Source organism: Pan troglodytes, chromosome 10 (assembly GCF_028858775.2).
Source record: "Pan troglodytes isolate AG18354 chromosome 10, NHGRI_mPanTro3-v2.0_pri, whole genome shotgun sequence".
Taxonomy (NCBI): domain Eukaryota; kingdom Metazoa; phylum Chordata; class Mammalia; order Primates; family Hominidae; genus Pan; species Pan troglodytes.
In genome coordinates, this window is record NC_072408.2 from 42,781,934 (window position 1) to 42,922,852 (window position 140,919).

Below are 140,919 nucleotides of genomic sequence, written 5' to 3' on the forward strand. Positions count from 1 at the left end.
AAGGAGCTCATAGTCTATCAGGAAAACAGGTAAAGCAACAATGACACTGTATAAGGATAAGAGGGATCAAGAGGAGAGAGACTTAAGCTTGCCTGGAAGCAGCACAGAAGGCTTCACAGAGGAGACAATGCTTTGGTTGAATCTTGGAGGAATAGGAATTTGTGAGGGAAGGAATTGAGGGAAAGGCTTCCAGGCAGAGGGGGCACTCATGTCTCTAACAATCATGTGTCCCTTCTTAACGTCTCTTGTAGTTTGTCTTGTATTTCCAGCAGCTTTTAGCTGGCTTACGAACTCCTTAAGGATAGGGGCCGTATCCTCTATCTACCCTCTGTTAAATGTGGGTAGCAGTATTTACTTTATAGGATTGTTAGAGATAATTCATGTAACATACATATCAGAAACTCAATGATTTTTTTCTGTAATAAATGAATGAAGTGTCTAGCTCAGTTTCTGGCTCATACTAAGGTAGTCAGTATTTGTTGAATGAATGATGGTACCCTGTTTCAAAGCTGTTTTGTTTGTAGCTGGAAATCTGTGCCTTGGAAGACCTCACTGGACTGGAAAAGATCCAGAGAAAGACAATGTTTCAGCAGGATGGGAAAATAGCCTGTCAGAGCTAACCGAACAGAAGAGGGCTCTTCAATCTGAAGAGGAGGCAGATATATTCAGATTCAACTCAAATTCACTAAATGCTTATTTACTTATTTATTTATTATTTTTTGAGACCGAGTCTCACTCTGTCGCCTAGGCTGGAGTGCAGTGGCATGATCTCGGGTCACTGCAACCTCTACCTCCTGGGTTCAAGCGATTTTCCTGCTTCAGCCTCCCGAGTAGCTAGGATTACAAGTGCACACCACCACACCCGGCTAATTTTTGTATTTTTAGTAGAGACGGGGTTTCACCATGTTGGTCAGGCTGGTCTCGAACTCCTGACCTTGTGATCTGCTCACCTCGGCCTCTCAAAGTGCTGGGATTACAGGCATGAGCCACTGTGCCCGGCTGCTTATTTATGTTTGTACAATTCTCATGATGTTCCATTACCATCTCCACTTTGTAGATAAGAAGACATATCCAAATAAGTTAAATATCTTGCCAAAGGCCACACAGCTAGATGGCAGAATCCACTAGATTCCAAGTTCAAAACTCTTTTCACTGAAACACGAAAACTTTCCTTTTTCTTTTTTCTTCAACTTCCAAGTTCAGAGGTACACGTGCAAGATGTGCAGGTTTGTTACATAGGTAAACAAGTGTGCCATGGTGGTTTGTGGCACGGAGCATCCCATCATCTAGGTATTATGCCCAGCATCCATTAGCTATTTTTCCTGATGCTCTCCCTCCCCTCAACCCCACAAAAAATTTCATAATGTAAAAAGACATCAAGGGTGTGGATAAGTTAAATACAGACTTGTTTGCTAAATTCTCTAAATACTCAATCTGTGTGCAATTTCTAGGGCAAGAGAAAGATTGCTTTAAGGCAAATAAAAAGAATGATTGCCTTATGTTGGGGATGCGGTAGGGAATAAAAACAAGAAATATATTATTATAACAAACAGCACAAGCTGAAAAAGAAAAAAGTTAGAAACAAGTTAATAAAATAATAGATAAAAGATTTCTGGCAAGTCATGAAAAGACTAGATTTCCTCTCTTTCCTCTCCCTGAGCTATGAGAATACCCCAAGCCTAATTCTGGGTTCTTTCCAAAAACAACCTGGGGCTGTTTGAGGGCTGGGTCTTATCCTTTTGGGCAGGCCAGCTATGCACTCCTAGAGCCTATCTGTGGCACAGCTGTTGAAGAAGTATCTTGGGCTCTGAACAAAATATCAAATATAGTAAATATTTTTTTCCTTTCCTAAAATTTTGAGCTGAGAGCCTATAATTTAATATTAAACAGCCAGAGTACATTTAGGAAGATAGCAATTAAATTTCATACATCAAAATCAAGTATATGGAGAGTCAATATATAGAAATCAATTGTACTTTTATATAGTAGCAATAATTTTTATATACTGGAAATTGAAATTTTAAAATAACATTAACCAAATTGTAAAAAATATGAAATACTTAAGGATAAACCTGACAAATATCTACACTCTAAAAACCATGAAATATTGCTGAGACAAATTTAAAAAGATGTAAATAAATGGGGAGATATACCATGTTCATGGATCAGAAGATATATTGTTAAAGATATATTGTTAAAATGTCTATTCTTCCAAAATTGATCAATAGAGTCAATGTAATACCAATTAAAATCCCCAGGGGCCTTTTTTTTTTTTTTTTTTTTGAGATGAAGTTTAGCTCTTGTTGCCCAGGCTGGAGGTCAATGGCTTGATCTCGGCCCACTGCAACCTCCACTTCCCAGGTTCAAGCGATTCTCCTGCCTCAGCCTCCCGAGTAGCTGGGATTACAGGCATAATGCACCACCATGCCCGGCTAATTTAGTATTTTTAGTAGAGGTGGGGTTTCTCCATGTTGGTCAGGCTGGTCTCAAACTCCCAACCTCAGGTGATCTGCCTGTCTCAGCCTCCCAAAGTGCTGGGATTACAGGTGTGAGCCACTGTGCCAGGCCGCCAGGGGCTTTTTCAATAGAAATTGGCAAGCTGATTATCTCACATGGAAATGCAAAACAGAAAGTTGGAGGACTTATATTACCTGATTTCAAGACTTATTATAAAGCTATAGTAACAAATACATACAGATAGAGGAGCCAGGCACTATGGCTCACACCTGTAATCCCAACAGTTGGTGGGGGCTAAGGCAGGTGGATCACTGAGCCCAGGAGTTTAAGATCAGGTCTGAACAACACGGTGAAACCCTGTCTCTGCAAAAAATATAAAAATTAGCCAGCTGTGGTGGTGTCCACCTGTAGTCCTAGCTACTCAGGAGGCTGAGATGAGAGGACTGCTTGAGCCCAGGAGGTGGAGGTTGCAGTGAGCTGAGATTGCAACACTACACTCCAGTCTGGGCAATAGAATGAGACCCTAAATTACATAATTATAGACTTAAATGCAAACCTAACACATAGAACTTTTTTTTGTTGTTTGTTTTTTGAGATGGAGTCTCGCTCTGTCCACCCACGCTGAAGTACAATGTCACGATCTCAGCTCACTGCAACCTCCACCTCCCAGGTTCAAGCGATTCTCCTGTCTCAGCCTCCCTAATAGCTGGGATCACGTGTGTGCCATCACACCTGGCTAATTTTTTATATTTTAGTAGAGACAGGGTTTCACCATGTTGGTCAGGCTGGTCTTGAACCTGAGCTCAAGCAATCCACCCACCTCGGCCTCCCAAAGTGCTAGGATTACAGGCGTGAGCCACCATGCCCAGCCCCTTTTTTTTTTTTTTTAGAGGGAATTTCACTCTTGTTGCCCAGGCTGGAGTGCAATGGTGCAATCTTGGCTCACCGCAACCTCAGCCCCCTTGGTTCAAGCGATTCTCCTGCCTCAGCCTCCCGAGTAGCTGGGATTACAGGCATGTGCCACCATGCCTGGATAATTTGGTATTTTTAGTAGAGATGGGGTTTCTCCATATTGGTCAGGTTGGTGTCGAACTCCCGACCTCGACCTCAGGTGATCTGCCCACCTCGGCCTCCCAAAGTACTGGGATTACAGTTGTGAGCCACTGTACCCGGCAGAACTTTTTTTTTTTTTTTTGAGGTAGGGTCTCACTCTGTTGTCCAGGCTGCAGTGCAGTGGCAGCACAACCATGGCTCACTGCAACCTCTGCCTCCTGGGCTCAAGTGATCCTGCCATCTTAGCCTCCCAAGAAGCTAGGATTACAAGTGTGTGCCACCACACTGGCTAATTTTTAAATTTTCTGTAGAGACCAGGTCTCACTGTATTGCCAGGGCTGGTCTTGAACTCCTGGGCTTGAGCAATTCTCCCCACCTTGGCCTCCCAAAGCACTGGAATTACAGGTGTGAGCCACCATGCCCAGCCTGAACAACTCCGTTAAAAACATGAGAAGACAAGCTGCAGACTAGAAGAAAATATTTGTAAAGCACATATCTGATAAAGAATTTGAATCTAGAATATATAAAGACTTTCAAAATGCAATAAGAAACAATTTTTTGAAATGAGCAAGTGATTTAATCAGACACTTCACCAGAGAAGATATATGGATGACAAATAAGCATATGAAAAGATGCTCAACCTCGTTAGTCATTAGGGAAATGCAAATCAAAAGTGAAATGAGATACCACTTCACACTAAGTGGCTATAATCAAAAAGAGATAATAACAAGTGTTGTTGAGTATGTAGACAAATTGGAACCCTCATACACTGTGATACCTACCTATTAGGAAGGCTAAAAGTAAAAAGAATAACCGTACCAAGTGATGGCAAGGATATGGAACAACTAGAACACTCACACACTGCTGATAGGACTGTAAAATGATACAACTACTTCTGAAAACAGTGTGATGCTTTTTAACCAATTAAGAACCGTACATCTACCATGTGACTGAGCCATTCACTCCTAGATATTTACTTAAGAGAAAATGACACTTTGGGAGGCCAAGGTGGGCAGATCTCGTGAGGTCAGGACTTCTGGACCAGCCTGGCCAATATGGTGAAACCCCATCTCTACTAAAAATACAAAAAAAAAAAAAAAAAATTAGCCAGGCGTGGTGGCACATGCCTGTAGTCCCAGCTACTTGAGAGGCTGAGGCACGAGAATCACTTGAACCTGGATGGTGGAGGTTGCAGTGAGCCAAGATCATGCCACTGCACTCCAGCTTGGGTGACAGGGTGAGACTCCATCTCGATAAAAAAAAAAAAGAAGATGAAATATGTCCATACAAAGACTTGTACATGAATATTCATCATAGCTTTATTTGTAATAGCCAAAAACTGAAAAAATCCAAATGTCCATCAACAAGTGAACAAATAAATTGTAATATATTTGAACAATAGCATACTATTCAGCAATAAAAAGGAACAATCGAGAGGCCAAGGTGGGAGGATCACTTGAGGCCAGGAGTTTGAGGTTGCAATAAGCCTTGATCACGCCATTGCTCTCCAGCCTGGGCAACAGAGCAAGACCCTGCCCCAAATAAATAAATAAATAAAAATTATTAACACAAACAACAATATGGATGAATCTCTCAAGGTAATTACGCTGAACAAAAGAAGCCAGACACATCCCTCCTCAAAGAGGATTTACTGTATGATTCCACTTACATAAAATTCTAGGAAATGCTAACTAAGCTAGTGACAAAAAGGCAGATTAGTGGGCTGGGCGCGGTGGCTTATGCCTGTAATCCCAGCACTTTGGGAGGCTGAGGCAGGAGTTCAAGACCAGCCTGGCCAACATAGTGAAACTCTGTCTCTACTAAAAATACAAAAATTAGCCAGGCGTGGTGGCGGGCATCTATAATCCCAGCTACTTGGGAAACTGAGGCAGGAGAATCCCTTCAACCCGGGAGGTGGAGATTGTAGTGAGCCAAGATTGCCCCATTGCTCTCCAGCCTGGGCGACAGAGTGAGACTCTGTCTCAAAAAAAAAAGTTTCAAAAAGCAGATTAGTGGTTCCTAGGGATGAAAGAGTGAGAGAGAGGGATTATAAAGGAGCATGAGGAAATTTTTAGGGATGATGATGATATGGTCACTATCTTGGGTGTGGTGACATTTTCATTTTCATAGGTGTATAAGTAGCTTATCAAATTGTATACCTTGGCTAGGTGCAGTGGCTCATACCTGTAATCCTCGCACTTTGGGAGGCTGAGGTGGGAGGGTTGCTTGAGCTCAGGAGTTTGAGACTAGCCTGGGCAACACAGTGAGACTTCGTCTCTAATTAAAAAAAGAAAGGAATAAATTGTACACCTTAAATATATATGGTTTATTGTATGTCGGTTACATGGCAATAAAGTTGTTTATTCAAATACATGTAGACACCAAGCACAAATTACCAACTGGGTCCTGAGCATGCCAATGGATGGAGAATTCGCCAAAAAGGTCAGCCCCACACCTGGAACTTGAAGGTGAGGAAATCCCGAGTGGAATCACCAACCGTCAGTAACAGTTTGGAAATGCCTTCTTCTGCCATTTCTCTCCATGTCTGACCCTAGCCAGCTAGCTAGTTAGTTTCTGGAATGAGCCCTGGTCTGGGATGAACATGACTCTGGCAGCCTCCTAAGATTGTCCCTCTCTGGCTGCGTTTGGGAAGAGCTGAGCTCAGTGTTGAGGTATTTTCATAACACAAGAAGAGGAGCGGAGGAGAAGCAATGAGGGAATCAAAAGGAGGTGGAGATGAGTTGGAAGGGTAGCTATTCAGAACTGAGTCATCCAGGGGCTGGAAGGGAGCTAAGAGAACACATACTTCAATAATTCTTGTTTAGGGATGAGAACACCAAGACCTTGACCTTTTAGTCACACAGAATTGGGGCTCTAATCCGGGTTTCTCTGTTTCCCATCTCATCTATTCCTATCACCCATTGCCGTTATGCAGAGTGGGCACTATTCACGGTATGCGAGCTGATGACTTTCCTGGCACTCAACACGTTAGAGTACCTAGTGTGATAAGAATAGAATAGTCTGGGGTCTGAAGGAGCTCACAGTCTAGCAGAGACGGGTCTACACACACAAGTAACTCCAATAACGAAAGCAAGACGGTAATAAGTGTTATAAATGGCGGGGGGCGGTGGCTCACGCCTGTAATCCCAACACTTTGGGAGGCCGAGGTGGGCGGATCAAGAGGTCAGGAGATCAAGACCATCCTGGCTAACACGGTGAAACCCCGTCTCTACCAAAAATACAAAAAAAATTAGCCAGGCGTGGTGGCGGGCGCCTGTAGTCCCAGCTACTTGGGAGGCTGAGGCAGGAGAATGGCGTGAACCCAGGAGGCAGAGCTTGCAGTGAGCCGAGATCGCGCCACTGCATTCCAGTCTGGGCGACAGAGTGAGACTCCGTCTCAAAAAAAAAAGTATTATAAATGAGGTGCTACAGAGGAGGGGAATATTTTCCGTCCAGAAAAGAGAGATATGGTGATGGGAAGGGAGCAAGGAAGTCCTCATCTAGGAGTCCAACCCCCCCAGAATGGCAGGTAGACACTCCCTAGTAGGTGTTCAATAAATATTCGTGTCTTGGTCCCTTCACATTCTGACCCCAGTCTAACTTTCCTTCAGCCTACCAAAGCCCTGTGTTCCTCCATAGAATGCCGCTTCGTGCCACTGTGCCTTCTGCATCCCCAGTTCTCTCCTCCTGGAATGGAATGTTCTTGCCAATAATGAGCGAGCGGTGCCATGAAACGGAGCTCGGGAAGGTACACAGCATAACAGTTAAGCGCGCAGGCTATCGAGGCCAGCCTTCGGCCCATCCGTAAAAAGGAGATAATAAGATTTATTTCATAAGGCTGCACCGTGGATTAAATGGACATTCCGGTAAAGCTTTTATTTTAGTCCAGCGCGGAACGAGGGCTCAAGTAATACTCGCAACGTTTGTGCGAGCGTGGCCACCTTCTCCGCCCGTCCCGTCTCCCCGGCGCCGCTCAAGAGCCGCCCCCTGTCCGCCTCAGCGGCGCCCAGGCACCCAGCAGCGTCCGCGCTGCCACGTCGCCTTCGCTCACCCCAGCAACAGCCGGGTTGACCAGACCGGGGCCCTGAGCTGGGTACCCAGGGCACCGGGCTGCGCCCCACACCCTGCCTGCGCCCTCCGATTGGCTCCTGCAGGTGCCCGTCGTCAGAGACCGTTGCTGATTGGCTTAGATGGGGGACGGGGCGGGCCTCTAGGAGTGAAGGAAAGGCGGGGACCCGGATGTGTGTGGTGGCGGCGGCCGAAGAGCTTGTGTGCGGAGCTGAGAGGCCTATGGATGAGGAGGACGCGGCGGCCCCGGTAGGCGGGGATCGGGGGCGGGGTCCCGGAGGCCTCGTATCTCCCCGGAGCCTGAAGCGGAAGGCGGGGGTCCTGGGCGGGGGCTCCGGGGCCAGGGGCGGGGCCCTGCGCTCTGGTCACTGGGCTTCTTCTGTCGGTGCACCCTCGGCCCATTGCAGGGCCTGGGGAGACTGGGCGTAGGCACACGGATGGGCTGGGGCCCGGCTGCTCCCGGGTCTCATCTCAGTGATCAGGCCGTGCCCGGGGAGGAGACAGGGCCCAGTAGGGCCGCCACTCGCCGGTGCCAAGACTGTGGGGTCTGCGCAACCAGCATCTACCTGGGGTTGAGTCCTGGCTGAGTGCCCGGGAGTGGAATCTTAGGGCTGTCTGTCCCACAGGTGCCTACTCTTCTGGGCCACGTGGTGGGTTGTAGCTACTGCATAAGAGTCGTAATTTGCGTATTGGGATCAAATTCAGCCCAGCCAAGGCTTACTAAGCACCTACCGTGTGCAAGGCAATGTCAGGCCTCAAGAAAACCCCTGTCCCAGTGTTTGGGGAATGGGAAGAGAAGAGTACTTCACCTCTTTCTCACTTTTGGCTCCCAGGAAAAATCATTCATTCATTTATATGTAGGGACTGATGGTTGTTTAAGTACCTGGATCATCCCACCCCCATCCATCGGCGCTGCTACCGACTTAGTGGATGTCATTTCTCATGTGAACTGCTGCAACAACGTCTGAATTGTTTGCCCACATCTGTTCTTGATCCTCTTGTGATCAGTTCTCCAACCAGCAGCTGGAATGATCTTTAGGAACTGATTAAGATCGTGGCTTTTTTTTTTTTTTTTTGAGATGGAGTTTCTGTCGCCCAGGCTGGAGTGCAGTGGGACGATCTCGGCTCACTGCAAACTCCACCTCCCAGGTTCAAGCAATTGTCTTGCCTCAGCCTCCTGAGTAGCTGGGATTACAGGTGCGCACCACCACGCCTGGCTAATTTGTTTGTATTTTTAGTAGAGACGGGGTTTCACCATGTTGGTCAGGCTGGTCTTCAACTTCTGACCTTGTGATCCTCCCACTTCGGCCTCCCAAAGTGCTGGGATCACAGACGTGAGCCACCAGGCCCAGGATCATGGCTTTTTTTTTTCTTTTTTTTTTGAGACAGGGTCTTGCTCTGTCAGCCAGGCTGGAGTGTAGTGGCACAATCAGAACTGACTGCAGCCTTGACCTGCCAGACTCAAGCCATCTTCAGTCTCCTTAGTAGCTGGGACTACAGGTGCACGCTGCCACACCTGGCTCATTGTTTTAATTTTTAGTAGAGATGAGGTCTCACTACGTTGCCCAGGCTGGTCTGGAAGTCCTGGCCTCAAGCGATCCTCCTGCCTCAGCCTCCCAAGGTGCTGGGATTGCAGGCATGAGCCATCATACCCAGCCAATCATGGCATTTCCTTGCTTACAACCCTCCAGAAATTTCCATCTTGGAATAAAATCCAAAGTCCTTACCATTTCATTGTCTGTAGGGCCATGATCTGACTCCTGCCTTATTCTCATCTTGTACATTCTCCCTCACATTCCCTATATACCAGCTGTCCATGCCTTTTTCTGTTTCTCTACCATGCCAGCTCTCTTCCATCCAAGGACCTGTGGCTGCCCTTCCTGCCTGGAATATGCCTGGCTTGTCATGCCTAGCTCCTTTTCAACTCAAATGTCACCTCCTCAGAGAGACCGCCTCTGTCCACTCTATCCACTGCCTCCAGATTCTTTATCATATCACCCTGTTCTTTTCTCCACTGCCTGAAATTATGTCTGTTTATTGCCTGTCGTGTCCACCTCCCAGCCTGTGAGAATGGGAATCCTGTCCATCTTGTTCACAGCTCCATCCCTAGCACGGAGAAGAGCACACATAGTAGGAGCTTGGTAAATGTTTGTTGAATGGAAGAAAGAAGATGAGGGTTGTTGAGGTCAATCTGGGCAGCTGGCCTCAAGGCCAGTGCCTTCTCTACCTTCTGGGTCACAGAGGCTGAGGTGCTTTACCTAGGGCCCTGCTTTCTCCTCAATCCCCTTCTCCCCTTGGCAGGTTTGTTCTCATGAACAAGATGGATGACCTCAATCTGCACTACCGGTTTCTGAATTGGCGCCGGCGGATCCGGGAGATTCGAGAGGTCCGAGCTTTCCGATATCAGGAGAGGTTCAAACATATCCTTGTAGATGGAGATACTTTAAGGTGAGTTCAGGAGAATGCTTCCACATTTTCTTCTCTGTTCCAGATCTTAGAGAGGAAAGGGTTTTTTTTTTTTTTTAATTTTTATTTTTTCAGAGAAGGGGACTGTGCACTGCACAGGGAAGGGGGATGCTCTTGACTCCAGAGGCCTTTCTTTTTCTTTTTTTTTTTAAGACAGAGTCTCGCTCTGTCACCCAGGCTACAGTGCAGTGGTGTGATCTCAGCTCACTGCAACCTCCGCCTCCTGGGTTCAAGCGATTCTCCTGCCTCAGCTTCCCAAGTAGCTGGGATTACAGGCGTGCACCACCACATACGGCTGATTTTTTATATTTTTGGTAGAGACAGGGTTTCACCATGTTGGCCAGGCAGGTCTCGAACTCCTGACTTCAAGTGATCCACCCGCCCAGAGGCCTTTCTGAGTGGAGCAGTGTGTGCTGCCTCACCCTGCACTCACCTCTGCCTCTGTCACTGGGTGGCTCTGTCCTCATCCAGCAAGGAGGGGATCCAGCTGGGTAGGGGAAGGGATCACATCAGACACAGGAGGCTGCTGGGGTCTCAGAAGCTTCCTAGGTGCTTTGTTGAGAAGACTCCAGTGGGGTAACTGAGTCTCCTGCCACTGTCTCAGGGATTAGATCTAGTGAAGAGTGGCTGTTTCAGAGACAGTTGATTTCCTGTTTGGGGAAGGGCCATTCTATAGTGTACCCTGTCCACCAACTCCTGTATTTCCAGCCCCTTAGCTTGTGTGTGTTTCCTCCCTCTCTTCTGGCTTGAACCCCTTCCCCGACTCCTTCTGAGCCCATGCTCTCACAGAGTTCCACTGAAGGGGGAAGAAAGTAGTACTGTTTAACTAGAGGCAAGAAAGCTGAGGAGTGGGAACTGAATCACTGTCTTCCAATCGATGAAGGGCTTTGGTAAAGAGGATAGAGACCAGCCATTATTCTCCAGCTCCACTGAGGACAGAGCCAGAGGAAAAGGGCTGAAGCTGCAGCATGAGAGATTGAGGTTACACAGGGTTGTGAGACCTCTCTTAGGCAAGTAAGGGAGGCTCTACATTCTTTTCCTCCTGGAAATGAAGAAACCAGGCTTGCACTGGTCTGGTACGGGTTGGATTCCAGCTGGAGGCTGTGAGAGGAGTAGGGTGAGGTGACCTTAAGTATCTGGTTCTGATGTCTGCCGATGTACTGAAGTGCAGCCTGATGGATTCTCCTGTGTGCTGGCCCTTGCAGGGTAAGGGTGGGAGAAGCTGAGGCCCTCCCCCTACTCTTGGGCTAGGCTGCTAATGGAATTCCCCCCTCATTCCTCCTTCAGTTATCATGGAAACTCTGGTGAAGTTGGCTGCTACGTGGCTTCTCGACCCCTGACCAAGGACAGCAATTATTTTGAGGTGATCAAGGCAGTGGGTGGGCAGAGCAGGGGGTGAGCTTGGGGGTGAGATCATTAAGCCCCAAGAAGCTCCTTTACTAGATGTATGACCTGGGCCTTTTAATTTTCCATCAGGGCTATCCTGTTGGCTGGGAAATAGGTGCAGGATAGCATGGCCCCTCATCTGAGAGATAGGTGCCCTGGAAACCTGTCACCCTGTCCCTTCTGCTCTCCTACCCCTTAGCTAGGTAGACTTTGACCCATATCCCAGACTTGACTCATGTCCCCTAACCCAAACCCACCATACAGGGACGTGAGTCCTATCTTTCTCCAAAGCTTTGGAGTAATTTTCTAAGTGAAATAGGCACCCACTCTCACCAATTCCCCCCTCTGAGTATCTTATCTTTTTTCCTGATTCCCATGTCCTTTTTCTTTTTGAGCCTCAGCGCCCTTTAATCTCTAAGTCCCCTTCCCCCACCCCCAGCAATTCATCCCATTTCCCAGCCCTGCTGACTGTGCCCTGCTTTCTTCTCTCCAGGTGTCTATTGTGGACAGTGGAGTCCGGGGCACCATTGCTGTGGGGCTGGTCCCTCAGTACTACAGCTTGGATCACCAGCCTGGCTGGTTGCCTGACTCTGTAGCCTACCATGCTGATGATGGCAAGTGAGTTGGCTCCTGTGCAACCCGGCCCTTTTCCTATGAATTTGGGAATCTTAGATCTGAAGAACTACCTTGGGCTGGCTTTTCCCATTGGGTGTTTCATAGACTTTTCTGGTCAGGACAGGGAAGTGGCCTGGCAGCACCCTTGAAGGCTTACAGACTAGAGGAGGGTGATGCTCATGCCAGGACGTAAGTGGGTACCATCACAGAATGACCAGGAGCAGCAAGATGAGGATGAGGCCTCTGCTGTCAGTGCTGGGGAGAAGTTGGGAGGCCAGGCTCGGGTCCTGTGTCTGTACTACTCTGTCTGTAGGCTGTACAATGGCCGAGCCAAGGGCCGCCAGTTTGGGTCAAAGTGCAACTCCGGGGACCGGATTGGCTGTGGCATTGAGCCTGTGTCCTTTGATGTGCAGACCGCCCAGATCTTCTTCACCAAAAATGGGAAGCGGGTGAGTGGGAAATCGTGGTGGGATTTACGTGGCTGAAATCTGCCCAAGGATTTGTGGGGAGTGATTAGGAAGAGTCTGCTGGCTGGGGCTTGCCCAGGGACCCTTGCACTGAGTTCCCATCTCCTCCAGTCCAGCCTCAGATTCTCCTGAAGTCTCCTGCGTGTAGGAGAAGATACTTCCCATGGCCAGAGGAAGCTGGGACATTGCCCAGATGACAGGCAGAGAGAGGCAAGTTAGTGGAGCAGAGGATGAGCAGGAATTGTGGGGAACAGAATTGGGTGATTTGGGGGAAGGTTTTGAGCAGATAAAAGAGAGGGGAAGATTATGGCCTGGCCATGTAAGCTGGAGGTCCTCTCTTTGGGTTTTGACTTGAGCACTTTTGGGGATATGTCCTTTCTGTGTCCTGTTTTCCTTTTTTCACATCTCTTTCACTATCCTCTTCGTAGAGAGACTAGGCGTGGTGAGGAGATGGGACAGGAGCCAATAGTAGAGAGAGACACACAGCTCTCTCCCTTCTCTCCAACTCCATCTCCCACATTGGGAAATTGGTTTCTCAGGCCTTGGCCAAGGGGTCCTGCTGCCTTAGCATCTGCGCCTCGGCACTCTCCTGTCCAGCACACGTACTGAAAGTATTTGGCAGCAAGTCAGGAGACTTGTGTTTGTCTTCTAGCTCTGTACATACCTTGCTTAGCCAGGAGTACTTAGCACATTTGGAAACTTTTCTGCACCTCTGGGTTGCTTTTTTTTTTTTTTTTAATCTGTCAGTGTGTGTGATAATTATTGGTTGCATCATCTTATTTTTTTTTTTGAGATGGAGTCTCGCTCTGTCCCCCAGGCTGGAGTGCAGTGGCACCATCTTCGGCTCACTGCAAGCTCCGTCTCCCGGGTTCACGCCATTCTCCTGCCTCAGCCTCCCGAGTAGCTGGGACTACAGGCGCCCGCCACCACGCCCGGCTAATTTTTTGTATTTTTAGTAGAGACGGGGTTTCACTGTGTTAGCCAGGATGGTTTCGATCTCCTGACCTTGTGATCCGCCCACCTCGGCCTCCCAAAGTGCTGGGATTACAGGCGTGAGCCACCGCGCCCGGCTGGTTGCATCATCTTAAAAGTACCCTTGTGAGAATTAGGTGAGCTATGGAAAAGCAGGCCAGGTGGCAGCTCCGTCTTTCCCCCCGCTGCAGGTGGGCTCTACCATCATGCCCATGTCCCCAGATGGACTGTTCCCAGCAGTGGGCATGCACTCCCTGGGTGAGGAGGTGCGGCTGCACCTCAACGCTGAGCTGGGCCGCGAGGACGACAGCGTCATGATGGTGGACAGTTACGAGGATGAATGGGGCCGGCTACATGATGTCAGAGTCTGTGGGACTGTAAGTAGCAGGTGGGAGGGCGGGAGGGCGGGAGGGGCTGGGTCGGAGGAGGCTGGGCAGAACACCTGTGGGCACATGGTCATGTCTGAATTGCTGGGAATGGGGAGTCGGGACAGTGTCCGTGTGGGGTTTGGCAAGATAGCCTAGGCTCTTGACATGAGTCCTTGAGTCCAGATCTGTGTTTTCTTTAGCACATGTTCTCTTTTCTTCACTTCCTCCTCTTCAGGGAACTCAGGTTTGCAGTTTGACCCTGGGAACAAGTAGTTCTGCTTTGCCTTTTTTGGTTCCTTCAGCTTCTGGTGTCTTCTACAGCCCTGCACAACTGCCTTTGAGGGGCTGGGGGTTGATCTGGAGGCAAAATGCCTGGCCCAGGCTTTTCATTCAAAGTGTTGTGGGGCAGGTGTGGTCAGAAGTCCACACATGTGGTGGAAGGTTCTTAGCCATCTTTTTTGAGGAAGTGTCAATGTCAGTTTCTGTTGTCTTATCCCTGCATTTGATAGAGGATTAGAATGGAGGCAGATAAAGATTCAGTGAGCATCCTTACACCTCCAAACTTGCTTCATTTATCTTTTCCTCATACCTGCTTTAGTATGGATTTTAAGCTTCGTTGGGAAGCGTGTGGAGCTTGAGAAAGGGGAATTCTTCCTCCCCGGATTTTAAGTTTTGTTGGAAAATTCATGAACCTTGAGAAAGGGAAATTCTTCCTGTCTGCCTCAATACACTGTGCTGCATTGGGAGTGAATGGACGCCAAGTCCAGGATCTGGCCCTGACCTCTAGTGGGCTGCTCAGCCCTCCCACTTCGAATTGTCCCTCTCCTACCCCCTTGCTCCTGGCCTGGCCTTTTTCTCCACCCTCTGGCCTTTCCACCCCAACCCAGGCTGTTTTCAACTCAGTCTTTGATAACAAAACAGAAGCAGTGGGGGGTGGGAGCGGATTAGGAGCCAGGCCTCCCTCTGGTGGAGTGGAACTCAGGGAAAATGACAGGAAGTGTGCCCTCCTGCTGCTTCTGACACTCTGCACCCCCTTCTGGCATCAGGGTCCCAGGCTGCAGCGACCGAGAGCTAAGAGGCCTCAGATGCCCACTCCGTGACTCTCATATCTTTCCTTTTTCCCCTCAATCTACCATCATTCTGACAACATCTACAGAGTTAAACTTGGGGCTACGCCAGGGCGATGTTCCAGCTCTCATCTCTGACCTCTCCTCAAGAGTTTTTTCTTGGCATCCTTTCTCTGCCTGGACCTGTCCCCACTCTGCTCTCAGCTCCTCCCAGGCAATCTTTTCTAATTGATGCAGAATCCTGTAGACATTTATAAATAGCCTTCCTTCCTCCCCACCCTCCCCCCAACATCTTCAGCCACTTATTTAAGAGTTTTTTTCTTTTTTAGACATAAGCTGTTGAATTGGGCCCTTCTCTCAGACCCTCACCCCAGCTTGGGCCAGGTGGCAGGGTGGGAGCACTACTCCTGGGGCACCCGTTCCTCTGGGGCCAACTTGGACGTGAGCTTCCTGAGGGACATGTGCCTTTTTCCAGTCATGCCAACTTTCCTTTTTTTTTTTTTTTAAGACAGGCTCTCACTCTGTCACCCAGACTGGAGTGCTGGTTCACTTCAGCCTCCAACTCCCAGGCTCAAGGGATGCTCCCACCTTGGCCTCCCAAATTGCTGGGATTAGAGGCATGAGCCACTGCACTGGGCCTCAACAGTTGTTAGATTTGAGTCTTTGGATATAGACAGACCTGGCTCTTTCTTGAGTGGAATTCTTCCCCTGCCTCCTGTGGCCTGTTTCCCCCTCCTAAAGAGTCTACCTCCCCAGAGCTCTGAGGGGTTGAGGAATTGCTGGGGCACTTGCTCAGGGGTGGGAGTATTGCCTCTCGCCTCATCCCTGCCTCCATGCCTCGCAAAGTGAGGTAATGTGGTGGAGGGGAGCTGGGGGCGGTAGGTAACAGCTGGGGGATTAGACTCATTCTGTGTTTGTGCCCTGTTCACAGCTCCTCTGACAACTCCTTAGTGACAGGGGCAACAGCTTTGGTACACACAGGGTGGTGAATGAGGCCCCACCCTCCCAGGGGTCCTCCCCAGACCCAGCCCAGAGGGAGGCCGTGCTGGAGCCTGAGCTGGCCGGTAGAGAGTGTGTACTTGGTTCCTGTTTCAGTTGCTTCTGGGCCCTCAGGGCACTGAGCCCTTCCTTGTTCCTGTCAAGAGGGATTAGGGTCTCTGCTGGCAAGGGGAGGAGGGCGGATACCGGCAGGGGAGAAGAGGCTGGGAAGGTGCTACTGGTAGAGGGAGGGTGTGGAGTGCACGAGACTGTCCACACTCTGGTCTGCAGCCGCCACTCTGTGGCACTGAGTCACGTCTTTGGCTTCTTGGGGCTTTGGTGGTGTGTGTGTATTGGGGGGAGACCCAAAGAAAGGGCTCCGTCTTCCCCCACCAAAAATGCAGAGAAACATTTCTGTTGATTGGACATTGTTTGAGAGGAGACACATAGGGTAGAGTTGTCTGGGGAGTGGCCATCGTCCTGGTTGGCCTAAGGGACCATTGTAGTTGGAAGTAAGGGCTAAGATGAAAGATCATTTCCTTGTTTGTGATCGGCAATTCCAACGTAACCCCATTTACACTGATTTAGGGAGAGGCAGCAATGTGTATTGGTCACTTCATTAAGTCTTCCCACTTGCTTTGGAAATCCAGGTAATCTTATCCCAGTTTACTGTTGAAGAAACCAAGGCTTAAGGACGTGAATGTCATTTGCCTGAGGTTAGCGGCTGTTAAGTAATAGGAGTTAGGATTTGAACCCAGGTCTGTTGGATTCTGAGGTACAGATTGAGGGACCAGCATCAAGATCCTAACAGTTCAGACTCTAAGGGTTAACCTTCACTCCTCCTCTAGGTTCCTAACAGCTATAGACCAAGGAGGCAGAGGAATGTACTCAAGAAAGAATCTGTCAGGAAGGCCAAATATTGCCCCCACTTCCACCCCTCTGAGTTCTCTGGGAAGGCTCAGGAGGGATCGGGGGAACTTTGTCCAGGAGCATGAGAGTGGATCAGGAGGTTTATGATGGCTTTCACTGTGAGGGCTGGGCGGTCCCCTCTGAAGAGGGCACGCTGTACAAGCCTCACCTATACACTGTACAAGTACCTAGTCGTCCAGGACATCAGCATTCTGTCCGAAGTGCTCTGTGGTTGGCAGGTAGAGAGTGGGTTTTAGAGACCCATGTTGGGGTAGTCCGTCCTGGCTTTTAGCGTGAGAAAGCACCTCCACCCTATCCAGAGACAGAAATGCAGCAGCTACCCTCTTCTGAGCTGAGGCAAAGGGAGGGGCTGGCCGGGTATTTCCCAAGGATCAGGGTCTGGATCGGCTGTCTTTTGGCTCTGGAAATGGAGAACACTGTGTTTCCTACACCGAGGCCAGTTGGATAGAATGGGTCAAAGGCAGCTGTGGGGTCCCCCACCCAGTTCTGCAATGCTGGGTGGAGAGGGTGGGCTCGGGGCTGCTCTGCCTGGGTGGAGTCTAAACTAGTTAATGTGGATCAAGCCACACCCCTCCTGGCTTGCCGGGGAGAGAGGCAGAGGAGGAACCCAGGCTGAGCAGAGAATACACCATGAACAGAAGTCAAACAGTGTGGCCTTGGGGATGGGCTTAGGTGGTCTCCCGTGCATGCTGCTTTCCCCCTCATCCATCCCCAGTTATCTTTGGAGAGGAGGGAAGGATGGACTTGAGGTGGCGGGGCTAAGCTCCAGGGCTGAGAAAGGCACCAAGCCCCTCTAGTCCTACTCTCAGAAGGGGTTAGTAGCACCCCGCTCTAAGCACCTGAGCTAAGCAGCCGGCCATCTGAGGCTGGGAGTGGGGATGCGGGAGCAGCCTCTGCTGGAGACACGCACAGGCTTCTGTGCTGGTGCAGGTGGGCATAATTCCTTTCCTGTTCAGGCAGGAATCTGTAAGAGGTGAGAGGCCAGCGTCCCAAAGCTTGCCAGGGAGACGTGGAGGAGGTCCCTAGGCAACATGTTTCCTTCAGGGCTGCAGGGGTGGGAGGGTAGAAGAAAGTCTTGAGGGGCAGTTGGGCTAATTAAAAGGAGATTAAGGAATCCCAGGTGAGGCTGAAGGTGGGGGAAAGAGGGGATGGGGTTGAGTCATCACCCCACTATTACCATGACAACTGACAAATAAATCCTCCCAGATTGGGGGTTGCCGCCCCGTCGTGCCCAGGCAGGACCATTGTGGGACTGAAGAGCCCCAAGAACCCATCAGTCATCTCCCCTATCCTACCTCCACGCCCCTACTCCAACTTGAATGAGCAATGAGGGGCTGGGAACAGCTAAGCCTGCCTCTGTCTTCATTTTGACCTCTCCCCTCCCTCACATGAAATGAGGGAGTAGAGCTGGGCGTTCTGGGTCCCTGGGCTCCCCTCAGCACCTCCCTGACCCAGCTAAGAACAGCTGTGTTCACAGCCAAGTAAAACAAGGACCTTGAGAAATTATGTCAGGCCCATCCCAGGCAGAATTGGCTTCTGAACTCACCCGCTTCCCCTGAATATCTGGGGTTGGCACCTAACTTCTGCATCCTCCCTGTCCCCATTAGGCCCCCTGAGAAAGTCATCAAGTTTCCTCTCAGCTAGTCTTGCTTCTCCTTTCCCCTGTGTTTGGGACCCTGGGTGGACCTTTCCCAGCAGGAAAGGCTGCAGGGTTTTTCAGCGGGCGAGGATGCATCTAGAGCCCCCTGTGCGCCGCTCCCCTAGCTGTGCTGCTTTCCCCGGCCTCCCAGAAAGTGTGTGGGGGAAGAAAGCGTGGGCATTCAGCAAGGGGTGCTCTCCCCTTTGCCTCCCACCCCATCCTGCTCTTCCATGCTGGCCTAGAACTTTGGGGCCACATTGTATCTCTAGGATTCTTTCCCTTTCAGCCAGGAGTTTTTGTCAGACCTGGGAAAGTGGGACCCAGACTGCCTTGGGCCCAGGTTTCCAGGGTGGGTGTCAGCCTGTCCCCTGACCCCCATCTGGCTCTTCCTCCACAGCTGCTGGAGTACTTAGGGAAGGGCAAAAGCATCGTGGATGTGGGGCTGGCCCAGGCCCGGCACCCACTCAGCACCCGCAGCCACTACTTCGAGGTGGAGATCGTGGACCCTGGAGAGAAATGCTACATCGCCCTGGGGCTGGCACGGAAGGTGGGCACAAAGGCTGAGCTTTTTTGCTCATGGAGCTGCTCAGGTCTGGGGCTGTTGGGGCAGCGCCAGGAAGCTCTTAGGAGAAACCAGGGGAGCCCAGGCTTTGGAGGGATGGTGCTAAGCTGAGATGGAACACAGTTGTATGTGTCTGCTGTGTAAGAGTACACACCCCATGTGACCAAGGACCTGAGACAGGTCATGACTGCACCACACACTAAGGCCTGGGGGGTGGGGGTGGGACATGCCATGGCTCTGGCCTTAAAAGCTTAACTAACACTTTCCTCACCCTCCCTGGTTTCCCTGAAGCCCCAGTGCCTGTAGGGTATGAGTGTGCGGGGTTGGCATTCTCTGGGCTGTGGTCTGTCCCAGAGGTTCAGATGCCACTCTCTCCTGTCTTCTTGTTTATGCATGGGACCATAGATTTTCTTTTCTCTTCTTGGTGCAGGACTATCCCAAGAACAGGCACCCTGGCTGGAGCAGAGGGTCTGTGGCTTATCATGCAGGTGAATAGCGGGCTGCCTGGGAAAGGTGGGATGGTGGGAGACGTGGAGGCATAGCGACATCCACTTTCCCCTGTCCTGGCCCCTCACAAAGGGCCTTGCTGTTTGCCCTGCTGCTGGCTGACCTCCCCTTCCCAAATCACTAGTGCTTCCTCCTCATCTGTGTTTTCCTCCCAGCTCTGGAAACCAGGGGAGCAGGACAGGAGAGGGAGATCTGGGCCCAGATGGGACATTCCAGGCCTCTGAGCTGGTCCCCCCTGTGCCCTTCCTGCAGACTCTCATTTTCCTCATTTTCTTTTTTCTTTTGCTGCTTGGTTTCCTTGGCTTTCTTTAGAAGAAAACTGAGCCTAGAGTTCCCCGACCCACCTCCCCCCACCTGCCCTCCCTGGGTGTTCATTCCTTCCCTAGGGCCCCCTCCTCTGACTCCTTTCCTAAGGGTTCCCCCTTACCCTTACCTTGAGCAGATGGATACTATGTCTCTTTATTTTATTTGGTGTCCCCTTCCCATATATCTCGCTCCAATTTTTTTTTTTTTTTTTTGAGATGGAGTCTCACTCTGTCACCTAGACTGGAGTGCAGTGGCATGATCTTGGCTCGCTGCAACCTCTGCCTCCCAAGCTCAAGTGATCCTCCCACCTCAGCCTCCTGAGTAGCTGGGACTACAGACGGGCACCACCACGCCCAGCTAATTTTTGTATTTTTAGTAGAGATGTTTCGCTATGCTGGCCATGCTGGTCTCAAACTCCTGACTTCAGGTGATCCACCCGCCTCGGCCTCCCAAAGTCCTGGGATTCCAGGCGTGAGCCACCGCGCCCGGCCTCTCTCTCCATCTTTGTTTCTGCCCTGACCCTTCCCTTCCTCTGAGGGGTGGGAAGTGTTCAGCTTCATGAGCCGCTCTGGGGGTGTGGTGTCAGCCCTCCTTCCTCAAGTGTGTGTCCTCTCCCCTCCCTCCAACAGACGATGGGAAGATCTTCCATGGCAGTGGCGTGGGGGACCCCTTTGGGCCACGCTGTTACAAAGGGGACATCATGGGCTGTGGAATCATGTTCCCCCGGGACTACATTTTGGACAGTGAGGGTGAGTGGGGTAGGGGTGGCCAGCCAGGCTGCTTGGGGCAAGAGGGTGGAAAGGCACCACAGGAGCTCAGGTTTCCTGGTCTCCTAGGGGACAGTGATGACAGTTGTGACACAGTGATCCTGTCTCCGACTGCCCGGGCCGTCCGGAACGTGCGGAATGTCATGTACCTGCACCAGGAAGGGGAAGAGGAAGAGGAGGAAGAGGAAGAGGAAGAGGATGGGGAAGAGATAGAGCCGGAGCATGAGGGCAGGAAGGTGGTGGTGAGTACGGAGAGTTCGGGGTGGGACCAGGGTTTTTGGGTCTGGGCAAAGGGTGGGTATTAGTGGGGAACAGAACTCACAACCAGGGTGGGAAAGACGGGACGCTCTGGCGTTGCCCAAGGGCTGTTGCGAGCTCCAGGGATTGCTGAGATCGGGAGACGGTCTTGGGAGGCTGTTTTCCGGCCTCAGCACGCCCTCTGGTGGTCACTTCCCATATCACCTTAACTGCCCCTCTCCAGCCCCGCTGGAAGCTGGGGTGATTGGGGTTCAGGCCTGTGGAGCTCCAGCATCCTCAGGGAAGAGGCCACAGCCTGCTTGCTCCATTCTTCTCCCCACCTCCTCCCCAGGTTTTCTTCACTCGGAATGGCAAGATCATTGGGAAGAAGGATGCTGTTGTTCCTTCTGGAGGCTTCTTCCCCACCATTGGAATGCTGAGCTGTGGGGAGAAAGTCAAAGTAGATCTGCACCCCTTGAGTGGCTAGGGCCTCCCCTCCAGACCTGCTCCTTCTCCCTGCTCACCCTCTGCTGGGCCAGGCACCCAGTTCCTGACTTCCCAGAGGCTTCGTTTACCCAGCAGGCCCCTGGAGGTGTGTAGTCACTCTGCCCCCACTGGCTCAGGCCCCTGTCATGCTTCTCTGTGTCCACGTTTCTGACCTGGTGCTGCCACTGTTGTCAGTCCCTGGGCCTGAGTCCCTGGTTGGACAGGAATGGACCCAAAGAATGGTGTTGGTATGTGGGTGGTCCCACTCGCTTTGGTCAGTGGGCTTCTGGGTCCCCCTTTCCCTCACTGGCCCTGTGTGGGTGGAGAGGCGTGAGCACCCTATCTCAGCTGCTATTCGGGCATGATGCTTTGTAGAGGGTAGAGTAGACAGCCCCCTCCCCTACTCACCATGGTATTTCTCCTTGAATTCCTCTTGTTTTCTTTGCTGGTTGTGTGAACCAGCTGCTGCTGTCATACCCCTGGCAGGGCCAGGGGACCTCTCTTTGTTCATCTCTGTCCTTTCACTGGCTGCTGCCCCAGGAAGACTCCTCTAGGCTCTCCATCTTTCCCTTGAGAGCTGGCTCCCCACCCCAACCTGCTCAGGCACCACAGAGGATCTAGGTCTCTGGCTCCCCATACCTGGACCCACATGGGTGGGTGCCTGTTGCATGTTTAAGAGAGAGGGGCTGTGAGGTGACAGGGCACTAGGGCCTTCACTCCTTTCTCCCCTTCCATCCTTTCTTTACCTGTGCCACCCATGTCCCTAGCTCCCGGGTATTGGGGCTGAGGCTCTGGGGCCTGTCTCCCTGCCAGTGTGAGGGCAAGACCCCAGAGCCTTAGCTGAGCAAGCCCAGAGGGGCAGCGTGGCCCCTCCCTCCCCTTTTCCTGCCCCGTCCCATGCCTCAGCTTGCTGCTTGTGCCAGTTGCCTGTTTCGCTTCAGTGTTTGATTCTAGCACTTACATGTGTCCTCCCCACCAAGCCCTCTATCTCCTTCTAATCCTTCAACCCCTGACCCCCTCCCCGTAACAGTGACTTTTCCAGGGAGGAAGAGGCAGCAGGAGCTGTTGGCCTTGGTTTGCACAGAGCGGGTAGGGCTGTAGGGAAAGCGGGTGAGCTGTTGTGCTGCTGGGCCTCCCTTTGGCCCTCGCTTCCCACCCTACGATGTATGAAATGTATGTACAGACCAGAGATGTTTATACAGCCAATAAAGATGGAGTTTCCGTATTTATCAGTATGGCCGGAACCAGGAGCCTTTCTAGTCCACAGGGCTAGGAACAGGACTGCTGGATGGGGGCAGCCGAAGGCAGCTTGCTCGTGGGGAGATGTGGACCAATGTTGGGCCAGGGATGGGAATCATATGTTCCATGGGCCTGGCTATAGGCCTGAGCACAGATACGTCCCCTGGGAGATGAGGCTTTGACCTTCCCGTGAATAAGTGTTGACTCCAATTTCGGCTAAAGTTTATAGAAATTCTTTATTATTAGACAAAAATAGACTCTCTTTTTTCCCCTATTCATGTGATCCTACTCTGAATCTCTGCTCAGAGGAGGCAGTGACTTGCTCCCCACCCCTCTCCCATCCCTGCCATGCTGGGACCTGCAGCTGGGTGGAACTGGCAGGGGCTGATCCCCTGGAGGGCTGACGTTCTCCTGTAGGTGGGGCTGCCTGATCTCCTTCGGGGCTCAACTGCTGATGCCTCCTCACCCCTCACACACCCATCTCTGCCATCTGCTCACATGCAAGGTCATCTTGTGGGCCTGTCCACTTAACTTAGCAGGCTGGGGGCGGGGAGGGAGAGCAGTGTCCCAGGCCTGATGCCCACTCCTCATTCCTAAGGGAGGGTGCTTTCTCCTGGGTCTCCTGGGTCCAGGCCAGGGGATGTGAGGGCTGTGGGGTGCTGGGAGGGGTGCAGTGTCGATGTGGGCTCTGAGCTTGTGGCCTTCCTTCATTTTCTCTGGCCCAGTAGAACTTTGGTGATGAAGGTGACAATGGCGCCAGCAGGCTGATCTGGGTCAAGCTCTGCAAAGAGGTGACACACATTCTCCCAGGGGCTTCCCGGCTTCTTGGCCACGAAACCAAAGATCCTAGGGGGATAAAGGGTGGGGAAGGGGCTTAACATTCCTTCCACAAGGGATGGCCTTGGTGAGACAAATCAAATGCCAGCATTGAGAGGACAGCGGCGCCCTGGTCCCTTAGAAGGAAGAGGCTGAATTCGTGGGGAGGCTTACTTGGAGGTGGTCCCGTCTGGGTTGGTCCATCTGCAGAAGGAGAAGAAGTGTGAAGATGCACACCCCAGGGGACAGCTGCTGAAGGGGGGCCGGGGCTGGGGCTGGGGCTGGGAGCTGGGACCTGGTGGGACCATGGGGATTTGGGGCAAAGGGTTTGGAGGGAGAGTCACCTCCGGTCTTGAGGGTCAGTGCTGGAGAAGGTGATGCTGTTCACTGGATAATGGCGGCGAAAGAAGAGCCTGCAAGGAGGAGGATGAGGAAGGTCACACTCAGAAACATGAGCCCCCAGGGGCCTTAAGCATGGGGTTCTACAGGGCTGAGTATACATACTTCCTTTGGTTGTCCGTCAGTGTAATGCCCTGGGCTGACACCTTGAAGTGGACAACAGCTGGTGTCGGGCGGGGGCTACAGCTCAGAGCTGCAGAGCTGGCCCGGGCCACAGCTTGGGGGCCCGTCAGTGACTCTGTCTCCACTGAGGTCAAGTAGAGCACACTGCAGGCTACAGGGGCAGGGAGTGGGTCAGGGAGGGAGTGCCCATCCCCTAGCCACCCCCACCAGCTCTTGCACATTCCCCAGCTACTGCTGTCACATGCTTTACAATCACATAGGTGACTTGTTAAAAAGGCAGATTCCATGACTCTACTGGATCTACAGTCAGAAGCGAGGCAGAGAAGCCTCCCTGCTACCACCCCATGATCGTCTTGTTCATGAGACTTTGAGAACCTAGGCTGAGGACCCAATTCCTCATCCCCAACAGTATGGGGCTCCCCTGCCCTCATGGGTTGGCCAGGGCTCACCCACCTCAAGGCCTTTCAGTGCCCCATGCCCTGTATCCACAATGCCCCCTTGGTGCCCAGGGAGAGGGAGGGGAGTGGAGGGGAAGTCTCTACCAGCACCCTGACGCAGGAGGTCTGCCGCTGTGCTCATGTTGGTGGGCACTGGAGCCTCTGGGGTCTCTTCCAGAGGATCTGAGGGCAATGAGAACCGACAGGGAAACTCAGAAGGCAGGGTGTTCCCCAGGCTGGAGCACTCCCTCTGCTTCCCCAAGGGAAGGCGGGGAGCCAAGACCTCTGGATCCTGCTTTGGCTGCAGGGGGTAGGGAGAAGTGGGGAGGACAGATGACCAGACACTCACCTTTGCTGGGAATGCACAGGCAGCAGGGCAGGGAGATGGGGGAGATGGAGTGCTGGGAGACCAAGGCGGACAGGCTGCCTGTGGGAGAGGAGGTAGGAAAGTCCTGAGATGCCCAGGGTGCCCCGCCTTTCCCTTCCATCCTCCTGAGATCCCTTGGCATCTCCCTAAACCGATCCAACGTAGCCTTCCCCAGGCTCCTGCTTCTCACCAAAGTAGGGCTCACTGGGGCAGCCCTTGATCTTCACCCCTTTGGGCCCAGTCTCGATGAGGAAATGGCGGACCAGCTGTTCCACGGGGTCCCCTGAGAGGAGGAGAGGGGAAGATTGCGGCTTTAGGATTCCAGGTTCCAGCTTCTTCCCTAATGGGATTCTTTCCCGAGCAGCTGAGGTCTTTTCCTACCTCTCCCCTCCACAGCGGCATGGCCAGCACAGCACCCCCACCCGCCCTGTTACCTTGCCTCTGGCACCACCCCCAACTTCATCCCCACCCCACTCAGGTTTGGGTGTTCTGTACCTTTCCAGGGCTGGGCACTGGGTGGCGGTGTGGCCACCTTGAGGGCCAGCCCATAAGCTCCTTGGAATGAATGACTGTCCCTGATCAGGAAGGCCCCAGGGTCCTTGTCCTTCAGCAGGGCAATGGCTGCAGGGTGAGAGGTAGCGGGCAGTGGGGAGGATTTTTCACAGGGGTGGACTGAGCCCCATGCAGCCCCCCTCCTCTGCTGCCAAGCTCCATGGTCTCTGCCATGACAGCTGTGGTGGTGGTAAGAGTATGAGGCCAGGGCTCTAGAGTTCACAGGGGTTTTGACCATGTTGGATCTCACCACCTTGGCCCAAAGCCCAGAATCACCTGCTGGTAAACACTCAGCCAAGAGTAAACACAGCTCAGACAGGAGGAGCCAAGAGCTTCAACAGGATGGGACTTAAAGCCAAGACAGACACCCTGGAAGGTGGGATGGAGTGGGGTGGGGGCAGGCTGGCTTCTCACCTTGGTCACGGGACAGGTGTGGCTTGTACCAGAACTTGGATGTATCCTGGACAAACTTGACATTGCTTTGGCTCTCTTGTGTAGGAGGCTCTAGGACAGGGAGGGAGTAGGTTCAGACCCCAGGGTACCCGGGTCCCCATCCATGCTACATCCCAGGAGAAAGGCTTCTCTCAAGGTGGCACCAACCCCCTCAAGGCCTTTATACCTGGGGTTTGGGGGACATTATCTGAGAGCAGAGGTGCGAAGGTGACATGGTGACTGATGCCTCTGGTTGGCGATGATGCCTGCTCTGGGCCCCAGGGTCCTGGCTGTTGCCCCGGCCCGGGCAGGTGGCGTTTCTCAGGAAGTGGGGGCTGGCTAAGGCCATTGGTGTCATAGGAGGCAGCCAGGGGGAAAGCAGGTGTAGGTGAGCTCTGAGGCGGCTCTGGGCTGGCCACAAGCCAGGGCATCTGGGAAGGCACAGGAGTGAGGGGAGACCCATCTGGGCTGTCTGGGGGACCTCGAGGGCCTTGCCAGGGGGCGTGGCGGAGGCCAGGAAGTGTGGTGGGCACAGGGCTCCGAGGACTGGCGCCATCTGAGTGGCCCCCTGGACTCCTTTCCTGAGGCCAGTCACTGGGCGAGCTGGGAGGGAAGGTCGGAGAGACTGGGCTAGGGGCCGGAGGCTCAGGCCCACTTCCCGACGGCAGCTCAGGGGCCTTTCCGGTGCCTGCCTGGGAAACAGGGGGCAAGGCCTCGCCAGGACTCAGTCTCTGAGTGGGCGCTGAGGTGGGGGACCTGGTGTCCTGTCGCCGGGTGCTGTAGGGTGGAAGGGCAGATGGTCAGCAGAGCCCCCATTGTGGCTGCTCCCACCCCACCTGCCTTCATCAACTGCTTGGACAAGAAAGCACTCGAGCATCCCCGGCCCCTCTGCATACCTTTCCTTGCCCTGGACTGGACTGCTGGTGTGCAGGGGCGTGGAGGGACCAGACAACTCTGACGAAGCACTGCATGGGGCATCTCGGGGAGACCGAGGCAGTGTGCTGTGCCCACTGGGGCCCTCCCTCCAGGACACCGGCTCCAGCGACTCTGCAGTGAAGGGGAGAGGTGGGCTGTGAGCAGGATGGGGCTCTTCTGTCTGGCTTAGCTGTTTCTCACCCTGTTCCCCCTTGACTTCCCCACCATATTCCAGAACCTCCTCTGCCCTGGGCACTCCGCACTCTGGTGCCCCTCACCTGCAGATGCCAAGGGTCCTGCTGAGGCCAGGTGCCCAGGCAATGGGTACCTGTCCCCTCCCTCCTCCGTAGGGATCTCGTAGCTCAGCTTCCTAGATTGTGGATAGGGCGGGCTGCCCGGGGAAATGGAGCCAGCCCGTGGGGAGTGGGCACCAGGGCTGGGATACCCTCTGCCCTCTCCTGGAGAGCCACAGCTATGAGGCACGCGGCCATATGCTGGGCAGTAACTGGGAACTGCTCCTCCATAGCTGTATGTCACCAGGGCAGGGTACCCTGGATGCCCATACCTGCCTTCGGGGCACATGGTGTAGGAGCAGCCCTCGTGCCCTTCCTCGCCTGCCTTGGGTGGCTTCAGGCAGCTGTAGTCAGGCATCGGGGCATGGTGATGCCCACAGGCAGGCAAGAGCAGAGGCAGCGGGTGCGCAGGCCGCACTGGGTGCAGGAGAGGCTTGCCAGCCTCACTTGCCCACCCTTCTCCAGCCTCCCTCTCCAGCCGCAGTCCATACAAGGCTGCTGTAGGCAGTGCCAGCTTCTCCTCGCAGGCTGGGCATGGGTATAGGGCAGGCAGCCCAGGATCCTCCAGGATGACCACCTCCCGGTAGCCTGGGGCGCGGTAGTCAAAGTCCCCAGTGGCTGGTTTCCCCATCTCAGGTGGGTAGGGGTATAGCCCCTCTGACAGCGATCGGCAGAGGCGCCTCTTCTCCATCGAGGCCTCGGCGTAGCCCTGGGGGGATCCCTCATAGCCCCCGTAGGCCAGTCGCCTCCTCTCCAGGGTTCCCTCTGGCCGGTAGTAGCCCCCATTGGGAACCCCGCAGGGCTCCCGGTAGCCCTGGCGGCAGGAGCAGTGGCGGCTGAGGCCAGGCCTGTGGCCTGGATACACTCCGAGGTGGGGGCCTCCGCCCACAGTGGGCTGCTCTTCGTCATCTAGGATGGCCGTCTCGCGCCCAGCTCCCCGGCCCCCACTGGCCACTCCGCAGCCTCCTAGGAGGCGATCCAGCTCCTGCCGTTCAGCAGCTGTAGGGGGCGGCCGGCCAGGGGACTCAGCAGCCGGCTCTGTGGTCAGTGTGGAGGAATGGCCTGAGTCGCTGCTGACAGAGAGCATGGGGGGTGGTGGAGGCTCTGGAGAGGGTGCCGGGGGGGTCTGCCGGGGAGGCCGCTGCACCTGGGCATAAGGACTGCCATCCAGGGGACCCCGGGTGTGGGTCAAGGAGCCTGAGTGGGGAAGAGGATCAGGGAGGGAGGGCAAGCGGGGAATAAGGAGGGAGAGAGAAAATTCATGAGAGGGGATGGCACTGGAGACAGCTGTCGGGCCGGGGGTGTCTCTCGGGAGTGGGCTCTGCCTGGGGAGGAGGGAGTGTGCTTCTCCCTGGCACCACCCCCCAGGGTCCCGCCACAACCCTGTACCTCCCACCCTGCAGGCTGCCCTGCTCACCATCCACACTGTCCTCGTGGTGCTGGTTGAAGTTCTCATAGGAGTCCCAGCGCACGGCTGGCTCAGTGGTGTTGTAGTCGACAGAGACTGAGGGGTCGTTCCGTGGAGTGCTGCCTGTGGAAGGCCACTCGAGTATTGGGGAGCAGGGGAGAGGCGGCCCTCAGTCCCCAGCCCATGTCCCTGCTCTTACCTTTGATCTTCTCGGGGCTGGAGGAGAAGACAAACTCCACGGAGGCTTGGAAGGGGAACCTCTCATCTATGGGGAGTGGACAGTGAAGAACCAGGCCCCTGGCCCATACCACACTCTCCTGCCTGCCTGCCACCTGCCTGCCACCTGGACTCCAGCCCCAGGCCACTTGTCTCAGACTCACCAGTCCAGGCCTCGTCCAGCTGGTCCTTGGGGAAAGTGAGCTGTGGTCCGTGGATGGTGCAGGTGTGGAACTGGACTCGGAACACGAGGGTCCGGTCTGTGCCCCGGCCACCCTTGTGATAACATGTTACCTGGGGGAAAGGCAGGAGGCTGGGGATCAGGCCTCATGTCCTCTTCTGCGCTTCCACCCTGGGGACTGCCTGGTCACAGCTTCTGCCCTGCCTTGATCTCAAGGTGATCTCCCTACTTGCTCTCCAATCTGTCTCAAATTGGTGACTGTGCCGCTACACCACCAACCCCTGCCCCATCTCCAGGATTCTTCTTGTTGACAGGACCCCCCTCACCATGACATCGCCTTTGAGGAGGAGGGCTGGCTCCAGGCTGATGCAAAGCTGCTGGGGACCAGGGCCTGCAATGTGACTGTGGGGAGAGAGGAGAAGGCAGAGATGAACCAGAAGCTCCTGCGTGCAGAGGCAGCTATGCAGTCAGGGGGAGCCAGGAGACCAGAGTCTGAGCCCTGCCCAAGTGTCTAGGGAGGTTGGAGAAGCAGGAATGCAGGAGCCAGAGGAGCCCTGGTCATGAAGTGTCAGGGACCTGGGAATAGAGCACTCACTAGACTCCAGATGTGTAGACAAGCTGCATGGACTGGTAGATTTTAAGGAAGGGCTGGAAGCCTGGAGGGGCAGAGGAAAAGGCACAGGAGGGGTGCTGAGTGGAGAGGGCCTGAAGGTGGCTCTCCCTAGGGAGCACATCTCAGGCAGACTCACCTGTGCCAGGTTCAAAGGCTGGCAGCATGGGGATGAGCACATAGTGCAGGAAGAGAGGGCTGCTGTTCATTCTGATGGAGCCAGATAGCAGCCCACTGAAGTAGCTGATGTATCTGGTGGAGGGCGTGTCAAGGAGAACATAAGCCTTTTCCTCAGGAGGTCACCTTGTATCATTTCAACCATCCACCCTTAGAAGGCTGGCCCTTCCGCTCAGCACTTCCTTCCCATCTTCTGGGTCACCAGAAAGTTCTTCCTTGCATCTAACCTCAATCCCTCCTGCTCCCCTCTGCCTCAAAGCTCTTTCCCCAGAGCTCTGCTTCACTTTATAGTGGCAGGCCCTGACTGTCCTTCAGGTTCTCTTTATGACTGATCTCCTCGTCTATTTATTCCCAGGTCTACTGCCTTCCACCCTACTAGGATGAAAGCTCCATGAGAGCAGGGGCTTTGTCCACTTTGAATTCTCAGCACCTGGCACGGCGCTTGGCACACTCAGTGAAGGTGTGCTGCATGAATAAGAGAGTCTTGGCCTTGGTAGCCATGAAGGGAGCTGCTCCTCTGGCCCATCCCCACCCAGGCTGCTCACCGACGCTGGGAGGGCTGCAGTTCTGTGGCCACCTTGTCCTCGCAGAATTTCCGCATGGTAAGAGTGGCCAGTGCCTGGTCCGCCCTGGGGACAGCAAGGCCAGTGTTGGGGATTAGGGATTAATCTTCATCCTGGCCTCCCATCCCTAAGCCCCAGAGGATGGAGGAGAAATATGATTCTCTAAGTCTAGAAGAAGCCCACAGTGGTGGTAATGAGAATGAGAAGCACCATGTACAGTCACTTTACTAGTTGTTGGGCCTCAGGCAATTGTTCCCTGAACTTTAGTTTTTTCATCTGTAAAACGGAGCAACAAAACCATCTTATGGGTTGAATTATATCCCCCCAAAAGACATGTACCTCAGAATGTGACCTTATTTGGAAATAGGGCCATTGCAGACATAATTAGTTAAGATGAGACCATACTGAAGGAGGGTGGACCCTGAATCCAATATGATTGGTGTCCTTATAAGAAGAGAGGAAGAGACACAGACAGAGACGCACAGGGAGAACACCATGTGATGACAGAGGCAGCGATTACAGTGATGTGTCTGCAAACCAAGGAATGCCAAGGCTTGCCGGCCACCACTGGAAGCTAGAAAGAGACAAGGAAGGATTCTATCCCGAGTCTCAGACGGAGCAAGGGCCTGCTGACAGCTTGGTTTGGGGCTTCTGGCCTCCAGAACTGTGAGAGAGTACATTTCCACTGTTTTTTGTTTTGTTTTGTTTTTGTTTTTTTTGAGACGGAGTCTGACTCTGTCACCCAGGCTGGAGTGCAGTGGCACCATGTGGGCTCACTGCAACCTCCGTCTCCTGGGTTCAAGCAATTCTCCTGCCTCAGCCTCCTGAGTACCTGGGATTACAGGCGCCCACCACCACGCCCAGCTAATTTTTATATTTTTATATTTTTGGTAGAGATGGGGTTTCACCTGGCCAGCCTAGTCTCAAACTCCTGACCCCAGGTGACCTGCCCACCTCAGCCTCCCAAAGTGCTGGGATTACAGGCGTGAGCCAACGCACCCGGCCCATTTCCACTGTTTTACACCACCCTGTTTGTGGCTGCCCCAGGAAACTCTACAGACCATCTGCTGCAGACTATGTTGCAGTACTAGTGATAAAAGGGAGGTGGAAATGCTAAGCTGACAGCAAAGGACTCTCAACGAAGATGTGGGCTCCAGGGGAGATGGGTTCCTAAGGGGCCAGCTGGAGAAAGGGCCACTGGGGAAGCAGCTACTCAGGCGCTGGGAGCCTCACCCTGCAGAGATCTTGCTGTAGTGCATGTAGGCAGAAACGATGACCCCGAGCTTGCCCTTGTTTCCCTGACAGACAGAGAGACAGGGATGAGGGTCTGGGAGCTCCAGGCTGACCTGGAACCTCCAGGCACCAGGGAACCCGAGGTCCTGGCCCACCTTGCAGTATAGTACGACCACGTGCTGTGGGTCAGCACTGAGCCATGTCTCCATGGCTTTGCAGATGGAGCACAGCTTGTCCAGGGGTGGAGCATGCAGCTCAGGCCAGCCGAAGTCTTGAACCTGGGGAGAATGCAGGGGTGCAACTGGGGCTGGGGGCCACCAACAGAGAGAGATGGGCAGGGTGGAAAGGGGACAGGGCATAGGGGTCCGGGGGCAAGGTTGGGGGTCTGCTGGTTGTCCATGATAGCCTCAGCACTTTCCTTATCCATACAATGGGCTGATACCTGCTGCATCACGTTTTGGGGTGTCTCCAGTAATACATCATGGGAGAGTGGGAAAGTGCTTAAGAGTGAAGTAGATGCCAATTGCTACTATTAATAACGAGGAAGTTGGGGGCTTCTGGGGTTGGGGTGGCTTGGTTTAATGGTTGGGCAGGCCATTTCCTTCATACCTTGGGGTTTAAGCGGGTCAGGTCATGCCTTTTCTCTGAAAGGTTGAAGAGCTGAAATAAAGGGGGAGGGCTTTAGACAGAAATGATCTCCGGCAATGAGGCACGAGGTGGAGGTGGATCCTAAGTAAGAATCTTCCTCTAAAATAAGGTGCAGGCCGGTCTCAGTAACTTACGCCTATAACCCCAGCACTTTGGGAGACCGAGGCGGGCGGATCACCTGAGGTCAGGAGTTCGAGACCAGCCTGGCCAACATGGTGAAACCTCATCTCTACTAAAAATACAAAAATTTGCCGGGTGTGGATCGCTTGAGCCCTGGAGTCTTGAGACCAGCCTGGCCAACATGGCGAAACCCCGTCTCTACAAAAAATACAAAAAAAAAAAAAAAAAAAAAATTTAGCTGGGCGTGAGTGACGCACGCCTGTAATCCTAGCTACTGAGGCTGAGGTGGGAGAATCGCTTGAGCCCGGGTGGAGGAGGTTGCAGTGAGGTGAGATCGTGCCACTGCACTCCAGCCTGGGCAACAAAGTGAGACCCCGTCTCAAAAAAAAGGTAAATAAATAAAGAAAATAAAAAGGTAGCTAAGGCCCGGCCTAGCCAGTCACAGCCACGTCGCCAGCGTTCCAGGATTCTCCGCTCCGCTCCAGGCCGCGCTCCGGGCCCCGCCCCCACCCCCACCACTCTGGTCCCGCCCCCTGGCGGCCTCGCCTCCGCTGGTGACGTCAGTGATTAGCCTCGCCCATCTGGACCCCACAACCCTCTCATTGGCGGACTCCTGATGGCCCCGCCCCTCACCAGGTACTTGTCCCGGTGCTTGGATTGCAGCACATGGGCCAGCTCGCGCAGGTGGCCCCGGTGCCGCTGTTCATCGGGCCGCGCGGGGAAGGCGGCGGCCAAGATGCGCTCCGTCACGTAGGTGAGGTCTAAGTCCCAACGCCGCTCCATGAGCGGGTCCAGGCTGAAGCTCCTGGGGAGGAGGAGCCTACGCATGAACGCAGGGGCGGGGCACCCGGAGGTGGCTAGTGTGATGGGAAGGCTGTCTGTTGGGCAGCAGGTGAAGCCTGCTGGGTCCTGAGGGTGGGTGGATCGGTCCGGAGGGAGAATACCGCTTTGGGGGTGGGGGGCTGTCCCGGGGAGTTCTGTTGCGGGGCAGTGCCCTGGGCTGAGATGTGGGGCCGGCGGAAAGGGGGTCACGTGGGACCACCCCAGCACCCTCACTTACCTGGGCAGAGTGCTGCGCTGCTTTGAGTGGTTCAGAGATTTGGTGGATCCCTGGTGGTTAACAGACAGTGTCTAGACATCTCTTTGGGTACGCCCTACTCTAGACTGCCCACTCCAGAGCCATGCACTTTTGTCTTCAGGAAATCTAGATCCTTACTCCCAAAGCTACCTGCTTCCCCCTCCTCCTCCAGCATCACCTTACCAGGTGCTCTATGCGCCTGACTGGGGCCGTGTTTCGCCGCTAGAGGGAGATGGGGGAGGAAAAGGGAGTGGTTAGTTACAGCAGGGGCAAGGACCAGTGTGGGCCTTGGGGACAGGGGAAGGGAATGTCAGTGTCCTTTTGAAGGCTGTACTGGATAAGGGGAGAGGAGTCCTACCCCCAGCAGGCCCAAGGGCACAAGATCAGCAGAGGACTCAGACAGTTTTTTCTTTCCTCGTAGGATGAGCAATACCCACAGCACTCCGTTCAAGGTCATCTCCTGGGGGCCCTCTCTGGAGCCACCAGACCTCTGGACACCATGGCCAGGTTCCTTGCCCTCCCCACCCCATCCCAGAGCGCACTCACCAACTCCACGGGAGGCAAGGCCTGACAGGCTGAAGTCACCTGGAAGGGGACCGAGTAAGGAACTGAGCTCCTGGTGAAGGGCTCTCGTGGGCTTGAGGATGGGGCAGCCCCTCAGCTTCAGGAGGAAGGTGGAGGGGCCTTCAGTGGATGGGCACAGGCTCCAGCTGAGGTTGTGCTATTTAAGGGCACCTCCCCTCTGGCCTCTTGGTCCCCCACCCCCCAGGCCCCCCACTTGTTGCTCTTGGCGCTCAGCCCCCAGCCCTCACAGACCCCCATTCATCCAGCTGTAGGGCAGGAGTTATATATAGAGCCACGCAGGCAGGCCATGGCCAGGGACGGACACTGGCTTCTTTCACTAGGAGACCCCGCCCCTGGGCACACAGCTCCCCCAAGCCAGCTCCAGGGCCCTGGGACCCTCCTCCCCCTGCCCTGAAGGAACAGGACCAGGGGACCTCCTCAGAGACAGGGCTGTCTCAGGTCCCCAGTGGACAGTGGGTGCTATCTACAGCTTATACCTGGAAAGGCCCAGTTTTTCCAGGGCCCAAGACAAGACCCGCCCAGGCATTTTGAGGACCCTTCCCCAGAGGGAAGGCACAGCCCATCCGGCTGCCCAGTCTCTGAAATCCTGCTCCCCCACTCCCCACCCACCCCACCCTTCCTCCTCCTCATTCTCCTCCTCTTCCCTACCCCCATCCTCTCGCCAGCTGCAGCCTGGGCACAGCACCAAGACAAACGCTGTCTTGCTGTCCACCCGCCTGGGCTGGCCAGCCCTCCAGAAGGCGGAGTAGGGTGGTTCTTAAAGGGCCCAGTACAGCACCCCTCCCACCCAGGAGGGGTTCCCCAGTGGTGAGAGGGGTGGAGGTGGAGGGTTGATGCCAGTGTGGTTGCAGAAGCCTGTTTGGGAGGAGGAAGGGACTCCAGACCCTCTCCCCCTATCAGGTAGAATCAGATACCCACCTTTGCTTCACATTTTCTGTGCGTCGCCACCTTGCAGACTAGGGAAGGTAAGGGGAGGAGAGGGGTTAGCAGGGGCCTGTGGGACAGTGGAAGGAATGGCCTTCCCTCATCTCCCAGACCCTGGAACCAGACCCTGGGACTTCCAAGATCCCACCTGGACTGGGCTGGCTGGGGCAGAGGAGCAGGGCTAGGTTTTGAGGGAAGAGTGTGGCAGTGGGGTACTACTGCCCAGGCCAGGGGTAACGTTCCAGGGTGGGTGGAGGTGAGGAGGAAGAGAGGGAAGGAAGACTACCGTCACAAGTCAGGATGGGAAGGTGGTGGAGAGTACTGGCTCTCCTGGGTTATGGGAGGTGTCTGTCATGGGGAGCCAGGGCCATCTGAAGGGGGAGGCAGCTGCTTCTTAGCTGCCATTGTGCCTAATCCAGGAGCAGCATATTACATTTGAGATTGTGTGAGCTGGCCTGCTGGAGTTGTGCAACACAGTGGTACTGGGTGGAGGGTCTCAGAGTCACAGGACAGAGCGCCTCACCTCTGCACGAAACGCCTGTCCCATCGATGGTCACCTTACATACTGCACAGACTGGAGGTTTCTTCCGGAAAACCTTCTCCCGGAAGCTATGAGGCTCAGCTTTCCTAGGCTGAAGGTGGAGGGACAAACAGAGGTGTGAGTTCCCAGTGGGCCCATCTCCATCTCCGGGACTGGGCAGGAGCCTTGCCTTAGCACTGCACTGGTTTTCTCCGTCCAGATCAAGCCCTCAAACTTGTAGGACGCACTTGGCCACAGCTGCTTCAGGGCGGTCATGGGGCCTGTCCTCAACTGTGCATGGAATCTGACCCCTTGCGTCACCTTTGCTGGGTCAGCTCCTCCCCAGGGGATCACTTGGGCCCCTCACATGGCCCTGGTGTGTGATGCCCTTGTGGGAAAGCCTCCATGCTCAGGCTTTCCCCCTGGTGTGGTAAGGGTACTCCCTGACTCTTCCCATCTTGTCCTCCCCGCATGGAGACCTGTGTGCAGAGTGAGCAGGGAGGTTCCAAACATATGTGTTGTATGTCAGTCCTGCAGCACCAGACTGAGCCGGCAGGAGTGGCCTCAGCCAGTCCTGCTCCTTTAGCTCCTGCTGTCCCCACGCTCCAGGCAGCTGACATGCCCTCCTCCCCCACAGTCAGAACAACATGTTTACTCATTGTGCATTGAGGCAGCAGACAGCAATTGTGTAAGGGGGGTGGTCATGCTGGAGGGAAACAGATAGAGGCCTGTCACTGGGGAGAGATGTTTAGCTGGCTTTGGATGCTGTGAGTTCTCCCCCGACCCCCTGCACCCTGGCACTTGGGATTCACGCATTGAATGAGAAAGGAGTGGACCAGATTCCCTGTTCAGCCCCTCCTGACCCAGAGATGCAGTGAGGCAGGAGCCTGGGATGCCCCCTTATGGCCCAGGCCTATCTCAGTCCCTTCCCCTCCCACTGTGGGTTCTCTCCTCCCATCCTCTGTCTGGGGACAGCTTGTCTCCTTGCCATCTCTCTGTTTTACCCATATTCCCCCTCCTCTGGAGTTCAGACTCCTGCTGTCCTCCTCCCGGGGACCCATCACAGTAGTATCTCAGGTTGTCCTGAGCTGCTGCTTTTGGGGCAAGGCTGGGAAGTTGGGAAAGGGAGTGATGGGGATGTGGGCAGCACCTCTGGTTTCTTGACTGTCCCTGCAACTCTTCTGGGCTGGACCAACTTTGTGGGACCCACTAAGACACTTGGCAGCATGTTGGCATTAGCAGCAGATATGGATGTTGTCAGTGGAAAGCAAACCTCCAGTTCCAAAGCACTCCTGACTCCCTCTCCTCTCTCTTTTTCCACGCTGCCACCCCATTTCCCTCAGACTTCCCTGGGCCAGGGAAGGGGCCTGATGATCTCTGAGCCTGCTGGAGGATACCTGGATAGCGCGTGGCAAAGTCCTGGAGTGAGGCACCTGGGGCTTATGTTGGGGGGCCAGGACCTCCTGGGGTTGGCCCAGGCTAGAGCAGGGAAGGTGAGAGGAGCCAAAACAGACAGCAGGACCTACTCTAACCCAAACATCCCCTCACACTACAGCCCTGGCCACTCCGGAGGGGATGCTGGGCCAGGGAAGAAGGCTGAGGAAGCTGAAATTGGGAAGAAGGCCTGGCCTGATTCCTGGTCCCCTCCCCCACTGCCCGCACCTCCACCCCTGCCCCTCTTTTGCCCAGCTGGTGGGCACTCCTACCCTGCTTGTGGCCCGGCTGCTGTCCCTCCTCCCCAGGGCTCTGAGCAGCCTCTCCACAGGGCCGCTGGACTTCATGGTGTTCGGCTGGCTGGGGTGCTGGCCCCAGGGCCTGAACAATGCTGGGGCCTGGCCCGGGGCTTCCTGGAAGCGGCCTGGCGGAGGCAGCCGCTTCCCCTGGGCGGAGGGTAGGCTGTCTGGCTGGTGTGAGGAGAAGCCCGGCCCTGGAAGTGGAGGGAAGTGCAGGCGGGAAGGGGGCAGGTCGCTGCTCCAGGAAGTGGAGGGGGGAGGATGTGGGGGAGGCCAGGAGATCAGATTCCCAGGATCTACCCTGCTGGGAGTGTCAGCCTGTGATCTTTTGCTCCCCCTACTCCCCCAACTCTGGAGTTGTCCCACACCTGGGACACCACACTCTCCAGGGATCTGCAGAGATCCATGGTCTTGAGATCCTGCCCCTCCCCAGTGGGGCCGGGTGAGAATTCTGGTCTCGGGGCAGGGCTAAAGGGCAAGTGGGGAACAGTGTGTCCCAGCCAGGCTCCAGCCTGAACTCTCAAGCTCTTGAGGGACTTCCGCTGGGGAGGGAGTGGAGCTGGGAACTACTACCAGCAGGCAGGCCCAGGATCCCGAGTGTGTCCTGAGAGTCAGGTAAAAATGGGACTGGGGGCCCCCTTCCTGTCTCAGTTTCACTCGTTATGAAGTAGGAAAAGGAAAGCATGCACCGCCCACCTTTACCCTCAATACACCTTGCAAGGCCAAGTTCCAGCCACAAGACTGCTTTGCTCAGGTTTGGGGAGTAATCCATTCTCCTGCCACAGCCTAAGGCATATGAGGCCCTTCTCCTGAAAGCCCCCAGGTTTCTGCTCCTGACACAGTGCCCCCCACTCACCCATTCCCTGGCTTTGTTTCAGACATGATCTCACAGATCCCTAGCCCTCTTTCCAGCCCTGCAACTTGGGCTCTCTACCCAAGGGCTGCACCCTCCCCCCGCGGCAACCCCGAAGCCTAAGTACTACCTTCATGGCTCTCCTGGGTCTGCTCTCCTTCCTCAGCAGCTGTCCCAGGGCCTGAGGACTGGACAGGAGGTCCCCCCTCCCAACACATACTCCACCCCCATCCATGGGCCTCCCGCCTCCCTCCTGGGAACATGGCCAACTTCCCGTCCTGGGAGTCAAGGGAGGGAGGTGGATGGGGCCTTGGAAAAGGGGGAGTAATCTTCCTAAAAGCTAAGGGGTTAATGGCCTGGGAGTCTTCAGCCCCAAGCTGTGGACAGCAGCCCCTGGGACAGGCTATAGCTGTCACTTGAAAGAATGTGCAAATGTGCCCCTCTCATTTGCATGGTATTTATTGAATGTCCCAGTACTCAGGCAACTCCCCCAGCCCTGGCTTCTCCCACGGAGTCCCTTCTACTTGCTTCCTGCTCCTTCATATCCATCAGGATGGGTTCCCTGGGATGAAGAATCCTGCATTCTCTGGGGTGAGGCCTGCTGTGGGTGCCCACTTGAGACCCTTGCGAGGACCTGACTGGATTGGGCCTAGCCTGAGACCTCTCCCTGGAAGCTCCAATTTTCCAGGCCAAGAAATGTGTCCCCAGGATATCCTGGCCAGAACGTGGCATCTGTGTGGCAGGCCTGGGCCCCCTGCCTGTAACTGGAGAGGAGCACGGGCTCTGTGACCCACCCCCATCCTGCCAGCCTGGCTGTGTCCCAGCACATTCCAGGCCCCCGGCCAGTGTGGGCAACCGGGCCTGGCCTTGTCGAGCCCCCAGCCCTGCTTGGGGGAGATGGGGCAGTGTGACAAGGTGGGCAGTGGGGGTGGCTTTTTTCTGTCCAGACCCAGCTTCTGCTCCTATGGCACATGGCCCTGACCAGGACTCCTCTACATGCTTCACTCTCCTGCTGCCTCCATAGGGGCTGAAAGTCCCCTCACCTGGAACAGGTCCCCAGACATCCTCTCACCTTCACTGGTCTCACACTCCCCACCCAGACCCAGCAAGGAGGTGCCCAAGCAGTGAGCTCGGTGAGGGGTGGGGTGGTCAGGATCCACTGTGGCTGTGAGTCCCTCCCATCCTGTGGCACTCGCACCTCGGAAGGGAAGCAGGGATGGGATCCCTATGAGCCAGTCCCGAGGGGAAAAGTAGCTCACTTGAGGAGGGCTGGGAAGGCATCACTAGACCCTCTTGGACCCTCACCCTCCTCCCGCCTGTAACATTCCAGAGCCTGTCAACCTCTCCCCCAGCCGGGCCCCCTCTCTCTCCGAAGTCTTGGGTTTGTTTGGAGAAACCCCTCCACCCACACCCCCCTTCCTGGAAGTAGCTGTGGTTGGAAGGGAGGCTGGGAGCCCGGCCGCCGCGGAGGAGGGGTAAGGCCCAGGGAAGGAGCGAGGGAGGGCGGCGGCTCTGGGGGTGTTCCCAGAAGGGTCTGGAGGATGGGGGCAGAGACGGAAGGGGGCCGCAGAGCGGGGCTGGCGAGTCGAATCAGCCTCATCTGTGCCCGCTTACGGCCTCAGTGTCCCACATGTGAAGCAGGAAAGGAAAACGTTCGCCCGCACTCTGCCAGGCCGGGGCCCGAGCGCGGCTGCCAGCTGCTGCCGGGTCCCGGGCCTGCGTGTGTGGCACGGCGTGCGGCCCCGTGCGCCCCGGGTGCTGGAAGGCGTGGCGGCCTGATCGAGTAGGGCCGCGGCCGCGCCCCGCCCCCTAGTCACTGTCCCGGCCTCCCGCTGCTCCCAGCTCTCCGCGGCCAGCCAGAGCCCCCGGCCCCAGCCCTGGGCCGCGCCCCGCGCCCCGCGCCCTCTCGACCTCCGGCGGCCCCGCGCCCCCTGGCGCCCGCCCCTGGCACTGCCCGCGCGGCCGTGACGCAGAGACCGCCGCCCGCCCAGCGCGGCGCGGCCACTCACCTGCGGGGGGCGCCCGGCCGGGCGGGGGCGCGGCGGGGCGGGGCAGCAGCAGGGGGAGCCGCCGGGCCAGCCCATCCCGCCCGTGCCCGCGCCGAGCGGACGCGGAGGAGGAGGCGGTGGCAGTGGCGGGAGCGGGCGGCCGGGCTCGGCTGGGCTCCCTCCCGCCCCCGCCGCGCCCCGCGCCCGCGCCCGTGGCAGCCCGCTCCTCCTCCTCCTCCCTCCCGGCTCCAATCCCCACGTTCCGCCAGCTCCCCACCCCTCGGCCTCCTCTCCTCCCCACCTTCTCCCGCGAACCCACACTCACAAAGAGCCGAGGGGAGAGAGGGTGCGCAGACGGCCAGCGGGGCCGCGCCAGGGACATACTGGAGACAGGAAGTGGCTGAGAGGGGGAGAGAGTTGGAGAGAGACGGCCGCGGAGGACACGGGGACGGGAAAGTCTGAGAGACGGGGAGAGCCTGACCCGGCGGGACACAGGCAGAAAGAAACACGCGAGCCAGACAGACGCAGAAGAAACGGTGGGCGTAGGTCCAGAAGGGACTAGGAACAAGGGGGACAGGGAACTGCCGCGCAGCGTCAGCCTCTTACCCTCCCCACAGGAGTGTGCCTGGGCTTGGGCCTGACCTGAGAGGACCACCCGTGGCTTAGCCTGGTGGTGCTAGCGTCCCCTACCCAGGCGGGCGCCTGAATCAGGTGAAGACACCTGGTGTTACTTTTGGCCCAAGTCATTGGACACCCTTCCCTGGTCCTCTGCCCCACAGGAGACTTCTCCTGGGCTAGTATTCTCAAAGGATTCACAGCTGGGGACCTTTCCGTCAGGCTCAAGCCCCCATCTCCACCCGCAAGCAGCTCCAGCCATCCCATCCACTGCCCTGCTTTATTCATTGAGACGGGAGTCTGTCTCTGTCGCCCAGGCTGGAGTGCAGTGGCGCCATCTCGGCTCACTGCAACCTCTGCCTCCCAGGCTCAAGCGATCCTCCCACCTCAGCCTCCCGAATAGCTGGGACTACAGATGGGCGCCGCCACGCCGAGCTAATTTTTTGTAGAGATGGGTTTTCGCCATGTTGCCCAGGCTGGTCTCCAATTCTTGAGCTCAAGCGATTTCCCCTTCTTGGCCTCCCAAAGTGCTGGGATTACAGACGTGAGCCACCGTGCCCGGCCCATTGCCCTATTTTAAAGAGCTGGACCGTCATTCCCAGTTCGCAGGAGACCTCTGAGAAGGTCTTCCTTACATTTAACTTGAGTCCAGCCTTTCCAAATGGAGACGGAAGTTCTTTCTATGGTCTGACCTCATTCCCTTCTTTTGCAGTGCCTGGTACTGGATAGGAACTTCATGGAATGGAGCTAATGGGCCGTAGGGCAGGTTTGAGTCGTGCCACCCTGGAGCAGAAGGTGGAGGGTAGGGATAAGGTAGGGGACATCTTCCTAGAAGTTCTGAACCTGTTGCCATTCCTACATTCCCCCAACGTCCTTTAGCAGTGAGCACTTCCTGAAACTTTCTCCCTCCACCCTCCCTGCTGGATTTTCCATGATGAAAAGGGGCGGGGGGAAGGAAGGTTGGAATTCTGAGAACCCGGTGCCCAGGGCTCAATGCCCAGTGTTTGCCCAAAGCAGCCAGTACCACTGGCTCTAAGGCCTTCTTTCCCTCCCCGTCTCATCTCAACTGGGTCCCTTGTCTTTGGCAAAGGCTGAGAAGTCTGGTTCTCATTTCCAGGGGGTGGAGCACCTGATTCCAATCTTGCCGCACGGAAGAAGAGTCTGTGAAGAAGTGCGTGATGACTGTGTGTCCCCCCCACCCAGAAATTGGCATTTGGGAGGGGTGGATATGGTTGGGACTGGGGAGCCTTGATCTTACTGCTCTTGGTTGAGTTGGTGTCCAATAGACAGTTTCAGAGGTTAGAGCAGTGGGAGTCACTGGGGACTGGGGACGGGAGAGGTGGGGGTGGGGGAAGCCAGGCGGGAATGAGTAGGGAGGCACTGGGAGGAGGGGAGAGGCAAGAGTTAGGGGAATACCGAGGAAAGTGGCAGGGATTGGAGGCTCCTGGAGAAAGGGCAAGGCTGAAGGTTGTCCCATGTATTTTGGCCAGATTTGATTATGTAATCGAGATACATGAGATAATTGTGTTCGTGTCTCTGGAGCCTTCAACCAGCTCTTTTAACATCTTGCTCTTCCCGGCATTCCTTAGGGTCTTTGGCTGGGCTCTGGGATGGATGCCATGGGAGTACCTTTACTTAAGCTCTAAAGTTACCAATGGAGAGACTGGGACTCAAAGAGGAACTTGATTGGACCCCAGAGAGGTGAGGGGTAAGGGCTCGAACCTCACACATGCTGGTTTTGCTGCTGCCTGGCAGGCCCATGGGAAGAACTTTAGAGGTTCCAAGGAATTGGAAAAGGGTCACAAGATGGGTGGCCAAACTCCCAGCTCAGGCTTGATTCCTACTCTCAATGTGGGGATAGTGGAGAAGGGGGCTGCAGGAAGGGCTGAGAAAAGCTGAGAATGAGAAGTTATACAGGAGGTAGCTTGGTGGGAGTGAAACAAAAATGAGTGGTTCATGGGCCAGCCAGGCATCCTGATTTCCAGCTCACAGCAGCAGGAGCTTCAGAGAGGAAGAAGGAGAGGAGGAGAAAGCCAGGTTGATGTTAGTAAAGGTCAAACAATTTCAGGAGCACCTCTGACCTCCCTCCACACAGGTTTTCTTACCTTGACTATGCAGAGGGTGGTCCATCTTGGCACTGAAGATGGAACCCCCTCTTCCATGGTCTGGGGTGACCCCATGCCTGTAACTGAATGTGCTCAGATCCTTGGGGTGCGGGGACTGTAGGGGGAGGATTTGAAGGTGTGGGACTGTCCTGGCTGGAGACCACTGGGTCAGGAGAACTCCGGTAGAGGGTTTGGGTGCTGGGAACCAGGAAGAGTGGGGGAAGGGGCAGAGCCAACTCCAGAGGCGGATCTCCTGGCTGAGGACAGAGGGTGTATTGTCCAAGCAGGAGGTTGCTGCAGCTGGGCGGGGAGCAGCTCAGCTCGTCTCTTCCAAATTTCTTTTGGGGGAGGGTAGGGGAAGGCAAGCCCCCCTTTACTTGTGGCCCTGGGGGCTACAATGGTTGCTGAGAAACAAGGCTTATTTGACAAATAATGCTTCCCAGGAGCAGATGTGTAGCTCTCTCACTTCCTGAGAAACCAGATGCTGTGAGCTCGCTTAGCACTTGAGGCGACGCCCTCAGCACGAACTGGGACCCTAGTGCCTTGGGATCCAGAGTATAGTGCTTGATTCTATTGAGAAGAAACGAGGCTAATGTGGACTGGGAGACACACGGGACCTAATCAGCCTCAAGTTAGCCCTTTTGAAGTAGGTTGCTGCACCTGCACTTTCCCCCTACTTGTCCAGTAGTTCAAGATTTACAAGACGTTGACAATGAGGGCTGACCAGTCCTGGGTCCATTCCTGCAGCTGGGGGGCTTCTGGGTGGACCCACACTTTTTTTTTTGAGACAGGGTCTTGCTCTGTTGCCCAGGCTGGAGTGTAGTGGTGTGATCACAGCTCACTGCAGCCTTGACCTCCTGGGTTCAAGTGATCCTTCCTCCCAAGTAGCTGCGACTATGGGCATACACCACCATACCTGGATAATTTTTCTATTTTTTTGTAGAGACAGGGTCTTGCCATGTTGCCCTGACTAGTCTCAAACTTCTAGGCTCAAGCGATTCTCCTGCCTCATCCTCCCAAAGTGCTGGGATTACAGGTGTGAGCAACCATTGAGACAAGAGTCTCGCTCTGTCACCCAGGCCGGAGTGCAGTGGTGCGATCCCGGTCCACTGCAACCTCCACTTCCCGGGTTCAAGCGATTCTTCTGCCTCAGCCTCCTGAGTAGCTGGGACTACAGGTGTACACCACCATGCCTGGCTAATTTTTGTATTTTTAGTAGAGACGGGGTTTCACCCTATTAGCCAGGCTGGTCTAGAACTCCTGACCACATGATCTGCCCGCCTTGGCCTCCCAGTGCTGGGATTATAGCTGTGAGCCATGGCACCTGGCCACACACGTCTTTTTAAATTTAAATGAGGATGTGGCCATATTACAGCCCAGGTTTTCTCTGACTTTAGAGTACCTTTTGGGACATAGGGCCTTCCTCTCTACCCTTTCTGTACACAGCCATCATAAACCTCTTTCAATAAGCCTTTCCTATTTTTATGTTCCTTCTTTCCATCATTTACCTAGACCTCATTATTGCACAGCTGAGAGTGGCTTGAAACAAAGGCTTGGAGAATGTGAGTGAAACTGATTCCTGTGATGGAGAGGCAGTGAAAAAGCATTACCTTGTAGGTTTCCAGGCAGCCTGGACAATAGGGGCACCTAAACCCACATTGAAAAGCCTTCACATCATCACAGCTGAGTCTCATAGCCTTCAACTTTACCAGTTTTGGAGAACAGAGATAAATGCACTGGCCAGAAACTAGAAGAGCAGCTGCTCCAATTGGCTGGGAAATGTCATTTGTGTTAACTGGCTCCTCATCTTGGCTCTTAAATCCCCAAAATTGTTGACTGAGGTTTCCTGGGCTCCTTTCTATGCTCCACCTCCTTGTGACCTTAAGGATTCTCTGCCACTGTCCTAACCCCTTTCCCGCCTTGCAACAATGACCAGTCTGTCCCTAGCTGTTTGGAAAATTCCCACTGAGTCTGTGAGCCTCTGTTCTGGTAACCTCGACCAGCCTGTCACCAGTATCTCTGGTCCACCAGTGCGGTGTAACTCAAGGGAGCAGCATCTCTCCAGATTGCTGAAGTGAGGGAGGGAGATTATGAGGGAACTGCCCCAAGGACACAAGGATTCATTCTTAGAGTTCCCACATCTTGATTAAAATAAACAGTACAGGAAATAGACTGCAGGCACATCCAGGTGATTAAAAAATTTAACACCAGGCAAAAAAAAAAAAAAAAAAAAAAAAAAAAAAAAAAAAAAAGCCAGAGGGGAGCTAGGATGCAAACTCTATTATTGGGCCTCAATAAACACTGAAATAGATTCCCTTGTAACCCCACCCTCTAATCTTGGACAATATGGTATCCAATACTGAATGAAAACTTCAGAGATGGTAGGAGGAGGAGGAGCAGGTGGTCAATGACTCCAGTAAAAACCACTGAGAGTGCAGAGTATTTGTCAAAGAACTTCAGCATTACAATGAACTTTAAAGATCAGATTTATTTGGAGAAAACAAAAAACCCACAACCCAAAGGATGGGATTTTACATCAAGACATCTCCCAGGTAATAAGTCTACAGATTACAAATCATTTTCATAGAAGATATTTTTGTACAAATTTTACATGTATTCAGGAGCGGGACATTAATCAATCCCTGTTTCTATTTTAATAGGGGGGACAAGGTAGGGGAGAGGGAAAAAGTTTTGGATATAACTATTTGGAAGGAGAGTAGACATGAAGAGGGCAAACCCTAGCTTTTCATTATCTACAATCAATAGTTTTTTTTTCTTTTTTAAAAAAGAAAAAAAAACCCTTTCAATCTTCAATACTCTTTAAAAGCCCACTACTTAGCTACTGGCCAATCCACACCAATTATTTAAATTCACTTGGTACACACCTTTGTCCACTGGGTAAATTATATTCATTATGCCCACTGCTGCAGCACGCATAAACCAACACCCCTGCATGGCTGAACAGGGCCTAATCTAGGACTGATGGGAGAAGGGCTTGCAAACCAAGATCAAGGTGTTTCTCCGCTAATACTGTATCAAGCTGATCCCTACAAAAATGCATACAAAAGCAGGCAAGTTTAGCTACTGTGTTGCAAGAGAAACCAGGACCTTGTTAAATAGTTCTCTCCATTACCATTTATTCTCTCAAGGGAAGCTTAAAACAAAACAAAACAAAACAAAACAACACATTGGTCTGGCCACCTCATGAATCCAACAAGCACTAGTGTGGCATTTCAGTGGAGAAGGAAACCTGGGGGGAAAAATCCCATCAAGGTTGTAAGAAAGGCTCCCAATTTAACTGTCCCTGTCCCTATTTATCCATCATCCAAGACCATCCATTATTCTAGAGCACTCTGATCAATAAAAGGGGTCCAAGCATCAGGAGCAGGCAAGGAGAACCAAAAGACATCAAGAAACCGATTTGCTTGAGAAAAGCAGCGATTCTTCCTTTCAGAGTTCTCCATGGCTGAGAGAGAAAATGCCCAAGACATCATGTATGTGACTTAGATACTGCTTTTTGGGAGGTTAAGAGTAGCATGAAGAACTTAAGATGACGATAAGAGTCTAAATTTTTAGTTTCAAGGTTTCAATAGAATGTGGATATATTCAAAACTTTCAAAAAGGACAGTGTTTAGAAAGGGTAAAACTAGGACACAGAAAACACTGGGAATTACCACAACCCCCAAGTGCTTCCGGCTCCAGGAAATAACCATTCATGTGTTTGCTGGAGGTCACACAATTTTCCCCTATTACCTGGTGCAAAATGACTCATCACTTCCCAAAAGCTTCTTTTCAAACCACGATTTTCCCACTTATTTTGGTCCAATGCACTCCCATTCTTTATGGCCTATAGTCTCACTCCCAACTACCCCCCTGGGGGGTAAAAAAAAAAAAAAAAAAAAGGAATTCCCTCTAGGCTGGCCCCCAAAACTCAGAATTAAATAAGAGGAGGGGCTGGCAGCCTCCTGGAGACTAAAACAACTTGAGGCTAAATCTACCTTTCCAAGAGTGGAAAATTTATTCAGATAATGTTTGAGAATTCATATATGCCACAATAGGATAAAAACTAAAAGGTAGAAATCTCACACTTTTCCTTCTACCTCCCTCCCCTACTGCCCAACCAGGTTCCAGGCATTATATCACTGTCATTACCATTTCTGCTAAATGGAGACCCCTAGGCACTAATCACACTGGCAACTGCATGGTGACATAACGCACCACAACTTTTCCTCTAAAAAGCTGTAGTCCCTTTCTCTCTGGCTGTATTGGCAATTCTCCAGTTACTTCAATACTTTAAAGGCTGCAGCAGCATGCAAAATAATTTCATTTTTTTTAAAAAAAGGTAAGAAAGGTCTTCAGGAGATGGTGAGTTTTATTTTGTCTTGTCTGGATAGAGGTTTTGATTTGCTCTCGAATGTTCCAGGGTGGAGAGAAACTAGGAGAAAAGCACAGGATGTAGAGGTCTATTCGGCATAATCTTCTCCCTCATTTTCATCTTCACCATCAACAGAGAGAGCAGCATACTTGCTTGCAGAACTGAACTTCTGTAACACAACGAGAGTGACAGGATAATGAAGGCCCTGAATTATCACATCAAAACCCAAGACACAGGATACTGATCCTTTGGCAATGGGGGATGACAGTCAGATGACACCCACTTGCTTGCTCATCAGCATTGTCCACTGGAGAGGAGCTAGGGAAGAGGGTCAGAGGCACATGTGATCTTACTATAGTCTCATACCACCTCTACACCTTGCAGAAGGGATGAGAACAAAGGAAGACAGAAACCAGGAAAAAGCTAAACTTCTTCCGCTATTTCAGATAAAGACCAATGTCTTATTTCCAAACACTTTGTATTCCAAATGGAAAGAAGTCCAACGGCAAAAAGTTTAGAATACTAAGAATTTTTCTTAGAATGAAAAATTGGGAGCAGCCTTCAACACTTACGGAAGCTGGATTTTCCTCAGGTTTCTTTGGCTCAGGTGCAGATCTGGAGTCTTGATCCTTCTTGCCATCTTTCCTGCAGAGACGTAAGCATAAAACCATGTCTTTAGGAAAGGACTCACCTAATACAAACATGTGCATGCATGCAGTTTCAAGGCACTGAACAGGCACCTCTAGTCAACAGTCCTTGTTGTCTGGATGATGTATTACTTCTAGATTTTCAGAATCTTAACTGCCTACGTTGGCTGACTTTAGTTTGCTCACAATGAGCGATCTGGCAGTGCTCTGAGAACCAAGAACTTAATTTCTTAATTACACAAACATGTGGATCAGAGGAAAGACGAGAAAGAGAACAAGCATACCTATCTGACTCCTTCCAGTGGTCTCTGTTCCCTCCGTCTCCTGGACCACGGCTAGAGTTCCCAGTTTGGCCTTTTGGGGCATTCATCCCATCTACTTTTTCATCTGCTTGGGCAGTAATGTAAACAAATTAAAGGCAAGTAAAAGTATCAATGTCCCTCTCCTAAGATTTCCCTTAAGCTGAAGAAAATTGTGCCCACATGTACTGAGGGAAACTAACCTCACCCCAACCCAGACTTCCTTCCTGAAGCCCTTCTTTCCACATCCTCTACAGCACACAAAAATACAAAAAACAAACAAAATCCACTAAAAAGTTCCATGTAGGGATATGCCATCACGAAAAGCAAGCTGGAAATAAAGACTATGACGCTCTGTAGTGACCTTGGTTAATTTCCTTCCGATTTTTTTCTCCTCCTGTCAAAGAAATGTTCTACCAGGAAAGGGCAGGGTGTCATACTTTCTCCAAAGAGGACACTCCTCCCTCTACTGGCAAGAAAAGGTAGATAACCCAATAATTCTTTTTTTTTTTTTTTTTTTTTGAGACAGAGTCTTGCTCTGTCACCCAGGCTGGAGTGCAGTGGGGCCATCTTGGCTTACTGCAACCTCCGTCTCCCGGGTTCAAGCAATTCTCCTGCCTCAGCGTCTCCCGAGTAGCTGGGATTACAGGCATGTGCCACCACACCCGGCTAATTTTTTTTGTATTTTTAGTAGAGACGGGGTTTCACCATGTTGGTAAGGCTGGTCTCAAACTCCTGCCCTGTGATCTGCCCGCCTTGGCCCCCCAAAGTGCTGGGATTACAGGTGTGAGCCACTGCGCCTGGCCAACCCAAGAACTCTTAACACGGTATCAGGTGCAAGACACATTGCTCTTCAAAATCTAATTTTGGAGGCCTTTTTATTTAGGCTTCTAGGTGAGAAACCTATTTCCCATACTATGAGCTCACCTTTCCTTCCTGGTCCTTCCTCAGATGGTTGAGCTGGAGCTACTTTTCCCCCACCACTAGAAGGAAAACAGGTAATCACATTCATCAGTTGTTTCAGGGAGAAAACACCCAAGAAACATAATCATCCTCCAAATGCAGTGGGTAAGCTTTATAGAAAACAAAATCATACTCAATGTTATGGAACATTAAAATATGGGAAAGATTACAATGAAAGCAGTAATTTGAACACTAAAGTGCCATATGCTTTCTAATCATCACATCATGCAGGATTAGTATTGCTATTTTCTTTTCTTTTGGAGTCTTAACTCTGTCGCCCAGGCTGGAGTGCAATGGCACATCTCGGCTCACTGCAACCTCCGCTCTCAGGTTCAAGCAATTCTCCTGCCTCAGCCTCCCGAGTAGCTGGGATTACAGGTGCCTGCCACCACGCCAGGCTAATAGTGTTGCTATTTTGCTTACAAATGAGAAGACTTAAGATAAATGAAAGGAAGTTACCCCCTACCATACTGCCAATATGTGGCAAAAGGGAAGCCTCTGACTTACAGTATTTGCAGATTTGTGCGGCATTAGTACTCCCATCATAGCTGATTTCAAGCTATCAAAGTGATGGAACTCCAGAAAATGGAACAACTAGGTCTTATGAGCCAGTTCCAGCACACTAAGAGACTAAAGCCAGCATAACTTATAAGGTGCTATACAACGCTGGCATCCCGTAGGAGATCTTCCATCATTACATCACAGTATTTTAGAATCTGCAGTTAACCAACTACTGTTTCCAAACTGACTCACCTTGTAGGGGACTGCTGCTCTGTGTCTGAGCTCTGAGATCGAGCAGGAGGGTTAGAACTTCGCTTCACCCAAGCATTCTCCTTTGGTGGAGGGGCTGGCATTACCTTTAGGGGCTGATCAGGTTTGGGAGGTTTAGAAGTTGGAGAGTGGCAATCTTCCTCCTTATTGAGTGTTTCATTTTCTAGAGACTTCTCACTCTCTCTCCTTCGTGCATCTGTGAAGCCAGAGTGAAAATATCAAATTATCAGGCTGCAGATGCTCACGCATCTACCAGGATCTCAACAGTGTGGAAAATGGTCCACATCCAAGTTTTGGCTCCCAAAGATGGATTTATCCCTAAACCAGTGGTTTACAAGTATTTCCAGAACAATGTCTTACTGATGCACAGAGAAATAGGAAAAATAATGACCATGTATACAACTTAAGGGACACCCAGCCATGTGACCTTTTTAGGAATGAGTATCCTTTACAGCCTTTCTGCATTCTCAATGTTAAAAGTGTCTTGACCTGGAGAATATACATATGTGAAGAGGACCTACGATGAAACCCCAAACTCTAGTAACCACTGCTCAACTTCAGCTTAAAACTCAACACACATGGACTATGATGCAATCATATTTATGAAAAACAACCTACTGGCTGGGTGCAGTGGCTCTCGCCTGTAATCTTAGGATATTGGGAGGCTGTTGGGGGCGGATCGTTTGAGCCTAAGAGTTTCAGACCAGCCTGGACAACATGGTGAAACCCCAGCTCTACAAAAAATAGGCAAATTAGCTGGATGTGGCATGTGCCTGCAGTCCCAGCTACTAGAAATGATGAGGTGAGCTGTGATCATGTTGCTGCACTCCAGCCTGGCTGACAGAGTGAGACTCCATCTCAAAAAACAACAACCTACACGTGTGTTTTTTTAAAAATGCAGTTAAGTGTCTTCTAAAAACAAGGAGCCCCCATTGGGAGGCTGAGGCAGGATTGCTTGAGGCCAGGAGTTTGAGACCAGCCTGGGGAGTGTAGTGAGACCCCATCTCTAAAAAAACAAATTTTTAAAATTTAGCCAGGCATGGTTGTGTGCACCCGTCGTATAACAGCTACTTGGGATATTGGGGCAAGAGGATTGCTTGAGGCCAGGAGTTTGAGGCTGCAGTGAGCTATGATCGCACCACTGCACTCCAGCCTGGGTAAGAATGAAACCCTGTCTTAAAAATAAAAAACTAGGCCGGGCACGGCGGCTCACGCCCGTAATCCCAGCACTTTGGGAGGCCAGGGCGGGCAGATCATGAGGTCAAGAGATGGAGACAATCCTGGCCAACATGGTGAAACCCCGTCTTTACTAAAAATACAAAAAATTAGCCAGGCCTGGTGGCAGACTCCTGTAATCCCAGCTACTCGAGAGGCTTGGGCAAGAGAATCACTTGAACCCAGGAGGCGGAGGTTGCAGTGTGCTGAGATCATGCCATTGCACTCCAGCCTGGGCAAAAACAGCGAAACTCCGTCTCAAAATAAATAAATAAAATACAAAAATAAAAAATAAAAAAAATAGAAGGCCAGGCATGGTGGCTCACGTCTGTAATCCCAGCACTTTGGGAGGCCGAGACGGGTGATCATGAGGTTAGGGGTTTGAGACCAGCCCGTTCAAATCTGCGTCTCTATTAAAAATACAAAAAATTAGTCGGGCATGGTGGCGCTCACCTGTAATCCCATCTACTCAGGAGGCTGAGGCAGGAGAATTGCTTGAACCAGGGCATCGGAGGTTGCAGTGAGCCAAAATCGTGCCACTGCACTCCAGCCTGGTAACAGAGCGAGACTCCATCTCAATAAATAAATAAAATAAATAAATAAATAAATAAATAAATAAAAGAAATGCAAGTACAAATCAATTTAGAGGTGGGAGGAAAGACCTTAAAAAATATCACAGTGGCTGGCCCTTGGAATCCCAGCACTTTATGAGGCTGAGACCAGCCTGGGCAACATGGGGAAACCATCTCTACAAAATTTTAGCTGGGTGTAGGCCGGGTGCGGTGGCTGACGCCTGTAATCCCAGTACTTTGGGAGGCCGAGTCGGGTGGATCATGAGGTCAGGAGATTGAGACCATCCTGGCTAACACAGTGAAACCCCGTCTCTACTAAAAATACAAAAAATTAGCTGGGCGTGGTGGTGGGCACCTGTAGTCCCAGCTACTCGGGAGGCTGAGGCAGGAGAATGGCATGAACCCGGGAGGCAGAACTTGCAGTGAGCCGAGATCGCGCCACTGCACTCCAGCCTGGGCGACAGAGTGAGACTCGGTCTCAAAAAAAAAAAATAAATAAAAAAAAAAAAATAAAAAATTTAGCTGGGTGTAGTGGTGCATGCCTACAGTTCCAGCTACTAGGGAGGCTGAGGGCTGAGGGAGGTGAGGCTACAGTGAGCCATCATCATGCCACTGCACTCCAGCCTGTGTGACAGAGTAAGACCCTGTCTCAAAACAAAATACAAAAAAAACACATCATGGTAAGGGAAGGGAGGTATTACAATTGAACCATTTAGGTTTCCAAAACACTAAAAGTGCTTGATCAACCAGTAATAACACTGCTTGAGAACACTGCTCTGGTGATGATAACATCAAAAAAGGCTGGTCTTGGGACAGCTCACATGAAACTCCAAGCCGTTGACTGTTCTGAATAAACAACATTCAAAGATGTCAAGACATAAAATGAAAATATACCAAAAAAAAAAAAAAAAAAAAAAGAGAGAGACAAACCTAACAATCAAGTATCCACTTCAGTGGTAGATTATTAAGCAGATCATCTAGGTCTACTCTGGTACCCATTCCTCAGATTCTTTGGAGCAGAAGATATGAAACTCCCCGGCCCATGCAACCCAAATAAAGAGTTCATGACTGAATTTAAATACTGCAAGGTCTCTGCATAATTTGGTTATGGATAGTTTATGGAAAACGGCAATAACACGATACCCACCCTGGTCTGACTTACTTCTGCTAGATGTGGTGGAGGTCCCAGTTTGTGATGACTCACTTCCTGTCCTCGACCGTTCCCGTTCCTGAGTTTCTTCACTTCGCCAGCTTGGGTGTCTGTACGAGAGATTCACAAAATACACATTATGCCTGGCTCAGTGAAGGCCACCTTAGACCCATGCTGACCCCTCAAGAACCATCACTTACTTCATCTATATGTGTATATGCATATAAATTTATCTTTCTCTCAAACTATTTGAAAGCTACAGACATTAAGACACACTTTGGCCCTAAATACTTCAGCAAGAATCAACTAATATGGTTAAGAACAGTATCCTACATAATCTACAATACTGCCCTTCTTTACTAATCAACACAGTTCTACAAGCCACTCATTACCAGGCCTAGTTTTTCAGGGCAATTACTCATTATAGTAGGTCTCTAGCCTTTTAGATACAATACCAGCTTTTAATAGTAAACACTTTTGTAATGGACAGGGAACAACTCTTCATTGTGTAAAGCTGTCCCTAACACTGCATACTGCCTAACACCCCTGGCCACAGCCCACTAAATGCCCATCAGTGACAACCACTAATGTGATAACGACACAAATTTCCCAAATGCCCCTGGGGATGTAATGCCCCCATTACGAACCACCGGATTCCTAGATGGGATATCCATCAAGAAGACAACACACCTCTCCCGAGGCCGTCGTTCTAGTTTTGGCTCATCCAGCTGACGCTGCAACTTCTCTTGTTCCTTCTGTAGCCGTTCTTCTACTTCTCTTTCTCTAGCAGCTGTGTCAACAGGCTTTGCCCCTCCAAAGATAGAAGCAGCTCGAGTGGACTGGGAGGTACTAGCAGAGGAATCATCTTCCTTAGGAGTACTCCGAGGCTTTAGATTCAGTTTGGGTCTTTGGGGGGGACCTAAGTTAAATGAAACTTTAAGTAATAGTTTTCCAATCACCAGAAGCTGATGGCTGAAAGCCAGATTTCTCAGATATAACTCCTATGAAATGCTACATGAGATTCAAGTTAGCGGCCTAACCAATCCACAGAAGGCAAATAGATCATTAGAAAACAGGTAGTTTAGGCTGGGCATGGTGGCTCACGCCTGTAATCCCAGCACTTTGGGAGGCCGAGGCGGGTGGATCACAAGGCCAAGAGATCGAGACTATCCTGGACAACATGGTGAAACCCTGTCTCTACTAAAAATACAAAAATTAGCTGGGCGTGGTGGCGCACACCTGTAGTCCCAGCTACTCAGGAGGCTGAGGCAAGAGAAGTGCTTGAACCTGGGAGGCAGAGGTTGCAGTGAGCCAAGATTGAGCTACTGCACTTCAGCCTGGTGACAGAGCAAGGCTCCGTCTCAAAAATAAAAAAAAGAAAAAAAAGAAAAGAAAAAAAAGAAAATAGGTAGCTCAGGCTGGGCGTGGTGGCTCACGTCTGTAATCCCGATACTTTGGGAGGCCGAGGCGGGTGGATCACCTGGGGTCGGGAGTTCGAGACCAACACAACCAACATGGAGAAACCCCGTCTCTAGTAAAAATAAAAAATTAGCCAGGCATGGTGGTGCATGCCTATAATCCCAGCTACTCGGGAGGCTGAGGCAGGAGAATCACTTGAACCTGGGAGGCAGAGGTTGTGGTGAGCCAGGATCGCACCACTGCACTCCAGCCCTCCAGGCTGGAAAACAAAAGCAAAACTACGCCTAAAATAAATAAATAAAAAAAATAAAAATAAAAATAGATGGCATAAATAACCAAGTTCTGGCCGGGCGCAATGGCTCACGCCTGTAATCCCAGCACTTTGGGGGGCTGAGGCGGGCAGATCACCTGAGGTCAGGAGTTCGAGACCAGCCTGACCAATATGGAGAAACCCCATCTCTACTAAAAATACAAAATTAGCCAGGAGTGGTGGCACATGCCTGTAGTCCCAGCTACTCGGGAGGCTGAGGCAGGAGAATCGCTTGAACCCACCGGGGAGGTGGAGGTTGCAGTGAGCTGAGAACACACCATTGCACTCCAGACTGGGCAACAAGTGCCAAACTCCATCTCAAAAAAAAAAAAACAAAAACCCAAGTTCAATTACTCTTCTACCACATCCATGATGTAGTACAAGACCACAGGAAAGACTAAAAATGGTAAACGTTTAAGTAATAAATTAATAATCTATCAAGACTTCTTTTATATGGGAAGAAATTTTTGACCATCATTAAACTACTGGATGAAGTATCTTGCTCCGAAATCTGCATGTTAAGAACTAATACAATACGATAGGGAAGATTCTAGTTCTTTATTTTTTTTGAGACAGTCTCGCTCTGTCACCCAGGCTGGAGTGCAGTGGTGTGATCTCAACTCACTGCAACCTCTGCCTCTCTGATTTTCCTGCCTCAGCCTCCTCAGTAGCTGGGAGTATAGGCACGTGGCACCATGCCCAACTAATTTTTGTATTTTTAGTAGAGATGGGGCTTCACCATGTTGGCCAGGCTGGTCTTGAACTCCCGACCTCAAGTGATCCGCTTGCCTTGGCTTCCCAAAGCGCTGTTACAGATGTGAGCCACCACGCCCAGCCAGGAAGACTCTAGATCTTATACCCTTGTCTCTGTGTATAATATAAATTTGGCAGGTGGTTCATGGGGCAAAGCATGTAACACTGAACAAATAAACTCTTAAGGCAGTCTGATTTCTTCCTCGATTTAAGTTGTCAGAACACTTTCAAGAGAAACCTAAGTGTTTCAAGGAAGTTAAATTTCTAAAAATGATTGTTTGTCCTAAATATTTTGGATATACAAAAGATACAGAGAATATAAAGAAAGCCTATGTATACAATCACCTGGCTTAAGTAATGTAACCTTAACAAAGAGGTAAAACCTCCTGATGACATGACCAGCTGCACTCTGTCCTCTAAATAACCACTAGATGGTGACTTCATCATGCCCACACTTGACTTTATACTTTTACTACATATGCACATAGTACCTGTAGATAGAGGGTACTGTTTAACAAGATCTAAATTTTCTACGAGGGCTTTAAGCCGACAGTTTATATATGTTCCTAAACATATTTTAAATCTGTATTATAGCCCCGTCACTTTTGTAAGATAAAATAGGGGCTCAGAAAAAGTAGCTCATTTAAGATATTAATATAAGAACGCAGCCGGGCACAGTGGCTCACGCCTGTAATCCCAGCACTTTGGTAGGCCGAGGGCAAGTGGATCACTTGAACTTGGAAGTTTAAAACCAGCCTGGGCAATGTGGAGAAACCCCATCTCTAGAAAAAATATCAAAATTAGCCAGGCATATGGCACGCACCTCTAGTCCCAGCTACTGGGGAGGATGAGGAAGGAGGATCACTTGAGCTCAGAAGGCTGAGGCTACAGTTAACTATGATTATGTCACCGCAATTCTAGCCTGGGCGACAGAGATCCTGTCTCAAGAAGAAAAAAGTAAAGGCTGGGCAAACAGTGAAGGCCCGTGTATGTCAGAGGTATAGAGAAAGGGCTATCTTCCAGGCCATGGGGAAACTAGACAGGTCTAAACAGGAGAATAAGGTAATTAGATCTTATGCCAGAAAGACAACTGACAACTGGGGCCAATGTGAAGAACGGAGCAAGAAAGGGAACTCTGTTAGGAGGCAATGGCCAGTAACGTGGGTGCAGCAATGAGGCCTCAACGAAGGTAGCAGCAGCAACTAGAGACAAGAGGGCAGATCTTAGAGGGAATGGGGGGGTAAGAGCAAGAAGAGAAAAAAAAAATTAGGTATGCAGCTCTTGGTGGGGAGGTAAGGGACAGTGTGAGAGAGGAAAAGGTCAGAAGTCAAGGAGAACATGAGGCCCACATCTGAGCCTCCACTTTTCTAACTTGTAATTTTACCTATACCACACAGAAGTCTTAGAATTAAACAATACTTGTACAAGCCCTCAGCTCACTGATGGAACACAGTAAATGGTTAATAAATGTTAGCTATTATTTTTAGGCTTCTTGCTTGAGGAAATCACTTTTAAGAACGTAGTTTTTTGGCTGGGCGCAGTGACCCACGCCTGTAATCCCAGCACTTTGGGAGGCCGAGGCGGGCGAATCACAAGGTCAAGAGATCCAGACCATCCTGGCCAACATGGTGAAACCCCGTCTCTACTAAAAATACAAAAATTAGCCGGGCGTGGTGGCAAGCCCAGCTACTTGGGAAGCTGAGGCAGGAGAATCACTTGAACCTGGGAGGCAGAGGTTGCAGTGAGCCGAGATCGCGCCATTGCACTCTAGCCTGGGCAACTAGAGAGAGACTCCGTCTCAAAAAAAAAAAAAAAAAAAAAAAAAAAGAATATAATTTTTTAAAACCTATTTCCTATTATTTTTTAGATGGGGTCTCACTATGTTGCCCAAGCTGAAATGAGACCTTGGCTCACTACAGCCTTGACCTCCCAGGCTCAAGCGACCCTCCTACCTCAGTCTCCTAAGACACGGGGACTACAGGCACATGCTACCACGCTCAGCTAACTTTTATATTTTTTGCAGAGATGGGGTCTCACTATGTTGCCAGGGCTTGTCTTGAACTCCTGGGCTCAAGTGATCCTCCTGCCTTGGCCTCTCAAAGTGCTGGAATCACAAATGTGAGCCACCATGGCTGGCCTAAGTTTTTAAAAAAAAAAAAAACAAACATTGAATTATTATTATTATTTTGAGGAAGGAGTAAAGACTTCACCATTTTCTGAGGGAGAAGGAAAGACCTCACTGCAATAGAATTGCCATATGGCTCTGATGAATTCTGTCATCTCACTGTGTTTTATTAGTTGTCCAGATCGATTTTCCTTTCTTGGGGAATCACAGGAGATGATGGATATAAAGCCATTGGCACAAAGTTTAGGACTAACACAAAGATGTTAAAGATAGGAAAAATTTGGCCGGGCACGGTGGCTCACGCCTGTAATCCCAACACTTTGGGAGGCCAAGGCAGGCAGATCACGAGGTTAAGAGATTGAGACCAGCCTGGCCAACATGGTGAAACCCTGTCTCTACTAAAACTACAAAAATTAGCTGGGCATGGTGGCGTGCACCTGTAGTCCCAGCTACTCGGGAGGCTGAGGCAAGAGAATTGCTTGAACCTAGGAGGAAAAGGTTGCAGTGAGCTGCGATCATGCCACTGCACTCCAGCCTGGCAAAAAACAGAGCAAGACTCCGTCTCAAAAAAAATAAATAAATAAAATAAATAAATAAATAAATAAATAAATAAATAAAGGATAGAAAAAATTCTGGGCCGGATACCATAACCTTTTATATGACATCACTGAAGTTAGAACACAAATGGTGGCCATTTATTAGTATTTTCTAACAGGTTAGATTTGTAACACAGTTTACATTTTATATCTTATAGTATTAGGGGCATAATTTTAGAATAGGCGCACCAAAATCTCACCTTTATAATTAATGAACATCAATTATTGTGGTATAATGGTACAGAAAGCAATCCTTTTTTTTTTTTTTTTGAGACAGTCTCACTGTCGCCCAGGCTGGAGTGCAGTGGTGCGACCTCAGCTCGCTGCAACCTCTGCCTCTGGGCTCAAGCAATTCTCCTGCCTCAGCCACCCGAGTAGCTGGGATGACAGGTATGTGCCACTACGGCCACCTAATTTTTGTATTTTTAGTACAGACGGGGTTTCACCATGTTGGCCAGGCTGGTCTCCAACTCTTGACCTCAAATGATCTGCCCACCTTGGCCTCCCAAAGTGCTGAGATTACAGGTGTGAGCCACTGCACCTGGCCTTAATGCTTCGTTTTTAACCCCATAGTACCAATTATGGGCTACAGGACTACGTTTAATCTGAATTTCATTTCCCTCACTTGAAAAATGGAGCTAAAACCATCTGTTTTAAGTGTAATTTACTGAGATCACAACATAACAGTATCTGGCAATTTTTTTTCCATTTCTACTGTTTATTCAATAAATTTTAACTGAAAAATCTATCTGTGAAGGCATATGAGATGAAAACAATTCGACTGCTGTGTTTCCACTGATGTCATCCTTAGCCAATGCTTTTTTTTTTTTTTGAGATGGGGAGTCTCACTCTGTCACCCAGGCTGGAGTGCAGCGGCGCCATCTCCACTCACTGCAAGCTCTGCCTCCCGGGTTCCCACCATTCTCCTCTCTCAGCCTCCCTAGTAGCTGGGACTACAGGTGCCTGCCACCACACCTGGTAGAGATGGGGTTTCACCATTAGCCAGGATGGTCTCGATCTCCTGACTTTGTGATCTGCCCACACCTGGCCAGCCAATGCTCTTTCTACTATGCTTTGCTGCTTCCTGTACAATGTGCAAATTATATTTGTGCCCAACTCAGTAGTTTGTAACAGAATCACAAATTTTCCGTAGTTTTCCCAGTTTCTGCTCCATGAAGTACATAAAAAGAAAACTATTACCTCTATCATCACGCCTATAATCATCCCGAGAGTAATCATCTCTGGAGCTCCACGACCGATCATCCCGTCTGTCATATCGGTCTTCATAGCGGTCCCCGCCTCCTCTGTAGTCATCATCCCTGCGATACCCACTGCCAAATGCTCTTCTGCCACTGCCTATCCGGGAATCATAGCCTGTAAATATATCCCAAATTATAATCATCACAGCGGAGGAGGAAAAAAAAAAGGCAAAGTTACTGAAAGAGCAATTCGACATGTTTTACAATTACCTCTATCATAGTCTCTGCTGCCTCGGTCATCATAGCGATCCCGGCCACCATATCGATCCATATCCCGGCGTGGGCCATCCCGATACCCATCCCGATATCCATCCCGATACCGGTCTGAATCATAACGATCTCGATACTCTAGAGGAAACAGACAAGTAACACCATCCCCTTTTCTCTGACACCATTAATAGAAACACGGTAAGCTATCAGTCCAATTTGGAAGAATCTGTTTATTTAAATTTTCTATCTGATTTCTTCAAAAAGTTTCCCTGGTGAAATAAATGTTGCTCAGCTAATAATTTGGGAAGGGTGGGTTGGAAATTAAAAAATCCCTAAAAATTCCATAATGAATTTCCAGAAGGAGAAGAGGTTTACATGCAAAAACAAAAAACAAAACAAAGCACAAGACACTAAAACAATACAGTTGGAATCTCCCATGTTTGATCCCAAAGACCACTTATTTTTTAATTAAAAAAATTTTTTTAGCCAGTCACGGTGGCTCATGCCTGTAATCCCAGCAGCACTTTGGGAGCCCGAGGTGGGCAGATCACGAGTTCAAGAGATCGAGACCATCCTGGCCAACATGGTGAAACCCCGTCTCTACTAAGGATACAAAAATTAGCTGGGCGTGGTGACGCGCACCTGCAGTCCCAGCTACTTGGGAGGCTGAGACAAGAGAATGGTGTGAACCCGGGAGGCAGAGGCTGCGCTGAGATCATGCCCCTGCACTCCAGCCTGGCGAGAGAGTGAGACTATGTCTCAAAAAAAAAAAAAAAAAAAAAAAAAAAAAAAAAAAAAAAAAAAAATTTTTTTTTTTTTTTTAAGAGACATAGTCTCTCTCTGCTGCCCAGGCTGGTCTTGGACTCCCGGGCTTAAGCAATCCTCCAGCCTTGGTCTCCCAAAGTGCTGGGATTATAGGCCTGAGCCATAACACCCAGCCTCAAAGATCACTTTAAGAGGCAAACAAAATGAGAAACAATATATGCAACATACGACTAACAGGACATAATTTTCTATTGAATTTTAGGAGCTTAATCAATTTCTGCACTGCTGATCATAATTTTAAACGGTACAAATACACTTTGGGAGGCTGAGGTTGGTGGATTGCCTGAGCTCAGGGGTTTGAGACCAGCCTGGGCAACATGGTGAAACCACAACTCTATCAAATATACAAAAAATTAGCTGGGCATGGTGGTGCAGGCCTGTGGTCCCAGCTACTTGGGAGGATGAGGTGGAAGGATCACTTGAGCCAGGGAGGCAGAGGTTGCAATGATCCAAGATTGTGCCAAGGCACTCCAGCCTGGGTGACAGAGTGAGACTTCCTCTTAAAATAAATAAATAAATCAATAAATTAGTATAAATACTGAAAGTTGTATTAGAACGATGCATGAAAAGATTTGAAGTCATGTATACCCTTCTTGACCAACAATTTAATTTCTTGAAATTCACCGAGGAAATAATTGGATGTGTGATAAAGATACATGTACAAAGACATTCATTGCAATGTTGTTTATGTTATAAACTATATTTTACACACACATGTGCATTTCAGTATCAGAGGACCCTAAATACTAGAAATCTGTATAAAGAAACGTAGTAGCTCAGATAGCAAACTGTGGGTAGCGTTATGTTGTTTGTAAAAGGGATAGCTGCTATTTAGCTCCAGCTGACTGTTGCTAGGGTCTTCCAATTTTCTGAGAGAAGCTGGCAACCCAGATTTTAAAGTTAAAAAAAAAAAAATCTGAATTTCTAAATATAAATTAACTAACTAAAACAACCTACACGTTTTAAGGGCTGATAATTTATGTATGGGGGACAAACAGGGATCTTTTTCTTTCTCTTTTTTTTTTGAGACGGAGTCTCACTCTGTCGCCCAAGCTGGAGTGCAGTGGCACAATCGCGGGCTCACTGCAACCTTCACCTCCCGGGTCCAAGCAATTCTCTTGCCTCAGCCTCCCCAGTAGCTGAGGTTACACGTGTCCGGCTAATTTTTTTTTTTTTGTATTTTTAGTAGGGACAGGGTTTCACCGTGTTAGCCAGGATGGTCTCAACCTCCTGACCTCATGATCTGCCCGCCTCCGCCTCCCAAAGTGCTGGGATTACAGGCGTGAGCCACCATGCCCGGCCAGGGATCTTTTTCTTGTGGCTGCTGTCTTTTAAATAATGATTTCATTTTGGAAACCACATAATTTTTACTGACCAGACACAACATTTCCTGGTATTATAAACTTTATATATTAAAGAACATGCTAATGTTAGTAAAATGATTATAGAAATGATCTAAAACAGGACACATATAAGAAAATCAGCCCTGTGTTTATTTTGAAATGTGGTTTTAATTTCTGGAGATGCGATTTACACTTAATTTTATTTGGGTAATACTGAAATTATGATAAGCTTGTGTTTCCTGAGAAAGCATAGATCCATGCTGGAGAAAAGCAGCACATGCTATTACTGACATTTCATAGGAATACTGAGTGTAATACCCCCCAACACCCCTCGGGGTTCTCTTTTTGGCCTAATGCTCGGGACAGGAGTCTCTGGATCTTTAATTCAGGTTAACTAAGTTGACTTTGGGGCAGCTTTGGATAACAACAGCACACTCACTCGTTATCCATCCTGCTTGCTCTAAATTCAAGGTTTCAGGTGAGAAAAGTCATGCCCCTGGACTCAAAACAGGACCCTTGGTCTGATTGTCTGCTTTTTCTTTCAAGAGCCATTTCTTCCTGTTAACAATAGAATCTCTTGCATAAATGCTGAAGTTAATCACCTCACGTAGTTCTCCCCAAGGCTTTGCTGTGTCACAAAGTCATGTAAAAAGTCAGATATGAACTTGCTGATTTATCCTTCTTTCAGACCTATGACCCATTCTTCTTCCTTCTACATCTTAAAAGGTTAAGGACTCTCCTCTAAAAGGAATTATACATATCCCTTACTGCTTCCCCAATTATATTTAGTACAAAGCTCAAAAGGTACCTCACAAAATTAAAATGCTTGTGCTGGGAGTGCTGGCTCACACCTGTAATCCCAGCATTTTGGGAGGTCAAGGCAGGCAGATCATCTGAGGTAAGGAGTTAGAGACCAGCTGGCCAACGTGGTGAAACCCCATCTCTACTAAAAAATACAAAAATTAGCCAGGTGTGGTGGTGCGCATCTGTAATCCCAGCTACTCAGGAGGCTGAGGCATGAGGAACACCCTGAACCTGGCAGGCAGAGGTTGCAGTGAGCCAAGATTGCCACTGCACTCCAGTCTGGGCAACACAGAGAGACTGTGTCAAAACAAAACAAAACAAAACAAAACAAAACAAAACAAAGAGCTTGTAAATTTAAGTTGGTCTGTTTTTACTTAAACTATTTCAAACATACAGAAAAGTAAAGACACCATTATAACAAACTTATGAACCTATTACTTAGGTTTAGTGAATGTCATATTTTGCCATGTTTGTTTTTTGTTTAAAAGAAATATGTTACAGACTAACAACAGAATTTTCCCTACCCCCACCAACAATGAAAAGGGTGGTTAAATTACCATGCGTAGCTTTATAATTTTACAACTTATGCATTAATACTACATGGTATTGTTTTCAAATTTATACACAATTTTTTCCCCTTAATGTAACAGGTTTTGAATTTTATCCCTGTTGTTATGCTACTAAGTATTTGATTACAGACAAACCACTATTTATTTATTTTTACTAGGTAGTAGCTTCTTTCCATTTTAAAAATAGCGTGGTCTACTTTTGTGTATTTTAATAAAGTTGCATAATTTTCCCCATAAAGGTCTTTGTTAAAGTGATGTATGTAATTAATCTCTACTCCTACCCCATATTTCCCACTCCCCTATCTTTCCGAACCCCAACTGTTTAATTATTCACACACTGTCTCTTCCCTCCACTATAATAATGTATGCCCAATAAAGACAGGATTTTCTTGTTTTTGTTCACTGCTGTATCTTGAGCATTTAAGTGAATCAATTTTTATTAGAAAAAAATTACACTGCTGTATCTTTGTTCACTGCTATATCTTGAGTATTTTTAAAGTGAATCAATATTTTTATTTTAGAAAGTTACATTTTAGGCCAGGTGCAGTGGCTCATGCCTGTAATCCCAGCACTTTGGGAGGCTGAAGCAGGAGGATCATCTGAGGTCAGGAGTTCGAGACCAGCCTGACCAACATGGAGAAACCCCATCTCTACTAAGAATACAAAATTAGCCAGGCGTGGTGGCACATGCCTGTAATCCCAGCTACTCGGGAGGCTGAGGCAGGAGAATCGCTTGAACCTAGGAGGCGGAGGTTGAGGTGACCTGAGATCATGCCATTGCACTCCGGCCTGGGCAACAAGAGCGAAACTCTGTCTCAAAAAAAAAAAATTTACATTTTAATTGTTTGCTACAAGCATATAGTAATGCAACTGATGGGCCAGGCACAGTGGCTCACGCCTGTAATCCCAGCACTTTGGGAGGCCAAGGCGGGCGGATCATGAGGTCAAGAGATCAAGACTATCCTGGCCAACATGGTGAAACCCCATCTCTACTAAAAATACAAAAATTAGCTGGGTGTGGTGGCGCGCGCCTGTAGTCCCAGCTACTTGGGAGGCTGAGGCAGGAGAATCACTTGAACCCAGGAGGTGGAGGTTGCAGTGAGCCAAGGTCACGCCACTGCACTCCAGCCTGGGCGACACAGCGAGACTCCGTCTCAAAAAATATATATATATAAAAAAGTAATGCAACTGATCTTTGTATGCTGCTCTTCACTCAGCAATCATGCTGAACTCTTATTTCAAATAGCTCACTTTGTAGAATCTGTTGGATTTTTTTTTTGAGACAGGGTCTCGCTCTGTCACCCAGTCTAGACCTCCTGGGCTCAAGGAGTCCTCTTGCCTCAGCTTGCTGAACAGCTAGGACTGCAGGTGCGTACCACCACGTCAGCATTTTTTTTGGTAGACAGGGTCTTGTTTTGTCGCCCAGGCTGCTCTCAAACTCCTGGCCTTAAGCAATCCACCTGCCTTGACCTCCCAAAGTGTTGGGATTATAGCCACCATGCCCAGTTTGGGTTTCTTTATAAACAATTGTCTCCAGAAAAAGAGAAATGTCTGTCCCTTTGTTTGGTTAAGTTTTCAAAAAAAAATTATTAATTTATCAAATTCGTTTCCTACATCTATCAGTTCAGATACTATCCAAAATTTTTCTTAATCTGCTTTCCTCCTTCTATCTGTTAATGTGATCTGATCATCTGTAACACATTTGTCCTATTACTAAATAGCCTCCCAAAGCACAGAGGAAGCTAACTTCATAAAAACAAACTTACTGTCTCCAAAGCTATCATCACCTCTTCTAGGTGGGTAGTCATCAAAGGTGTCTGTAGCAGGACGAGCCCTCCAGTCTGTATCTGTTTTGTCAGAATCCCGATTTCTATCACGGCCAAAAGAACGATCATCCCTGTCTACAGATACATTAAAACAAAAACTGTAAGTTATCTCATAAAAACTTTGCCCAATATTTCTCACACATAGAAAACCCCCATTTTACCCTATTTTTCACTTTCACGTCACACTGTCATCCCAGTTACCTCAAGCCCCATAAGTACATGCTCCAATTCAACCCCAGGTGGCTCTTTTCCTCCCGTTTTTTCCTATTGGTTTAATGCTTAGCTATCTCAAATTCTGTATGGGCCAGGAGTCCCTGAAACATATACAAATTAGGTCCCCTTTGTGACCAACGTGCTGTTAGGCAGCTAATCTATTTATCATCTATTTAATGTTCATCTAGATCAATCAGTCTTCTCAATCTTGACATGCATTTTGGGCTGCATAATTCTTTGTTGATGGGGACTGTCCTATCCCCTATAGAATTAACCCCTGGATTCTACTTATGTCAGCAGCACTCCCTCCAATTGTGACAACTACAATGTCTTCAAACATTGCCAGAAGTCCCCTGTGGGGCAAAACTGATTGAAAACTGTTACTGTAGATTCAGGCAGGCCCACCACCACCCCTATTCAAATTTTCTGGGAAAGGATGGCTTGGTGTCATCCTAGGACCATTACCAAACAGAAATCTCTACCAGTTTCCTTACCTTTATCCTGTGCTTGATCAGCAACGTCCACTCGAATTCTCCTGTTACCTAGAGACTGAGAGCATAGGACCATATTAACCAACCTTTTGCCCCATTATGCACAAATCCCTTGAGTGACCTTGAACGTCTGGGCATAGCAGAAGCACTAGGGGAAGGAAGATAAAGGAAAACACTGTAATCTAGCTAACACTCCAATTTGTGGGCTAAAGAGTCCTTTAAAAGACTTAAAAATTAAACAAATTTAAGCTGGCCTTGAATATTAGGTCAATTATACTATTTTTACAAAGCTTAATTTCACAGAATAGAATTAACTTTTTAACTATCCAAGGTAATTTGTCAAGTGTAGTAAATTAAAAATAATTCTCACATAACTAGCTGAATAAAAGGCATATTTGGTGCCACAACAATTATTTATCAAAATTTATAGAAGCCAGGTGCAGTGGCATGTACCTACAGTCTCAGCTATTTGGGAGGCTGAGGCTGGAGGATCACTTAAGCCCAGGAGTTCAAGTCCAGCCTGGGCAATATAGCGAGACCCTGTCTCTTAAAAACAAAAACACCCAACACATTTATAGAGCCCCTACTACTACTATGTACCAGCAAAATTGCATAAAGCATGCTTTGTCTACAATCTTAGGTCCTTTCACTCAGTATTACCTTCAGATAAATCAGTTCTTCCAGAGATACCCTCTGACTTCCCTTTCCCACATCATTATTTATATACTTTGAACCCAATTAATTCTATTGCTGATTTTTCCTCATTTCATAGTAGAATCTACAGTTGAAGAAGGATAACAATGATTTTTAGTTAAAAATACCCAAAACTATATTAAACACCACTATAATGAAATCTCTAGTAACAAAGTAACTCTTAAATATGGACCACAACAATATAGTAAGTAATAGTTAATCTAGTAAACATCAAATAGTTAACAATTGCATGGTATTCTTTTTCTTATCCAGACTGAGTAAAGTTAGAGACCAGTAATGTTAGTAAAAATCTAAAAATAATCCAATAAGAGTAACTCTGGAACAAGATTAGACCTTCATATGCATTTAACTAAGTACATTAATTTTTATCTCTATTTCACACTGACTACAGATTATCATGATGGTAATCAATTATGAGGCAGCAAAACTATTTCTAAGAGGTGTTGATTTCAATCATGTCATATGGCAAAATAGGACTACAGAAATATGGCACAAATGGCACTAGAAATTGCCTTATCAATAAACAATAAGGTGTTTCTGGAGTTAAAGGAGGAAAAAAGTCTTTTTTCTTCTGAGATATAAGCCCCTGAAGTCCTGGGACAGGAAAACCTTTGTGGGCAGTGTTGACAAGCAGGACTAGATATTTATTGTCACTCTCCTGTAAAATATTCCTTTGTAGGAAATGTTTCCAAATCCTCTTAAATGAACAAATATACCATTACAACACTTCCCTGAAAATGAGATATGCCTTTAATACTAAACAAACTTGATTTTTCTATTTGCCTTTATCAGGCCAGATTACTTTGAAAAAGCAATGCCATAAGAGTTGAGGCAACACTGTGGGTAAACCAGTGTAGGACTTAATTAGAGACCTGGTGTGTGGTGGGTTTCTTCCACAACTTTCCACCTAAGTACCTATCTAAATTATTGGGGCCTACTGAATTTGCTGAAGTGTGACTTGCTAGATGTTCGATGTTAAGTGATACACTGTTAAATAATGCAGGCCTTTATTTGTAGATATGGGAATCTTTGAAGTGAGCCTCTCAACCTAAAAAATACCAGTTTGATCAATAAACATGAGATTTGTGAACTTACACCCCTCATATCCCCACTCTTATTTTCTTTACCTCTTCATTGAGACTCAGGGCACTGAGCAGGGAATCCAGGTCCTCAAATTCAGCATAACCAAAACCTTTCAACCTCTCTGGATTGCTGGGTTCACGTGGTAAACGCACTGCACTGATCTGAAGGAATAAGAAACAACAACAAAGTTTCCCAGCATTCTTCTTCATTTGTCATTTTTTGAGAGGACTACAAAAGCATTACTGTATGTGCATGAATTTTTCTGAATACACAAGAACATGGTTGTCTCAGGAGGAAAACTGATGCAGAGGGATAGTAGAAACTTTACTAAATGCCCTATTATACCTTCTGAATTTTGAACTGTATGAATTTAACTCTAAAAAAAAAAAAAAAAAAAAGATGAATTCAGGCCAGGTGCAGTGGCTCATGCCTGTAGTCCCAGCACTTTGGGAGGCCGAAGCAGGTGGATCCTCTGAGGTCAGGAGTTCAAGACCAGCCTGACCAACATAGTGCAACCCTATCTCTACTAAATACAAAAAATTAGCTGGGCATGTAATCCACTGTACTCCAGCCTGGATGACAGAATGAGACTCTGTCTCAAAAAAAAAAAAAAAATATATATATATATATATATATATACACATATATAATTTTGATTTTATTTTTTTTCTTTGAGATGGTGTTTCACTCTTGTTGCCCAGGCTGGAGTGCAACGGCACAATCTCGGCTCACCACAACCTCCGTCTCCCAGGTTCAAGCAATTCTCCTACCTCAGCCTCCCAAGTAGCTGGGATTACAGACATGTGCCACCACGCCCAGCTAATTTTTGTATTCTTAGTAGAGACAGGGTCTCACCACATTAGCCAGGCTGGACTCGAATTCCTGACCTCAAATGATCCACCCGCCTCGGACTCCCAGAGTGCTGGGATTACAGGCGTGAGCCACCATTCCCGGCCTTAAATTATATTTCTAGTTGTTTTTTCAACAGCAACTGCCCATTCCACAATTAGTCTTTTTTAGACATTATCCTCAATATCTAGTTAATTATTACAACTTTTACACTTACATTTAATCCTCGAAAGAATTCCTTAATTGACTCTTCTGTAACATCATAGGGTAGGTTTCCTAGAAAAGCAGTGTAGGGTGGCGATTTGGGAAGACGGCTCCGGTCGATATTGGGTTCCCGAGCAGCCCGTGGAGCAGTGGGAAGGATGGAACGGTCAATTGGAGGCGCCCTATACACATCGTCATCGTTACTGTGCCAAGTTGTCGAAACTAGGATAGAGGAATGAATGTAAGAAATTAGAAGAAACTTCTCTCACTACTGTCATAGAACAAGAGGACCCATGTTAATTGCCAAATATTAAACATGCTATACAAGAAAACCAGACCAAAAAAAGTGGGGGTTCAGTAAGGGCACTTTACGAAGAGAAGCTTCTGAGATTAATTATGACACCTTAATCCTTATGTAAGCAAGGAAATATTATTCCATAAATACAACTCTTTATGGAATATTACTGTGTGCCAGCTACTTTATATTCATTATATCCCATCTTATCTTTTTAACAGTCCTGTGAGGTTGTCCCCCATTCTACAGAAAAGCAAACTCAGATTTCAGACAGTAATTTGCCCAAGGTCACAGATGGTAAAGCTAGGATTCAAACCTGGGTCCCTCTTACTCCAGGTGTATTTAACCACTACTGATAACTCTTGTATTCCTAGTGGTGAGTTTGAAGTTGAGTATTTTTCTGCATGGTCTATCCTCCCTTAAAAACAACAGCAGGCCTGGCTCGGTGGCTCACGCCTATAATCCCAACACTTCGGGAGGCCAAGGTGGGTGGATCACCTGAGGTCAGGTTTGAGACCAGCCTGACCATTATGGTGAAACCCTGTCTCTACTAAAAATACAAAAACTAGCCAGGTGTGGTGGCATGTGCCAGTAATCCCATCTACTTGGGAGGCTGAGACAGGACAATCTATTGAACCGGGAGGCAGCAGTTGCAGTGGGCCAAGATATTGTGCCACTGCACTACAACCTGGGCGACAGAGTGAGACTCCATCTGAAAACAAACAAACAAAAATATCACAACAAAAATCTTTTCCTACAGCACTGTCCATGAATTTGTACTTCAGATACCAACACCTATGGGAAGTACGACCTATATAAAATTTCCTGTTTTGGCCGGGTGCGGTGGCTCATGCCTGTAATCCCAGCACTTTGGGAGGCTGAGGCAGGTGGGTCATGAGGTCAGGAGTTCAAGACCAGCCTGGCCAAAATGGTAAAACCCTGATTCTACTAAAAATACAAAATTTGCTGGGCGCGGTGGCAGGCACCTGTAATCCCAACTACTCAGGCGGCTGAGGCAGGAGAATCGCTTGAACCCCGGGAGCAGATGTTGCAGTGAGCAGAGAGCACGCCACTTGCACCCCAGCCTGGGCAATAGAGACTCTGTCTCAAAAAAAATTTCCTGTTTTTAGGAATTATGAAAACAGGTCATAGGGAAAAATATTCTTTCAGCATGCAATAAACGATTTTCAGGAAAAAAACAATGGTAATGAGATTTATGTCATACCCGGTCATTATAAAACAGCTCCTTATTATTCCTGGCGACTCCCTGAAGGCACAGAACTTGTTCAATTGACTCTTCTTTATTTTCCCACCATAATTACTGTTCTCACTCCTTTTCCTCAGACCATTTTCGTTTACCCAAGGACACTCTGATTTTATACTAATGACACCTGGAACTAATTATTCCTTGGCTCTGAGTAAACATAGCTTACAGATTACACTGAAACATCACTTTTTTTTTTTTTTTGAGATGGAGTCTCGCTCTGTCTCCCACGCTGGAGTGCAGTGGCATGATCTCAGCTCACTGCACCCTCCGCCTCCCAGGTTCAAGCAATTCTCCTGCCCCAGCCTCCCGAGTAGCTGAAATTACAGGCACATGCCACCACACCCAGCTAATTTTTGTATTTTTAGTAGAGATGGTAGAAGTTCTACCAGTAGAACTTCTGATCTCATGTGATCTGCCCACCTCGGCCTCCCAAAGTGCTGGGATTACAGGTGTAAGCCATCGCGAGCAGCCTGAAACATCACTTTATGAGGACCCCATAGAATTTTAGACCTAAAAGGAATTTTAAAAGATGATCTAGTTCTTACTTTTAAAATGAAGAAAATGAGGCCCAAAAGAATAGTAACTTAAGAAGTCTGTTAATGCAAGAACAAGAACTAGCAAAGCTCTCTTAAATGACCACTTCAGTCTTCACTGCAAAGTCTGACAGCCCAAACCTCAGATTAAACCTTAGATTCTATAAAATATGTAAGATTTCAGGTGCTAAAAAATGAGTAAGTTCTTTTCAGATTACAAACTATGTGAATTATTATGTAATAGGTTTTGTCTAGAAAATAATAAACATTCCAAACATGATGACAAAAGAAAAATTACCATCTCCTTCCAGGTCATCCGTTTCATCAGCCCAGCTGACTGGTTTGGAAACATAGGTGCTTCCTCCACCAGTACCCCCATCCTCAGCCAGAAAGTCTGTTAGGGAGATAGTCTTCCCCTTCTTATTCTTCTTTTTTGCTGTTTTAAAAGGCAAGAGAAAGATTATTCACCAATACTCAGGTATTTACAGAGTTGTACAATGCAATATTGTAAAACATTATTTAGAAAGAAATAACATGGACACTCCTCAAATGGTTAAATTATGGCATTTCCATGAAGGGGTACTATGCAGACATAAATAAGAAATTTAAAAGTTGCAGAATACCTATTATGTGTAAACACATGTTTACGTACGGAAAAGGGTCTGAGTGTTTGAGATACACCCTGGAGAGTATGTTTGGGGTGTGGGGGCAACCTTTTATTTTCTACTATATTCACTTATCATTTGAGATCTTTAATTTTGTAACTACTTCTATTCAGTTACTACTTTCACTGCTCTTTGGATAAAAAAGATCAATAAAAATTCGTATCTCACATAACATATTCCGTATGGCAGTTTTGAAGACTGTTTTGACACTTGTAAACAAACCATATAGGGAAGGAATCACAACTGTCTTTTTTTTTTTTTTTTTTTGAGACAGAGTCTTGCTCTTGTTGCCCAGGCTGGAGTGCAATGGTGCCATCTCGGCTCACTGCAACCCCTGCCTCCTGGGTTCAAGCAATTCTCCTGCCTCAGCCTCCCGAATACTTGGGATTACAGGCACCCGCCACCATGCTCAGCTAATTTTTTGTGTGTTTTTAGTAGAGATGGGGTTTCACCATGTTGGCCAGGCTGGTCTTGAACTCCTAACCTCAGGTGATCCTCCTGCCTCGGCCTCTGAAAGTGCTGGGATTACGGTGTGAACCGCCACACCCGGCCCCATTTTTTTTTTTTGAGACAGGGTCTTGCTCTGTTGTCCAGGCTGTAGTGCAGTGGTGTGGCCACGGCTATCTGAAGCCTCAACCCTCCCATGCTCATGTGATCCTCCCACCTCAGCCTCCTCAATAGCTGGGACCACAGAGGCACACTACCACGCCCAGCTGATTTTTAAAAAGTTTTTAAATTCCCTATGTTGCCCAGGCTGGTCTCAAGTATCCTGGAGGATCCTAGGCTCAAGTGATCCTCCTGCCTCAGCCTCCCAAAATGCTGGGATTACAGGTATGAGCCATGGTGCCTGGCCACAACTATCAATTTACAGAAAAGGAAACTAAGTCTCAGAGAGGTTACGTGAAACACCAGATGTCTGTAAAGTTACAGAGACATTAGATGGCTAGGCTGAAGATAAAACCCAAGTTTTTTTCATACGAAGTCTAAGGCTCTTTCTATATACCAAGGTATCTTTGCATCTCAGCAGCTTATTCTATGTCAGGTTATCAAAACCACAGTAAAACGTACTGCTATTTGAAAGTGTTCAAATGTTAACAGTCATATTCCCTAGATCTCTCTGCCCTCTAGAAAAAATGTCCTCCTCTACTATAACAACACTGCATATGAGGATGTAATGCTAAAAGGAAAACACACGAAAACCCTAATAACCAACACATTTAAGTGTTTCCCACAGTTATGGAATATTTAGTAATCTCCAAATGGCTCAACTTAGTGAACTGACACTGCTCTTTCTTTGTGGTCCTCAGAACTTCCGAGAAGTCACCACCAATCAAGAGCTGATTCACAAGAGCAGAGGGACTCAGTAAAGTTCCAGAACTGGCCTGATAGCAGCCACTACATGATTAAGAAAAAAACAAGCAGCTTTGTTGTAAAAAAGATCGGCTTCATGGTTTTTATAATCATGAATTTCTCCTCCATGTTCCAATTGTCACCTGATTTTTAATCCAAGAATATCAAACTTGATGTACCCCTTTGTTTAACTGAAGGTTGCTTTCTCACTTGGTATCCCTTTCTTTCAAAATTTAACTTTCAGGAAATAAAGGTAACCAGTTTGCTATGAATGTTAACACATAGCCTTCTGGACACAATTAGAACCTGAAGTATTACGGTCTCAATGTGCAAACCAGATGAACCCGGCTAAAATAATCAAAGTTGACCACGAACATGGTATTTTCTGTATCTCTCAAGTGACTTAATATTAATCCAGCTCCAAAAGTATTGTTTATGATCAACCAGATCACATTTTGAATCCATCCTACGCTTTTTTTTTTTTTTGAGACGGAGTCTCGCTTTGTCATACAGGCTGGAGTGCAGTGGCGCGATCTCAGTTCACTGCAACCTCCGCCTCCCAGGTTCAAGCAATTTCTCCTGCCTCAGCCTCCCAAGTGGCTGGGACTACAGGCGCGTGCCACCACGCCAGGCTAATTTTTTTTTTTTTTTTTAGTTTCACAGTGTTAGCCAGGATGGTCTTGATCTCCTGACCTCGTGATTAGCCTCCCAAAGTGCTGGGATTACAGACATGAGCCAATGCGCCCGGCCTGCTTTTTCTTTTTTTGCAGTGGTGCAATCGTGGCTCACTGCAGCTTTGACCTTTTGGGCTCAAGCAATCCTCCCACTGTAGCCTCTTGAGTAGCTGGGACTATAGGCATGCACCACCATGCCCAGCTAATTTTAAAATTTTTTGTAGAGGCAGGGGTCTTGCTACACTGCCCAGATTGGTCTTCAACTCCTGGCCTCAAGTGGTCCACCCGTCTCAGCCTTCCAAAGTGCTGGGATTAGATGTGAGCCGCTGCACTTGGCCTTATTCCACAGCTTTCAAAGAATACGGTTACGGAGAGGTTGGGTCTCATAGCACTTTTATTGCTGCAGCTCATATGCAAAGGTTTTTTTTTAGAGGGAGTCTCACTCTTGTCCAGGCTGGAGTGCAGTGGCGCCATCTCGGCTCACTATAACCTCTGCCTCCCAGGTTCAAGTGATTCTCCTGCCTCAGCCTCCCAAGTAACTGGGATTACAGGCATGTGCCACCAAGCCTGGCTAATTTTTGTATTTTTAGTAGAGATGGGGTTTCACCATGTTGGCCAGGCTGGTCTCAAACTCCTGACCTCAAATGATCCACCCACCTCGGCCTCCCAAAATGCTGCGATTACAGGCATGAGCCACTGTGCCCAGCCTCATATGCAAAGATCTATGGGAGATTTTAATAAGCGAACACGAGTAAGACATGAGGTAAACCACTTACAGTGCGTGGGCTTATTTTAGACTTTTTCATATCATTTAATTCAAAAATAGTGTCTGGGATTAATATGATGCTAGCTACAGATCCTTACCCTCATGTGGCTTAATCTAGTATCATCAGCTAATATCCAATTATTAACCTGTCCTTCCACTGGGAGGATAAAAACAGAACTGGTGGTCAGTACAATAAGGTCAAGTTCAACAAAAGAACATTAACAATCTGAATAAGGTATCCCTTTCCTCTTTGTTCTATATACGTATCTTCTACCAAAACAGCAGAATGTGGAATTAATCTGCCCTTTAGTCCGATTTGGCTTAAATCAACTTTGTAGATCACAGTTTCTCAACTCTCACCCCTTGACTCCTTTGACAAACAAGTTTCTTCTTTAACGTTATTTGAAATTTCCAAACAAATTAAATATCATGACTAAAAAATATTAAAAGCACTTTTAAATCTTAGAATGTCTTTTCAAATCACAAGTCTCCCCCTCCTCTGATTGCCACCCACTCCCAGGCCCTCTGGTTAAGAAATTACTGTTGGGTGTGGTGGCTCACGCCTGTAATCCCAGCACTTTGGAGAGGCGGGTGGATCACGAGGTCAGGAGATCGAGACCATCCTGGCTAACATGGTGAAACCCCGTCTCTACTAAAAATACAAAAAAATTAGCCGGGCGTGGTGGCGGGCACCTGTGGTCCTAGCTACTCGGGAGGCTGAGGCAGGAGAATGGCGTGAACCCGGGAGGCGGAGCTTGCAGTGAGCTGAGATCGTGCCACTGCACTCCAGCCTGGGCTACAAAGCGAGACTCCGTCCCCCACAAAAAAAAGAAAAAAAAAAAGAAAAAAAAAGAAATTACTGTTGGATGAGTCTTTTTTTTTGAGACAGAAATTTTGCTCTTATTGCCTAGGCTGGAGTGCAATGGTGGAATCTCGGCTCACCGAAACCTCCGCCTCCCGGGTTCAAGCGATTCTCCTGCCTCAGCCTCCCAAGCAGCGAGGATTACCGGCATGCACCACCACACCTGGCTGATTTTGTATTTTTAATAGAGATGGGGTTTCTCCATGTTGGTCAGGCTGGTCTCCAACTCCCAACCCCAGGTGATCTGCCCGCCTCTGTATCCCAAAGTGCTGGGATTACAGGCCTGAGCTACTGCGTCCCACCTGTTAGATGAGTCTTAAAAAAACAGGCTAAAATTCCTTACAAGATCTTCAACTTATTTAACTGTAGCAGCAGCACTGACTCAGTCAAAATATAAGCAGCAGGTTTAAAGGAATTAGCCCTTGGAAAGCAAAATCAATAAACCTAAAGTAGGTGCCCGTGTTTGTTCCACTCCATTTCATTCCAGTAACTGAGAAAAGATGTTATCTAAATCCTCCATGCCCTTTGCTCCCTCAATACCTAGGCCCATTACATGTTTAGATTTCAACAGTGTTCCCTCTGCTTTATAAGTAAAGCACTGTTTAATGCTCCAGGTTTATCAATCCTTTGCAATTCAACAATGAACTGGTCCAATTCTTTAATTTTCTCTAAATCTTATGTGAACTGGTTAAAAAGTTAACAAATCAATCACCTCACAAAACAAAACCTGTCCCAATTATTTATACATGGTCTACAGTGGGGAAAACACACCTCCAGCTCTTTATATACCCATACAGGTTTAATAAAAGATCTTAAAAATGGAAATATTGCTAAGTCCAGAAGCCGTTAAACAAGAGACAACACATTCATGGTTTTCTTAATAAACAGGATTTGTTATAATAGATACTAAAATAAATGCAGCCTACTTCTTAACTCAGAGTTTCTCTATCTCAGCACTGCTGATATTTTAGCTTAGGTAATTTGTCACGGGGGGATCTTTAGCAGTTATCTCTGATTCTGCTCATTAGATGCCAATAGCAACCCCCGATCCCCATTCCACTCTGACAACCAAAAGCGTCTCTGGACACTGCCAAATGCTCTGGGGTGGGATGAGGGTTTGGGATGAAAAGACTGTTCCTTAGTTGAGAACCATGTTCTAAGTGATGTTTCACTTCAATAAATAAAAAGATAAATGAAAAGGAATTGTTAGTCCTATATAAAGGACTTTTCTTTGGGGGTGATAAAAAGGTTCTGAAATTAGATAATAATGATGGTTGAACATCTCTGAATATACTAAACCCCACCAAATCATATAGGGTCTTGCTCTGTCACCCAGGCTGGAGTACAGTAGTGAGATAATGGCTCACTGCAGCCTTGACCTCCAGGGCTTAAGCAATCCTCCCACTGCAGCCTCCCAAGTAGCTGGGACCACAGGTACATGTCACCACCCCTGGCTAATTAAAAAAATTTTTTTTGTAGAGACGTGGTCTCACCATGTTACTTAGGCTGGTCTTGAATTCCTGGGCTTAAGTGATCCTCTTGCCTTGGCATCCCAAAGTGCTGGGATTACAGGAGTGAGCCACTGCACACGGTCCAAACTGTACATTTTAAAAGTGTAAATTTTATGGTATACAAATTACACTGAATAAAGCTGTTACTAAAAGTGAGTTCTGCCACATTCTCCATAATTAAAAGCTACCTTAGGCCAGGCGTGGTGGCTCATGCCTGTAATCCCAGTACTCCGGGAGGTCAAGGTGGGAGGATCACCTGAGGTCGGGAGCTCGAGACCAGCCTGGCCAACATGGTGAAACTCCATCTCTAGAAGAACCGCTTGAACCCAGGAGGTGGAGATTGCAGTGAGCTGAGACCACGCCACTGCACTCCAGCCTGAGCCATAGTGAGACTCTGTCTCAAAACAAAAACAAAAACAAACAAAACAAAAGCTACTTTAAATAATGAATAACAAATGTTTCCCTAAACCAACAACATTGCATAAACACAATCGATCCACCCAAACAGTGCCTAGAATTAGACTAATTACATTGGTGTTTACAGCCCAGCCATGAAAAGACATTTCATGCAATGTAATACAATATTTCACCTTCACCTTTACTGCACTATATAGATGCTCCCTGACTTATGATGAGACTGTCAGGATAAACCCTTCTCAAGTAAAAAAATGCATTTACTATCCGGATAAACCCATTGTAAAGTCAAAAAGATCCCAATGCAAGCCACCTTTTGATTTAGTTGGGGATTGGGTAAGTTTAGCATAGTAGAGATAAAGACTGAGTCAAAACTCATAAGCTCCACCATCTTGACCCCCGTACGGGTTCAGTTACATGACCTCTCTGTGCCCAATTACTTCATTTTGACAGAAGATGCCATACTACCTTTTCCTTATCCCTCCAGGGATACTCAATTTGATCATATACATAATCAAACAAAATAAGTGCCCAATGCATGCCATGCTAACCATTACACAAAATGGGAGACAGGAGGTACACAAATTCAAGTTAAACTTCTTGATTTGGTACTTTCCCACTATCGGGACCATAGCAGTATCTACTACAAATTTAAGAAACTGGCTCATAAATGTACATAAGGCAAACCTAATTACAAATAATTACTTAAAATACTGTACTCAAGTTCAGTTATTTCCTCTACCATCACGAAAAGAGAATTCCAGAATGTTTTGAGATGAAATATACCTCTTTTTTCAATGACATTACTTAGAAACACTGCTTTATCTTAATTGACACTATTCTGTATTTGTATTTAAACTTTCATAAAGAGTTTTAATTTTGGCCTTCTGGGTATCTTCCTCACAGAATAACATATACATGATAGAGGATGGAACTTGACACTAGGGAATCTGTAAGCAATATATAATGGCACCCCTTAAAACCATTTCACTGTGAGAGTCAGCAGTGTATGAAAACAACCACTGCAGAGCATCTTCTCCCTATAAAAATAATCAAATAAGATGTCACACAGGACGGCATTTTGAAGCATTATGGAAATGAAAGGCCTGTGCATGAGCTTACATATGTTATTTCCAATTTTAAAGTTTGTTTTTGTTTTTTTTTTTGAGACGGAGTCTCGCTCTGTCGCCCAGGCCGGAGGGCAGTGGTGCAATCTCAATTCACTGCAACCTCTGCCTCCTGGATTACAGGCGTGAGCCACCACGCCCAGCCCAAAACCCCGCTAATTTTTGTATTTTTAGTGGAGACTGGGTTTCACCACGTTGGCCAGGCTGGTCTCGAACTCCTGTTCTCAGGTGTTTCACCCACCTCAGCTTCCCAAAGTGCTGGGATTACAGGCATGAGCCACTGCACCCTGCCCAATTTGAAAGCATTTTAAATGTTAACCTGTATCAAACGCATTTGATTCCCTCTAGGTAAGGGGACAGCAGATAAATAATGACCACTTTCCAGATAAAGAAACTGAGATTCAAGCGGTAACCGGCTTATTACTGGCAAGTCTACTAAAGTAGTCACAATGAAAATTTAAGAAAAATGAAAAACTTCGTATTCTTAAGATTTTTTTTTTTTGAAATGGAGTCTTGCTCTTTTGCCCAGACTGGAGTGCAATGGCACAATCTCGGTTCACTGCAATCTCCCCCTCCCAGATTGAAGCGATTCTCCTGCCTCAGCCTCCGGAGTAGCTGGGATTACAAGCACGCGACACCACGCCCAGCTAATTTTTGTATTTTTAGTAGAGACAGAGTTTCACCATGTTGGTCAGGTTGGTCTCCAACTCCTGACCTAGTGATCCGCCCGCCTCGACCTCCCGAAGTGCTGGGATTACAGGCGTGAGCCACCGCGCCCGGCCTTTAAGAATTCTTTTTAAGAAGCAAAGCAAGGAATTAAGTGTACTGGCTCAATGTATCAAGTTTCTAGGAATTCAAACTATCCTCATTCTATAGTTAGTTCTGAGACCTACCTTAGTTCTTGAAGGTCAATAATGGATCACACTGGAAACTGGTATTGCTGCAAATAATTTTTTGGTCTCATTTAACAGTAAAAGAGGCGTATGAAGTTGTTTTATGTATTTTCACACAGAATACATAACATCCATTTCCTACATCAGGGAATACTGGTTACTTCACAAAGCCAGTGTGACTGGAAAGAGGAGCGGGGCAACAATCCGCTAAACCCCAGATTCCTCAAGAACAGACTGAAAGATGTGACTTGTGCTCAGATACCAGTACCAGCTAAAAAGATTTACTGAAGTGAATTAAAGGAGATGAGGGTTTTCAAGGGGGTAGAGTAAATATGGAAGAACAAGAGAATGGGACGTCAGAGTAAATCCCTTTTATCAGTCTGGATTTCCCTCAACTCGGTAAAACGAAGGACATGAATTGCTGTCCTATGTTCCGCCTCTAAAAATTACACAAAAGTTAAGAAAACACAGATTTTCTTCACTAAATTACGATACTAAACTGTTAAGGTGGCAAATCCAGACCAAGTAAGTGCTTTAAGCAATGGTTAGTTTAAAATATATTTAGGACTTTTACTAGCCCACTGGAGAAAAAAATATGAACATTTTTGTAAACTTCAGATGCTTTCGGGCAGCGTCCTAAACTGATGATGACACCTTGATACTTTTAAGTTGCTAAGGAGTCTCAAAGATTATGACCTTGCTATGCCAGCTGAGAGCAGTGTGGCCTTAAATAATATTCCTCAGCTGGGAAATACCACTAGCTCTCTGCAGTACCTCAGGATGGAAGGAGACAACATGCACAAAAGTGCTTGGTCAACTGTCAAGCGTTACACCAATGAAAGATGTTCAAATGCACCTCAAATTTCTCAACATTTTCCAAAGTCAACCAAAACCCTTAGCTTCTTTGTAATAGAGACGATGAATTACTAGGTAAGAAATGAGCACCCAGAGATAGAAGTTCAAATAATGTTTTGAAGAATGCAAGGTCATGCCAGAGAAAACAAACTATATTCCTCAAACTAAAATCAATGCTACAAGATGTTGGGTCATCACTGCTTTTATAAGCCCATTAGAAATGTAATTAGACTTGCAAGGCACTGATACTCCCCTCCAAGGTTGTCTAAAGAAGTAAGCAAGTCCAGCCATTAGTAAGCACTATTTTAAAAGTACCTGCTGGTAGTTGTACAGTTACCTTAAAAAAAAAAAAAAAAAAAAAAAAAAGCTGAAATCTACCATTGGAGCTATCCAAATTCAACCAACATGGAAGCGCCGGAAGAGAAACCTGATCCTGGCATATAGCTGCGCTGAGTAAAAAATGCCTCCAATTGAGTATGAGAAAAAAGCCTAGAAGGAAATCTAGGTGCACACCGGTGCTTCTCCAACACGTGGGCGCACCTAACTGGGTTCCCCACCCCCATCTAACGCCAATAGCACCAACCTCCAAGCCTAACACACACACCCTTAGAAGAATACAGGCACAGGGCCACACTCTAGAAAGGGAAGAGACAACCTAAAAGGACATAAGAGAGCAACACAGGCGCGTTAAAAAGCTTCCCATCTGGGTTCTAGCGCACGCATTGAAGGCGCGCCCGTCTCTACTACCCTCGTGTCTCCTACCGCGCACGCGCACCGCTGCCTTCCCCCGCCCCTCCACCAACTCGCGCTCGCGTTCCAACTGCTCCCCCCCACCACACTTATTCCCCTACCCCCCACTCCGGTCCGCTACAGCCTCGCGCCTTGGAGACGTAGTCTAATGTGCACTCGTCCGCGCAGCAACCGCCTCCTTCCTTCCTCCACGCCTTCACGCGGGCACGGTGATTCACGTCTACGAAAAGGCCTCGCACCACCCGCACACCTTTCTGCGCCTCCTTCCCCAATTCAAGCCAGAGTCTACCATTACTGCCTATTCCAATCTCGCGCAGAAAGGGTGAAAAGAGTGTGAGGGGGAGGGGAAGGTGTCCTTCCCCTCCCCCCCAAACATCCCGAGGCAGTAACCTAACAGGGCCACGCCGCCAGCCTGCCGCAGCCCTCAATTCAGAAAGGAACCAGTGCCAGCAATTCCCCGACTTCAGGAAATCAGTGGATCACGCTCGGAGGGGGGTTTCAGAGCCCAGTCCTTGGCCGCGCTCGGCTGCTCGCTCACCTGAGGCCGCCATGTTGGGAGAGGGAAAGAGAACGCAAAAGACCCGGATGAGGCAATCACGTGATTATAGCGGGCGCGTCGAGCTAGGAGACGCGAAGCTGGAAGGGGGCGGGGAGGTGAGGACAGAGACAGGAGGCGGGGCGGCGCTGCTCTAGGTTCGTAAAGCTGCGCGGCGAGGTGGCACGCCGTCCGACGGGAAGACATGCGCGACATGTGGCCAAAGGGGCGGGGCCTGGGTTGTCGCGAAACCCCTCACGCTTTACGTAGGGCTACACGCGAGCGCGGGGCTGGAGCTGAGTCCTGGCCGGCCTCCTGACGCACAGACTTCCTGCCGGAAGAGTGGCGGGAAGGGCGGGGCTTCGCTGCTGCTTCTGCTTACTCTGCACGGAGCCGGTGATGGGTGTGGCGAAATGGATGTGCTGAAAGGGAAGATTCTGAGTTTAATGTACTTTTTTGAGACGGAGTTTCGCTCCTGTTGTCCGGGCTGGAGTGCAATGGCGCGCGCGACCTCGGCTCATTGCAACCCCCGCCTCTCGGGTTCAGGCGATTCACCTGTCTCAGCCTCTGGAGTAGCTGGGATTACAGGCGCCCACCACCATTCGCTGCTAGTTTTTTGTATTTTTAGTAGAAAGGGGATATTTCACCATATTGGCCATGCTGGTCTTGAACTCCTGGTCTCAGGCTATCCACCCGCCTCGGCCTCCCAAAGTGCTGGATTATAGGCGTGAGCCACCGCGCCCGGCCTAGTTTTTAAAAGCCACATCAGAAATCACTGATTTTATTTTTATTTATTTTTATTTTTTGAGACGGGGTCTCGCCCTGTCTCCCAAGCTGGAGTGCAGTGGCGCGATCTCGGCTCACTGCAGCCTCAACCTCCGGGGCTCAAGCAGTTCTTCCACCTCAGCCTCCCGAGTAGCTGGGACCACAGGCGAGTGCCTCGAGGACCAGCTAATTAAAAAAAAGTCTTTGTGTGGAGACAGAGTGGCGGGCTTGGGGGGGGGGGGCGGTGTGTCTCCCTGTGTCGCCTGGGCTGGTCTCGAACTCCTGGACTCAAGCATTCCTCCCTCCGAGGCCTCCCACAGTGTCGGGATTACAGGCATCAGCCACTGTTTGTTTTCAAATTACTTTTTGTAAAGGCAAAACAAATCGAACGTCTTGTGTAAGAATGGTTTTAATGAGGCATATTTAGACGGAATAAGAAGGTAACAAATGCTGAACACTTAATTGTCATGGGCTTTTACCTCATTTAATGGTCCAATTTACTGACTAGGTTTAGTCCAACTTAGGCCTTTAGGATTTCTGAGACTAGGGCTATTCATGCTTCCCCTAGCTGATGTTCCATTTCATTCATTAAATGAAAATTTTTGTTTCCCACCGTGTGCCAGGCACAGACACGTGCGGGTACAACATGGAATAGAACTGTCCCAAAAGAGGTTATATTCTAGTGGGGGAAGGACAGATAATAAGCAACTAATAAAATATTACAACAAGTATTCTGTGAGTAATTAAAACAAGGTGGTCTAATAAGTTATTAGGTGCAACTTTAGATTGCCTGTCAGAGTAGACCTCTGAGGAAGTGACATTCAGACGGAGGTCTAAATTACAAGCTGCCATCCCTGGGAATGTCATCTGAAGAGGTTTAGGAGAAGACAGGATGCGCAGTTGGGTTTGCTGCAATATGGTGAGGGCAGGGGAGGGAGGAGTGGTACAGGATGAATCTTGAGAGATAGGGGCTGGATCATGTGAGGCTGATCATGTGAGGGGATTGGGAAAGTGTGGAATGATTTAAGGCAGAGAAATGTCATGAGTTGAAATAAAATTTTAAAAAGGATTACTTAGTATCCTGATGTGAGTGGTGGTTACATGGGTGTATATCTAGAATTCGTATACTTAAGATTTGTGAATACTTAAGATTTGTGTACTTTATGTAAGTCACGCGTTAATTAGAAAAAAAGAGATTACTCAGGCTACTGAATGGAGAGTGCAATTGTCAGAGGTGTTTGAACCGGAGCAACTCCTTGAATAGGGCTGGGTAAAATAAGTCTGAGACCTACTGGGCTGCATTCCCAGAAGGTTAGGCATTCTTAATCACAGGATGAGATAGGAGGTCAACACAAGTTATAGGTCACAAAGACCTTGCTCATAAAACAGCATGCAGTAAAGAAGCCAGCCAAATCCCATCAAAACCAAGATGGCGACTAAATTGACCTCTCCTCACTGCTCATTATATGCTAAATATAATTCGTTAGCATGGTAAAAGATACTCCCACCAGGACATGACAGTTTACAGATGCCATGGCAATGTGAGGAAGGGGGAGGAACCCTCAGTTCGGGAATCGCCCTCCTCTTTCCAGGGAAAACATGAATAATCCACCCCGTGTTTCCCATATAATCAAGAAATAACGGTAAGTATTCTTAGTCAAGCAGCCCATGCTGCTGCTCTCTGCCTATGGAGTAGCCATTCTTTTATTCCTTTTTCTTTTCTTTTTTTTTTTTTTGATACGGAGTCTCGCTCTGGCGCCCAGGCTAGAGTGCAGTGGCGCGATCTCGGCTCACTGTAAGCTCCGCCTCCCGGATTCACGCCATTCTCCTGCCTCAGCCTCCCGAATAGCTGGGACTACAGGCGCCTGCCACCGCGCCCGGCTAATTTTTTTTTGTATTTTTAGTAGCGACGGGGTTTCACCGTGTTAGCCAGGATGGTCTCGATCTCCTGACCTCGTGATCCGCCCGCCTTGGCCTCCCAAAGTGCTGGGATTACAGGCTTGAGCCACTGCGCCCGGCTTTTTTTTTTTTTTGAGACAGGGTCTCACTTTGTTACCCAGGCTGGAGTGTAGTGGCAAGATCATGGCTCACTGCAACCTCCACCTCCCGGGCTAAAGCGGTCTTCCTACCTTAGCCTCCCGAGAAGCTCAGACCACAGGCATGTGCCATCATGCCCAGCTGATTTTTGTATTTTTTTTGTAGAGATGGGGTTTCCTTGTGTTGCCCAGGCTGGTCTTGAACTCCTGAGCTCAAGTGATCCGCCTGCTCCAGCCACCCAAAGTGCTGGGATTATGGGTGTGAGCCACCATGCCTGGCCAATTCTTTTATTCCTTTGCTTTCCAAATAAACTTACTTTCACTTTTTGGACTTGCCCAGAATTCTTTCTTGCATGAGGTCCAAGAACCCTCTCATAGGGCCTGGATCTGGACCCCTTTCTGGTAACACAATAATGGAAGAGAAGGTCCAGTTAAAGGGTTGTTGCTCTGCTGAGTGGGGTGGCTCACACCTGCACTTTGGGAGGCTGAGGCTAGCGGATCACCTGAGATCAGGAGTTCAAGACCAGCCAGGCCAACATGGCGAAACCCTGTCTCTACTAAAAATACAATTTTTTTTTTTGAGACGGAGTCTTGCTGTCTCACCAGGCTGGAGTGCAGTGGTGCTATCTCGGCTCACTGCAACCTCCACCTCCCGGGTTCAAGCTATTCCCCTGCCTCAGCCTCCTGAGTAGCTGGAACTACAGGCACACGCCACCATGCCTGGCTAATTTTTGTATTTTAATAGAGACAGGGTTTTGCCATGTTGGCTAGGATGGTCTCAATCTCCTGACCTCACCCGTCTCGGCCTCCCTAAGTGCTCACGCCTGTAATCCCAGCTACTCAGGGAGGCTGAGGCAGGAGAATCGCTTGAGTCCAGCAGGCAGAGGTTGCGGTGAGCCGAGGTCATGCCACTGCACTCCATCCTGGGTGACAGAGCGAGACTCTGTCTTAAAAAAAAAAAAAAAAAAAAAGTTGTTGCTAGCTAGGAGCTGTGGCTCCTGCCTGTAACCCTAACGACTAGGGAGGCTGAGGTGGAAGGATTGCTTCAGGCTAGAGTTTGAGGCTGCAGTGAGCTATAATCACACCATTACACTCCAGCCTGGGCAACAGAGCGAAACAGACCCTATCCCTAGAGAAAAAAATGGTTGTTGCTGCCCAGGCTACGTAACTTTTCATGGGCTGTAGGCACTTTTGCCTAAATAACTATAATAGTTATTGAAGATAACTCCTAAGATTTTGGCATGAGCTGCTGGGCGATGCCTTTTACTTAGATGGTAAAGCCTGGGTGGAACAGGTTTGTAGAGGGTGTGTGGGCTCTGTTTTGGCCCTGCTATGTTTATGATATGTACTAGTCCAGTGCTTCTCAGATTTTAATGTTTACCAATCACCTGGAGAATTTGTTTTAACTTTTAAGTCAGATTCCAATTCAGTAGGACTGAGATGAAGCATGAGATTCTGTATTTTTTCTGGTTTGGATCATTAAAATGGAATGAAATCTGAGAATTAAGACCATTAACTTAAGAATTAAGTTGACCAGGCCGGGCGCGGTGGTTTACGCCTGTAATCCCAGCACTTTGGGAGGCCAAGGCAGGCGGATCACGAGGTCAGGAGATCGAGACCATCCTGGCTAACATGATGAAACCCCATCTCTACTAAAAATACAAAAAATTAGCCAGACGTAGTGGCGGGCGCCTGTAGTTCCAGCTACTCGGGATGCTGAGGCAGGAGAATGGCGTGAACCCAGGAGGCGGAGCTTGCAGTGAGCCGAGATCGTGCCACTGCACTCCAGCCTGGGCAGTAGAGCGAGACTCCGTCAAAAAAAAAAAAAAAAAAAAAAAAAGAATAAAGTTGACCATTGGAGGCAGTAGATTTCAAAAGGTTCAGAGAAAAGCCAAATAAAATAGGGATGTATTGGGTAGGGAGAGACTTCTAGTTACTGAGCATTTAAAATATGCCAATGTTATGACACTTAATGAACTAGCTTATTTAGTCTTCACAGTGGCCCTGTAAGGTTGATGAGATTAATCTCATTTTTAGGTAATGACAGCAAGATTCAGAAACAAGAAGTACCAACCAGGCGTGGAGGGTCACGCCTGTAATCCCAGCACTTTGGGAGGCCGAGTTGGGTGGATCACTTGAGGTCAGGAGTTCGAGACCAGCCTGGCCAACATGGTGAAGCCCCATCTCTACTGAAAAAAAAATAAAAAGGTCGGGCGCAGTGGCTCACGCCTGTAATCTCAGCACTTTGGGAGGCCGAGGTGGGCAGATCACCTGAGGTTGGGAGTTGGAGTCCAACCTAATCAACATGGAGAAACCCCATCTCTACTAAAAACACAAAAGTAGCCAGATGTGGTGGTGCATGCCTGTAATCCCAGCTACTCGGGAGGGTGCTTGAACTTGGGAGGTGGAGGTTGTGGTGAGCCGAGATAGCACCATTGCACTCCACCCTGGGCAACAAGAGCAAAACTCCGTCTCAAAAAAAAAAAAAATAAATAAAATACAAAAATTAGCTGGGCGTGGTGGCAGGCACCTGTGATCCCAACTATTTGGGAGGCTGAGGCAGGAGAATTGCTTGACCCGGGAGGCGGAGGTTACAGTGAACCAAGTTCAAGCCACTGTACTCCACCCTGGACGACAGAGTGAGACTCAAAAAAAAGAAAAAAAAATCCTGCCATTTATGACAGCATGGATGAACCTGGAGGACATTATGCCAGGTGAGGAATTTTTTTTTTTTTTTTTTTTTGAGACGTAGTCTCGCTCTGTCACCAGGCTGGAGTGCAGTGGTGCAATCTTGGCTCACTGTAACCTCTGCCTCCCAGGTTCAGGCAGTTCTCCTGCCTCAGCCTCTTGAGTAGCTGGGACTACAGGTGCACACCGCCACGCCCAGCCAATTTTTTGTATTTTAGTAGAGACGAGGTTTCATCATGTTGCCCAGTCTGGTCTTGAACTCCTGAGCTCAGGCAATCTGCCCGCCTCAGCCTCCCAAAGTTCTGGGATTACAGGCGTGAGCCACTGCGCCTTGCCTATTCCACTCGCTTCTATTTTGTTAAGGTTAGGAAGCTAAAATAATGGATATATTATTGTTTTCTGTTTTCTCTCCCCACAATCCAAGCAATATATATCACTACTTTAAAGATGTGTATTTCTGCAGAATAAAATATTTTTATTGCTGAGTTTCGAATGTGTGAGGTTAATTTTAAATATATATGAATATTATGTACAGGTTCTGTTTCTGGTTTGGTAAATAAGTTCCCAGCAGATCAATCCTGTCATAGATAATGATAATCTCTGGACAAAAATAAAAAGAGAAGACCCACAATTATCTGAAAGCTGTGGAGAATGCACAAAGGCAAGCAGTTTTGGAGGGAAGTTGAAACTTGAAAGCAGGTGCTGAACTGGGGTGGAATAGTGGGGTGTCGGGGGCTGAAGTTTGTGTCACATTTGTGTCATGAGAAAGCCATTGACCAAGACATTCTCAACTACCAGAAAGTGAGGGGGGAATCTTGTACAGAAGAGAGCCAGAGTTCTGTGTTCAGACTCTGCCCAAATCTGGCTGGTCCTTGAACCATGCATGCATAGAGCAGGGTACAAACAGTTCAGCTAAGGAAAACAATAATAAAGACTTAAACTGAGATCCCAGCTGCTATCTATTTCAAGTGAGTGAGTTTGTAGTTTGAGTCTAACCGATTTAATATCCTGCTAAAATAAAAAATCAACGGCTTTGGAGGGCATATTAGTTTCCTGTTCTTGAAGTAATAAATGAACAGAAATTTAGCGGCTTAAAACAACATAGAGTTATTCTTTTACAACTCTGGAGGTCAGAGTCTGAAATGGGTTTCACTGGGCTAAAATAAAGGTGTTGACAGACTGTGTTCCTGTGGCCGGATGCCATGGCTCACGCCTGTAATCCCAGCACTTTGGGAGGCCAAGAGTGGGCGGGTCACCTGAGGTCGGGAGTTCGAGACCAGTCTGACCAACATGGGGAAACCCTGTCTCTACTAAAAATACAAAATTAGCCGGGTGTGGTGGTGCATGCCTGTAATCCCAGCTACTCGGGAGGCTGAGGCAGGAGAATCACTTGAAACTGGGAGGTGGAGGTTGCAGTGAGCTGAGATCATGTCACTGGACTCCAGCCTGGGCAACAAGAGTGAAACTTCGTCTCAAAAAAAAACCAACCAACCAAACAAACAAAACTGTGTTCCTTCTGGAGGCTTTAGGGGAAAATCCATGGTTTTTGTTTTTTCTGTTTTTTGCCTTTTCCAGCTTTTATAGACTGCCTATGTTCCTTGACTCATGGTCCCCTTCCTCCGTACTCAAAAGCAGCAACATAGGTTTGAATCTTTCTTACATTGAATCACTTTGACTCTTTTCTTCTGCTTTTCCCTCTTTCACTTTTAAGGACCTCTGTAATACATCAGGCTCACTTGGATAATCCAGTATAATCTCTCTTTTTTTTTTTTTTTTGAGATGAAGTCTTGCTTTGTCGCCCAGGCTGAAGTGCAATGGTGCAATCTTGGCTCACTGCAACCTCCACCTCCTGGGTTCAAGCAATTCTCTTGCCTCAGCCTCCTGAGTAGCTGGGATTACAGGTGCCTGCCACCATGCCTGGCTAATATTTGTATTTTTAGTAAAGACGGGATTTTGCCATGTTGGGCAGGCTGGTCTCGAACTCCTGACCTCAGGAGATGCGCCCACTTTGGCCTCCCAAAGTGCTGGGATTACAGGCCTGAGCCACTGCACCCAGCCAATCTCCCTATCTTGAAATCATCTGGTTAGCAGGCCAGGTGCGGTGGCTCACGCTTGTAATCCCTACACTTTGGGGGGCAAAGGTGGGTGCGTTGCCTGAGGTCAGGAGTTTGAGACCAGCCTGGCCAACATGGTGAAACCCCGTCTCTACTAAAAATACAAAAATTAGCCTGGTGTGATGGCAGGCGCCTGTAATCCCAGCTACGGATGCTGAGGCATGCGAGTTGCTTGAACCCAGGAGCCAGAGGTTGCAGTGAGCTGAGATCGCGCCACTGCACTCCAGCCTGGGTGACAGAGCAAGACTCCGTCTCAAAAAAAAAAAAAAAAAAAAGATCTGGTTAGCAAACTTAGTTCCATTTACACCCTTAATTCCCCTTGGCCATGTAACATGACATATTCAAAAGTTCCAGGGATTTAGATTTGGACATCTTTGGGAGGATATAACCACAAAAGGATATAACAGAATCTAGAGTCTCTACAATGTAACATTCACAATGTCCAGGATATGGGCCAGGTGTGGTGGCTCATGCCTGTAATGCCAGCACTTTGGGAGGCCGAGGTGGGTGGATCATGAGGTCAGGAGTTTGAGACCAGCCTGGCCAACATAGTGAAACCCCGTCTCTACTAACGATACAAAAAAATTAGCGGGGCATGGTGGTGGGCGCACCTGTAATCCCAGCTACTTGGGAGGCTGAGGCAAGGAGGATCACTTGAACCCAGGAGGCAGAGGTTGCAGTGAGCTGAGATCTCACCACTGCACTCCAGCCCAGGCAACAGAGTGAGACTCTGTCTCAAAAAAAAAGAAAAAACAAACGAACAAAAAACCCACAATGTCCAGGATACAATCAAAATTATTCAACATATGAAGAATGTGGAAAATGTGACCCGTTCTCAAGGGACAAGACATCAGAGGTCAACCCCAAGATAACCCCAATGCTGAAATTATCAGACAAGGACTTTAATGCAGCTATTATAACTGTGCTCATTGAAGTAAAGTAAAATATACTTGTAATGAATGAAAGGAAATCTGGTGGCAACATATAGTTCCAACTACTCATAGGGCTGAGGTGGGAGGATTGCTCTAGTCCAGTAAAGTGTATGTTTGATTTTGTAAGAATACAAAGTCTCTATGTTGTTTGACATTCCTACTAACAATGTGTGAGAATTCTAGTTGCTCCACATACTTGCTGACACTTGGTATAGTCAATTCAAAAATTTTCACTTAAAGCTGGGTGCAGTGGGCCGGGCACAGTGGCTCACACCTGCAATCCCAGCACTTTGGGAGGCTAAGGCGGGGGGATTGCCTGAGCTCAGGAGTTTGAGACCAGCCTGGCCAACATAGTGAAACTCTGTCTCAACTGAAAAAATACAAAAATTAGCTGGGTGTGATGGCATGAACCTGTAGTCCCAGCTACTCGGGAGGCTAAAGCAGGAGAATCGCTTGAACCCGGGAGGCAGAGGTTGCAGTGAGCCAAGACGGCACCATTGCACTCCAGTCCGGGTGACAGAGCAAGACTGTTGTCTCAAAAAAAAAAAAAAAAAAAACTGGGTGCAGTGGTGTGTTCCTATAGTTCTAGCTACTTGGGATGCTGAGGCTGGTGGATTGCAGGGGGCCAGGAGTTGGAGGCTGCAGTGAGCTATGATCACACCATTGGACTCCAGTCTGGGAAACAGATTGAGACTCTGTCTGAAAACAAAAACAAACAAACAAAAACAACAACAACAACAAAAGAAACAACACAAATCTAAAAAGCAGAGGGATAAAGTGTAGAGTTTTTATTAGTTTTCTTTTTGCTTGTTTATGCAAGCAGTGTTATTATCAGCTTAAGATAATGGGTCATAAGGTATTGTTTGCGAACCTCATGGTAACCTTAAATCAAAAAACATATAATGGATACATAAAAAATAAAAAGTGAGAAATTAAATCATATCACCAGAGAAAATCTCCTTCACTAAGGCTGGGCATGGTGGCTCACGCCTGTAATCCCAGCACTTTGGGAGGCTGAGGCGGGCGGATCACGAGGTCAGGAGATGGAGACCATCCTGGCTAACATGGTGAAACACTGTCTCTACTAAAAATACAACAACAGCAACAAAAATTAGCTGGGCATGTTGGCAGGTGCCTGTAGTCCCAGCTACTCGGGAGGCTGAGGCAGGAGAATGGTGTGAACTTGGGAGGTGGAGCTTGCAGTGAGCTGAGATTGCGCCACTGCACTCCAGCCTGGGTGACAGAGTGAGACTCTGTCTCAAAAAACAAAACAAAACAAAAAAAACACCTTCACTAAAAGGAAGACAGGAAAAAGGAAAGAAGGAAGAGAAGACCACAAAACAACTAGAAAACAAATAACAAAATGGCAGGAATAAGTCCTTACTTTTCCATAAAAAGACCTACAGTGGATGAATGGATTAAAAAGCAAGACCCAATGATCTGTTGCCGACAAGAAACACACTTCACCTATAGACACACATAGACAGAAAATAAAGGGATGGAAAAATATATTTGATGCCAATGGAAACCAAAAAAGTACAGGACTAGCTATACCTTTTTTTTTTTTTTGAGATAGAGTCTTGCACTGTCACCCAGGCTGGAATGCACTGGTGTGATCTCAGCTCACTGTAACCTCCATCTCCTGGGTTCAAGCAGTTCTCCTGCCTCAGCTTCCCGAGTAGCTGGCACTACAGGTGCAGACCACCACAACTGGCTAATCTTTGCATTTTTAGTAGAGACAGGGTGTCAACATGTTGGCCAGGCTGGTCTCGAACTCCTGGCCTCAGGTGATCCACCCACCTCGGCCTCCCAAAGTGCTGGGATTACAGGTATGAGCCACTGGGCCTGGCTGGGACTAGCTATACTTATATCAGACAAAATAGATTTCTTTTTAAATTTTTAAATTTTTTATTATTTTTATTTTTATTTTATTTTTTTGAGGAGTCTTGCTCTGTTGCCCAGGCTGGAGTGCAATGGCATGATCTCAGCTCACTGCAACCTCCGCCTCCCAGGTTCAAGCAATTCTTGCACCTCAGCCTCCCAAGTATCTGGGATTACAGGCTCCTGCCACCATGCCCAGCTAATTTTTGTATTTTTGCTAGAGATGGGGTCTTACCATCTTGGCCAGGCTGGTCTCAAACTCCTGACCTCAAGAGATCCACCCACCCTGGCCTCCCAAAGTGCTGGAGTTACAGGCGTGAGCCACCATGCCCAGCCAACGAAATAGATTTAAAGACAAAAACTGAAAGAGACAAAGAGGGTCATGATATAATGATAATGGTCAATTCAGCAAGAGGATATAACAATTGTAACTATATACACACCCAACACTAGAGCACCCAGATATATAAAGCAAATATTATAATACCTAAAGAAAGAGATAGACCCCAATACAATAATAGCTGGAGACTTCAACACTCCACTTTTAGCATTGGACAGATCTTGCAGACAGAAAATCAACAAGAAACATTGGACTTAATCTGCATTATAGACCAAATGGACCTAATAGGTATTTACAGAACATTTCATCAAATGGCTGCAGAATACACATTCTTTCCTTCAGCACATGGATCATTCTCAAGGATAGACCTATGTTAAGTTACAAAACAAGTCCTTTTTTTTTTTTTTTTTTTTTTTTTTGAGATGGAGTCTCGCTCTGTCACCCAGGCTGGAGTGCAGTGATGAGATCTCGGGTCACTGCAGGCTCTGCCTCCCGGGTTCACGCCATTCTCCCACCTCAGCCTCCCAAGTAGCTGGGACTACAGGCACCTGCCACCATGCCTGGCTAATTTTTTTTGTATTTTTAGTAAAGATGGGGTTCACCGTGTTAGCCGGGATGGTCTCGATCTCCTGACCTTGTGATCTGCCCACCTCGGCCTCCCAAAATGCTGGGATTACAGGTGTGAGCCACTGCGTCTGGCCAACAAGTCTTAAAACATTCAAAAAATTGAAATAATATCAAGCATCTTCTCTGACCACAATGGAATAAAACTAGAAGTCAATAACAAGAGGAATTGTGGAAACTATACAGACACACAGAAATTACCCAACATGCTCCTGAATGGCCAGTGGCAAAACGAAGAAATTAAGAAGGAAACTGAAAAATTTATTGAAACAAATAATAATGGAAACATGAAATACCAAAACCTATGGGATACAGTGAAAGCAGTACTAAGAGGGAAGTTTATAGCTATAAGCACCTACACCAAAAAAGTAGAAAAACTTCAAATAAACAACCTAACAATGCATCTTAAAGAACTAGAAAGTAGGCTGGGTGTGGTGGCTCACACCTGTAATCCCAGAACTTTGGGAGGCCGAGGTGGGCACATCACGAGGTCAGGAGTTCAAGACCATCCAGGCCAACATGGCGAAACCCCGTCTCTACTAAAAATACAAAAATTAGCTGGGTGTGGTGGCACACACCTGTAATCCCAGCTACTCAGGAGGCTGAGGCAGCAGAATCGCTTGAACCTGGGAGGCAGAGGTTGCAGTGAGCTGAGAGTGGGCCATTGCACTCCAGCCTGGGTGACAGAGTGAGACTCAGTCTCAAAAAAAAAAAAAAATTAGCTGGGCGTGGTGGCGCGTGCCTGTAATCCCAGCTATGGGGGACGCTGAGGCAGGAGAATCGCTTGAACGGGGAGGTGGAGGTTGCAGTGAGCCAAGATCGCATCACTGCACTCCAGCCTGGGCGACAGAGCGAGACTCCATCTCAAATAAATAAATGAATACATACATAAATACATAAATAAAAAGAAATAGTGAGGCCGGGTGCAGTGGCTTATGCCTGTAATCCCAGCACTTTGGTAGGCCAAGGCGGATGGATCACCTGAGGTCATGAGTTCGGAACAGCCTGGCCAACATGGTGAAACCCCGTCTCTACTAAAAATACAAAAATTAGCCAGGCGTGCTGGTGCATGCCTGTAATCCCAGCTACTTAGGAGGCTGAGGCAGGAGAATTGCTTGAACCTGGGAGCTAGAGATTGCAGTGAGCCAAGATCATGCCATTCCAGCCTGGGCGACAAGAGCAAGACTCCATCTCAAAAAAACGGAAATAGTGGGAGTTGGTGGTAAATGGGCCTAAAATGGTTGTAAGGTTTTCATATTCTACATGAAGAAGTAGAATATTAACCTATCCCTAGGCTGTGAAAAGTTATGGATGTGTTTTCTAAGCCCTAGAGCAAGAATTTAAAAAGTAATGTAATTAGGTATAGCTGGCCAGGCACGGTGGCTCACGCCTGTAATCCCAGCACTTTGGGAGGCCGAGGCAGGTGGATCACGAGGTCGGGGGTTCAAGACCATCCTGGCCAATGTGATGAAACCCAACATGGTGAAACCCCGTCTCTACTAAAAATACAAAAAATTAGCTGGGCGTGGTGGCGGGCACCTGTAGTCCCAGCTACTTGGGAGGCTGAGGCAGAAGAATTGCTTGAACCCAGGAGGCAGAGGTTGCAGTAAGTGGAGATTGCACCACTGCACTCCAGCCTGGGCGACAGAGTGAGATTCAGTTAAAAAAAAAAAAAAAAAAAAAAAGAAAAGAAATAATGAATATCAGAGTAGAGATAAATGAAATTGAAATGAAGAAAACAATACAAAAGATCAACAAAACAAAAAGTTTTTCTGAAAAGATGAACGAGATTGAGAAACCTTTAGCCAGACTAAGAAAAAAAAGTGAAAACCTGAATAAATAAAATCAGAAATGAAAAAGGAGACATTACAACTAGTACTGCAGAAATTCAAATGATCATTAGTGGCTACTGTGAGCAACTATATGTCAATAATTTTGGAAATCTAGAAGAAATGGATAAATTCCTAGGCACAGAAAGTGGATTAGTGGCTGTCTAAGTTTGGGAGCATAGAAGAAGTAGGGGCAGAAGAAGTTGGGAGGATGGAAGAAGGAGTGGTAACTGCTAAAGGGTATCGGTTTTTTTTCAGGGTAATGAAAATACTCTAAAATTGATTGTAATGATAGCTGCATCACTCTGTGAGCATACTAAAAACCTCTTGTGTATTTTATTTTTATTTTTATTTATTTATTTTTGAGATGAAGTTTCACTCTTGTTGCCCAGGCTGGAGTGCAATGGTGCGATCTTGACTCACTGCAACCTCCACCTTCTGGGTTCAAGCGATTCTTCTGCCTCAGCCTCCTGAGTAGCTGGGATTACAGGCATGTGCCACCACGCCTAGCTAACTTTTGTATTTTTAGTAGAGACGGGGTTTCACCATGTTGGCCAGGCTGGTCTCGAACTCCTGATCTCAGGTGATCTGCCCACCTCAGCCTCCCAAAGTGCTGGGATTATAGGCGTGAGCCACCACACCTGGCCAATTGTATACTTTCAATGGGTGGATTGTTTGGTATGTTAACTGTATCTCAAAGCTGTTTTTAAAAAAACGTAGGCAAAATAAACACATATTCAAATACAAGAAAACTAAGAATTCATTGCCAATAGACTGTATTTAAGCCATCTGGGCAAGGTGGCTCACGCCTGTAATCCTACCACTTTCGGAGGCTGAGTTGGGCAGACTGTCTGAGCTCAGGAGTTTGAGACCAGCCTGGGCAACAGGCAACCCCGTCCCTACTGAAAATACAAAAAATTAGCTGAGTGTGGTGGTGCGCACCTGTAGTCCCAGCTACTCAGGAGGCTGAGGCACGAGAATCCCTTGAACCTGGGAGGCAGAGGTTGCAGTGAGCCAAGATCACGCCACTGCACTCAAGCCTGGGCAACAGAATGAGACTCTGTCTCAAAAAAATAAAAGATAAGAAAGAACTGTATTACAGCCAAACTAAAGGAAGTTCTTCAAACTAAGGGGAAATGATACCAGAGGGAAATGCATATATTTAGGAAGGAATAAAGAGTATTTATATAGTAGGTTACCAGGTAAGTGTAAAAGGCATATTTTCGTCTTAATTTCTTTTTCAAAATTATTTTTATTTATGATTTATTTATTAAAAATACTACAGGCCGGGCACGGTGGCTCACGCCTGTAATCTCAACACTTTAGGAGGCCAAGGCGGATGGATCACCCGAGGTCAGGAGTTCAAAACCAGCCTGACCAACATGGAGAAACCCCATCTCTACTAAAAATACAAAGTTAGCCAGGTGTAGTGGCAGACGCCCTTAATCCCAGCTACTCAGGAGGCTGAGACAGGAGGATTGCTTTGAACCCAGGAGGCGGAGGTTGCAGTGAGCCAAGATCGCGCCATTGCACTCCAGCCTGGGCAACAAGAGTGAAACTCTGTCTCAAAAACAAACAAACAAAAAAAACCAAAAAAAACCCAAAACCCTATAATACGCATATTTGCTTTTCTGTGGGTCTTTTTTTTTTTTTTTTGAGTTGTAAGCTCATTCTGTCATCCAGGCTGGAGTGCAGTGGCACGATCTTGGCTCACCACAACCTCCATTTCCCAGGTTCAAGCGATTCTCCTGCCTCAGCCTCCTGAGTAGCTGGGATTACAGGCACACACACCACGACGCCCAGATTATTTTTAGTAGAGATGGGGTTTCACCACGTTGGCCAGGCTGGTCACGAACTCCTGACCTCGAGTGATCAAGCCTCGGCCTCCCAAAGTGCTGGGATTACAGGTGTGAGCCACTGCGCTTGGCCCTGTGTTTTTTTAAGAGACAAGGTCCTATTCTGTCACCCAGGCTGGAGTGCAGTGGCCTTAAATCTCTGTGCTCAAGCAATCCTCCTACCTCAGCCCCCCAGGCAGCTGGGACTACAGGTGTGTGCCACCACACTCACCTTATTTTTATTTTTTATATGTTTTTGGTAGAGACTGGGATTTCACTATGTTGCCCAGGGTGGTCTCGAACTCCTGGCCTCAAGCAGTTCTCTTGTCTCAGCCTCCCAAAGTGTTGGGATTACAGAGGCATAAACCACCATGCCCTGCCCCTCTTAATTTATTTGAAATACACTTGACCGCCAAAAGCAAATATTAGAACATGGTCTTGGGGAATTATAATGTATTTAAATGTAATACATACAACTATAGCTAAAACATAGTGGGAATTGGGCCAGGCGTGGTGGCTCATGCCTATAATCCCAACACTTTGGAAGGCCGAGGCAGGATGATCCCTTGAGCCCAGGTATTGGAGACCAGCCATGGGCAACGTGGTGAAATCCTATTTCAACAACAACAACAAAAAAATAGCTGGGCATGGTGGTGTGTGCCCATAGTCCCAGCTACTCAGGAAGCTGAGGTGGGTGGGTCACTTGAGCCCGGGAGTTCGAGATTGCACTGAGCTGTGATTGCCACTGCACTCCGACCTGGGTGACAGGAAGACCCTGTCTCAAAAACAAACAAACAAACAAACAAACAAACAAACAAACAAATAAATGAATGAAAAGAAGGCTGGGCGCGGTGGCTCACACCTGTAATCCCAGCACTTTGGGAGGCCAAGGTGGGTGGATCATGAGGTTAGGAGTTCGAGACTAGCCTGACCAACATAGCGAAACCCCGTCTCTGCTGAAAAAATACAAAAATTATCTGGGCATGGTGGCGGGCACCTGTAATCCCAGTTACTCAGGAGGCTGAGGCAGGAGAATTGCTTGAACCCAGCAGGTGGAGGTTGCAGTGAGCCGAGATTCCTCCACTGCACTCCAGCCTGGGTGACAGAGTAAGACTCCATCTCAAAAAAAAAATAATAATAATAAGTTAAAAAATAAATAAATTAAAAAGAAGACCGGGTGCAGTGGCTCATGCCTGTAATCCCAGCACTTTGAGAGGCCAAGGTGGGCAGATCATGAGGTTAGGAGTTCAAGCCCATCCTGGCCAATATGGTGAAACCCCATCTTTACTAAAAAATACAAAAATTAGCCAAGCATGGTGATGCTCGCCTGTAGTCCCAGCTACTCGGGAGGCTGAGGCTGGAGAATCTCTTGAACCCAGGAGGTGGAGGTTGCAGTGAGCCGAGATTGCACCACTGCACACCAGCCTGGGCGACAGAGCAAGACTCCATCTCAAATAAATAAATAAATAAATAAATAAATAAATAAGGCCGGGTGCGGTGGCTCACGCCTGTAATCCCAGCACTTTGGGAGGCTAAGGCGGGCGGATCACGAGGTCAGGAGATCGAGACCATCCTGGCTAACACGGTGAAACCCCGTCTCTACCAAAAATACAAAAAATTGGCTGGGTGTGGTGGTGGGCACCTGTAGTCCCAGCTACTCGGGAGGCTGAGGCAGGAGACTGGTGTGAACCCGGGAGTTGGAGCTTGCAGTGAGCCGAGATCACGCCACTGCACTCCAGCCTGGGCGACAGAGTGAGACTCCGTCTCAAACAAACAAACAAACAAAACAAACACTTTTCAGGAAAATCACATAAATTGGTCTTCCTGAACATTTTACATGGGAACTGGTACTATCCAGAGCCTACTGTGCAGGTTTTTGCTCCAGTTCAGTCTTTAGGAGCTATGCAGAGCAAGAGTAAAGAGAAGAAATGCAATATAGGGGGAAGGAAAGTAGGTAGAATTCAGAAGAGCCTTTTTGACTCTAAGGAATTTGAAATATGCAAAGGTTGTAACACATTTTGAATCTTCATCTGTGGAGAAGCAGCAGGCACCCCCTCAGCAGTGTGACCAGGAGATATGAAAGATATAGCCAGGTCACCTCCCAGGGGTAGGTTCTGTCACTTACAGACAGAACCTTGGCATGAAACACTGGGCTAGTGTAGGGTTCTGTTGTGATGGCTGCTCCCTGGTGGCATTCCACAAGGTTCTCTCCTCAGCACTCCTCTCTTTTTGTACCAAAGGCTGCAAATGCCAGTGTCTCCAGGAGCCAGGTAGATGATGTGAATGATTTAAGCAGCCTGGCAAGCATGTGGCAAACTGCAGAGCACATGTTCCATGTGGCAGAAACATTTACTGCTCACCGAATATCCATGAGCTGCCCCACGTTTCTCAGGCCCCTGATGAGGGTCCTGGGACTAGTTTCAGCAAATGGACGGTTAGTTCAAGTACCATTTCACTTTGTGTTGGAAGCATGTAAGTGCCACAAAGCAGCCCTTCAGCTCCGGCTCCCTGAAGGGATCATCCAGAGCGTAAATTGGAATAGCAGAGTCATGAGATATGCGCAGACTGGATCCCTGAGTCATTGCAAGGAAGAAAGCTACCCTGGAGAGTTGCCTGATTCACCCTGGACTTTGCTCGAACAAGAAACAAATCTTCATTGTGTTAAGTTGCTGATATTTTGTCATTGTGGCCTAGCCTACTCTATGTACTTTCTTTAAAGGTGACAGTCACAACTCAACCCTGACTCTCATTGTCAACTGAAATAGGGCCCAATGTTACCAGATCTTCCAGTTTTTCAAGATAAACTAGATATATGGATTTTTTTTTGGTGAAATAGTCCAACATTTAAAAGTGGATAGTTAATTCAAAAAATCACAACCCTGTGTAGCCCAAATAAAGCACACCTGGGGCCAATTTAGCCCATGGGCCACCAGTTGCAACTTGTGCCCTGCCCTGTTTTCCTTAGTGACTCATCAATTCCCAAAGCTTCTTTTGTCACTCCTGTTCAGATGGGGGCAAAGACCCTATCTTTGTGTCAAAGCTCCTGGTGAGCTCAGTGAATGCCTTCAACCTTTCAACCATGTATTTCTAGCTTTAGCTTAAATGCTGGAGTGTAGCCCCAGCATGTTCTTTTTTTTTTTTTTTGAGACAGAGTCTCACTCTATCCCTCACGCTGGAGTGCAGTGGCGTGATCTCGGCCCACTGCAACCTCCACCTCCTGGGTTCAAGTGATTCTCAAACCTCAGCTTCCCCCAAGCAGCTGGCATTACAGGTGCCCACCACCATGCCCGGCTAATTTTTGTATTTTTGGTAGAGACAGACAGGGTTTTGCCATGTTGACCAGCTGGTCTCAAACTGCTGACCTCAGGTGATCTGCCCACCTCAGCCTCCCAAAGTGCAGGGATTACAGGCATGAGCCACCGTGCCCAGCCTCAGAATGTTCTTTAAGCTGTCAGTCCTACCTGTCCCCCGACAGCGTAAGTGCACACTGTTAGGGGCCTAATGGCTCCTTCTTTCCTTTTTCTTTTTTTTGCTTTCTTTTTTTTTTTGAGATGGAGTCTTGCTGTGTCGCCAGGCTAGAGTGCAGGGGCACGATCTCAGCTCACTGCAACCTCTGCCTCCCAGGTTCAAGTGATTCTCCTGCCTCAGCCTCCCAAGTAGCTGGGATTACAGGTGCCTGCCAGTATGCCCAGGTAATTTTTGTATTTTTAGTAGAGATGGAGTTTCACCTTGTCGGCCAGGATGGTCTTGATCTCTTGACCTCGTGATCTGCCTGCCTCGGCCTCCCAAAGTGCTGGGATTACAGGTGTGAGCCACCGCGCCTGGCCTTTTCTTTTCTTTTTTAAGAGCTGGGTCTTGCTATGTTGCCCAGGCTGAGCTCCTGGGCTCAAGCAATCCTCTAGCCTCAGCCTTCCAAGTAGCTAGAACAATAGGCATATGCCACTGTTCTCGGCTCTAATGATTCTTTCTCATGGCTTGACTCTATCTCCTTTTCTTCACACATTTCCTATTCAACATTGGCATTTCTTTATTAGCTTCTGACCCAGTAATTTACTTTCCCAGTTATGGCCTTACATTGCCCTTTGGACCTGACAGTCTTGCTCCTCTGATTAAACGTTTTTCCCTCAGTTTTTTACTCTTTGGAGATTTGGAGTCTGCCTTCCACTGCCCTGTGGGTTTGCCCTGAACTAGTCCTGAGTTTTCAGTTCATCTCACACATTTCACATTCAACATGTCTCAAGTGGAAAGGTTCATCTTTCTATTCCAGCTTCCCTATTGCTGTTAATGGTACTACTATCTTCCAAGTCATAGTCTCAAACCCTTGGTATCATATTAATCTCTCCATCCAAAACCAAGCCAATTATTCATTGACTCCCTACCATGTGCCCTGTTCTGGGCACTGAATAGACAATGACAAACTAAAAAAAGTCTGTATCCTCACGGAGCTTACATTATATTGGGCATGAACAGACAAACAAATATATAATAGGTTGGCTGGGCACGGTGGCTCACGCCTGTAATCCCAACACTTTGGGAGACCAAGGCGGGTGGATCACCTGAGGTCAGGAGTTTGAGACCAGCCTGGCCAACGTGGTGAAACCCTGTCTCTACTAAAATACAAAAATTAGCCAGGCGTGGTGGTGGGCGCCTGTTATCCCAGTACTCGGGAGGCTGAGGCAGGAGAGTTGCTTGAACCCAGGAGGTACAGGTTGCAGTGAGCCGAGATCATGCCATTGCACTCCAACCTGGGTGACAGAGTGAGACTCCATCTCAAAAAAATAAATAAATAATAATTATATATATATATATGTATAATAGGTCAGATGATGATAAGTGCCATGGAGAAATAGAAAGCCAGAGAGCTAGAGAATACGCCATGGGGGAAGAGTTGTATTTTATATTTAGTGGTCAAGTGCCAGAGGGACTGAAGTAGAGGTGAAGGAAGTAGAGATGTGAGAGCAAGGCCTAGTGCTATCTGGGGAAGAGTGTTGCAAAGGCAAAGTGTGTTCTTGGCAGGCGAGGACCCTGAGGTGGTGCCTGGCATGTTTGCAGCCCAAGGAGACTGTTGTGGCTGGAACTTGGTGAGCAAGGGAGAAGGTGGTAGGGGTTCCTATCCTTCCCTTCTCCTCCGTCCCCATGAACTCCGCTCTAACTATGACTTTCCTTTCCCCTCTGTGCTGCTTCAGGAATTGTCCCACTTGAGTTCATCTCCGCCCATCCACCTAGCACATAGTTCCTGGATAAATCTTCCTGAAAGAGCGCTCTTACTGTGTCACCACATCTCTTTCCAAGGCCCTACTCTCCAGCATTGAAAGCTCTGCATGAACTGCCCTCAGCTTGCTTTTCCTACTATATCTGTCACCTCAGCTTCTGCCTGGCCCGGAGTGGACGCTGGGCTTTTCCATGTTACTCATCATTCTCTTCATCTGGAATGCCTGCTCCCTCTTAGTCTTGCCAAATCCTTTGCAGGAGAAGCCCCTCCTACTTCAAGACATCTTCCCAAGACATCCTGTTGGCCTGGTCTCCCATTTAGTTGTGTATTTGGCTTATTTTATCCAGGTGGTATTTTATACACAGTTTTTTTCCTCTTCTTCAGGGCCTTGTAACATGTAAACCTCATTTCTGTTTTGGTTTTTTTTTTTGTTGTTTGTTTTTTTTGTGTGTGTGTGTGGTTTTTTTTTTTTTGAGACGGAGTCTCGCTCTGTTGCCCAGGCTGAGGTGAAGTGGTGCGACCTTGGCTCACTGCAACCTCCACCTCCTGGGTTCAAGCAATTCTCCTGCCTCAGCCTCCTGAGTAGCTGAGACTACAGGTGTGTACCACCATGCCTGGCTAATTTTTGTATTTCTAGTAGCAATGGGGTTTCACCATGTTGGTCAGGCTGGTCGCAAACTCCTGACCTCAGGTGATCCACTTACCTCGGCCTCCTAAAGTGCTGGGATTACAGGCATGAGCCACCACGCCCAGCAGTTTTTGTGTTTTTTAGAGTCAGAGTCTTGCTCTGTTGCCCACACTAGGGTGCAGTGGTGCAATCATGGCTTACTGCAACCTTGAACTCCTGGGCTCAAGCAATCCTCCTGCCTCAGCCTCCTGAGTAGCTGGACTACAGGCATGCACCACCACACCCAGTTAACTTCTAAAATTTTTTGTATAGATGGGTGTCTTGCTATGTTGCCCAGGCTGATCTCAAACTCCTGGCCTCAAGTGATCCTTCTGCCTTGGTCTCTCAGAGTGCTGGGATTACAGGTGTGAGCCACTGCACCCAGCCTAAACCTGTTTTTTTAATGTTCTTCTACTTTTTTTTTTTTTTTTTTTTTTTTTGAGACAGAGTCTTGCTCTGTCACTGGGCTGGAGTGCAGTGGTGTGATCTCAGCTCACTGCAACCTCTGCCTCCCGGGTTCAAGCAATTCTCCTGCCTCAGCCTCCTGAGTAGCTGGAACTACAGGCGTGTGCCACCACGCCCAGCTAATTTTTGTATTCTTAGTGGAGATGGGGTTTCACCATGTTGGCCAGGATGGTCTCGATCTCTTGACTTCGTCATCCGCCTGCCTCGGCCTCCCAGAGTGCTGGGATTACAGGCATGAGCCACCATGCCCGGCCATTTTGTTTATTTTTCTAATGAAGATTTCTGCTTGGGGAGTTCAGGTGGGGCTTTTTCTTGAGTAAATCCAACCACCTCTACCAAAGACGCTGTAGTTCCCACTTCCTGGGTTGGAGATTGTTAGTCAAAGGAGGAACTGGTGAGGACTTTGGCTAGAAATTTCCCACGTGGTATTTCAAAACCAAACCCAATTCTGGACCCAGACAGGAGAGCAGTTTGGGGTTGCTTATTAGGACAGGCTTGTTTGACACTAGCATACTAAAGTTCTCCTTCTTTTCCTTCTTACTTTCCAGTTCAGACTTTTGAATGATGGGGTATGTTTGAGAAGCAACTAAAAACCCAACCTCTGCCCCTTGGGAGTTTATTACAAATTTATAGTTAGTTGTGTTTTCTTGGCAGGTATTGATAAGAAAGTAATTCACCTGATTAATGTTTTTATTGTATATCTGTGGATAAATGAGTAATGAATATATAAATAGTGGAGTATTATCTAATAGACAAATCAAAGGTAAATGTAATAGAGGAAGGAGCTATGGATAAACTCATCACAGAGCTGGGTCAAGTTACACTTTTTCCCACCTTGATCTTGTGTCTGTCTTAGTCAGTTCTGCTGTAACAAATTACTATAGACGGGGTGGCTTAAACAACAAACATTTCTTTTTTTGTTTTTGAGACGGAGTCTCGCTCTGTCGCCCAGGCTGGAGTGCAGTGGCTCGTGCAATCTCGACTCACTGCAACCTCCACTTCCCAGGTTCAAGCAATTCTCCTGCCTCAGCCCTCCGGAGTAGCTGGGACTACAGGGACCCACCACCACACCTGGCTCATTTTTATATTTTTAGACGGGGTTTCACCAGGTTTGCCAGGCTACTCTCGAAGTCCTGACCTCAGGTGATCTCAGGTGATCCACCCACTTAGGCCTCCTAAAGTGCTGGGATTACAGGCGTGAGCCACTGCGCCCGGCCAACAACAAACATCTCTTTCTTTCTTTTTTTTTTTTTCTGAGACACAGTTTCGCTCTTGTCACCTAGGCTGGAGTGCAATGGCATGATCTCAGCTCACTGCAACCTCCGCTTCCTGGGTTCAAGTAATTCTGCCTCAGTCTCCCAAGTAGCTGGGATTACAGGCATGTACCACCATGCTTAGCTAATTTTTGTATTTTTGTATTTTTTTTTTTGATGGAGTCTCGCTCTGTTGCCCAGGCCGGAGTGCAGTGGCACGATCTTGGCTCACTGCAACCTCCGCCTCCTGGGTTCAAGCGATTCTCCTGCCTCAGCCTCCCGGGTAGCTGGGACTACAGGCACCCGCCACCACACCTGGCTAATTTTTGTAGTTTTAGTAGAGACAGGGTTTCACCATTTTGGCCAGGCTGGTCTCGAACTCCTGACCTCATGATCTGCCCACCATGGCCTCCCAAAGTGCTGGGATTACAGGCATGAGCCACTGCGCCCAACCTACAAACATTTCTTTCTTTCTTTTTTTCTTTCCCTTTTTCTTTCCTTCCTTCCTCCCTTTCTTTCTTCTCTCTTTTTTTTTTTTTTTTCCTCCTGAGATGGAGTCTCACTCTGTCACCCAGACTGGAGTGTAGGGGCAAGATCTCGGCTCACTACAACCTCCGCCTCCCGGGTTCAAGCAACTCTCCTGCTTCAGCCTCCCAAGTAGCTGGGATTACAGGCATCTGCCACCATGCCCAGCTAATTTTTTTTTTTTTTAAATTTGAGACAGAGTCTTGCTCTGTCACCCAGGCTAGAGTGCAGTGGTGCAATCTTGGCTCACTGCACCCTCTGCCTGCTGGGTTCAAGCGATTCTCCTGCCTCAGCCTCCTGAGTAAGTGGGGTTACAGCCGTGCATCTCCACGCCCAGCTAATTTTTGTATTTTTAGTAGAGATGGGGTTTCACCATGTTGGCCAGGCTGGTCTTGAACTCCTGACCTCAGGCGATCCACCCGCCTCAGCCTCCCAAAATGCTGGGATTATAGGCATGAGCCACTGCACCTGGCCTACCATCAGTTTTTTTTTTTTTTAAACTTACAGAGCTATAAGAGTCTAGTCAAAAGCAGTCAAAAATTATATTGAGCACATTGATTATATTCTTGGTATATCCAAAAATAAGAAGTTGAAGGGGCTGGGTGCAGTGGCTCATGCCTGCAATCCTAGTACTTTGGGAGGCCAAGGTGAGCAGATCATCTGAGGTCAGGAGTTCGAGACCAGCCTGGCCAACATGGTGAAACCCTATCTCTACTAAAAATATAAAAATTAGCCAGGCGTGGTGTTGGGTGCCTGTAATCCCAGCTACTTGGGAGGCTGAGGCAGGAGAATCTCTTGAACCTGGGAGGTGGAGGTTGCAGTGAGCCTAGACCACGCCATTGCACTGCAGCCTGGGTAACAAGAGTAAAACTCCGTCTGAAAAAGAAAAAAGAAAAAAAAAAAAAGAAGTTGAAGGACAATTGAGTCTTTGAAACAAACTATTTTTATAAAATGAGAAAGAAACAACAAAAAAACACAAAGACACAGACCACTACAAAATCAAATAACACTGAAAGTTCTCTATACAAAGCCCAGCATTCCACTAAAAAGGTACCCAGTAATCTTTAGCTCATTTTAAGATCTTTTAAAATTTTTCCAGCAAAGACTTGGTCTTAGCATTCTTTTGTATTTTGCCATCTAGCACAATATTTAGGTATTAGGTATGTTAGGTATTCAATAAGTACAGGCTGCTTGATTGGAGAATTATTGAATGATGGATTAGAAAGTGTGTGATAGATTGAAAAGCATGACCAAAATATTCTGCAGTGCCTTCATCAAAAGGTAGAGTCTATTTCCTACTTTTTGAATTTGGCATTGCCTTGTGACTTGCTTTGGCTAACAAATGTGTCAGAAGTGACAATATGTGACTTCTGGAGCCTAGACTTTGGAAGATTTTGTGACTTCCACTTTTACTCTCTTGGAACCTGCTGATACCAGGCAAGGAACCCAGGCTATTCTGCTGGAGAGCCACAGGCAGGAGAAGTGAGGTGCTTTGGCTGACAATCCCAGCTAACTGCCAGTTATGTGAGTGAGGCCATCATAGACCATCCTGATCCATATGACTGCAGCCACTTAAGCAACTCAAAGTGAGATGAACAGAACTGCTCAGCTGAGCCCAGCTAAAATTGCAGAGTTGTGAGCTAATTATTGTTTTAAGCCTCTAAGTCTTGGAGTGGTTTTTTATGTAGTAATAGCTAAATTGACATAGTGCTGTCTGTGCAGTCACAGAATGTCAGCTGGAGGCAGAAGACAAGTGTTTCTTCTTTGGAGAGATACACTGTCTACCACGATTGAATTTTCTGCCTCGGCTGTCCTGCATCCCAAATGGGTTGGGAGCCCTGTGCTGCTCCCTGAAAGAAGTGTCATTACTTGAGTATGTGGCTTGGCCCCAAACCTTCTAGGTGGTTGTGCAGCCAATTTGATGGGCTTATTACCTGTACTGGGCTTGAAGCTTGTAGAGAAATGGAAGTCAACCCTCTTCTAAAGAAGAGAGGCAGAAGGCCAGTCACGGTGGTTCACACCTGTAATCCCAGCACTTTGGGAGGCCGAGGTGGGTGGATTACCTGAGGTCAGGAGTTCGAGACCAGCCTGACCAACATGGTGAAACCCTGTCTATACTAAAAATATAAAATTAGCCGGGCATGGTGGTGCATGCCTGTAATCCCAGCTACTTGGGAGGCTGAGGCAGGGAATTGCTTGAACCTGGGAGGCGAGGTTGCAGTAAGCTGAGATCGTACCATTGCACTCCAGCTTGGGCAACAAGAGCGAAACCCCGATACACACACAAAAAAGAGGAGAGGCAGAAGGCCGGGCACAGTGGTTCACACCTGTAGTCCCAGTGCTTTTGGAGGCCAAGGCAGGAGTATGGTTTGAACTCAGGAATTTGAGACCAGCCATAGTGAGATCCCAATCTCTACAGAAACCAACCAACGAACAAAAACAAATTAGCTAGGCATGGTGGCATGTGCCTGTGGTCCCGGTGCTTTGGGAGGCCAAGGGGGAGGATCCCTTGAGCCCAGGAGTTTGAGACCAGCCTGGGAAATATGGTGAGATTCCATGTCTACAAAAAATAAAAAATTAGTTTGGTGTGGTGGTGCATGCCTGTAGTCTCAGCTACTCAGGAGGCTGAGGTGGGAGGATCATTTGGCCCTGGGATGTCAAGTGTGCAGTGAGTGGTGACTGTGCCACTGCACTACAGCAAGGGTGACAGAGCGAGACCCTGTCTAAAAAAAGAAAGAAAGGCACTGGGCGCGGTGGCTCACGCCTGTAATCCCAGCACTTTGGGAGACTGAGGCGGGTGGATCACGAGGTCAGGAGATTGAGACCATCCTGGCTAACACGGTGAAACCCCCGTCTCTACTAAAAATACAAAAAATAGCTGGGTGTGGTGGCACGTGCCTACAGTCCCAGCTACTTGGGAGGCTGAGGCAGGAGAATCACTTGAACCCAGGAGGTGGAGGTTGCAGTGAGCTGAGATCGCGCCACTGCACTCCACCCTGGGTGACAGAGCGAGACTCTGTCTCAAAAAAAAAAAAAAAAAAAGAAGAAAGGCAATGAACAAGCAACACTTTTCAAGGAACTGAACAAGGACACATGTGCTCAAGTTAAAGTATCTGTAAAGTATCTGAACATGGACACGTGTGCTCCAAGGAAAGTACAAAGTTAACCCTATACTAAATATCTGTCCTCACCCCTCCTTGAATCTGTATGACATCTTTACTCTCCAATCATCTTTCTACTTGGCTTGTTTAAATCTCAATATAGCCTAGTGAGAAAGAAAGGCAAGTGAGGAAATCAAGAGATTTGCTCAACATCACACAGCAGCTTAATCATGGTGCAGATCCCAGGCCTCCTGCTGTAGCACCCAGTGGCCCAGTGCTGACTACTGCCCCTAGCAGGTTCCATGGGCAACTCCTGCCCTCTGAGGACTCTCAGTCCAGGATGCATACCCAGATGTATGTGTGAAGCAGGATGATGTTAGGGTGGCAATGCAGTGTCAAGGACAAGATCTGATATCATCTCTGTTAGCTCCATCAGGCGCGTGATCTCAGGACAGCCACTCAACCTCTCTAAGCCTCAGTTTCCTCATTTGTAAAATGAGGTTAAAATGATATCCACCTATACATTGAAAAACTGTAAATAATGGTTGCCTCTGGAGTGGGTTGTGGGGCTGGGTGCTGGGTAGGAGGAAGACTTTCTTTTCATTGTATATCTTTATACTGCTCAATTGTATAATCATAGGGCAGATATTATTAATTCACTGATAATACTAATTAAAATACCAAAACTGCCGGTGTGATGGCTCATGCCTGTATTCCCAGCACTTTGGGGGGCCAAGGCGGGCAGAATACCTGAGGTTGGGAGTTCAAGACCAGCCTGACCAACATGGAGAAACCCAATCTCTACTAAAAATACAAAATTAGCCAGGCGTGGTGGCACATGCCTGTAATCCCAGCTACTCCAGAGGCTGAGGCAGGAGAATCTCCTGAACCCCGGAGGTGGAGGTTGTGGTGACCCAAGATTGTGCCATTGCACTCCAGCCGGGGCAACAAGAGTGAAACTCTGTCTCAAAAAAAAAAAAAACAAAAAAACAAAAACAAACAAACAAACAAAAAAAACTAGCCAGGCATGGTGGCATGAACCTGTAATCCCAGCTACTCAGGAGGCTGAGGCAGGAGAATCACTTGAACTGGGGAGGCAGAGGTTACAGTGAGCCAAGATTTCACCACTGCACTCCAGCCTGGGTGACAGAGGGAGACTCTGCCTCAAAAAATAAAATAAAATAAAATAGATAAAATATAAAATAAAATAAAATTCGTTACGGACTAAACATCCGTTCTTGCCTGACTCAGGGTGGAATCCTCCTACCCTCCTACCTTTGTTATGCTACTGCCTTCCTTACAAAGCCCTTGTTAAAGATCAAGTGGAATAATATTTTTAAGGGTCTCAAATTCAAATACTGTCAGGGTTCAGATAGGCAAGTGTGCGAAGTGGTGTAGGTCACTGGGAGTGGTGCAGACTATGGAAGATTGAGGAGTGCATGCCCTGGCTAGAGGTGTTCACATGCAATTTTTATCCAGGGAGTGAACTGACAGTTTGTGATACTCAACAACAAATAAATAATTCAAACTTGGATCTGGTCTGACTTCAAAGCTTTTTCTACTATGTCATTTGGTCTTGTCCGAAACCCCAGTTCCCTTTTTCTTTTTTTTGAGACAGAGTCTCACTCTGTTGCCCAGGCCGGAGTGCAGTGGTGCGGTCTCAACTCACTGCAACCTCCGCCTCCTGGGTTCAAGCGATTCTCCTGCCTTGTCTCCTGAGTAGCTGGGACTACAGGCGTGCGCCACTATGCCTGGCAAATTTTTGTATTTTTAGTAGAGATGGGGTTTCACTGTGTTGGCCAGGCTGGTCTCGAACTCCTGACTTTGTGATCCGCCCACCTTGGCCTCCCAAAGTACTGGGATTACAGGCCTGAGCCACTGTACCCAGCCTCTCTTTTTTTTTTCCTTGAGATGGAGTCTCACTCTATCACCCAGGCTGGAGTGCAATGGTGCAATCTGGGCTCACTGCAGTCTCTACCTCCCGGGTTCAAGCAATTCTCCTGCCTCAACCTCCTGAGAAGCTGGGATTACAGGCACCTGCCACCACGCCCGGCTAATTTTTGTATTTTTTTAGTAGAGATAGGGTTTCGCCATGTTGGCCAGGCTGGTCTCCAATTCCTGACCTCAGGTGATCCGCCCTCCTCAGCCTCCCAAAGTGCTGGGATTACAGGCGTGAGCCACCACGCCTGGCAGTTTCCTTTTTCATAACATGAGACCACTTACACTTACCTATCTTGGAAAGCTTAGGGATCATTTATTTCAAATCCTTAGCACAGTACCTGCCACACAGTAAGCACTTGAAGAGTGGTAGTTCTGTATAAAAGAGTTCATAGGCCGGGCGCGGTGGCTCACGCCTGTAATCCCAGCACTTTGGGAGGCTGAGGCAGGTGGATCACGAGGTCAGGAGATCAAGACCATCCTGGCTAACATGGTGAAACCCTGTCTCTACTAAAAATACAAAAAATTAGCTGGGCGTGGTGGCACGTGCCTGTGGTCCCAGCTACTCAGGAGGCTGAGGCAGGAGAATCACTTGAAACCTGGAGGCAGAGGTTGCAGTGAACCAAGATCATGCCACTGCACTCCAGCCTGGGTGACAGAGTGGGACTCTGTCTCAAAAAAATAAAAATAAAAAATAAAATAAAATAGTTCATAAACTGCAAAGCATTATATAAATATTAGGTATTATTATAAAGACATAGGTCAGGCGGGGGTGCAGGGGCTCACACCTGTAATCCCAGCACTTTGGGAGGCCGAGGCGGGCGGATCACGAGGTCAGGAGATTGAGACCATCCTGGCTAACACGGTGAAACCCTATCTCTACTAAAAATACAAAAAATTAGCTGGGCGTGGTGGCGGGTGCCTGTAGTCCCAGCTACTTGGGAGGCTGAGGCAGGAGAATGGCGCGAACCTGGAAGGCAGAGCTTGCAGTGGGCCGAGATCGTGCCACTGCACTCCAACCTGGGCTACAGAGCAAGACTCCATCTCAAAAAAAAAAAAAATAAAAAAAAAATAAAGACATAGGCCGGGCATAGTGGCCCACACCTGTAATCCCAGCACTTTGGGAGGCTGAGGCGGGCAGATCACAAGGTCAGGAGTTTGAGACCAGTCTCAAAAAAAAAAAAAAAGACATAAACACCAGATCAAAGACTGTGTAAATAGGACTGAGCCAATCTGGAGAAGCATTGTGTAGGAGGCAGCATGAAGGAGGATGAGAGGTGTGTCAGGGCAAGGGCAAATAGGGAAGGACCAGGAAACCCAGGGGGACACATGCCTGACATTCACAGGGCCAGTTCCTCGACTCCTGCACCATGATCACTGCCATTCTGTCTGTGCCGCTAGCATGGCCCTCCAGAATGAACTGCAAGCTTGCTTGAGGCTCTGGAGAGCTCTTACGTCCAAGAGGCTCTGATTCCATGAACTCTGCCAATGAGGAGGTTGAAAAGAAATTGGAAGTCAATGTGGATGGAGCAGCCGCCTATTAGCAAATTTGGCCAAATGGTGGTGCTATAAGCCAGAAAATCAAAGCCATTCTAGTAGCCAGGATGACTGGAACAATGGTCTCTGCACCTAGAAGGCCACCAGGGGGCAGAGGGAGGCAAGACTGCTTTTCTCAGGGACAGCTGGAGTCACCAAGTCAAAAAGGCCATCAGTGCCGGACATGGTGGCTCACATGTGTAATCTCAGCACTTTGGGAGGCCGAGGCTTGAGGTCAAGAGTTCAAGACCAGCCTGGCCAACTTGGTGAAAGCCTGCCTCTACTAAAAATACAAGAAATTAGTCGGGCATGGTGGTGCGTACCTCGGGAGGCTGAGGCAGGAGAATAGCTTAAATCCAGGAGGTGGAGGTTGCGGTGAGCTGAGATCACGCCATTGCACTCCAGCTTGGGTGACAGATCGAGACTCCATCTCAAAAAAAAAATGCCATCAGAATCATTTAATAAAACAAATGGCTATATTGATGCAGTGCCAGAAATAAAACAGAATAACTCAAACAGGTGCAGATCTTGCTATGAAATGCTTAAAGAGATAGGAGTCATTACAAAATGCTTAAAGGGATAGTTCAAGGGAGCTCTGCAGCCTCATCCCTTAACCTGACCCCCTCACCATACAACTTGTTGCTATAAGTGTCACCCTGTCGCCATGGCTTTTCCTCCCTTCCTCTGTTCCCATACCTTCCCCATACTCATCAAGCTCCTTCTGTATACCAGAGCATTTAGCCAGAGCCTCGGAAGGTGAGGGAGAGATCGCTGATGAGGAGGTGGGAGGGAGCTAAGGGAGGAGTGTGTGTGTGGAGTGACCAGCTGGAGGCTGGTCAGCAGGGGAGACTGCAAAAGGAGGAGCTGAAGCACAGAGTCAGGGCACTGGCCATGGAGTCTGGATGCTTCCTGGGTCACAGAAGGGTTTTAAGTAGGTGAGGGATATTATGAGATCTAGTTTTATCTATTTATTATTTATTTATATATTTTTTAGAGGTGGTCTTGCTCTGTTGCCCAGGCTGGTCTCAAACTTCTGGGCTCAAGAGATTCTCCCACCTCAGTCTCCCAAGTAGCTGGGACCACTGGGCCTGGCACACATTTATTTTTATTTTTATTTATTTATTTTTTTGAGATGGAGTCTTGCTCTGTCACCTAGGCTGGAGAGTAGTGGCACCATCTTGGTTCACTGCACCCTCTGCCTCTTGGGTTCAAGTGATTCTCCTGCCTCAGCCTCCTGAGTAGCTGGGACTATGGGCACCTGCCACCATGCCCGGCTAATTTTTTTTTTTTTTTTTTGGTAGAGATGGGGTTTTGCCACATTGGCCAGGCTGGTTTTGAACTCCTGACCTCAGGTGATCCGCCCACTTTGGCATCCCAAAGTTCTGGGATTACAGGTGTGAGCCACCAAGCCCGGCTGAGATTTATTTTTAAAGAAGACCATGTTTGCTGGTGTGCGGAGGAAGGCTGAGTGGTTACTGGTGGCCATGAGAAGACTTTCTGTTAGGAAGATGTTGCAGTGATAGTACAGAGGACAGATGCCTACAGCCTGGATGTGGGGTGTGGATGGGGAGAAAGGAATAGATTTGGACTTACAGTGGAAGTAGGGTTATTAATTTATTAGATCCATAGGGTAGACCAAGAGAGAAGGAGGTGTCAAATATGATTCCCAGGGTTCCGGCACAAGCAATTAGATGGATGGTGTGTCATTTACTAAGATGAACAAGAATTATGAAGCAGCTGGTGGGAGCTAAGATCAATAATCCAGTTTTGAACAGGTTAAATTTGAGATGCCTAAGAGTCATCTAAAAAGAGGCATTAAGTAGAATATTCCATAGGCTGCTCTGGAGCTCACAAGAAAGGTCTGGTTGGACATCACAATCTGGAAGTCTTTGGTCTATAGAAGATGCAATAAAAACCAGGGCAAGGTATGAGATGACTCAAGAAAATAGTCCCTATTAATAAGAGAATAGGGGCCAGGACCCAGCCCTGAGGAACATCAACTTTATATCAGGTCAATTTATAGATCAGAAACATCAAGTTACAGACCATGTCAAGGAGGGTGAGTGGGGAAAAGGGACCGAGAAACTATAACTAGAGAAAAGCCTGGCACGAGGTATCTGGGAGACTAGGAAGGAGAGTGTTTCAAGAAGGAGGGAGAGGACGGGTGCTGTGGCTCATGCCTGTAATCCCAGCACTTTGGGAGGCCGAGGCAGGTGGATCACCTGAGGTCAGGAGTTCGAGACCAGCCTGGCTAACATGGTGAAACCCTGTCTCTACTAAAAATACAAAAAATTAGCCAGGTGTGGTGGCACACGCCTATAATCCCAGCTACTCGGAAGGCTGAGGCAAGAGAATCGCTTGAACCTGGGAGATGGAGGTTGCAGTGAGCCAAGATCGTGCCACTGGACTCCAGCTTGGGCAACAAGAGTGAAACTCCATCTCAAAAAAAAAAAAAAAAAAAAGAAGGAGGGAGCATGCAGCTGCTGGAAGCTAAGTGGTCAAGGAACAAAAGGAATGTCAAGTGTCCATCGATTTCAACAACATGGAGGTCTCTGGGAACCTTGGTTAGTGCAGCTTCTGAGGAGCCATACGAGCTGAGCCAGCCTGGAGGGGCTGAAGAGTGAACTGGGTGAGGAAGGGGAAAGCCTGTGTGTAGACCTCTTTTGAGAATAATGTAAGGCCAGATGCAGTGACTCAAGCCTGTAACCCCAGCACTTTGGGAAGCCGAGGTAAGTGGATCATCTGAGGTCAGGAATTTGAGACCAGCCTGACCAACATGATAAAACCCCATCTCCACTAAAAATACAAAATTAGCCAGGTGTGGTGGCGCATGCCTATAATCCCAGCTACTTGGGAGGCAGAGGCAGGAGAATCACTTGAACCCTGGAATTGGAGGTTGCAGTGAGCCGAGATCGCGCCACTGCACTCCAGCCTGGGCAACAAGAGCAAAACTCTGTCTCAAACAACAACAACAACAACAAAACAACAACAACAAAACGAGAGAGAATGATGTAAGATGCTTAGCTGTGAGAAGGAACAGAGAGCTGGCCAGGCGCAGTGGCTCACGCCTGTAATCCCAGCACTTTGGAAGGCTGTGGCAGGTGGATCACCTGAGGTCAGGAGTTCGAGACCAGCCTGGCCAATGTGGTGAAACACTGTCTCTAGTAAAAATACAAAAATTAGCTGGGTGTGGTGGTGGGCACCTGTAATCCCAGCTACTTGTGAGGCTGAGGTAGGAGAATCACTTGAATCCGGGAGGCAGAGGCTGCAGTGAGCTGAGATCACACCATTGCACTCCTGCCTGGGTGACAGAGTGAGACTCCGTCTCAAAAAAAAAAAAAAAAAAAAGAGAAGGAACAGAGACATGCAAGGGAAGGTGGTCCAGGCAGCTTGTTTTCAGGTGGGCCACCCTGGAATTGTTGAGGGAGAGAAGAGAGAAGAGAGGGAGAGAAATCTCATGTGGGGGGGAGGGGAAAGGGTCAGCGGGTGGTATGAAGAGGGACTGGGTTCCAGACCTCTGCCCATGCTTTTTCCTCTACCTGTGATGCCCTTCCTGACCTCACTGCCTGCTCACCCTACAAGACAAGACTTTGTCTCTACCCACTCACAGCATGTTTAATAGCGGATCCTGGCTCTTACCATATACCACTGAAGACAGAGACTATGACAGAAGTATAAGTCCCCCAGCACTGCGTCTGACACACATTTGGAGGACAGCCCGGGGCAGGGTGGGAGGTGAATGGTGAAGTGTCAGCACCCTGCCTGGACATTATGGTGGTGGAGTGAGGGCGATGTTTGAGGGGGTGAATGGCAGACTGACTGAGAGAATCTCAGCTGTTCCTCTCAGTGGCTCTTTCTAATACTTTTTAATTTTGTTTGTTTGTTTGTTTCCTGCAGGAGTGGAGCCCTGACAGTTCCCAGACCCTCTCACATACTCTCTCAAGGAATCCAGCTTAATGGATCAGCCCACTGTAGACAAAAAAACAGAAAACAGAAAATGGATCCAGAACCCAGACTCCCATCAGTCCCACCACATAGCCAGCAGGAGGTCAGGGGTGAGGGGGGCAGGCTGGGGTTTAGGGGGGGCCTGCATTCCTTTCTCTCTGCACGGCGGCAGGGCTTCTCAAGTATTCTCTAATTAAGATGAGAAGCAGAAGCAGGGGCTCTCTGGAATGTAAACAGCAGATAAGATCAGGCACCCTCCTCCCCGGGAAACTTCCATTTTCCTTCTTTTAGGATGGACACTGCATTCTTTCCCCGCTGCAGTCTTTGGCTCCCCAGTTCTTTCCATCCCCCCTCCCTCAGCCCTTGTCTCTGTCTTTGAGTCTCTGTCTGCATCCCTTATGGCTCCCTCATCTGGTACAGGGCTTGTGCATCGGAACCCGGAGGGGAACCTCTCATTTCATCAGTATATGGACATCTCCCAGGTTCAGGCTGGGAGTTTTTGACCCTTGCTATGGGCTTCTCTCTCCTGTCTCTTCTAGGAGGACAGAGCAGGCTCCATCATTGTACCAAGGCAATGTTCATTCAAATAAACAATGCCAGCCAACATGTGGGGCCAGGCACGCCAAGTACTAAAGGGACCATCTTGATGAGTGGTGCTCATAAGAGGTGTCAGAGGAGGAGACAGCATTGGCAGGCAGCCTGAGGGTGGCAGCCGGGTTACGGGGAAGGCTTCAGGGAGGAGGCGTGATTTGCACTGAGCCTTGAGGAAAACGTGGGATGCAGGACATGGAAGGGTGGGGAGAACTCCTGGCAGGAGGCAGTTTGGGAAACGTTGTTTGAGATTAGTTCAGGTGGAACAGTAGGTTTAGTGAAGGGCAGACGGGGCACTTGAGTAGGGAGGTGGATATGGGAGATGGAATGCAGGGGGAAGATCAGATTTTATGCTTTCAACAATGAGAGGCCATCACAGGTGTTTCAGGGGGGAGTCGTGATAGGGGAACAATGTGGATTTAAAGATAATTCTGGAAGCAAATTAGAGAGGTGCGGGGTGGAGAGGTGAAGGTCTCATGCTCTCTTATCCCCTGACTCCTCACCTTCAGCTGCTGCCACTGTCTCAAGGGGCCCAGAAGTACCTTGATGAAGATGCAGGATGGGTGGGATTGGGGAGCCATGAGACCCTCCCTCTCCTGGGATTCTTGACGCCCTGTGTCTATGCTTGGCCGGGGCTCTGTCCACAGTGGGGCTTGGACCTGAGTCCCTCCCTGCCTCCCAGGTAGCACAGGACAGGATGAACCTTTCTGGGTCAGAGGGCCTGGCGCAGTCCAGGGAAGGATTCCGTACACTGCGTGCCATGTGGCTTCTCCATGCTGGCACCTCAGCCCAACCCGGGACAGTGGGTGTGGGGAATGGAGAAGCGGGTGGGCCATAATTTGAGAGCAAGGGGGCTGGTCTGAAGCTTATGGGCCCATGGGGACATCCCAGAGGTTCAGTCCACCCACAGAGGTTCCCCAGAGTGTCTCCTTTCTCTCCTGTGACCCCCCAGTCCCAGGCCTCACTGCCTTGGCCCCTCTCCCCCACAGAACTCATGTCCTGGGAAGATAAAAGCACCAGAGTGCAGTCCTGCACTGCTTCCTGGGGGCCTCAGAGAATGCAGACAGAAGGATGGAGGAAGTGACCTCACTGGGATTATTCCACTGTGGCTGTTTGACTTCTGTCCAGGGATATCTCTCTGTGCAGCTGGGATGGGACCATTGGAGCGGCTATTACAGGAGGGAGATAAAATTCAGCAGAAGTGTTAGGATCCCAGCCCCTGGAGTTTTCTTCACCCCTCTCTGCCTGCAGGCAGGCTACGTGCCTTTCTTCATGTCCTGGATCCCCGCCCACCCCATTTCTCCTGGACAGGACTGGAAAGGTGGAGGATGCTGGACCTGTCTCTGAGCTTGCTGTAGGAGTGCTATCTGAAGCACTTCAGTCTTGAAGGGGGTCATCTGGCCCCTCTGCAGCTCAGGAACAGTCCACTCATTCTTGTCTATCAGTGTGACGCCCACCCCTCCAGGAAGCCCCTCTCCCTGCTCCTTCTCCTCCCAGCCAGCCAGCCTGGCTCCTTCTCTGTAATCCTTGGAACAATCCTTTGTCTCTGGTGCCAAAACAGAGAGGACTCTGCTGGGCCTTGGCCCCGTGGGGTTTCCTGTGGATGGGTTGGCCTGGTGTTTGCCCAGCCACACCTTACACCTTTCAAGGACAGGGGCTGCGTCTCCTCCTCGGTGCCATCTGGCCATGGTTGAGGAGGGTGGGAGCCAATGTGAGGAGTGAGAAAGAGGGAGAGAGAGAGAGAGAAACAGACAAAGACACACACACACACACACACACACACAGAGAGAGAGAGAGAGAGAGAGAGAGAAAACAGAGAGAGAACAGGGGCAGGAGCAGAAATACCCAGCTGGAGAGGGGAGGGCAGAGTGAGGACACAAACTCCTCCCACAGCCCCTGCCAGCCCTTGTTACCACTAACCCCGTACTGATTATATTCTGCTATTTGGTGTATAATTTGCATTTTGTGTATTATATGCATAGATGACTATAAGTTCCCCCTACCCCCTTTTTTTTTGAGATAGAGTCTTGCTCTGTCACCCAGGTTGGAGTGCAGTGGCGCTGTCTCGGCTCACTGCAACCTCTGCCTCCCAGGTTTAAGCGATTCTCAGCCTCCTGAGTAGGTGGGATTACAGGCACCTGCCACCATGCCCAGCTATTTTTTTGTATTTTTAGTAGAGATGGGGTTTCACCATGTTGGCCAGGCTGGTCTCGAACTCCTGACCTCAGGTGATCCACCCACCTTGGCCTCCCAAAGTACAGGCATGAGCCACCGCGCCTGGCCTTCCCCTCCCTTTTTAATTTTTAAAATTAAAAAAAAATTTTTTTTTTTTTGAGACAGAAACTTGCTCTGTTGCCCAGGCTGGAGTGCAGTGGCTCGATCTTGGCTCATTGCAACCTCTGCCTCCCGGGTTCCTGCGTCAGCCTCCCTGGTAGCTGAGACTATAGGCGGCTGCAACCACGCCTGGCTAATTTTTTTGTATTTTTAGTAGAGATGGGGTTTCTCCTTCCTTCCTTCCTTCCCTCCTTCCTTCCTTCCTTCCTTCCTTCCTTCCTTCCTTCCTTCCTTCCTTCCTTCCTTCTTCCTTCTTTCCCTCCTTCCTTTATTTTTTGAGATGGAGTCTCGTAATGTCACCCGGGCTGGAGTGCAATGGCACGATCTTGGCTCACTGCAATCTCCACCTCCTGGATTCATGGAATTCTCCTGCTTCAGCCTCCCAAGTAGCTGGGATTACAGGCACACACCACCACACCCAGCTAATTTTTTGTATTTTTAATAGAGACGGGGTTTCACTATGTTGGCCAGACTGGTCTTGAACTCCTGACCTCTTGATCTGCCCTCCTCGGCCTCCCAAAGTGCTGGGATTACAGGCGTGAGCCACCGCGCCCAGCCTAGAAATGGGGTTTCACCATGTTGGCCAGGCTGAACTCCTGACCTTAGGTGATCTGCCCACTTAGGCCTCCCAAAGTGCTGGGATTGCAGGCATAAGCCAACATCTCCCTTAATGTGTAACTCACGTCATATCCAGGTGCTATTCCCTTGCCCATTCCCAGGGTCCTCGTCCCCCATGCCTCCTTGAAGACTCCTTGAGTTCCTGCCCTGCTGTCTTTTAGGTCTGCTCCCAGGATGAAATCAGACTTGCTTGGTGAATTGGCAAATGCTCTGCAAACCCAAAGCCATTCTGGAGGTTGAGTTTATGGACTTGTGGAGGGAGGGGACTGTGTGGCACCCCATTCTGACTCTCTACCTAATTTACAAACCCCAGGCTGCTGCACTGGGATGAGGATGAGGCGGCCTCCTGAGTGCAGGAGAGCACCTCAGAAAGTCCTTCATCTCAGCAAGCCTGCCTCCTTTGGCTTCCACGCTTCTGTCTGGTTTTACCCCTGGGAATTACAGAGAGTAGGTATAATTTATCTTCTCCTAAATGACAGACCTTCCGATATTTGGCATCATGGAAGGGAGGCCAGGTTCAGTGGCTCACGCCTGTAATCCCAGCATTTTGAGAAGCCAAAGCAGGAGGATCGCTTGAGCTCAAGAGTTTGAGATCAGCCTGGGTAACATGGTGAGACCTCGTCTCTACTAAAAATAAAAAAAAATTTAGCTGGGCATGGTGGTGCGTGTCTGTAGTCCCAGCTATTTGGGAAGTTGAAGCAGGAAATTGCATGGTGGTGCATGTCTGTAGTCCCAGCTATTTGGGAAGTTGAAGCAGGAGATTGCTTGAGCATGGGAGGTCAAGGTTACAGTGAGCCGTGATCAAGCAAGACTCTGTCTCAAAAAAAAAAAAAAAAAAAAAAAAAAAGGTGCCGGGCGCAGTGGCTCACCCCTGTAATCCCAGCACTTTGGGAGGCCGAGGCGGGTGGATCACCTGAGGTCAGGAGTTTGAGACTAACCTGACCAACATGGAGAAACCCCGTCTCTACTAAAAATACAAAAATTAACTGGGCATGGTGGTGTGCGCCTGTAATCCCAGCTACTCGGGAGGCTGAGGCAGGAGAATCACTTGAACCCAGGAGGCAGAGGTTTCGGTGAGCCTAGATTGCGCCACTGCACTCCAGCCTGGGCAACAACAGCGAAACTCTGTCTCAAAGAAAGAAAGAAAGAAAGAAAGAAAATGGAAGGAATCTTAGAGGAGATCTAAGGCTAAATCTATATTTTGCTGATGAGGAAAACTGAGCCCAGAGAAGAACCTTGTGAAAGTCACCGAAATGAGTCAGCCTGACCTAACCCAGGGCTCCTGACGCCCCAGGCAGCATTCTTTCCTCCCAAGCTTCTTTTCTCCAGGCCAAACTCTCTTCTGAAATCTCACTTTAATCTGCTCAGTTCAATTTTGCTTTTAATTATTTGTGTACTTTCTGTCTGTCCTTAACACGGTAATTTATACATTGTCTTGCCCACAGGGGTCTACCATGGTACAAGGTGGTCAAGAAACACTGAATAAAAGAACAATCAAAGTAGCCCACCCCCACTGAGTTCCTTAAGTATGCTGCATGCCTTAGTTCCTTTCGTCCCCACCCAGGGCTCCCAGGTGGGTTCCTCGCAATGATGAAGAAACCCAGGTGGGGAGATAAGTTGTTGCTCAAGCTCTGGCTGATGGAAGAGGTGGAGTCATCCTGGTGAGCAGCAGGCACACCCTGGGCTGCTGCGTGGTTGTGAAAGCCTAGAAACACTGCGCTTGTGCACCAGCTGGCGAAGAGGCACTGCCCTGAGCTATCCAAGTCCCCTACCCTGCCTTGTCTTCCTGGGACCCTCCCACCATCAGCTCTAAGGCCCTGTCTGTTCTGCCTGGCAGGGGCCTGTGCATCTCTTGGGGGAGTAGGCATTTCAGCTTGGAATTCTTTCACTCTAAACTTGGGCTTATGCTGCAGGCCCACAATCACTTAACCTAACCTGTAGGTCCAGATGACTCTCAGGATTCAGAATCTTTCAGATTTTACAAAGGAAATGTGGTACATAAAATGTATACTAAGGAAAACCACAGTGGGGAGGGGGGGATCTGTGGCACGTGTAATCATGGACTCAGTCTTATTAATATTGCTGCAGTGAAACGTATGAATATTCACACTAAATGGAATATATAAAAAGTATAAATAGGCTGAGCGCGGTGGCTCACGCCTGTAATCCCAGCACTTTGGGAGGCCCAGGTGGGCGGATCACCTAAGGTCGGGAGTTCAAGACCAGCCTGACCAACATGGAGAAACCCCATCTCTACTAAAAATGCAAAATTAGCTAGGCACAGTGGTGCATGCCTGTAATCCCAGCTACTTGGGAGGCTGAGGCAGGAGAATTGCTTGAACCCAGGAGGCGGAGGTTGCGGTGAGCCGAGATCGTGCCATTGCGCTCCAGCCTGGGCAACAAGAACGAAACTTTGTCTCAAAAAAAAAAAAAAAAAAAAAAAAAAAAAAAAAAAAAGTATAAATAACTTCATGTTAGGTTTTGCATGTGAGTTATGAAGAATTTTTGGTTTTCAGAGTTTTTTGGGGTTTGAAAGTATTAGATAAGGAATTGAACAATACTATAGAGCCTTTTAAGGGTGATTTTGTATTACTTGATAGGAGCTTGAAGAAGCCAGAGAACTTGTGTTGAAGGGCTGGGTTAGGGTGACAGAGGCCTGAAAGTGGTGGCAGATGAGTGACAGCTCCAGGGAACCCCAAGAAGGCTTTGATTTGACCACGGCTGTGACCATCCAGTCAACAGAAGGATGCCATAGTCCTGAGGTGCTCCTTGTGGCTGGGTCTGGTGCTAGACAGGGCTAAAGGCAGCACCAAAGTGGGCAGTAGGCCTTTGAGACCCTGGCTGGACAGAGCCATGCTCTTCAGGCAGGATGCTATCTCCTTATCTAGGCTTGGGGTCTTGGGGCAGCTGGAGGGTTGGCATCCTTGATTATAGCCACAGGGATGAGGCCTTTTTGTTTTGTGCTTTGGCTCAGCTCAGCCCCACTGCATGCCTGGCTGCTCCCACCAGCTCAAGATTATCTCTCTGGTGATGTGCTGCCTGGGGCTTGGCATGTACCCACCCCTGCGATCTTGCCCCTGCTGCAGCCAAGAGCAAAGTTTCAGTCTCTGGGACCCCAGCCAGACAACTCAAGGAAAGCCAATGAACTTGTATTTATGCAGTACCTACTAGCTGCCAGGCATGCAGCCAAGCCTTGGGGACTTTGTTCTCATTATTTTCTCACCTTTCCCACTGCACAAGTCTTAGCATCCCTCAGGTTTCACTTCTGCCACAAATCATGGCCATCATCCTCCCCATGAACACCTGCAGCATTTACTGCCATGACATTCCTTGGCTTTGAATTAACCTCGTGACCTTTCTTGTATCTTTATGTTCTTAGGGCCGAACCTGAGGGTGGGGACCTGGGTCTAAGCTGTCCCACTGGTGGGCACCTTCCCCTCCTTTCCTGAACATTTTTGGAATGTAGGAGTGACCCCAGAGGAGGATTACAAAGCCCTTCTTCAAAGGAGAGGTTGAAAGTGGTGCCCGGGTTCTATAAACATTTGCACTGAGCATTCCTAAATGACAGGGAGATTTATAGTTTGAGTGCCTTCCCATTACGAAGACTGTTTAAGTGACTTGGGAAAATTTCTTTAAAAAGAAAAAAAAATGGAGCAGATTAAGATGAGATTTTATTTTTCTTTTTTTCCTTAAAAAGAAAAAAAGGCTAGGCGAGGTGGCTCATGTCTGTAATCCAAAGGCTAGGTGAGGTGGCTCATGTCTGTAATCCCAGAACTTTGGAAGGCCGAGGTGGGTGGATCATTTGAGGTCAGGCGTTCGAGACCAGCTTGGCCAACGTGGTGAAATCCTTGTCTCTACTAAAAATACGAAAATTAGCTGGGCGTGGTGGTGCACACCTGTAATCCCAGCTACTGGAGAGGCTGAGGCGGGAGAATCGCTTGAATCTGGGAGGTGGAGGTTGCAGTGAGCTGAGAAGCCGAGACCACGCCACTACACTCCAGCCTGGGTGACAGAGTGAGACTCCGTCTCAAAAAAAAAAAAAAAAAAAAATTCTTCCTGGGCTTTCTTAAAGCTGGGGTGTGTGTGAAGCGAAGCTGAGGAAGTTCAATTGTTCTCCCACTAAGTTCTCTTTCCTGGAACAAAGAGGACCTGCAAAGAGAGTGAGAGGACTGCTGGCATCTTGAAATATTCTTCTACTCTCCTTTGTCCTCTTTTCCTTGGGTGAGGCATGCAGAGACTCCTCTTGGTTGGTTATTTGCTCATTTATTTGTTCATTCATTTGCTTATTCATTCAAAAGCTAGTAAGAGAAGATTGTTAAATTTGAAAATTTTGCTTCCCAGAATTAAACCATTTTAAATCAACCATGACGGCAGTATTTATACCTTGGATATTGGCAAATGCTATAGGTTATTAAATAAAATAAAATAACATTTTATTTACAATTTAATAAAAATTACAATTTCAAATTTTTGTCTTTAAAAAAGAAAATAACAACCTGCTGTTTATGTGTTGGAATTGTGTTATGTATCAGGGCATAAGAGTGAACAAGATAGTCCAGTCTCTGCCCAAAGGGAGCTTACAGTCTGGTGCTGCACTGTCCTGTCCAATCTGGTAGCCATTAGCTACTAGCTACTGCTGTGGTTATTAATTTATTTTTAAAATTTTTAATTTTGGCTGAGTCTGGTGGCTCATGCCTATAATCCCAGCGCTTTGGGAGGCCGAGGCAGGTGGATCACCTGAGGTTAGGAGTTCGAGACCAGCCTGGCCAACATGGCGAAACCCCGTCTCTACTAAAAATACAAAAAAAAAAAAAAAAAATTAGCCAGGTGTGGTGGTGGGCGCCTGTAATCCCAACTACTCGGAAGACTGAGGCAGGAGAATCACTTGAACCTGGGAGGCGGAGGTTGCAGTGAGCCGAGATTGAGCCAGTGCACTCCAGCCTGGGCAACAAGAGTGAAACTCTGTCTCAAAAAAAAAAAAAAGTTTTTAATTTTTGTGGGTACACAGTATGTGTATCTATTTTAGGGTACACGAGATATTTTGATACAGGCATACAATGCATAATAATCTCATCAGGGCATCCATCACTTCAAGCATTTATCCTTTATGTTACAAACAATCCAATTATACTCTTTTAGTTATTTTTAAATGTACAATAATTTATTTTTTTTGAGACGGAGTCTTGCTCCATTGCCCAGGCTGGAGTGCAATGGCATGATCCTGGCTCACTGCAACCTCTGCCTCTCGGGTTCAAGCAATTCCCCTGCCTCAGCCTCCCGAGTAGCTGGGATTACAGGCATGCACCACCATGCCTGGCTAATTTTTGTATTTTTAGTAGAGACGGGGTTTTACCATGTTGGTCAGGCACGTCTTGAACTCCTGACCTTGTGATCTGCCCGCCTCAGCCTTCCAAAGTGCTGGGATTACAGGCATGAGCCACTGCGCCCAGCCTTAGGCTGGTGCTTTTTAAACTTTTTTTGCTTCTGGGGAGTGGGTGATAGGGAAAGTTCTGCCAGCCTGGGAGGGGCCCACTAGAGCCTGCTGCTCTAGTGTGGATTGTGGGGAGAGGAAAAGGAACTGTGTGCTTTGGGCCCAGATCACTGGAGTGCCCTGAGTCTCTGAGAAGTTTACCCTACATCCCTCCTGTGGCAGCACCATCCACTTCACCAGGATCTGACCAGGGCCTTCAGGGGGACACAGCCTCCCCGGATCTGAGCATCACTATCATTCTAATTCCTTGGGCTGTTTCTGTGTAGATAATTATTTTCCAGCTCATTCAGGCAGGTGAGGTTGAGGCCAGCAGTGCAGCTAAATCCTTACACCGTGACTGGGGCTGCTTTTATACAGGTTAGGGGAAGAATAATCACTTATGCCTGAAATCTAATGGAAGAGGGAGTTCTGTGTAACTCTAGTGGGCAGAGCTGAGTTTAGAAGGTTAGTAGGAGGCAGATTTCAGCCCAGTAGAAGGAACAATAATGTTCCAGTAATTATACAATTATTATCCAACAGGGGCTATACTGTCATAAATTCTTCAAACGGAGGCCAGATGTTAGGAAGGCCACAAAGAGGATTCCTACTGGGAGAGGCCAAACTTGAACCATCTGTTTATTTATTTTATTTTATTTATTTATTTTTTTGAGAACGGAGTTTCACTCTTGTCACCCAGGCTGGAGTGCAATGGCACAAACTTGGCTCACTGCAACCTCCGCCTCCCGGGTTCAGGTGATTCTTTTGCCTCAGCCTCCCAAGTAGCTAGGATTACAGGCATGCACCACCACGCCTGGCTAATTTTGTATTTTTAGTAGAGACGGGGTTTCTCTATGTTGGTTAGGCTGGTCTCAAACTCTTGACCTCAGGTGATCCACCCACCTCGGCCTCCCAGAGTGCTGGGATCAGAGGTGTGAGCCACCACACCGAGCTGGTAAGTATATTTTTATTTTTATTACTATTTTTTTTGAGACAGAGTCTTGCTCTGTTGCCCAAGGCTGGAATGGCATGATTTCGGCTCACTGCAAACTCCGCCTCCCAGGTTCAAGCAATTCTTCTGCCTCAACCTCCCAAGTAGCTGGGAATACAGGCGCATGCCACCACACCCGGCTATTTTTTTTTTTTTTTTGTATTTTTAGTAGAGACAGGGTTTCACCGTATTGGCCAGGCTGGTCTTGAACTCGTGACCTCGTGATCCGCCCGCCTCAGCCTCCCAAAGTGTTGGGATTACAGGCGTGAGCCACCGCGCTGGGAGGTGTATTTTTAAACTTAGAAAAAACGGCCCAACTGTTTTCCAAAGTAGTTGTACACGTTTTGTATTCCCACCAGCAACATATGAGGGTTTCATTGCTCTGCATTCTACTTATTTATTTATTTATCTTTGTGACAGGATCTCACTCTGTCACCCAGGCTGGAGTGCAGTGGTGCAAACATGGGTCACTGCAGCCTCAACCTCTGGGGCTCAGGCAATCCTCCCGTCTGGGCCCCTTGTGTAGCTGGGACCAAAGGCACACGCGACCACGCCAGGTGAATTTTAAAATTTTTTGTAGAGATGGAGTCTTACTTTGTTGCCCAGCCTGTTCTTCAACCCCTGGTCTCAAGCAGTCCTCCTGCCTCAGCCTCCCGAGTTGCTGGGATAACAGGTGTGCACCACCAAGGCAGGCTAATCTTTTAAAATTTTTAAATTTAATTTAATTAATTTGGTTATTTATTTTGAGACGGAATCTCGCTCTGTCGCCCAGGCTGGAGTGCAGTGGCGAGATCTCGGCTCACTGCAAGCTCCGCCTCCCGGGTTCACGCCATTCTCCTGCCTCAGCCTCCTGAGTAGCTGGGACTACAGGCGCCTACCACCACGCCCGGCTAATTTTTTATATTTTTAGTAGAGACGGGGCTTCACCGTGTTAGCCAGGATGGTCTCGATATCCTGACCTCGTGATCCGCCCACCTCGGCCTCCCAAAGTGCTGGGATTACAGGCGTGAGCCACTGCGCCCGGCCAAGGCAGGCTAATTTTTTATTATTCATTTATTTATTTTGGGAGGAAGGTTGTTTTTTAATACTCAAATATTACCCCAAACGTGCACACATACACCCCTTGGTTTTTCCCCTTGAGGTTTATGATATTTAGAAAAGAACTCCCCCACCCTCTTAGGAGACGAGGGAGGTTGCAGGTGCCCCAGAACTCTCGGTGGGCTCTCCCAGGAGTCCCAGGACAAGCCGAAAACCAGGAGACTCTTGCAGTCAGGGGGCAACTGGGGAAGCGGCGGCGTGGGGCACAGGAGCGGTGCCCTGGGACCGGCGGGACGGCCCTGAGACCCCGGGGCTGGGAAGCAGCCGCAGCTGCCGAGCCGGGGACACCCAGGCACCACCCACTGGGAGCGCGCGGGAGCGAGGCAGGGGCAGCAGCGGAGAGAAAGGAGGGTATGGGCAGGATAGCGGCTTCCCAGAGCCGGGGAGCAGCTCCCTAACCTCACTGCGAGATCTTTAAGGAGGAGGGTTCCGCCTGCCCGCCCTCGGATCCTCCCTTGAGTAGAGTCCAGCTCCTCCCCGCTCCCCCTCGGTCCCGGGCTTTGGCGCCTTCCCCCAGTCCCTCTCTGTCCCCCATCCTGTTCCATCTTGGCAGTGGCCTTAAGGGGAATCCCACCCCGACATAAAGGGGCTTTGTCCCCCAGCTCTCCTCGCCCCTTAGCCCCGCCTAGCCAGGAGTCAGGCCTCAGAGGGTCTGGTGGCTGGGAGGAGGGCGCTCCAGGGGTCAGGGGCTCGCGGAGGCCACTCGTGTGGGAGGACAAGCCTATGGACCTACGTGTGGCCGAGATCAGCGCGACTGAGATGCGGACAGGGAGTGAGACTCTCCAGGCTCAAATCCCTGGCAAGCCGCTGGCGAACTGGCGTTCCTGGGCAAGTCCCTTAACCTCTCAGCTCCTTCATTTCCTCGCTCCTAAAATAGGGCTAAAGAGAGTGCATTCTTGGGATTGTTGGGAGGATTAAATGAATTAATATATGTCAAGCTTTTAGGACCCTATCTGGCCCAGGGTAAGTGCTACATAAGGTTTGATATTATTGTAAGCTGAGCACAGAATTCCAGTGTCCTCTTCCCAGGTGCCACGACTGCCCCTGCCCCTTCCTTCTCTGAAGGCCTGTCCCAATCTGGTTATGCTCACCAGAGATGAGAAGGGTCGTGCACAGACACTCACTCCCAGCTCCACCCAGTCCCTGGCCCTGGCCTGCGGCCTCTCTCCACTCCCAGCCCTTGGGGAAGCCCCAGCAACTCTTGATGAAGGAAGATGAAGTCAGGAACATTCCCATTGCACGTGGTCTGGGTCACCCACCAGAGTGAGAAAAGCTGAGAAGCTCTACACTCTGAATCCTTGTCCCAGCCCTGTCACTATCTCTGTGACCTTGAGTCAGTCACCCTCTGGGCCTTAGTTTTTTTATGAGTAAAATAAATTTATTCATTTAAAAATATTTTTACGGGTACATAATAGTTGTACATAAAAGATACTCTTGGCCAGGCGCAGTGGCTCACGCCTGTAATCCCAACACTAAAAAATTAGCCAGGCGTGGTGGTGCATGCCTGTAATCCCAGCTACTCGGGAGGCTGAGGTGGGAGAATTGCCTGAACATGGGAGGCAGAGGTTGCAGTGAGCCGAGACCATGCCACTGTACTCCAGCCTGGGTGACAGAGCGAGACTCTGTCTCAAACAAACAAACAAACAAACAAAAAACAACCACTTACCACATGACCCAGCATCTCACCCCTAGGTACCCAAGAGAAATGAAAACTACTCAAGAAAAATGAAATGAAAACGCAAAAATCCATACATTGAGTGTTTATGGCAACTTTATTCATAAATGCCTCAAATCGGAAACAGTCTAAACATTTTTCAGCTGGTGAATAGATAAACAGATGGCGGTGCATGCACACAATGGAATATAACTCAACAAAAAAAGGAACTACTGTTACATGCAACAACACAGATGAATCTTTGTTTATTTATTTATTTACTTTTGGAGACAGGGTCTCGCTCTGTCACCCAGGCTGGAGTGCAGTGGCACCATCTCCACTCACTGCAACCTCTGCCTCCCAGGTTCAAGCGATTCTTGTGCCTCAGCCTCCCGAGTAGCTGAAATTACAGGGGTGCACCACCTCTCCCGGCTCATTTATTGTATTCTTAGGAGAGACGGGGTTTTGCCATGTTGGCCAGGCTGGTCTCGAACTGCCCTCCAGTGATCCGCTTGCCTCGGCCACCCAAATTCCTGGGCCAAGTTAAATGAATTTTTTTTTTTTTTTTTTTTTTAAGACGGAGTCTCTGTCTGTTGCTCAGACTGGAGTGCAATGGCGTGATCTCAACTCACTCTAACCTCTACCTCCTGGGTTCAAGCGATTCTCCTGCCTCAGCTTCTTAAGTAGCTGGGATTATAGGTGTGCACCACCACGCCTGGCTAATTTTTGTATTTTTAGTAGAGATGGGGTTTCACTATGTTGACCAGGCTGGTCTCGAACTCCTGACCTCGTGATCTGCCCACCTTGGTCTCCCAAAGTGCTGGGATTACAGGCATGAGCCACCTTACCTGGCCATTTTTTTCTTGTTTATTTATTTATTTATTTTTTTGAGACAGAGTCTCACTCTGTTGCCCAGGCTGGAGTGCAGTGGCACGATCTCAGCTCACTGAAACCTCTGCCTCCCGGGTTCAAGTGATCCTCCTGCCTCAGCTTCCTGAGTAGCTGGAACTACAAGCATGCGCCACCATACCCAGCTAATTTTTGTATTTTTAGTAGAGACGGGGTTTCACCATGTTGGCCAGGCTGGTCTCAAACTCTTGACCTGGTGATCCGCCCACCTCAGCCTCCCAAAGTGCTGGGATTACAGATGTGAGCCACCACGCTCGGCCTTTTTTTTTTTTTTTTTTTAATTCTTTAAGCTCACCAGGGCAGTTAAGCAGGCAGACCACACCAGGGCCTTTGATTTCCTTTCCCCACCATAACGATTTAATCTCAACAGTGTGTAGCCTGCCAAAGCCTTACCTTCAATAGGCCAGTCATTCCTGGTGATCCCAGGTAGTAAATTAATTTATTCATTTTGTCATTACATGTGATAACTGAGACTTCAGATATCCACTCTCAGATCCCTTCCTTGAAGGTATCATCCTGAATTCTTGTTGCAGGAAATAAACTACTCTAGCTGCTGGGGATCCTGAAGCTGACTGAACCCATGAACACAAATTGCAGCTGTGATCCATGGATCAGGAAACCACTACTGCTCCTTGTGGTTCAACTGTCTCACAATACTCAATACCTACAAAGCAAATGACTGGACACTGGACACTGCTCCAGAAAAATCCCACAGCCTCATGACCAGACGTGCTAGCAGGAACAATCAAAGCAGCAGAGGAGGGTCTTCACCTCACTTCCACTTTCCGAATCGTATTCATCTGCATCTAATTAGTGCGACATAATTCACTTTCTAGCTGCAAGGACATCTGGGAAATGTACTTTTTAGCTCTTTGGTTTCTGAAGCAGAAAGGTACCAATTTGGAATGGAGCTGAATGCCAATCCATTCCAACTACTGCCTTTGGATTTTGCAGCCAGACTGCCTGGGTTTGAATTCTGGCTTTGCCATTTATTTAGCTGTGAGACCTTAAGGAAGGTAGTTTACCTTTCTGAGCCTCAGTTTCTTCACCTGTAAAATGAGGATTGTAATACTATCCGTCTCATAGGGTTGTTGTTAGGATTAAGTGAATTAATATATGTAATGTGCTTAGCACAGTGCCTGACACATAGAAAGTGCTCAGTAAATACTGGTTACTGGCCAGGCGCGGTGGCTCATGCCTGTAATCCCAGCATTTTGGGAGGCCAAGGTGGGTGGATCACCTGAGGTCAGGAGTTTGAGACTAGCTTGGCCAACATGGTGAAACCCCATCTCTACTAAAAATACAAAAATTAGCCAGGCATGGTGGTGCACGCCTGTAATCCCAGCTACTTGGGAGGCTGAAGCAGGAGAATCACTTGAACCTGGGAGGCAGAGGTTGCAGTGAGCTGAGTTCGTGCCATTGCACTCTAGCCTGGGTGACAAGAGTGAAACTCTGTCCCCCCCCCAAAAAAAACCAAATACTGGTTATTATGGTAATTGCCATTGTTATATGACCAATCCAGGATGACACCAGGATGAAGAAAACAGGGTAGGCCGGGTGCGGTGGCTCACGCCTGGAATCCCAGCACTTTCAGAGGCTGAGGTGGGCAGATCACCTGAGGTCAGTAGTTTGAGACCAGCCTGGCCAACATGGTGAACCCCCCATCTCTACTAAACATACAAAAATCGTTGGGTGTGGTGGCGCATGCCTGTAGTCCCAGCTACTTGGGAGGCTGAGGCAGGGGAATCACTTGAACCCAGCAGGTGGAGGTTGCAGTGAGCTGAGATCACGCCATTGCACTCCAGCCTTGGCAACAAGAGTGAAACTGTCTCAAAACAAAACAAAACAAACAAACAAAAAACAATAACACAAACCAAAGAAACAAAAAAATAGGGTACCTGTCTTCAAGGCATTTCCAGTCTCATGGGGAAGATGACATAAATAGCTAAGTATGCCACATGATGAAATGAAACAAAGGCAGTTGGAAAATATGGCACGGTTCTGAAGCTCAAGAGAGGCTAGGGCTGGAGGTAAACATTGAGATACCAGCTCAGAGGTAGCAACAGAGTCAGGGAATAAAAATAAGATTGTCCATGGCCAGGCACGGTGGCTCACACTTGTAGTCCCAGCACTTTGGGAGGCTGAGGTGGGTGGATCACTTGAGGTCAAGAGTCCAAGACCAGCCTGGCCAACATGGTGAATCCCCATCTCTACTAAAAATACAAAAAATTAGCTGGGCCTGGTGGTGGGTGCCTGTAATGCCAGCTGCTTGGGAGGCTGAGGTAGAAGAATCGCTTGAACCCCAAAGGTGGAGGTTGCAGTGAGCCAAGATTGTGCCACTGCACTCCAGCCTGGGCGACAGAGTTAGACTCCACCTCCAAAAAAAAAAAAAAGGCCCAAGAAGAGAAAAAGCTGAGGACAGCCTGCAAGGCCTGTGTTTAAAGGGCAAATGGATGAAGCGCAGCAGGCAGAGGTGAGAGGACTGCGGAGCGCAGTGGTGTGCAGGTCAAGAGCAGAAGGGCATCAGGGTCAAGTGCTGCAGAGGCTGAAAAAGATGAGGAAAGAGGGGAGGCTGCTGGACTTAGACTGGTGGCCTGTGAGGGCCTTCAGTGGCAGGGTGCAGGGGGGATGAGGAGGAGCTTTGGGGCAAGGTACGTTGGCAGTCTACCCTTTCCCAATGCCCTGTGGGCCCCAAGGAGACCTAAGGGTACATACAAGGGCAAACCTGAATGTGCAGGTCAGGGGCTGAGAGATGCTGCTCATACACCCAGGACCCATCCTCGCTGCTGATCCCCAAGATATGCCAGGCTAGGTCCCTCATCTCCTTCAGTCTTGGCCCAATGTCACTTCCTGCCCAGGCTGCCCTACTTAAAACTGCAATCTGCTGGCCAGGCGTGGTGGCTCACGCCTATAATCCCAGCACTTTGGGAGGCTGAGGCAGGTGGATCACCTGAGGTTGGGATTTTGACACCAGCCTGATCAACATGGAGAAACCCCCATCTCTACTAAAAATACAAAATTAGCCTGGCATGGTGGCGCATGCCTGTAATCCCAGCTACTCGGGAGGCTGAGACATGAGAATCTCTTGAACCCGGGAGGCGGAGGTTGCAGTGAGCTGAGATTGAGCCATCGCACTCCAGCCTGGGCAACAAGAATGAAACTCCATCTCAAAAGAAAAACAAAAACAAAAAATCCTGCAATCTGCTGCCCCCTTCCTATGGTAGGCTGAATAATGGTCCCCTCCCATCCCAAGATGTCCATATCCTAACCGCCCCTCTTTGCCTGTGAGTTTCCTTACACAGCAACAGGGACCTTGCCATGTAAATCAAGGATCTTAAGTTGGGGAGATTATGCTCATTGTCTGGGTAAATCTAATGTCATCAAAGGATCCTTATAAGAAGGAGGCAGAAGGGTCAGAGAAAGGAGATGTGAGGATAATGGAAGCAGAAGTCAGGAGAGAGGGAAGTGGGGAGAGATTTGAAGATGCTGGCTTTAAAGATGGCAGATGGGACCAAGTCAAGGAATGCAGGTGACCTCTAGAAGCTGGAAAAGTCAAGGAAACCAGTTCCACCTACAACCTGTAGAAGGAAAATAGCTCTGCAGACAACCTGATAGGGCTTCTGATATACCAGACTGTAAGATAACAAACTGTAAGATAACCTGTACATTGTTTTTGTTGTTGTTGTTGTTGTTGTTTTTTGAGTCTCGCTCTGTCGCCCAGGCTGGAGTGCAGTGGTGCAATCTCCGCTCACTGCAAGCTCCGCCTCCCAGGTTCACTCCATTCTCCTGCCTCAGCCTCCTGAGTAGCTGGGACTACAGGCGCCCGCCACCATGCCCGGCTAATTTTTTTGTATTTTTAGTAGAGATGGGGTTTCACTGTGTTAGCCAGGATGGTCTCGATCTCCTGACCTTGTGATCCTCCCACCTCAGCCTCCCAAAGTGCTGGGATTACAGGCGTGAGCCACCATGCCGATAACATGTATATTGTTTTAAGTCGCTAAGTTTATGGTAATTTGTTAGAGCAGTAATAGGAAACTAGTATACTCCTACCCCACCAACTGCTGAGTCCTCATACCTTGCTCTATCTTTTCCCATAACACATACTCTTTCTAACATACTCTATAATTTACTTGCTAAATTATCGTTTATTATATCTCTATCTGCTAGAATGTAAACTCCACAAGAACAGGGATTTTTTTGGTCTGTTTTATTCACCACTGTATTCTCTGGACTTAGAACAGGTCTTAGTACACAGTAGGTGCTCAATAAATACTTATTGAATGACTGATTGAAAGAATATGGTGGAGCCAGGCATGGTGCCTCTACTAAAAATACAAAAAATTAGCCAGGCGTAGTGTGCACCTGCAATCCCAGTTACTTGGGAGGCTGAGGCATGAGAATTGGGAGGTGGAGGTTGCAGTGAGCTGAGATCGTGCTATTGTACTCCAGCCTGGGTGAAAGAGCAAGACTTGTCTCAAAAAAAAAAAAAGAAAGAAAAAAGAAATAAAAAAGAATGGAACAAAGACAGCAGCAACATTTCCTTCCCTGGAAGTCTGTAGATTCCTGTACCATTGAAAAGTTAACAATTGGCCGGGAGTGGTGGCTCACGCCTGTAATCCCAGCACTTTGGGAGGCCGAGGCGGGCGGATCACGGTGTCAGGAGATCGAGACCATCCTGGCTAACACAGTGAAGCCCCGTCTCTACTAAAAATACAAAAAAATTAGCCGGGCATGGTAGCGGGCGCCTGTAGTCACAGCTACTTGGGAGGCTGAGGCAGGAGACCGGTGTGAACTTGGGAGGCGGAGCTTGCAGTGAGCCGAGATCGCGCCACTGCACTCCAGCCTGGGCGAGAGCGAGACTCCGTCTCAAAAAAAAAAAAAAAAAAAAAAAAAAAAAGGCAAGTTAACAATCCTTCCCTGCTTTCTTTGTAATTAGTAATAAGTAATTCAGAAGGTATAAAAGGACACACAATGTAAAGTAGTCTTCCTTCCCCCCTTGTTTCCCCCTTACCAATTTCTCTCCCCGGAGGCAATCACGAATTCCAATTTCCTGTCTCCTTGTAGAGATGTTTGCATGTACAAGGGTATATACATATGAGTTGCTTTTTTCCCTCAAATGGCACTATATGCCATTCTGTATCTTCCAGTACCATTTATTAATTTTATCATCTGGGTTGGGTTGCACTTTGATAGAGAATGGATAAAATAGGACTGATATAATATGGAACAGATGACTACATGTTATAACCTTGGGATTGATAATTTTAACCTTTGGTGCTTGGGGGACAAAATAGGCTGCCCCTCGGTCATCTTCCCATGCTGGGGAATGAGTAGGATTGTTCCAGAGGCCTCGGGATTTTCCAGCAGTGCGCTGTTTAAAATAGGCACAGCCAGCCTGGCACAGTGGCTCACACCTGTAATCTCAGCACTTTGGGAGGCCGAGGCGAGCGGATCATGAGGTCAGGAGTTCAAGACCAGCATGACCAACATGGTGAAACCCTGTCTCTACTAAAAATACAAAAATTAGTCAGGCGTGGTGGCGTGCACCTGTAATCCCAGCTACTTGGGAGGCTGAGGCAGGAGAATCACTTGAACCCAGGAGGCGGAGGTTGCAGTGAGCCAAGATCGCACCACTGCATTCCAGCCTGGGTGACAGAGTCTCATAAATAAATAAATAAATAAATAAATCGGACACAACCATAACCTGAATCAGGAAGGAATGTCATGCTGCAAACCCCAGGTACAGCTTGGGTCTGGCCCCCGACCTTGCCTGCCTATTGGAGTCACCTAGGGAGCTTTTCAAACATTTGCCCTGAGTCCTGCCCTCCAAACACCTGAATCAGAATCTCTGGTGCTGGGACCCAGGCCTCAGTATTGTTTGTAAAGCTTCCCAGGGAGTCTATTGTGCAGCCCGCACAGTTAAGTTATAGCACACAGAGGAAAGACCTGCGGACTGGGAACCTGGAGATATGGTTCCTGCTTTAAGCTTCCAGCTCTGTGACCTCAGACAAGTTGCATGATGCCTGTGGACCTCAGTATCCAACTCTCAGAGCCAGAGCCAATAATACCCACAGCCTTGCATACCTCACAGGATTGTAATGAGGATCAAATGCATAAGCACCCTGGGAACTGTGAGACATTGTCTAATGGGAGGGCTAATCGTATCAGGTGCATTGTCTTGGATTACTCTGATCAGCTTGACTCAGCTGCAAGTACTGCTCAGGCTCCCCAGGGACTTCCTGTTTTACCTTCAGTCAGCTGCGCATCCTATAACGTTGGCTGGTGTCTGTTTTTTGCAAAAACAAAGCTACTAAAGATCAAGATGGCCAGGCACGGTGGCTCACACCTATAATCCGAGTACTTTGGGAGGCCGAGGCAGGTGGATCACGAGGTCAGGAGTTCAAGGCCAGCCTGATCAACATGGTGAAAACCCCGTCTCTACTAAAAGATACAAAAAATTAGCTGGGCATGGTGGAGGGTGCCTGTAATCCCAGATACTCAGTAGGCTGAGGCAGGAGAATTGCTTGAACCTGGGAGGCAGAGGTTGGAGTGAGCCAAGATCGTGCCATTGCACTCCAGCCTGAGCGACAGGGCGAGACTCTGTCAAAAAAAAAAAAAAGAAAGAAAAGAAAAAGCTTTTAGGCTGGGCGTGGTTGCTCATGCCTGTAATCCCAGTACTTTGGGAGGCCAAGGCTGGTGGATTGCCTGAGCTCAGTTCGAGGCCAGCCTTGGCAACACAGTGAAACCCTGTCTCTGCTAAAATACTAAAAATTAGCTGGGCATGGTGGCATGCACCTGTAGTCCCAGCTACTCGGGAGGCTGAGCCAGGAGAATTACTTGAACCCAGGAGGGAGAGGTTGCAGTGAGCTGAGATCATAGCACTGTACTCCAGCCTGGGCGACAGAGTGAGATTCTGTCTCAAAAAAAAAAAAAAAAAAAAAAAAAAAAAAAAAAAAAAGATCAAGACATCCATTACTTAAAGACCTAGGTTAGGTTAATTAATTTGTACTCCACGCAGTAGAGTACTAAGCAGCTACTCAAATGAATGGGGCAGGTCTATGTACACTGATTCAGAAAGGTGTCCAAGATGTATTTTTATTTATTTTTATTTTTTGAGACAGAGTCTTGCTCTGTTGCCCAGGCTGGAATGCAGTGGTGCAATCTCGGCTCACTGCAAGCTCCGCCTTCCAGGTTCACTCCATTCTCCTGCTTCAGCCTCCAGAGTAGCTGGGACTACAGGTGCCCGCCACCACGCCCAGCTAATTTTTTTTGCATTTTTAGTAGAGATGGGGTTCCACTGTGTTAGCCAGGATAGTCTCGATCTCCTGATCTCGTGATCCGTCTGCCTCAGCCTCCCAAAGTGCTGGGATTACAGGCATGAGCCACCATGCCCAGCCCCGAGACGTATTGTTAAATGAAGAAAGTAGAATTTAAGAAATCAAAGCCAAGCATGGTGGCTCATGCCTGTAATCCCAGCACTTTGGGAGGCCGAGGCAGGTGGATCACAAGGTCAGGAGTTCGAGACCAGCCTGATCAACATGGTGAAACCCTGTCTCTACTAAAAATACAACAATTAGCCAGGCGTGGTGGTGGGTGCCTGTAATCCCAGCTACTCAGTAGGCTGAGGCAGGAGAATCGCTTGAACCTGGGAAGCAGAGGTGGCAGTGAGCCGTGATGGTGCCACTGCACTCCAGCCTGGGCGACAGAGTGAGACTCTGTCTCAATTAAAAAAAAAAAAAAAAGAAATCAAGATGCAGAGCTGGATAATTTTACATATATAAAACATAATGAAATGTGCTTGTATATGTCTAATTTTAAAAGGTATTTAACAGTGGTTACTTCTAGGGAGTGGAGAGGGGAGATTTTATTTTATTTAGTTTTATTTATTTATTTATTTGAGATGGAGTCTTGTTCTGTCACCCAGGCTGAAGTACAGTGGCGCGATCTTCACTCACTGCAACCTCTGCCTGCTGGGTTCAAGCAAATCTCCTGCCTCAGCCTCCCAAGTAGCTGGGACTACAGGTGTATGCCGCTACACCTGGCTATTTTTTTTTTTTTTTTTTGAGACAGAGTCTTGCTCTGTTGCCAGGCTGGAGTGCAGTGGCTCGATCTCGTCTCACTGCAACCTCCAACTCCTTGGTTTAAGCGATTCTCCTGCCTCAGTCTCCCAAGTAGATAGGATTACAATCATGCGCCATCACGCCTGGCTAATTTTGTATTTTTAGCAGAGACAGAGTTTCTCCACTCCCAACCTCAGATGATCCGCCCACCTTGGGCTCCCAAAGTGCTGGGATTACAGGCATGAGCCACCATGCCCAGCAAGATTTTAAATTTTATTTCATATATATGTGTGTGTGTATATATATATATGTGTGTATATATGTATATATATACACACACATATACACACACACATATAATATATATACACATATATATGCACATATGTATATACACATATACACATATATACACATATACTCATATATACACACATATATACATACACACACATATATATATTATATATATATTTTTTTTTGAGACAGAGTTTCGCTCTTGTTGCCCAGGCTGGAGTGCAATGGCGTGATCTCGGCTTATTGCAACCTCCACCTCCTGGGTTCAAGCGATTCTCCTGCCTCAACTTCCCAAGTAGCTGGGATTATAGGCATGTGCCACCACACCCAGCTAATTTTGTATTTTTAGTAGAGACAGGGTTTCACCATGTTGGCCAGGCTGGTCTCGAACTCCCGACCTCAAGTTATCTGCCCGCCTTGGCCTCCCAAAGTGCTGGGATCACAGGCATGAGCCACCACACCCAGCTGCCTGGCTAATTTTTTGTACTTTTAATAGAGACAGAGTTTCACCATGTTAGCCAGGATGGCCTCAATCTCCTGACATTGTGATCTGCCCGCCTCGGCCTCCCAAAGTGCTGGGATTACAGGCGTGAGCCACTGTGCCCGGCCAGCTTTTTTTTGTGAAACAGAGTCATACTCTGTTACCTAGGCTGAAATGCAGTGGCATGATCACAGCTTACTGCAACCTTGACTTCCTGGACTCAAGCAATCCTTCCACCTCAGCCTCCTGATTAAGTGGGACTACAGGTACATGTCACCATGCCTGGCTAATTTTTAAATTAAAAAAATTTTTTTTTGCCTTAACCCAACATTTTAAAAATTAACCTAGGCTGGGCACAGTGACTCACGCCTGTAATCCAGCATTTTGGGAGGCCGAGGCGGGTGGATCACGAGGTCAGGAGTTCGAGACCAGCCTGGCCAACAAGGTGACACCCCCATCTCTACTAAAAATACAAAAATTAGCCAGGCATGGTGGCGGGCCCCTGAAATCCCAGCTACTCAGGAGGCTGAGGCAGAAGAATCCCTCGAACCCAGGAGGCAGTTGCAGTGAGCCCGGATCGCGCCACTGCACTCCAGCCTGGGTGACAGAGCAAGACTCTGCCTCAAAAAAAAAAAAAAAAAAAAAAAAAAATTAACCTAACCTAGGTCTTTGAGTGATGGATGCCTTGATCTTTAGTAGTTTTGTTTTGGCAAAACTGCTGCAATGAATATCTACATGTAATCATGTTGGGTTAGGGCATTTTCACACAAGTATGAAAACAGCCAAGGAAGACACAAAGTGGCATCCAATCACTCCAAAGGGTACAAGCGGGAGGATCACTTGAGGCCAGGAGTTCCAGACCAGCCTGGGCAACATAGTGAAATCCCAACTCTATGAAAAATTCAAAAATTAGCCGGGTGTGGTGGCACTGCTGGGATTACGGATGTGAGCCACCGTGCCCAGCCTCAGTTAGTTTTAAGATGCCCATCCTTACCTATACGGGTGCTTACTCAGGGGCACCTCTTTCCCAGATGGGAACTTCCATGATCATTTACTCAACTTCTAGCCAGACCTCTAGCACCCTAAAAATCATATCTCCATTGAGTGAATAAACAGAGTTGAGGGCACCATAGGTTTGGAGGATGAGTATGGCCTGGGGTTGGAGGAAAAAACTGTGGGTGGGAAGCCCTGGGCAGTGGGCCAAGGGTGTAAAGCAGCAGGGTAGGGGAGGGCCAGATGTGTCTCCCTGTCTCCTCTGTCCTCTGTCTTTGGCCTAATTTCCTCCTCTGGTTCAGATTTCTGCTAATGATCAGTCAGGGACCTTTTGAACACCAGATCGCTTCAAGGCAAAGATTCCACAATTCCCTTGTAGGGATCCCCACAGCCTGTGACCCATCACATCTACTGCTCCCTCCTCTGTCTCTGAGAAGTGTTTCCAAGAATACAGATCCCTCTTCCTTCTACACCCCAATCTATATGAAACCCTCAGGGGTCAGAGGTGGTTTCTGCTGGATCAGGGATGGGACTGTTGGGTTAGGGCATTTGTGCACAATGAAAACAGCCAAAAGAAGACAAAGTGACATCCAATGAACTCTGAACTTTTTATTGGCCTCCTGCTCCCCAAAGGGTACCCTGCTTCTGCTGGCTTAATGCCTCAGAACTTTGGTGTCATTGGTCTCAGACACCACTTTGCCATCCACTATCCGGCGGGTGGTGGTCTTTTGGATGGTTTGCATGGAGTTGCTGCTGTCCAAGGCATCACCAAGACTGTAACAGAAGACCAAGCCCAAGTTATAAACAGCCCCGTGGAGTAGAAGGGAGACAAGAAAGGTAGAGGGAAAAAGCCTCCTGACCTCTACCTTTATCTCCAAATCACCCTCAGCCTCTTCCTCCAGAAAAGGGAAACTCAAGGCCAAACTTCATTTGCATACTAAGTACAGCTAGGGACAATACTTAGTTTGCTTTCTTCAAGGGGGAGACCTCTGTAACTGTTACTCCCTTGAAGACACAGGAGCACCCACGGAGCAACGGCCCAGTGCTCAGTGGATACCAGTGAACAGACACATGGGGTGCTTCCAAAAGCTCAGACTTTGGGGAGAAGTGATCTCCTGATCCCAGCACGTGTGGGTAGGAGAGCCCCACTCACTTAAAGTCCTCGCCATCTTCCAGCAGGCGGCGGTAGGTGGCGATCTCAGCCTCCAGCTTGACCTTGATGTTCAGCAGGGCCTCATACTCCTGGGCCTGGCGCTGTCCCTCTGCCCGGGTCTGTGCCAGCTCTGACTCAAGGTGCAGCAGGATCCCGTTGAGCTGCTCCATCTGTAGGGCGTAGCGGGCCTCCACCTCCCTCAGGCTGTTCTCCAAGCTGGCCTTCTGCAGGGGCACAGAGAGGAGGGGCAGGGTGAGCCCAGAGTCCCAGGACTCCTCATCCCTTCACTTTTGGAAACTTTTTTGGGCACCTGCTATGTGCCAAGTACTGGGATAAGGGATAGGAGTGGAGGGAAATGCAAAGAGGAAACTGACTCTTTCTGAGCTAAAGGAACTCATGATGCGAGGGATAGGATTTGGGTTGAGACAGGGTTGGGCCTGAGGCCAAGTGAAGGAGGAGCTGGGCAGGTGATGTGAAGGCACTCACCAGATTTCTCATGGAGTCCAGGTCGATCTCCAAGGACTGGACTGTACGTCTCAGCTCTGTGAGCGTCGTCTCAGCAGCTCCAACCTCAGCAGACTGTGTGGTGACCACTGTGGTGCTCTCCTCAATCTGCAGGGTGGGGACAGTCCATCAGGCCCCTCATTCCGTCTGCCTCCCTCCCACACCTTGGCAGCCATCCCCTCCCCTCACGCACCTGCTGAGACCAGTACTTGTCTAGCTCCTCTCGGTTCTTCCGAGCCAGCTCGTCATATTGGGCCCGGATGTCTGCCATGATCTTGGCGAGGTCCTGAGATTTGGGGGCATCTACCTCCACGGTCAACCCAGAGCTGGCAATCTGGGCTTGTAGGCCTTTTACTTCCTAAAGGTGACAGGGGCAAAAGTGAGGAGGGTTCAGGGTCAGAGCTCCAACAAGGCCTTTCTTCTGTGATTGCCTCTTCTAGGAGGCCTACAGTTGGAGAAGAGACAGGAGGAACCCCTTGGCTTGCACTCAGGGCAATGCCAGTTCTGGCCTTTCTACTCCGGTGGGTAGAAATGCCACCCACTCACTGATGGTTTCTCTGTAACTTCACCCTGTTCCTTTATCCACCCTCCCCTTCACAAACCTGCTCCTTCTACCATCTTTTAGGAAGCGCTGCCAACTCCATCTGCTGTCATTCCTTTATCACCCCCAGCTCCTAGTGTTAGCTGCTTCTACTTCTGTTCTGATCTCATTTTCTAACCCATATCATTTTGACCTGTAATTCAGGTGAGCCAGGGTGTACTCGACCCCCTGAGAATGCTCTTCATCAGAACGGTCTTATTTAAGAAGAGCCCAGGCTGCTATTTCTAAACTTCTTAGCAAGGCTACTTGCAGTTGGTTTGTCTCGTCTATTCTCCGACCCAGACTTCTCTTGGCCCCTCAATCCCTGGCCTGGCCAGTGGCCCCTGCTTGCCTCTTCGTGGTTCTTCTTCATGAAGAGCAGCTCCTCCTTGAGAGCCTCGATCTCTGTCTCCAGCTGCAGTCGTGTGATATTGGTGTCATCAATGACCTTGCGGAGCCCATGGATGTCGTTCTCCACAGACTGGCGCATGGCCAGCTCTGTCTCATACCTATAGGAGTGGAGGTGATCAGAGGGGCCCCTATCTCTGATCCAGAACCTTCTCAACTCATGCCACCTACTAAGAGAAGTTCTGTGCCCATTGCAAACCAGCAACTTGAGTCAGCAATTAGGTGGTAATCCCCTGAGCACCATTCTTGGCACTTGGAGGACAGTATTCTTAAACGGGGTTATACAAATGAACAGTTAAATGAATACACTGATGGACCCTGACTCTCATCCACCCACACCTAACAGGATCCCACTGTGAGCCCCTAACTGACCCAGCCTGGGGAGCAGATCCTTCTTAGCTCCACCCCTGGACCCCCAGCTCTCTAGCCCCCAAACTTACTTGACTCTAAAGTCATCAGCAGCAAGACGGGCATTGTCAATCTGCAGAACGATGCGGGCATTGTCCACAGTATTTGCGAAGATCTGGAGGGATTGTAGAGAGAGGTTGTTCC

The 140,919-nt window shown here is 48.6% G+C and overlaps 4 protein-coding genes and 1 long non-coding RNA gene across 18 annotated transcripts in view; 2 read left to right on the forward strand and 3 right to left on the reverse strand.

Moving 5' to 3' along the window:
• Window positions 1-7,267: 7,267 nt before the first annotated feature.
• SPRYD3 (SPRY domain containing 3) lies at window positions 7,268-22,566 on the forward strand. Its single transcript, XM_016923351.4, has 11 exons — window positions 7,268-7,827; window positions 9,880-10,026; window positions 11,332-11,407; window positions 11,924-12,048; window positions 12,359-12,494; window positions 13,676-13,861; window positions 18,864-19,013; window positions 19,459-19,516; window positions 20,471-20,590; window positions 20,678-20,850; window positions 21,198-22,566. Exons 1-11 carry the CDS (start codon window positions 7,805-7,807, stop codon window positions 21,330-21,332), a joined length of 1,329 nt encoding a protein of 442 aa, XP_016778840.1. The 5' UTR covers window positions 7,268-7,804; the 3' UTR covers window positions 21,333-22,566.
• Window positions 22,567-22,787: 221 nt separating this feature from the next.
• On the reverse strand, window positions 22,788-42,599 carry TNS2 (tensin 2). 7 transcript variants are annotated; one of them, XR_010148024.1, is made up of 29 exons: window positions 37,884-37,991; window positions 35,171-35,279; window positions 34,642-34,679; window positions 33,685-33,723; window positions 33,322-33,360; window positions 33,121-33,170; window positions 32,694-32,865; window positions 31,902-31,952; window positions 31,448-31,570; window positions 31,293-31,357; window positions 30,042-30,125; window positions 29,459-29,571; window positions 29,305-29,365; window positions 29,036-29,111; window positions 28,693-28,822; window positions 28,512-28,577; window positions 28,322-28,435; window positions 26,890-28,101; window positions 26,593-26,743; window positions 25,884-26,473; window positions 25,679-25,768; window positions 25,208-25,333; window positions 24,903-24,995; window positions 24,695-24,772; window positions 24,362-24,528; window positions 23,891-24,059; window positions 23,731-23,799; window positions 23,561-23,590; window positions 22,788-23,416 (listed from the first exon to the last, which is right to left on the reverse strand). XR_010148024.1 is itself a non-coding variant. In XM_016923350.4 (29 exons), the coding sequence occupies exons 1-29, from the start codon at window positions 42,534-42,536 to the stop codon at window positions 23,278-23,280; spliced, it is 4,230 nt and encodes a 1,409-aa protein (XP_016778839.4). In that variant the 5' UTR covers window positions 42,537-42,599; the 3' UTR covers window positions 22,788-23,277. The 7 variants fall into 7 exon arrangements, 6 of the variants coding, with proteins under 6 accessions (XP_016778839.4, XP_003313723.5, XP_024203599.3 ...); XM_016923350.4 differs by lacking the exon at window positions 37,884-37,991 and adding an exon at window positions 42,462-42,599 and having other exon boundaries at window positions 24,451-24,528; XM_003313675.6 differs by lacking the exon at window positions 37,884-37,991 and adding an exon at window positions 40,067-40,149 and having other exon boundaries at window positions 24,451-24,528.
• LOC104001531 (uncharacterized) lies at window positions 40,187-41,878 on the forward strand. Its single transcript, XR_673390.5, has 3 exons — window positions 40,187-40,277; window positions 41,069-41,169; window positions 41,474-41,878. It is a non-coding gene; the product is annotated as an uncharacterized LOC104001531 (long non-coding RNA).
• A 2,330-nt stretch (window positions 42,600-44,929) lies between the features above and the next one.
• EIF4B (eukaryotic translation initiation factor 4B) lies at window positions 44,930-80,887 on the reverse strand. 8 transcript variants are annotated; one of them, XM_001142097.8, is made up of 15 exons: window positions 80,547-80,887; window positions 70,440-70,577; window positions 68,060-68,268; window positions 67,038-67,154; window positions 65,200-65,254; window positions 64,433-64,567; window positions 59,126-59,263; window positions 58,857-59,030; window positions 53,144-53,372; window positions 52,466-52,563; window positions 49,499-49,712; window positions 48,710-48,765; window positions 47,768-47,870; window positions 47,409-47,481; window positions 44,930-47,005 (listed from the first exon to the last, which is right to left on the reverse strand). In XM_001142097.8, exons 1-15 carry the CDS (start codon window positions 80,557-80,559, stop codon window positions 46,925-46,927), a joined length of 1,833 nt encoding a protein of 610 aa, XP_001142097.3. In that variant the 5' UTR covers window positions 80,560-80,887; the 3' UTR covers window positions 44,930-46,924. The 8 variants fall into 8 exon arrangements, with proteins under 8 accessions (XP_001142097.3, XP_009423621.1, XP_054520205.1 ...); XM_009425346.5 differs by having other exon boundaries at window positions 52,451-52,563; window positions 80,547-80,780; XM_054664230.2 differs by having other exon boundaries at window positions 47,768-47,873; window positions 52,451-52,563; window positions 80,547-80,765.
• Window positions 80,888-138,316: 57,429 nt separating this feature from the next.
• Window positions 138,317-140,919, reverse strand: part of KRT18 (keratin 18) — a 3,895-nt gene continuing 1,292 nt past the window's right edge. The window contains exons 2-7 of the mRNA XM_509083.8: window positions 140,808-140,890; window positions 140,312-140,468; window positions 139,573-139,737; window positions 139,362-139,487; window positions 138,876-139,099; window positions 138,317-138,496 (exon numbers count right to left, since the gene is read on the reverse strand). Of these exons, the coding sequence (XP_509083.3) occupies window positions 138,376-138,496; window positions 138,876-139,099; window positions 139,362-139,487; window positions 139,573-139,737; window positions 140,312-140,468; window positions 140,808-140,890 (876 nt within the window). The 3' untranslated portion in view covers window positions 138,317-138,375. The remainder of the gene's footprint in view (window positions 138,497-138,875; window positions 139,100-139,361; window positions 139,488-139,572; window positions 139,738-140,311; window positions 140,469-140,807; window positions 140,891-140,919) is intronic.

Bases quoted from the DNA above. Each gene is read 5' to 3' on its own strand.
- TNS2 (XM_003313674.6), bottom strand. From the start codon at position 37,988: ATGGATGGGGGTGGAGTATGTGTTGGGAGGGGGGACCTCCTGTCCAGT. The intron at 31,953-32,693 runs GTGAGGGGCGGG...CCTTTATTTCAG, and splicing joins AGCACCGGGACAAGTACCTG to CTCTTCAACCTTTCAGAGAA. The intron at 31,358-31,447 runs GTGGGCCAGGAC...TCTGTCTGTCAG, and splicing joins TGGTCGTACTATACTGCAAG to GGAAACAAGGGCAAGCTCGG.
- EIF4B (XM_054664228.2), bottom strand. The intron at 67,155-68,059 runs GTAAGTGTAAAA...TTATTCCTTCAG, and splicing joins AATTCTTTCGAGGATTAAAT to ATCAGTGCAGTGCGTTTACC. The intron at 47,482-47,767 runs GTATGCTTGTTC...ACGTCTCTGCAG, and splicing joins CACTGGAAGGAGTCAGATAG to GAAAGATGGCAAGAAGGATC.
- SPRYD3 (XM_016923351.4), top strand. From the start codon at position 7,805: ATGAGGAGGACGCGGCGGCCCCG. The intron at 19,014-19,458 runs GTGGGCACAAAG...TTCTTGGTGCAG, and splicing joins CCCTGGGGCTGGCACGGAAG to GACTATCCCAAGAACAGGCA. The intron at 20,591-20,677 runs GTGAGTGGGGTA...CTGGTCTCCTAG, and splicing joins CTACATTTTGGACAGTGAGG to GGGACAGTGATGACAGTTGT.